Source organism: Peromyscus eremicus, chromosome 2 (genome assembly GCF_949786415.1).
Source record: "Peromyscus eremicus chromosome 2, PerEre_H2_v1, whole genome shotgun sequence".
Classification (NCBI taxonomy): domain Eukaryota; kingdom Metazoa; phylum Chordata; class Mammalia; order Rodentia; family Cricetidae; genus Peromyscus; species Peromyscus eremicus.
The window spans coordinates 85,968,111-86,112,289 of NC_081417.1; positions in this window are offsets into that span (position 1 = coordinate 85,968,111).

Consider the following 144,179-nt stretch of genomic DNA (forward strand, 5'->3'; position numbering starts at 1 on the left):
TGAGGGCAAAGGAAAGACAGTGTGTTGTATGAAAGACTGCACAGGAGACATCTAGCAGTCTTTACTTGAAGTACAGGATGTCTACAGAGACAGAGTTCTTGGCATCTGAAATTAGATGCTAAGCTGCTAGTTTAAGATGACAGGTGTGTTTCTCTCTGACTCTGTCATATGGACTAGCTCATGTGACATGATGGAAAGAAATATAATACATGTATGAGAGATAAATCAATGTAGTTGCCTTAGTTAAGAGCCCTAATGTGTTAGAAAGGCTGTCCAATGTCAACAAAAACACTTGTAAAAAATTGTCAGTAAATAAGAGAAACTCAGATATACCTATTCTAAACTATTAGTTTGTAAAATTATGGGGTTAAAAATATCTACTGTCTGAGTATTATGTTTTGGACAGATTATGTGGAGCAATAGCTAACAGATAAAATATTAGCCTATATTACAGATTACTTCAATTTTAAATGGGTTCCAGGTCACACTATTTTAAATGGGTTCCAGGTCACTTAGAGTATAATAGTGAATAATACACAGTCCTTTTTTCCTATTTATAAATATTACAAGATAATGCTTCATAAATGTAACTAAACAACTGAAGATGAGATTTTAATTGTTCACTTATGAAGTACTAATAGAATATCTGTCTTTAGGCTTCACAGAACACTAAGGAATATCTGAGATATATATTAAAATTTCAAATTAATATATTCATTTTAAGCAAATATCCTTAGTTTTTTAACCTGTTCTTGAAGGAATAAGTGCACTAGAAGACATTCAGAACCTACTAATGATAATGTTCATTTAAATGTGTTTATACTTCCCCATATTGTATGTGGGAGTCCATTTCATGACTATGTCAGCCAGTTAAGAAAATGTTTTTGGCATGAGCTTCTTCCAGGGTCACCAAGGTTTTGTGTGTTGGAAGATCAGAGCACTATGCTGTCTTTAAAAACACTGCCAATAGATAATACTATCACTTTCTTGTTGTACAGAGCAGAACCTCTGCATGACCCAAAGGACATTTTCTTTGAAAAATGACTGCTTTATCTCTGTCCTTATTTTACTCACATCTACTCCAAGGCTGGTAAATCTTTTCCCCAGGGTAACAATGCAAGTTATACACTTCTGGCCACAAATGCCTCTCACTTTAGCCAACAACGTGCAATATCTATACCACATGTTCTTATTTGAGGATTTTGTTGTGATGTGTCTAAGATTTAGACTTGTATTAAGCCTTCTTATGATATCTGATGCCTGTGGAAGCAGTCTAATAAACAGACTCATTCTCCTTTTCTAAGAATTACTGAGGTTTCTTTTTATGATTAAATAGAATGAGAGAATCAAGATGAAAAGTAGAAAGTGTTCTGAGTAACTAACAGCATACCTTACTTTAAGTTTTTCAATGATCTTGTGTATTCCTCTAACTAAAACTAATATCTCTTTGGCCTCAGGCTTCTTCACTGTAAAACTGAAATACTAACTGCCATCCTGGCCTAATCACAGATGCAGCACTGAACAGCTTAAGCAAAAATTATGTGTGTAGATGCTAAAGAACATAAGCTATCACTAAACTACAGCTTTTTTTCCTAGTGTTTTATGTTCCTGTGGGTCACAAGAAGTCATTATGAGTTCCATGTTAATTCACACAATTTTTATCTCTGGACTTTATCTCATATCACTCAAAATATTACAGGTACAATATCCCAAAACTACCTTCTTGAAACCTCAAGTTTTGCTGGAAGGAGAGGCCCAGTATGGATCTTCCATATCTTTTGTGCTTCTCTGGATTGTCATACTATTATCACTAGCCTCATATCTGCATTGAGATAGAATAATTTGCTGTTAAAAAGTGTGATTTAAAAAAAACACATTGCATGTTAACAAAATTCTGTAATAACCACTTACTAGCTGTGTAAAATGTGTAGATTATTTACCCTATTTGTGCCTCAGTTTCTCTCATAGGAAAGCAGGGCAGAAATTGAAGTTGTATCTAATATGATTCGAAGAAGATGAAGTTAGTTAAATATACAAAATGTTTAATATAGCTCATATCACTTAATGAGAGATATCAAGAGCTAAAAAATGTTATCTGATATTAGCTCTGTTGTTGAGCCAACCTGAGAACATCTTTGGAGATGATCACAGTAAGCATATATGCTTCTCCTTTCCTTATCTTCAATACCTACTGCTTGACAGACACTCAACAAAAATTAAAGATATGCATATATATATTATAGGTACATGGGTGATTATGGTTAGACCTGTGATTCTAAAGGCAATATAGAAACAAATTTCTGTTATATAGACTTATATTAAACCTTGTATTAAAACTTTTTATGATATCTGATGCTTGTGGAGGCAGTCTTAGCTCAATCTCTAACTCCATACAATGGCTTTACAACGTATTATTCCTGTAATATCCATGATTCCTTCATCTGTTCAATTAAAACAGGAATAACCTAAAATTCACATGAAGTATCTTGCTAAATTTTCATGGCCCATGCATATGAGATTATCTCTGTGCTGTGAAAATGCAAACTGATGAGACTCAGAAAGTTTAAGCAACTTACCTAAGACTCCACAGCTAATAAGTAGAGAGGTTAAGACATATGCTTTTGACTTGAGTCATAGGTCAATAGTGTCCACTATTCTACTCTGAAGTAAAATATAAAATGGAAAAAAATCAGGTATATATAACTCATTTGGACATTTCCTCCCCTGAATAAGAATCATTGGCAGTAAGTAGTGGGCAGGTATACATAGAACAGGTGCATAAAGTATCACACAACAGACACATTTAGACACATCAGCATCTGGATAAGGATCCAGATGGGGAGACACTGAGCAGGGGAGACAGAGACAGCTATAACATTAGCCTTGAGTTAATTGCTATTTTGGTGTCCTTATGGAAAGAAATATCCACTGTGCATATTCATGCACCAAATGGAATTTATAACAATTTCTTTGAGTTGGAAACCACTTGTTCCCTCCTCCATGGAGCAAATCCAATGTCTATATTTAATCTAGCAGGATGGATGGCTTTACATTTGGGTGATTATTTATAGATACCCTCATATACTGTCTGCTGAAAGCCATGGGGATTCTGTCAAAGGAGGTGGAATATCTCCAGATGTGTGCTAGCATGCTAATCTGTGCCTGATCCTTTGTTGGTCAGGGATGTCTGCAAGCTTAAACACTCATGGGATCCCAGGTATCTTTGCCCTTCATCTTTATCCTATTTCCCAACATTACGGGCCTTATCTGAATGTGTGACTTGCTAGATCATGCACTTTATATTGGGAAAGAAATGCATATTCTGAGGCCAATCTCTAATTAGATATTTGGCTCTTCTATACACTATTTTCATTCAACAAATATTTATTAAATGCAACTTAACCCTGCTCTTTATCTTTTTAACAAATATTGATTGAAACCCTATACTGAGATCTTCTCAAAAATTTTAAGTATGATTAAACACTGTTTTACTCCTCAAGTCCCAATGTCAAATTGAGAGGATACAAGGTAGATGGAGATTTGTACAATATACAATCAACGAGACAAATGTAGTAGTAGAGATAATCACAGAACATGGTGTAACTACCTGGCATACTATACCTGGCACAGATGAGAGTTTATCATGGGGGCCATGATGATCATTTTGGTTTCATTGACATGGTTGGAGAAAGTGTCATAGATGTGTCCCGAATAATAAGTTGGATTTTGCAAGGCAGATAAGATTAATAAGACAGCATGCAAGATTGAAACAATAGAACACCTTCAAGGAATGGTTAGAAGATCAAGGACTGAAATCCATCATTCATGTGAAGCAATAGTTTTAGATAACACTTAGAAAAATAGGTGTGGTTCACCTATTCAAGGACCTTGAATTCCATACTTATTAGTGAGAGACTATCAAGTTCAATTTGGTGAGCAAGTGAGAAATGAGATTTTTTCTTTTTGTTTCTCTCTCTCTCTCTCTCTCTCTCTCTCTCTCTCTCTCTCTCTCTCTCCACACACACACACACACACACACATATGTGTGTGTATATTTACATATGTATAAACATGTCACACATATGTGTGTATGTGGAGAGAGGAGAGAGAGAGAGAGAGAGAGAGAGAGAGAGAGAGAGAGAGAGAGAGAGAGAAGAGACATATCCTTTTGACTGTTTAGTCCTTTCCACTATTTTACTCAGGAGCAAAACATAAAAGGAAAAAATCAGGTGTGTGTAAACCATATACATGTTGGTGTGCATGTATGTGTACACACACACACACACACACACATACACACACACGCACACACACACACACTATATATATATTTGTATGTATATATATTCAGTTGTTACACTTCAAATTTAGGATATCTTTGGATTGGTAAGTGTAAACATTAATCATTTCAAATTTTTACAGCTGTACTGTAATTTAGTATATGATTCCCCCAAGAAACTTACAATCTAGAATGGGTAGAATATTAATATTATCAAAATGTAGTACAAGTTATAAATAATGTGATTAGGTGCTTTGAGGATTTTATTTTCCTGGTATATTAGTTACATAGTATAACTATGAATGACATGGCTCTTATTAATCAGTGCTCTTTATTGATTTTTCAATATGAAATACACTTGTCCAAAACACCTTACTAAGCTTACATCTTTAATTTAATGATAACAATACCCTTATTAAGTAAGTGTAACTGTCCCCACACAAATGAGATCAAGTGCAGAAGTCTAATTGACTTGTCCAAAGTTCTGAAGTTAATAGAAAAGAGTGAAATACAGGTTTTAATTCAGCCCTTGTCACCTGTCACTGGTATAGTATGGTATCCCTGGGAAGAGTACAATGATACTTTGTGTTTGGTACACAGGTTAAGAAAAGTCATAGTAGTGTTTATTTTCTGCCTTGTGGTCTCAGGTCTAGTGTTTCTTCATTTTTCCATGAGCCTACAATCCTGCCCATGCAGAGACAAAAACTTTGTGAGCTCTAGTAGCCTTCATTCACATTGATTATGGAATATGAAGTTTCCAGCCTCATTTCTTTTTTTTTTTTTTTTTTTTAATTCGTAAATTTTTTTTTTATTTTTATTTTGCAATACAATTCAGTTCTACATATCAGCCACGGATTCCCTTGTTCTCCCCCCTCCCGCCCCCCTCACCTTCCCCCCAGCCCGCCCCCCATTCCAATCTCCTCCAGGGCAAAGCCTTCCCCACAGACTGAGATCAACCTGGTGGACTCAGTCCAGGTAGGTCCAGTCCCCTCCTCCCATGCCAAGCCAAGGGACCCTGCATAGGCCCCAGGTTTCAAACAGCCAACTCATGCAATGAGCACAGGACCCGGTCCCACTGCCTGGATGCCTCCCAAACAGATCAGGCCAATCAACTGTCTCACCCACTCAGAGGGCCTGATCCAGTTGGTGACCCCTCAGCCATTGGTTCATATTTCATGTGTTTCCGTTTGTTTGGCTATTTGTCTCTGTGCTTTATCCGACCTTGGTCTCAACAATTCTCGCTCATATAAACCCTCCTCATTCTCGCTAATTGGACTCCCAGAGATCCACCTGGGGCCTAGTCATGGATCTCTGCATCCAGATCCCTCAGTAGTTGGATGAGGTTTCTAGCACGACAATTAGGGTGTTTGGCCATCCCATCACCAGAGTAGGTCAGTTCGGACTGTCTCTCGACCATTGCCAGCAGTCTGTTGTGGGGGTATCTTTGTGGATTTCTGTGGGCCTCTCTAGCACTTTGTTTCTTCCTATTCTCATGTGGTCTTCATTTACCATGGTCTCCTATTCCTTGTTCTCCCTCTCTGTTGTTGATCCAGCTGGGATCTCCCACTCACCCAAGCTCTCTTTCCCTCGACCCTCGCCCTTCACTACCCCCACTCATGTCCAGGCTGTTCATGTAGATCTCATTCCATTTCTCTGTCATTGGGCAATCCCTGTGTCTTTCTTGGGGTCCTGTTTTCCAGGTAGCCTGCCTGGTGATGTGAGTAGCAGTCCAGTCATCCTTGTTCCACATCTAGTATCCTGTTATGAGTGAGTACATACCATGTTTGTCTTTCTGAGTCTGGGATACCTCACTCAGGATGATTTTTTCTAGATCCATCCATTTGTCTGCAAACCTCATGATGTCATTGTTTTTCTCTGCTGAGTAGTATTCCATTGTGTATATGTACCACATTTTGTTTATCCATTCTTCAGTTGAAGGGCATCTAGGTTATTTCCATGTTCTGGCTATTACAAACAACGCTGATATGAACATAGCTGAACAAGTGCTCCTGTGGTGTGGTTGAGCATTCCTTGGGTATATGCCCAAGAGTGGTATAGCTGGATCTTGGGGGAGATGGATTCCCAATTTTCTAAGAAATCGCCATATTGATTTCCAAAGTGGTTGTACAAGCTTGCATTCCCACCAGCAGTGGAGGAGAGTTCCCCTAGCTCCACATCCTCTCCAGCATAAGGTGTCTTCAGTGTTTTTGATCTTAGCCATTCTGACAGGCGTAAGGTGGTATCTCAGAGTTGTTTTGATTTGCATTTCCCTGATGATTAGGGATGTTGAGCAATTCCTTAAATGTCTTTCAGCCATTTGAGTTTCCTCTGTTGAGAATTCTCTGTTTAGTTCTATAGCCCATTTCTTAATTGGACTGTTGGGCATTTTGATGTCTAATTTCTTGAGTTCCTTATATATTCTGGATATCAGTCCTCCGTCAGATGTGGGATTGGTGAAGATCTTTTCCCATTCTGTAGGCTGTCGCTTTGCTTTGTTGACCGTATCCTTTGCCCTACAAAAGCTTCTCAGTTTCAAGAGGTCCCATTGATTGATTGTTTCTCTCAGTGTCTGTGCTACTGGTGTTCTATTTAGAAAGTGGTCTCCTATGCCAATGTGTTCAAGACTACTTCCTACTTTCTCTTCTAGCAGGTTCAGAGTAGCTGGATTTATGTTGAGGTCCTTGATTCACTTCGACTTAAGTTTTGTGCACGGTGATAGATATGGATCTATTTGCAGCCTTCTACATGTTGATATCCAGTTTTGCCAGCACCATTTGTTGAAGATGCTTTCTTTTTTCCATTGTGCACTTTTGGCTTCTTTGTCAAAAATTATTTGTTCATAGGTGTGCGGATTAATGTCAGGGTCTTCAATTCGATTCCATTGGTCCACATGTCGGTTTTTATGCCAGTACCAAGCTGTTTTTATTACTGTAGCTCTATAGTACAGCTTGAAGTCAGGGATCGTGATGCCTCCAGAGGTTGTTTTATTGTACAGGATTCTTTTGGCTATCCTGGGTTTTTTGTTTTTCCATATGAAGTTGAGTATTATTCTTGTCAGGTCTGTGAAGAATTGTGTTGGTATTTTGATGGGGATTGCATTGAATCTGTAGATTGCTTTTGGTAAGATTGCCATTTTTACTATGTTAGTTCTGCCTATCCATGAGCATGGGAGATCTTTCCATTTTCTGACATCTTCTTCAATTTCTTTTTTCAGGGACTTAAAGTTCTTGTCATATAGGTCCTTCACTTGCTTGGTTAGTATTACCCCAAGGTATTTTATGTCATTTGTGGCTATAGTAAAGGGTGATGTATCTCTGATTTCCTTCTCCGCTTCTTTGTCCATTGTATATAGGAGGGCTACTGATTTTTTTGAGTTGATCTTGTATCCTGCTATGTTGCTGAAGGTGTTTATAAGCTGTATCAGTTCCTTGGTGGAATCTTTGGGGTTGCTCAAGTATACTATCATGTCATCTGCAAATAGGGAAAGCTTGACTTCTTCCTTTCCAATTTGTATCCCCTTAATCTCCTTATGTTGTCTTATTGCTCTGGCTAGAACTTCAAGTACTATATTGAATAAGTATGGGGAGAGCGGACAGCCTTGCCTCGTTCCTGATTTTAGTGGAATTGCTTTGAGTTTCTCTCCATTTAATTTGATGTTGGCTGTTGGCTTGCTGTAAATTGCCTTTATTATGTTTAGGTATGTTCCCTGTATTCCTGATCGCTCCAAGACCTTTATCATGAAGGGGTGTTGGATTTTGTCAAATGCCTTTTCAGCATCTAGTGAGATGATCATGTGGTTTTTTTCTTTGAGTTTGTTTATATGGTGTATCACATTGACAGACTTTCGTATGTTGAACCATCCTTGCATCCCTGAAATGAATCCTACTTGATCATGGTGGATAATTGTTTTGATGTGGTCTTGGAGTCTGTTTGCCAGTATTTTATTGAGTATTTTTGCATCAATGTTCATGAGGGAGATCGGTCTGTAGTTCTCTTTCTTTGTTGTATCCTTGTTTGGTTTGGGAATCAGGGTAATTGTAGCCTCATAGAAGGAGTTTGGTAATGTTCCTTCTGTTTCTATTGTATGGAACAATTTAGAGAGTATTGGTATTAACTCTTCTTTGAAGATCTGGTAGAATTCTGCACTGAAACCATCTGGTCCTGGGCTTTTTTTGGTTGGGAGACTTTTAATGACTGTTTCTATTTCGTTAGGAATTATTGGACTATTTAAATAGTTTATCTGGTCTTGATTTAATTTAGGTATGTGGTACCTATCCAGAAAATTATCCATTTCTTTTAGGTTTTCCAGTTTTGTGGAATAGAGGTTTTTGAAGTATGACCTGATGATTCTCTGGATTTCCTCAATGTCTGTTGTTATGTCCCCCTTTTCATTTCTGATTTTGTTGATTTGGATGCTCTCTCTCTGTCTTTTGGTTAGTTTGGATAAGGGCTTGTCTATCTTGTTGATTTTCTCAAAGAACCAACTCTTTGTTTCATTAATTTTTTGTATTGTTCTCTTTGTTTCTATTTTATTGATTTCAGCTCTCACTTTGATAATTTCCTGGCATCTATTTTTCCTGGGAGACTTTGCTTCTTCCTGTTCTAGAACTTTCAGGTGTGCTGTTAAGTCACTAGTGTGAGATTTCTCCAGCTTATTTATGTGGGCGTTTAGTGCTATGAATTTCCCTCTTAGTACTGCTTTCATAGTGTCCCATAGGTTTGGATATGTGGTGTCTTCATTTTCGTTGATCTCTAGGAAGTCTTTCATTTCTTTCTTTATTTCTTCCTTAACCCATTGGTGATTCAGGTGGGTATTGTTCAGTTTCCATGAGATTGTAGGTTTTTTGTAGTTTTTGTTGTTGTTGAAATCCAACTTTAGACCATGGTGGTCTGATAGAACACAGGAGGTTATTCTAATTGTTTTGTATCTGTTTAGATTTGCTTTGTGACCAAGTATGTGGTCGATTTTAGAGAAGGTTCCATGGGGTGCTGAGAAGAAGGTATATTCTTTTTTGTTAGGATGGAATGTTCTGTAGATGTCGATTAAGTCCATTTGAGTCATGACATCAGTTAAGTCCTTTATTTCTCTGTTAAGTTTCGATTTGGGGGATCTGTCCAGTGGTGAAAGTGGGGTGTTGAGGTCTCCCACTATTAATGTGTGGGGTTTTATATGTGATTTAAGCTTTAATAATGTTTCTTTTACATATGTGGGTGCCCTTGTGTTTGGGGCATAAATGTTCAGAATTGAGACTTCATCTTGGTGGATCTTTCCTGTGATGAGTATGTAATGCCCTTCTTGATCTCTTTTGATTGATTTTAGTTTGAAGTCTATTTTGCTGGATATCAGGATGGCTACACCCGCTTGTTTCTTAAGACCGTTTGATTGGAAAGTCTTTTCCCAGCCTTTTATTTTTAGGTAGTGTCTATCTTTGAATTTGAGATGTGTTTCTTGTATGCAGCAGAAAGATGGGTCCTGCTTTCGTATCCATTCTGTAAGCCTATGTCTTTTTATAGGTGAATTAAGTCCATTGATATTGAGAGATATTAATGTCCAGTGATTGTTCATTCCTGTTATTTTTTGGTGGTGATGTGTGTGCACTTTTCTTCGTTGGGGTCTACTGCTGTGGCTTTATCTATTGCCTGTGTTTTCGAGGTTGTATCTGACTTCCTTAGGTTGGAATTTTCCTTCTAGTGCTTTCTGTGGGCCTGGGTTTGTGGATAAATATTGTTTAAATCTGGCTTTGTCATGGAATGTCTTGTTCACTCCATCTATGATGATTGAAAGTTTTGCTGGGTATATTAGTCTAGGCTGACATCCATGGTCTCTTAATGTCTGCATTACATCTGTCCAGGACCTTCTGGCTTTCAAAGTCTCCATTGAGAAATCGGGTGTTATTCTGATAGGTTTGCCTTTATATGTCACTTGGCCTTTTTCCTTTGCTGCTCTTAATATTCTTTCTTTATTCTGTACGTTTAATTGTTTAATTATTATGTGGCGAGGGGACTTTTTTGGGGGGTCTAGTCTGTTTGGTGTTCTATAGGCTTCCTGTATCTTCATAGGCATTTCCTTCTTTAAGTTGGGAAAGTTTTCTTCTATGATCTTATTGAATATATTTTCTGTGCCCTTGAGTTGGTATTCTTCTCCTTCTTCTACCCCTATTATTCGTAGGTTTGGTCTTTTCATGGTGTCCCAAATTTCTTGGACATTTTGGTTCATGACTTTGTTGACTTTAGTGTTTTCTTTGACTGATGAATCTATTTCTTCTATTGTATCTTCAGCGCTAGAGATCCTCTCTTCCATCTCTTGCATTTTGTTGATTATACTTGCATCTGAAGTTCCCAATCGTTTTCTCAGATTTTCTATTTCCAGCATTCCCTCTGTTTGTGTCTTCTTCATTTTTTCTATTTCCCTTTTCAGGTCTTGGACTGTTTCCTTCATTTGTTTCATTGATTTTTCTTGATTTTCTTTCAGTATTTTATTGTTCTCTTCCAGGACTTTTTTGATTTCTTCTAATTTGTTTGCCCTTTCCTCTAGTTGTTTACAGTGTTCTTCACATTTTTTTGTCTTTTCCTCTACACGAGCCTCTAGCTTCTTCATGATGACATTCATAAGGCTATTTTCTTCTGCTTCTTCCAATTTCTGATGTTCAGGTCTAGGTGTTGGAGGAGGGCTAGGGCCTGGTGAGGGTGTATTACTATTCATTTTGTTGTATGTGTTTCTGCCTTGACGTCTGCCCATCTCCTTGTGGTTCGTTCTTGGCCTTATCCGCACACTTGGTTCAGACAGAGCTGACAGATTCAGGAAGTCTCTCTCTCTTGTCCAGATGGGAGCTCTCTTGTCCAAATTGGAAGTCCGGGGCAGGATGGGTGCTCTCCTCTCTCTCTCTCTCTCTCTCTCTCTCTCTCTCTCTCTCTCTCCTCCAGATGGGAAATCTGGGGCAAGATGGGAGCTGGGGGCCAGCCTCTAAGTCTCAAGAAGAGGCTTGGGGCTCGGGCGGATGGGCGTGGGGTCAGGGCGTGGAGACTGCAGGGTCTGCCAGGGGTCTTGGAGAAGGGGATCCTTCCCGGTGGGGCTAGAAGGGCACCTGCCAGGGGACCAGAACCTGGGGCCAAGTTGGGCAGGTCTTCCCCGGAGTGGCTGGTGCCCAGGGATGGGGTCGGGGGCAAGCTAGGGCACTCACCTGTGCTTCAGAAGGGAAGTCCGGGGCAAGATGGGAGCTGGGGGCCGGCCTCTAAGTCTCAGGAAGAGGCTTGGGGCTCAGGCAGATGGGTGTGGGGGCAGGGCGTGGAGACTGCAGGGTCTGCCAAGGGTCTTGGAGAAGGGGATCCTTCCCGGTGGGGCTAGAAGGGCACCTGCCCGGGGACCAGAACCTGGGGCCAAGTTGGGCAGGTCTTCCCCAGAGTGGCTGGTGCCCAGGGATGGGGTCTGGGGCAAGCTAGGGCACTCACCTGTGCTTCAGAAGGGAAGTCCGGGGCAAGATGGGAGCTGAGGGGCCGGCCTCTAAGTCTCAGGAAGAGGCTTGGGGCTCAGGCAGATGGGCATGGGGGCAGGGCGTGGAGACTGCAGGGTCTGCCAGGGGTCTTGGAGAAGGGGATCCTTCCCGGTTGGGGTAGAAGGGCACCTACCCGGGGATCAGAACCTGGGGCCAAGTTGGGCAGGTCTTCCCCGGAGTGGCTGGTGCCCAGGGATGGGGTCAGGGGCAAGCTAGGGCACTCACCTGTGCTTCAGAAGGGAAGTCCGGGGCAAGATGGGAGCTGGGGGCCGGCCTCTAAGTCTCAGGAAGATGCTTGGGGCTCAGGCGGATGGGCATGGGGGCAGTGCTTGGAGACTGCAGGGTCTGCCAGGGGTCTTGGAGAAGGGGATCCTTCAGGGTGGGGCTAGAAGGGCACCTGCCCGGGGACCAGAACCTGGGGCCAAGTTGGGCAGGTCTTCCCCGGAGTGGCTGGTGCCCAGGGATGGGGTCGGGGGCAAGCTAGGGCACTCACCTGTGCTTCAGAAGGGAAGTCCGGGGCAAGATGGGAGCTGGGGGCCGGCCTCTAAGTCTCAGGAAGAGGCTTGGGGCTCAGGCGGATGGGTGTGGGGGCAGGGCGTGGACACTGCAGGGTCTGCCAGGGGTCTTGGAGAAGGGGATCCTTCCCGGTTGGGGTAGAAGGGCACCTGCCCGGGGACCAGAACCTGGGCCCAAGTTGGGCAGGTCTTCCCCGGAGTGGCTGGTGCCCAGGGATGGGGTCGGGGGCAAGCTAGGGCACTCACCTCTGCTTCAGAAGGGAAGTCCGGGGCAAGATGGGAGCTGAGGGGCCGGCCTCTAAGTCTCAGGAAGAGGCTTGGGGCTCAGGTGGATGGGAGTGGGGGCAGGGCGTAGAGACTGCAGGGTCTGCCAGGGGTCTTGGAGAAGGGGATCCTTCCCGGTGGGGCTAGAAGGGCACCTGCCAGGGGACCAGAACCTGGGGCCAAGTTGGGCAGGTCTTCCCCGGAGTGGCTGGTGCCCAGGGATGGGGTCGGGGGCAAGCTAGGGCACTCACCTGTGCTTCAGAAGGGAAGTCTGGGGCAAGATGGGAGCTGGGGGCCGGCCTCTAAGTCTCAGGAAGAGGCTTGGGGCTCAGGCTGATGGGCGTGGGGGCAGGGCGTGGAGACTGCAGGGTCTGCCAGGGGTCTTGGAGAAGGGGATCCTTCCCGGTTGGGGTAGAAGGGCACCTGCCCGGGGACCAGAACCTGGGCCCAAGTTGGGCAGGTCTTCCCCGGAGTGGCTGGTGCCCAGGGATGTGGTCTGGGGCAAGCTAGGGCACTCACCTGTGCTTCAGAAGGGAAGTCCTGGGCAAGATGGGAGCTGGGGGCCGGCCTCTAAGTCTCAGGAAGAGGCTTGGGGTTCAGGCAGATGGGCGTGGGGGCAGGGCGTGGAGACTGCAGGGTCTGCCAGGGGTCTTGGAGAAGGGGATCCTTCCTGGTTGGGGTAGAAGGGCACCTGCCCGGGGACCAGAACCTGGGCCCAAGTTGGGCAGGTCTTCCCTGGAGTGGCTGGTGCCCAGGGATGGGGTCGGGGGCAAGCTAGGGCACTCACCTCTGCTTCAGAAGCCATTTCTTAATACATTAGAAGTTGCGTGGTCCTAAGAAAATATATACACAGCAAATTACTTCAATAGTAATATTTATTTTCGTGATACAGACTTATCATACTTTACCATAAAGTTACCTCTAAACTAATTACTTTATGAGTATCTGAGGTCTGTTTATTTTCACCTCATTTTCAACTAGCTGTGCAAACATAGCTAACTGATTAAGTTTAATAAGATCACTAGGTTTTACATTTAATCTTTATTCAGTATCCATTTCCACTTATGTTATACATTCTGGTCTAGGACTAGATGTTATAAAGTATGAGAATCTAGTCTCCCTGCTCAATGAATATACAATTTACAGAAATAATCCAAATTTCTCTGAATCAAAACATTTGCTGCTCAGGTTTTATTTAGGCCACTATCTTGATGATATTTTTAGTGTAACTTTCCTGTCATATATAGAAAGCATAATCTCACAGCAAATATCCTGGTCCTCTGGTTCTTCCAATCTTTACACCTCTTTTTCCATGATGTTCCCTGAGCCTGAGGTGTAGGGTTGTGTGTTAGGTGTAACAGCTCATGCTGGGAACTTCATGTTTAAGTGTTGCCTGCATTTTGACCATTTGTTGCTTTCTGTAATGGGCTTTGTTTGTAGCAAAACAAAGCTTCATTGATGAGGAGATGAGAGCTCCATTTATCCATGCACCCATTATAAGGATAAGTATTTATATGGCAGTCAAAACTTATGGTGGCTTAGGAAAGTGATAGTAGTAGGTTCTCAGCTAGATTCCACAGCCTTGCCATTCAAAAGTAGTTCATAGATTTACAGTACCAGGAATGAATTACCTACTATTGACAACACTAGATGGTATGCCACCATAGACAGAGGAAATCTCTCAAGTGTCCAAACCTAATTGAAGAGCTTCAAGCAATTAATGGATATTGAGAGAGGGAAAATCAGTCACCTCCTGGGATGAACTTAATGTTTGGTTATCCAATGCCAAGTCATCATCCCTAAACATATACATATAAGCAAAATAAAATGGACTCAGCATGTTGTATTTCTATACTTACATGTACGTATATATGTAACACTAACAATAGAAGAAAACCATAGAGATAATACATGAAAGTAGGAGGGCTTGGAGGTATAGGAAAGGGCATCAGAGGGGAGAGCAAGACACGAGGAACTGAAGAGATTGAACATATTATACACATGTATAAAATATTATTATTTTCTTACTATTAATAATTAATAAATGCTAATAAATTGAAATTGAAAAAAACTGACTTTAATCAAACAATGTCATACTATATCATTAATTAATATGCTCCAAGTTGGCTTTGGTGGTTACTTACAAGTAACTTAACAGGGTCTGGGATCACTTAGGAGACAAGGCACATCTATAAGAAATTTTTTAAGTTAGGTTAGCTTCTGGGTACAACTGTGAGGAACTATCTTGACTGGTTTACCAGATGGGGTAATACTGAAGGAGTGTGGCAGCATTCCCTGAGGTGGGTCCTATGCTGTCTGAAAAAGGAGAAAGCTGGTTGAGCATGAGCCATAACCACTCTCTGCTTCTTGATTGCAGGTGTAATTGTTCTGTTATCTCAAACTCCTGTTGCTGTGGTTTCCCCGCTGTAAAGGAATGAACCATTTGCTGGGGGCCCAAACAAACACTGGTTCCCTTCAACTGAGTTTGTCAGAGGATTTTTATCACACACCAGGAAAAGCAGTCAAGAGAGGTGGTGAGTGCTGGTAGTTTGGAGAACAATCTCTGATGAGGGTGGTTAAGAAGAGGTCAGGCCTACACCATTAATGAGCAATTTGACAAACTTTATGACTTTCTAGATTTGACCTTGACCATGATCATTGTGTTTGCATGCATGCCCATCATATATATAAATGTGATGATCTATTGTGTACCCCAATAAACTAGCCTGAGGATCAGAGGTCAAAGCCAGCCACTACATTAGACATAGAGGTCAGGCAGTAGTGGCACACAGCCTTAATCCTATCACTTGGGAGGCAGAGATCCATCTGGATCTCTATGAGTTCAAAGACACACTGGAAACAGAGCCAGGAACTCGTGGCACACACCTTTAGTCCCAGTACTGTGAAGGACACATGCCTTTAATCCCGGGAAGTGAAGTCTGGGCAGAGAAAGGTATATAAGGCATGAGGAAACAGGAACTCACTCTCTTTAGGCTGAGGATTTCAAAGAAGCAAGAAATAGTGGCTGACTGTTCTGCTTCTCTGATCTTTCAGCTTTCACCCTGATATCTGGCTCTGGGTGTTTTATTAAAAGATCATCTAAGATATGTAAGATCTGTGTATGTGTGTCAGTAACACATATCAACATAGCAGCACATTAGGCTGGAAGTAAGGTGATTTTGAGCCTAGACAAGTGCTGCAATTAACCATGTGATTATGAACAAGATCTTTATTGCTCTGGGTCTATTATTATATCTGTAAGATGGACTTGCTAAAAGAGAATATTCTTGAGTTTCTTCCACCAATCCACAGTTTCATAGTCATAATTATATGATTTTATATTATAAAACAAGAAAGGAAATTGCAAGAGAAAAATTCAACACATTTGCTAGCTGTACCATTGTGCCACAAAAATCTTTCTGCTGCGTCACAAATGCACTTCTCTTTTCTATGTTTGGGCAAAAAGAAAAATTTACAGTTCCTAAAATATATCCTAAATGTTCATTAGGTTCCAATGACAACATTATAAATGAACTTCTAGTGACAGTCTTATCATCTATTAATAGCTTACAATTTCAGACAGGTGGAATTCTGGGATTTATGCTAATAGAAGGTAGGATTCTCTTTTATACTTTCTTGGTAAACTTCCAGTGCACTAACTTCATAGCTATGGTGTGCTAGGAGAAAACAAGAAGACGCTAACATATATTATTAAGGAGATAATGAATTATTATTTCAAAAGTGGGCTTGTTTCACTCATTGGCATGCAATATTTAATTTTTACCACATGTTTCATTTCAATACATGCAAAAGTAATCAAATCCTATTATCATATGCTAATGATATTTTTGTTGTACATATATTGTTGCCCTTTATTATCAGATTTATTATAAAATCATTTGAAATTATCAATGATAAATGATTCTTTTAATAAAAGTAATATTGAAAATATCCATATCCTTTGACTTGAAATCATCCAGTTAAAACTCCTTATTTAGTAAATAGGTCTTCTGAGACTCATACAACAAGAATAATTTATGCACAGACACACAGTTAACTAGTGAGGCAAGACAGCAGAGGACCCAGAATTTCTGCCATCTAGATTAGTGTATTTGTCCTGAGCCCCAGTGCTGGGAGGAGGGAAGACTTAGAATTGTTGTTTCTAAATAATTATAACTATATATTCATTACCTATAAAACTGTCTGTGAATCACTTGACACTGAAACACAGATTGAGGACCTACTGTGGTAGAAGAGAGTCTGCCAGGCCAAAAAAAAAAAAAAAAAAAAAAAAGGAAAATGTCTCTATAAAATAGTACTTAATGAAATATTTTCATTTGACTACCACCTTCATGATGTTTGTTCTTTATAGAATAGACTATTTCTTTACTCATTTCCCTTAAATCAACTATCACAGGTTAAATAAATGCCCTTTACAGGAGAACTTCAAACTACGCAGTCACTGGGAAGCCAGAAATCCATGCTTTAATGAAAGACAATGGGAAAAATAATGAAAACACATCTCTAAAAGAAATTCTAATAAGAAGCTCTTACTTATGAGAGGCTGGTCTTAGAGGAACATCCTCTATCTGTTAGAATTTTTTTGAAAGAAAGAGTAGAGAAACAAGGAGATTAACATGTGTTAGAAGTATTGAAGATGTTAGTACCCAACTGAGATATTTTTCCTTGACATTTGAACATATTTTGGAAGGAAATGGCTTTTTCACTCAGTGTCTTCAGAGAACTATTCCATTGCTATTACCTCCTGGACCATACTAGATATGCATCTTACACTTTGGAAAGAGCTGAGCTAGAGAAAGCACTTCTGTTACTTGGGCTGACACATATCTGACCAAAGAACCATATAGCAGAAAGCTGAAGGAAATTTCAGCAATCACCTAGGAAACACAATCGAATGGGGAATGTTCAGAATCTAGAAGTAGAAGCCTAGTTTGTTCCTTGACATTTAACCATAAGAGAAATGAATTATCCACCCTGATCCTCAGTTTTCTTACCTATAAAATGGCATAAATAAAAGACCTCATCTCAAAAGGGAGTTGTAACTGTTTAAAGAAAACATGTAACATAAATTAGAAGCATCCACTGAGTACATTTTAAATGTCAAGTTTTGAATTCATGATATACTAAATTCTTGCAATATTCTATACAATTAATTCTTTTTACATTGAGGTATAAACAATCAACCCATGCTAATCACAGTTCTACAGAAATTATGCCTGTGTTATCTTATATTGATTATGTACCTCCTTCATAACTATGTTTTAGACATGTAATGATAGTGATTAAGGAAAAAGGATATCTCAGAGGAATAGGATATTGCAAGTAAAATTCTCACAGACAAAATCTATAGAAGTGGTGGTGAGTTATTTAGTTTAATTATTGTATCAGTCCAATATTGCTGTTCACATGCTATGTATGAAACCACTCCAGATCTCAGTGGCTCAGAAAGGCTTTGACTTCATCAAAGCATTCAGCCAATTACAAAGTAGAGTAGTAAGCTATGTTGTACCCCCAAGCAGAAAAGGAAAGAATAGTTGTTGAAAACTGTTCTACTTTGTCAACATTATGGTTAAGCATCTACCAAAGAGGGAATTTGAAGCATTCCAAAAAAAAAAAAAACCCAGCAGGAATGTATTTTTATTGCACATGGCCATTTAAAAATCTTTTAATTTTGCACCATGAGTATCCATTGCTTAATGAAACAATTGGTTTAAAGTGATTTCCAAAAATACAACCATTAAAAAAGAAATCAATACCCAAGAATAGAAAGAATATGTGCTTAACATGTGTTGTAGTTTACGTATGAAATGACCTCTATAAGCGCCTGTGTTTGCACACTTAGTCCGTAGTTGATGGTGCTATATTGGGAAATTATAGGAACTTCAGGAGGTAGAGCATTGCTTAGGCTGTAGGTCATTGGAAGGGATCTTGAGATTTGTTATCCTCATTCTTTTTCCTGTCCTCTGTGTGCTTCCTGTCTGAAGAACAAACATGATTAGCTCCTGCATGTAATGGTTGCCATGACTCCATGATGATGATGGGCTGTATCCATTGAAACCATAAGCCAAAATGAATCTTTCCACTTTTTAAGTTGCTTTGCATCGGGTACTTTGTTAAGGCAAAACTAACTAATATACTCTATTTAATTTATTTTCCATAGTTCTGTAGCAGGAACAGGGGAAGAAAATATGTTGCCCTCTATTGCTTAGGGAGGGAGATATGAGATTTCCATTTTACTTACTATGGTAGATTTTTCTTCTATGTGGGGATAGGTTCTGAAAATACTATAGCTCTGATAGGTTTTATCAATGGCTTCAGTATTCTGCATTGATATGTTTTGCTTGGACAGCAAATTAAGGGTGGAGACGTTAGGACACATGTTTTCAGCTTTGGCTTTAAGAGTCTAATCATGCCCCTACTTGATTTTATGTGCCTCTGCAAGATCCATCAGAAGAACACTGCTGGGTAAATCATTGATTAAAAAAGGACAAGAAGTTTATGGAGTGAATGTCATTGTTCTTGCAACTTGAATCCACCAAACTGGGACCAACTGAAACCCTCGGAGATGTGTAACTATTAAGCACTTACTGATATTTGTGGTTGCTCATATTTGCACAGTAAAACGTGATTAGTACAACAAAAAGTGAGAAATATCAAATGGTAAAACCCACTATTCAAATTGCACAACCTGAGAACTGAATGTTTTTCCTCCATTTCCTCTTTTAATTCTCACACAGTTCTATGACAGTCATTAAGACTGTGCTTTTTCTAGAGAGAAAATAGACACAAAGAAGTAAACGGTCTTCACAAGTTCATAAGGATGGCAAAAGATGGAACTGGGAATTTTAAGTTCTTTGTATTTGATATCTCCCTTCTTTGCGTATAAAAATGCTGGAGATAACTCTTTTCCTGTGAGATTCCATTGGCCTAACTCCACATGGTGGACGACACTAGGACAGTCTTAGGACATAGTCAGAAATAGAATGGTAAGAGGAATGTCAGAAAACAGAGTTTTCATATTCATTTCCAGAGAGGTTTCCTCAGAAGAGAAAACATTACCTTCTAGAGAGATGGACCCTGAGCAGTGTGCAAACTTCTAAGCTCAGAGCAGCCTCAGCTAATAAATCCTGGGTCAGACAATAGCCTGAGGTATCAAGTTACTCTAGGCCCAATTTTGCTGTCTCTGGATAAAAAAAAATTGCACTCTGCACTGCGGGCTAAGAGCTGGGAACAATTTGTTACTTTAAAGTATGAAGTTTCTGGTGTCACCCTTTGTTTCCAAAGCACAGGTAGCAAGCTTCTTCTGGAGAGGAGAAAAAGATACTGTCTGTCTCTCTGTCTTTGTCTCTCTCTGTCTCTGTGTATGTCTGTCTGTCTCTGTATCTCTTTGTGTCTCTGTCTCTCTTTGCGTCTCTGTCTCTCTCTCTGTGTCTTTGTCTCTATCTCTCTTTCTCTCTCTCCTTCTAGACTCACTCTCTACTATTATCCCAGCAAGTCTGCTTCCCTCTAACTAGTGATCTACGAATTTCTAAGTGGCAATTTTCAATTTTTAAACACAACAAATACTGGGAATAGGCAGCGTAACTTCTCTTCCAGCACCTCACAGTATGAGAGCTACTCCTGTAGCTTAGACTTCTCAGTGGAACACACACACACACACACACACACACACACACACACACACACAAAAAAAAAAAAAAAAAAACACAAACACACACACTTATATATTCTTTAACTCATACAATGAAAAAGAAAGTTCTTTCAATCATGTCTTAATTCTGGTTATAATAAGGAAGAAGAATAATTTTGTCAGTGTTGTATTTTTAGCCTATCACTTACAAATATGTTTTTACTTTTTTCAACTCCCTGTCTGAGTCTCTCTCTCTCTCTCTCTCTCTCTCTCTCTCTCTCTCTCTCTCTCTTCTATGTCCACAGAAATATCCCACACCTGCATGTTAGAAATGGTCAGGGAGAATTATTGCCCCTGAATATTCTGTAGCTAATGACAACTACCTGAATAAAAATATTATCTGCTCCTTCTACTTAAATTTCATAAAGGAAAACAGAGTTTCTGAGAACACAAAGGCATGGATCTTTGGGCTTCATTCTACAGTGAGCAAACCTAGATTTGAAATCCTGACCTTGAAAACAAAAATACTTGTTCCTGAGGATGGGTCACATGATGTCACAGAGTGTTAGTTGCCATCATGAGGTAGCCTCCTCCAGAGATAAGCTTTTCTATCTCCTAGGGATCCTCATAAAAAAAAAAAAAAAGGTATCTCCTAAGACATTTTATTATGCCACCTGTACTTTTGTTTGATGTGTCATTGATCAGGAAAAGGCATGGAACATGAACCTCTGTAAAGGTATGTCTGCCTCCATGTCCCTCTGTTTTGTTGTTTCAGACTCCGAGATTCTCATAGAGTAGACTTTCCCAAGGTCATGTTCTCTACACAGAAGTTAAATTTGGATTTTCACATCACAAAACACCTGACTTTCTTCCTTACAGAAGCAAATATCATTAATAAGAGTTTGCTGTGTGTTTACAAACTCCATCAATCTCTAGATGCCTTCTCTCATTCAGTTACTTACCAATAAAAAAGGAAAGGCCAGCTCTTGTTTCTCAATTCTCAGATAAGACCCAGGCTTCTGTAGAGATGAAATGCCTTAGAGTGAAATACTCTGGAGCTTAGTCAGTGTTAAGTCACTGTAGAGGAGTCAACCCTTTCATTTTTGAAGGGGGCTTCACAGAATTCATTACTTTTAGTCTACATTGGTGGTTATCAACCTGTGCGTCATGACCCCTTTGGAGGTCAAACAAGGATCACATATCAGATATTCTGAAAATCAGACATTTACATTATGATTCACAACAGTGGCAAAATTACAGTTATAAAGTAGAAATGAAATAAATTTATGTTTGGCCAGTTCACTACTACATGAGGAACTGTATTAAAGTGTTGCAGCATTAGGAAAGTTAAGAACCACTGTTGTACATGTTGTATTTATCGCATGTGGATTACATAGTTAACTGGGTAACAGATACATAGTAATATACACAAGATTTCATTGTCTTCCCATAGACAACACATGCTAATAAAAACCACACATGAAATTTTTGCTTATAATAAATTATTTTATAACCAAAATAATTACAGGAGATCAAAGCATATTTTATGTGGGGTATTATGTATGTATTATAGGACCATGGCAGGACCTACTCTAATAGGTCAGGGAAGAATTCTCTTGGGCCACACAGTTAAAGAATTAACATTTATAGATGAGGCAAAGAGATGATAATGTGTATAGATGCCAAAATAGGAAGACACAAGTTATATGCATCTAGTTGAAAATGAACAATGTAGTAAAGAATAGTAACTACATGCTCCATTTATTTTTACAAGTTTAGATACAAGGAAAACCAGGGAAAGTTATGGATCTATGAAAAGAAAGTATGATGTGAATTAATTGGTGTTAATATTATAGCTGCTATGAGATCTTAGGCAAATGGTTTGGCCCTCATTGTTAATAATACATCCTAAAGGAAGTTAGTGGAACACACTTGTTAATTGCTAAAAAAAAAAAAAAAAGCACAATGAGGTCCTGATAATGGAGCACAGAGTTGGATGATAATGGAGATGTTGAGAAGGTATGGGAATGCAGGACATAGGCAAGGAGAATGGTCATTGGAAGGAGGAAGGACTGATACTGCTGTATGGAATGAAAGAAGTCAATAATGAAATGGAACCTATACCTGACACTCTTAACAAAGCCAAGGCCATGTTGCTAGATAAGACATAGGTCCTGGGAGAGACCTTAATTCTATTATTGTGCTAAATGGACACAGTATTAAAATAACTCCTAATGACTTATTGCTAAACCCAAAGATCAATGTATCTTTCAACCCTCATTAGAAAAGTAGATGTACAGGATTCTTTTGGCTATCCTGGATTTTTTGTTTTTCCATATGAAGTTGAGTATTATTCTTTCCAGGTTTGTGAAGAATTGTGTTGGTATTTTGATGGGGATTGCATTGAATCTGTAGATTGCTTTTGGTAAGATTGCCATTTTTATCACGATCCCTGACTTCAAGCTGTACTATAGAGCTACAGTAATAAAAACAGCTTGGTACTGGCATAAAAACCGACATGTGGACCAATGGAATCGAATTGAAGACCCTGACATTAATCTGCACACCTATGAACAAATAATTTTTGACAAAGATGCCAAAAGTGCACAATGGAAAAAAGAAAGCATCTTCAACAAATGGTGCTGGCAAAACTGGATATCAACATGTAGAAAGCTGCAAATAGATCCATATCTATCACCGTGCACAAAACTTAAGTCCAAGTGGATCAAGGACCTCAACATAAATCCAGCTACTCTGAACCTGCTAGAAGAGAAAGTAGGAAGTAGTCTTGAACGCATTGGCATAGGAGACCACTTCCTAAATAGAACACCAGTAGCACAGACACTGAGAGAAACAATCAATCAATGGGACCTCTTGAAACTGAGAAGCTTTTGTAGGGCAAAGGATACAGTCAACAAGGCAAAGCGACAGCCTACAGAATGGGAAAAGATCTTCACCAACCCCACATCTGACAGAGGACTGATATCCAGAATATATAAGGAACTCAAGAAATTAGACATCAAAATGCCCAACAGTCCAATTAAGAAATGGGCTATAGAGCTAAACAGAGAATTCTCAACAGAGGAAACTCAAATGGCTGAAAGACATTTAAGGAATTGCTCAACATCCCTAATCATCAGGGAAATGCAAATCAAAACAACTCTGAGATGCCACCTTACGCCTGTCAGAATGGCTAAGATCAAAAACACTGAAGACACCTTATGCTGGAGAGGATGTGGAGCTAGGGGAACTCTCCTCCACTGCTGGTGGGAATGCAAGCTTGTACAACCACTTTGGAAATCAATATGGTGCTTTCTGAGAAAATTGGGAATCCATCTCCCCCAAGATCCAGCTATACCACTCTTGGGCATATACCCAAGGAATGCTCAACCACACCACAAGAGCACTTGTTCAGCTATGTTTATATCACCATTGTTTGTAATAGCCAGAACATGGAAATAACCTAGATGCCCTTCAACTGAAGAATGGATAAACAAAATGTGGTACATATACACAATGGAATACTACTCAGCAGAGAAAAACAATGACATCACAAGGTTTGCAGACAAATGGATGGATCTAGAAAAAAATCATCCTGAGTGAGGTAACCCAGACTCAGAAAGACAAACATGGTATGTACTCACTCATAGCAGGATACTAGATGTGGAACAAGGATGACTGGACTGCTAATCACATCACCAGGGAGGCTACCTGGAAAACAGGACCCCAAGAAAGACACGGGGATTGCCCAATGACAGAGAAATGGAATGAGATCTACATGAACAGCCTGGACATGAGTGGGGGTAGTGAAGGGCAAGGGTCGAGGGAAAGAGAGCTTGGGGGACCCGGAGATCCCAGCTGGATCAACAACAGAGAGGGAGAACAAGGAATATGAGACCATGGTAAATGAAGACCACATGAGAATAGGAAGAAGCAAAGTGCTAGAGAGGCCCACAATAATCCACAAAGATACCCCCACAACAGACTGCTGGCAATGGTCGAGAGACAGCCTGAACTGACCTACTCTGGTGATGGGATGGCCAAACACCCTAATTGTCATGCTAGAAATCTCATCCAACTACTGAGGGATCTGGATGCAGAGATCCATGACTAGGCCCTGGATGGATCTCTTAGGAGTCCAATTAGCGAGAATGAGGAGGGTTTATATGAGCGAGAATTGTTGAGACCAAGGTTGGATAAAGCACAGGGACAAATAGCCAAACGAACGGAAACACATGAACTATGAAACAATGGCTGAGGGGTCACCAACTGGATCAGGCCCTCTGAATGGGTGAGACAGTTGATTGGCTTGATCTGTTTGGGAGGCATCCAGGCAGTGGGACCGGGTCCTGTGCTCATTGCATGATTCAGCTGTTTGAAACCTGGGGCCTATGCAGGGTCCCTTGGCTCGGCCTGGGAGGAGGGGACTGGACCTACCTGGACTGAGTCTACCAGGTTGATCTCAGTCTGCGGGGAAGGCTTTGCCCTGGAGGAGATGGGAATGGGGGGCAGGCTGGGGGGGAAAGTAAGGGAGGCGGGAGGGGGGAGAACAAGGGAATCTGTGGCTGATATGTAGAATTGAATTGTATTGCAAAATAAAAATTAAAAAAAAAAGAAAGAAAAGTAGATGGTAATTAACACAGAGACCCTCAACTGGTCTAAGTGTAGCAAGTAAGAGACTATAAAATGTTCAATCTTACATAGGATGTATACATAACACCCTTTCCCCCCAAGTCTCAGAGATCATTGTGAAAGATGGAGTAGAAAGATTGTAAAAACCAGATATATACCACTCTTGGGCATATATCCAAGGAATGCTCAATTATACCACAAAGACACATGCTCAACTATGTTCATAGCAGCATTATTTGTAATAGCCAGAACCTGGAAACAACCTAGATGCCCTTCAACTGAAGAATGGATAAATAAAATGTGGAACATATACACAATGGAGTACTACTCAGCAGAGAAAAACAATGACATCATGAGGTTTGCAGGCAAATGGATGGATCTAGAAAAAATCATCCTGAGTGAAGTAACCCAGACTCAGAAAGACAAATATGGTATGTACTCACTCATAGGAGGATACTAGATGTAAAACAAAGGATGACTAGACTGCTACTCAAAGCTCCAGGGAGGCTACCTAGAAAACAGGACCCTAAGAAAGACACAGGGATCCCCCAACGACAGAGAAATAGATGAGACCTACATGAGCAAACTGGACATAAGGGGGGCGAGTAATGAAGGGCAAGGTTCGAGGGAAAGAGAGCTTAGGGGAGCGGGAGCTCCCAGCTGGATCAAGAACAGAGAGGGAGAACAAAGAAAAAGAGACCATGATAAATGAAGACCCCATGGGAATAGGAAGAAGCAAAGTACTAGAGAGGTCCACAGAAATCCACAAAGATACCTCCACAATAGACTACTGACAATGGTCGAGAGAAAGCCCAAACTGACCTACTCTGGTGATAGGATGGCCAAGCACCCTAAATGTCATGCTAGAAAAATCATCCAATGACTGATGAAAGCAAATGCAGAGATCCACGGCCAGGCCCCAGGTGGAGCTCCAGGAATCCAATCAGCAAGAAAGATTGTATGAGTGAGAATTGTTGAGACCAAGACTGGAAAAAGCACAGAGACAAATAGCCAAACTAGTGGAAACACATGAAATATGAACCAATAGCTCAGGAGCCCCCAACTGGATCAGGCCCTCTGGATAAGTGAGACAGTCGATTAGCTTGAACTGTTTTAGAGGCACCCAGGCAGTGGAACCGGGACCTGTCCTTAGTGCATGAGCTGGCTTTTTGGAACCTGGGGCCTATGCAGGGACACTTTGCTCAGCCTGGGAGGAGGGGACTGGACCGGCCTGGACTGAATCTACCAGATTGAGTTGAATCCCCAGGGGAGTCTTTGCCCTGGAAAAGATGGGAATGGGGGGTGGGGTGGGGGTAGGGTGGAGAGGGCGGGAGGAGGGAGGACAGGGGAATCCGTGGCTGATATGTAAAATTAAATCAAATTATAAAATTAAAACAAAAAAAAGAAAGAAAAATTCATGCCCTTGGGGCTGGAGAGGTGGCTCAGAGGTTAAGAGCACTGACTGCTCTTCCAAAGCTCCTGAGTTCAATTCCCAACAACCACATGGTGGCTCACAACCGTCTATAATGGGATCTGAAGCTCTCTCTGGCATGCATGCAGACAGGCAGACAGAGCACTCATACCTAAAATACATGAATAAATAAAATTAAAGTCTCCATCCCCTGTCTTCCCCTTTAAAAACAGACAAAATAAAATAAAATTCATAGTCTCATCTTTGTTTTTGTTGTTGTTTTTGTTTCTGCTAGCTCTCAGCTCTTTATAGTTGCCTATAATTTTGTTCTGGGGTTGAGGTCCCTTGAGGTGTGTCCCCTTCCATGTTAGCATGTTTATTGGTATTGTTCAGGTCATGAATAGACAGTCATGTTGGTAAGACTTCATGTGGGTAGTTTCTGGCATTTCTAGAAGATACTTTACAGCAAAATGCCTGATCTTCTGGCTCATACAATTCTCCATGCCCTCTTCTGCAATGTTTCCTGAGATTTAGGTGTGGGAATTGTTTTGTAAATGTAAGTGTTGGGACTGGGCTCCACAACTTTGTATTTTCATTGGTTGTAGTTTTCTACAATGGTCCCTTTCATCTGTTATAAAGGAAAGTTTCCTTGATAATGGGTGAGGCCTACATTTATTGATGGTACAAAGACAAATATATGGAATGTAGTTAGAGAATGTATAGGTTTAGTAAAGTAGTGGTTGTTGATTCTCTTCCAAGATTTATGAGTTTTTTACCAAAGAATTAAAAACCTATAACCCATAATACATGTAAGCCTGTTTATAAATATACATATATAGCTTAAGTGAAATTTTCTCAAGTTGTCTGATAATGCAACATCCAAAGACTCCCTAATAACAAAATAATAATATAAATAAATAAATAACAATACCAGGCATAAGAGATCTGCTTTTGAGTTGCTGGTCAGTTTTCTCAAAGAGACTTCCAAAACATTACAGGTCACTGTTGTTATTCCTGCTTACCCAACAAAGATGGAAGGTGAGTCCTTATTGCTGAGGACACCAAACAATTCAGACACAGGATCCATAGGCCCCTATGCTGTAACCAAGCTGAATGTCTCTCCACTAAGAGCTAGCTTTCATGGCATCAGATGGCACCATGGAAGCTTCCAAAAGAGGGAGGCAATGAACAATCATTGCCAGATTTCATGCCTATGCACCACGATGATGAACAGCATTGTACAGTAACCGTGAGGGCACCATAGTGGCACACATACCTTTGACAGTAACCAACAGCTCTCTAAATGGTATTATTCCCACTCATGAAGAGGACAACCATATCTGGTAGTGGAAACCTGAGCAAATGCTTGCAGGTAGTGGAGTCTGTGTAGTGGTGTTATCTCTGGTAGGTTGAGCACACTCCAAGGCAAGTCCCACCATTGAGGGTAGTGGAGTAGTTGGGCAACAGAAATTGTACTTAAGAGAAAAGAAAAAGAAAACTTAAAGTTGAATAGGGATGTGAAGGTGGCAAAGGTAGATCTTCAAGGACTTGCAGGAGGGGGTAAATAAAATATATTTAATACATTGTGTGAAATTCTCAAAGACTTAATAAAAATATTATTTAAAGAAAGGATGGGAGCAGAAAGTATCCAGTCTCAAGGCTTACTACGATTTAAAATTCAATGTGTATAAGGAATTCTGTAGTAGAATTCAAAAAGTCTGTAGGAGAATTGAAAATACCCATGAATGACTTTTCACTGGGTAATTCAGTGCTACGAAGCAGGTTGTTCCTCTCTGTCTTTGTATGGATACTTCATGCCAGACACCAAAGGCTCAGGATACAGTCCAGGGTATTGTTAGTGCATGTCAGCAGGCTCATATGGGTGGGTGCTCAGAATGGGGCTGCAGAAGTAAGGCACAGGAGTGGTCAGGTGATTAATCTCTTCCCTCCATTACTCTAAATGAGCTAAACAAATCCCTCAGTGAGCCTGTCACACTGATGTTCTGCATGTAAATTGTTCCTAATGATCAAGGGCATAGGGCCAGTCCCCTGGCTGGTAAAGCCATTCATTTCCCAACACTGTGTCTTGATCACGTATTTCTGCAATAGCATCTATTGGCAGAAGAGATGTTAAAGGAAATGCTGCCCATTCTAAACCATGCTTAGATATGGACTCTATCTGTAACATGTGGCTAGTGTCATGGTGAGCTAGGACCTATAGATTTGGGTGAAGGTTCCTCCCTGCACAAATCCACTTCTCAAAATATCTACACTTTTTCATGCAAAAATTAAGGTGCTTGGGCTAGATTAGTACTTCCAAATGTTCACTGAAACACTCATCGTTTGCTGTATATTTTTTTCCTGTAATAGTCACTTGTTGTGCTTTAATTTTGATTCCTTAAATGATAAATATCAGCTTCATGTTGAACACTTTTCTAAGTGATGTGAAGTATAAAACTAGTTATGATTCATAGAATTTACTATTATTGGGTAAGAGGAAGCATGGTAGCAATTGGGAATCTGGACCATATGAGTATGAAAACTTGTACCTGTATTCAACATAAGCATTCCCTAATCTTGACTAATGAGACTTTATAGTTTTGATGAGTGGTTTCTATGGTTACTTAGGGCATCAACATTCCACAGGTAAAAGGAGCAGGCATGTGTGAATGGCAGGAGCATGGCAAGATCACCATTATACAACAAAATTTTAAAACTTTTTGTGGATTTATTTGTTTTACTGTTTTATGTATATGAGTGCTTTGCCTGCACACACACACACACACACACACACACACACACACACACACACACACATAATGTTCACCAAGTGTATCCATGGTGCCCAAAGAGGTGAGAAGAGTGTATTGAATCCCTGGGGCTGGAGTTATACACAGTTGTGAGCCAACATGTGGGTACTGGAAATTGAACCAAGTCCTCTGCAAGACCAAGTACTCTTAACCTCTAAGCCAACTGTCCAGCTCCAGTATTAACCTGTTTAATAGTACAAGTTAATTATATAAAAATTTTACCTTGATCATTTCATGGAAATCTAAAAATTAATAACTTATCACTAGCTACATCAAAAACTGATCATCGGAATGAAAATAGTTAAGATAAATTATCACTTTAAGAAAAAAATACAAAATTCTTCATTATATTTTTAAACTTATTTTAAATGAACTGTGTTTGCATATATGTGGGTAGCATTAACTGATTAGTGGATCGTCAAAGAAAAACACATGAGATCAGGAGGGACGTGTTGGGAGAATAGGTGAGGAGTTACTAGGAGGAGGTAGGAGTTGGATATTATCATATTTCATTGTATACATGTATGAAAGTCTAAAAAAATAAAGAGAATTTTAAAATAAGTAAATAAAATGGTCCCCTGTTTTTCAAGGATCTCCATGCAGTAGAGATTCTTTTAAATATCCTCTAGTGAAATATTGTGGGAAATAGAGTTGAGTTCAGCATGTTCAATTTCTCTCCTATCCTACTTGGTGTCATTTCAGAGCCGTTAATGTTCATTTGTGCTGTGAGCATCTGATTAAACTAGGATAGTTTAAAGCTGAACTTGTTAATCAAATCTTCTTAGAACTGCTTAGGCCAGTTGCAAGATCCTCAAACTGCCACCTGTCTATAACTAGAAGGGACCCATGGATATTAGGGACAGAGAGTGGAATAGAACAGAATAAGGTCGGATAAGCTGATTTCCAGGATGTTTATTGGGCACCTGCTCTGATCTGAGTCAGGTATCATTTTTCTCATCTCCCTTTCACTTCTACTGGAGGTGAACTAAGTAAGATTGGAAAAGAAAGGAGATTCAGACCATTTGCCTGATTGTATTGTGTTTGTTTATATTGTATCTGTACTGAATGGATTGGATTGTGTTTACTTTCAGCCCTGGCAGCAGATCTTGCTGAGACCCATGTGACGCCCTCACCCACACCCCTTTAAAATGGTTTCTGGCCTCATTTGGGATACCTTACCTCTAGGGACACAGTAGTCAACCTTCTCAAAGTAGCCACTGCCTTATCAAGATCATTTTCATAGAAAATTCTGGAACATTTTAAAGAGGATCAAATATACCAAATAGTGTCCTCATGCAGAAAGCTATGGAGCTACATAACTTGATTCCAAAAGATGCTCTCCTCACTTAGCTTTTAGGGGTTTCAAACGTGTACACTTTCTAAGGTGTGAGATTGAAGACACTGGTGCATGGTAACTGAGGTTACAAAACAGGGAGTATAATACAACACCATGCAATACCCACTAAGGCTGATGGGAGAATATGACAACCAAGAAAAAGCGAAATCTCTCATGACAATGAACACATGAATTATATGCATTTCTGTGTAATTTACATGTGACTTCCTCTATGAGTTTTCACACACACACACACACACACACAAATTATCGCAAATAACTTTTAAGATGTATAAGTCCAGAATTTTTTCATAAAGTAATTGAATAAAAATGAAGACATGGAATGCTCAACAAGCAGAAGGAAGACTAGAGGCCTAAGGAAATGTTATGTGATCAAATATTTATGATGGACAGTAGAGAACCACACTTGGTGATACAAAGAATAGTAAGATCTAATAACAATTAATTATAATTATTGATTCAAAGATTACTACAACCCTTTTCAGAATTAGAGATATTACACTAAACTGTGGGCACAACAATTAATAAAAAACAATGTCTATTTGCATAAAACATACAATTATTGTGTGTATGTGTGAACAGATACAAGTGTGTATATATGTATTGGCAAAGTACCAAAAGACACTCAACAAACAAATAAATGAGAATGTTAACTATTGACAGCAAACTGGAAAGGTTTGAGTACTATAATAACAACCTGAAATAAACATTATCTTACACAAGATAAATGATTTATTTTTTATCCTATAACAGCTTAGACTAAAGGAGTTTTGAGTGTCAGGAAAACCAGTTTCTCTTTTCTCTTCGCTCGGTCATCAAGAGGGCATTTCTTCTGTCTGCTTAGTTAATGATGTAATCATCCTTTCTAGCTCCTAGCCAGCACAAAGGATAAAGTACATGTTTGTCTGTAAGAGTGAAGCTCAAAAATAACAAACTTCACTTCTGTTCATATCTCACTTGCCAGAGTTTTTCTCAGGGTTATATCACCTGTCAGAGACCTGCAAAATGTATTCTTCACTTTGTGTGGCCATTTACTAGGGGGTAAAGTTTTGTTTAGTATAGAAGAAAGAAATATCAGGTACTAAGACATGACTAGTGATAATTTTTATAGATAATAAAAACATAAAATGCTCATCAATCATAATGGGCTAGATTTGCTACAGTAACAATTCAGAATCTTAAATCTCTTAAGCTTTAATGTTGCTTTAACTACATGATGGATCAGGAGAACAAGGCAAGCCTTTCTCATAATAATCATTTAGAGGTGCATCATCCTGTAGTTAGTTACCACACCAGTGGGACTGTGCTGTCTGGGACATCTTGCATTGGCAATTAAATATTCAGCAGGATTAATATAATTCTGGCTGAAAACTACAGATAGGTAGACACACAATCCTAACTATCCATAAGGAATCAAAAATTTAACCTAGTCAACATAAAGAACACAAATGAACATATATATGTGGTGATATTGTATTCCCCAAAATATTGTGCACCCTAATAAACTTATCTGGGCTTAGAGAACAGAATAGCCACTAGATATAGGGGCCAGAAAATGGTGGCACACACACTTTTAATCCTAGCATTCCAGAGGCAGAAATCCGTCTGGATCTCGGTGAGTTCAAGGCCACACTGGAAACAGCCAGGCATGGTGATTCACACCTTTAATCCCAGGAAGTGAGCCTTTAATCCCAGGAAGTGATGGCAGAAAGCAGAAAGGTATATAAGGCGTAGGACCAGGAAATAGAGATGGTTAAGCTTTTAGGCTTTGGAGCAGCACAGTTCAGCTGAGAGGCATCCAGTCTGAGGAAACAGGATCAGCTGAGGAACTGTCGAGGTAAGGAAGCTGTGGCTTGTTCTGCTTCTCTGATCTTTCAGCATTCACCCCAATACCTGGCTCCAGGTTTGTTTCATTGATAAGAACTTTTAAGATTCATGCTACATATATACATATACATATGTATATATTTAGTATATAGTTCTGCTCACTATCTGAAGGGGACAGGAATGTATTATATAGAAGCGGGGTCTTGTTTAAATTCATTTTTGTGTAGTTATTGAATTTGGGACTTCAATGATGAAAAATATATCATAAGTCATACAAATCTGGACATAAAAATTTAAAAATATATTACAAAAAGGGAAACTGGATATGCAAGGAGATTAACTGATGTCAGTTTAACTTTAAAACACTGTGGGTGTTTTGAGATGAACTAGACCTAGAGTATGTGCTTATCCTGAAGCTGCTTACATGACTGCACCAGAATTTGAATCCCAGTAGTGTGCTTTGCATCAAAGCATGTAGCCATTAACTTCAGTCACCTATCCCAGCCCCAGAAGTAGACAGGTTCTCTCAATAGAGGATTTATGTTTTGTTAATGCCACATAAATGGGACTACCAAAAGCCACAGGAACACTTCAGAGAAATATGCAACTTCTTGGAGTCATTAAAGACTTCTCAGTAGAAGCCTTCTCTTGAAATGTTGGTCCAGCAAAGTGGGAATGGAGGCACATACTCTCTGTTGTGGAGACAATGTGTGAACATGCAGTGTGAGTGTGTGAGTGATGATAAAGAGCTAGAGTGTGACAGTGACAGATCATGAGAGATTTCTTGAGACCAGTTTCTTCCACCAATAACAATGAAGAATTTTCATCAGTTATTCCATGTTTTAGTACAATTGTATCTTTCTTGTTCACCATGGCCAGCCCATGTCTCTGAGTGCTCCTGGAGATGATCAGTGCAAAAGTAGTAATGTGGATCCCCTGGAGCAGAGCGGGCATCCACAGGGACCAAATTTGAGCTACAGTAGAACTTGGATCAATCTGAGGAAGAAAGAAAAAAAAAAAAAACAACTCCAGGATTATAATATAAGGCACTGTAGCCCTACAATGTCATGGTCAATCTTATTTATCCTTGCTGATGGCTTATATAATGAATCTCAGAGAAAGAAGTCCACTGTTGGAGTCAGTCAGTTGCTGGGAAACAATATTGAGGGACCATCATGAGGCCACAAGTAGGTGTCTTAACAGCAGGGCTCCTAACATCAGAATGATCTGTAAGTGCAAAAACAGGACTGAAGATTCCAACACCCTTTTCCTGAACTCTAAGACTATGCTGTAGATTCATTGCAGCTCCATTGATGACTTCATTTTTTTTACCTCTCTCTTGTTCATTCCTTTTTTGATTGATTCATTGCAGCTCCATTGATGACTTCATTTTTTACCTCTCTCTTGTTCATTCCTTTTTTGATTGACCTAAGCTTTACAGTCACTCCCACGTGTTGTATTTCAATGATGTTAAGCCATTGTCCCTGGGAGTACCACTCTTTTACCATCCTAAGTTAGGCATAGTATCGATCTACCGTATTGATCTATGTTCAAATTCCATCACCCTTTTCTTCAAAGGGTATTGCCCATGGAAGTGAACACCTCTGATGTTTTTCCCTTTGATTTCTTGTATTCACAACGCTTGCAATGATGCTGTACTTTTCCGTGATGTTGCCTTATTTTTCTGTATTCTCTTCTGCTCATGGGATACAATCTTTATAATCTCAAACTCTATTTGTCCATTACACTACTGTATCTTGGGGATTCAGAACTGTACACCACATATAAACAGTGTTCATTAAATATTCAAGAAGTAATGAATGATTAGAGTCAAGTGGCAGAAACTAGTATTCAAAGCAAGCCTTCATGACAAGGGCAGAACCATCAGACCAGGCATTGGTAAAAATGGAAGCTGGAAATAGGCCAAAGTAATGTGACATTACTCATAGTTGGGCTTGAAGCTCCTGCATGGGTTTAACAATGTGCTGAGTGCACAGCCAAGCCCTGAGGTAGACCCTTTTCTTCTAGGAGTTAGAGATGTGTGAGTCAAAGGTAGGAGGCTAACTCTTTTTTGTTGTGGTTGTCCTTCCTAGATACAATTCATTTGCATTTGTAACTGGATTGAGGTAATGAGACACCAGCATCAGCATTTACTCCCAAAGTACCTTCTATCCAATCCTAAATGGCTTTCATTTCTGCTTTTAGGGCCTAACAGTAAGATGTGGCTGTGGTAATAAACATGGGAGAAATAAGGAGCCAGTGTCTCTGGCAGGATCCCTCCATGTGTCATTTTTCCTGTGTTTTGCTAAGAGTCTGTAAGCTGGTTTACCACTTCTATGGCAAGGCCAATTATCTTCAGATCACAGCAACAAGAATCCGGACCACATACCTTGACAAGTGCCATGTCTCATTAGTATGATTATACACTCTAGAAGCTGCACCCATTGGAAGCTCTCGTCTGTGAAATGACTGGAGCCATTCTCAGTTTAGAGAAATCTCCACTCCCATGACTTCTGTCTGTCACTCCTGCCCCACACAATCCATGTGAAAATTTACTTCAATTGGAAAACTTACAAATATTTCATCTATCCCCAATAATAAAGAATTTGATGAGACCAGCATCAAGATCTGGTCCTCGCCTCTCTGGGTATATGTGTGTGAGACCCAAGTGGAACTGTGAATATCTCTGGCTTCTGTTCTGATGAGATCAATGGGGACTGCCTTATTTCCCAGAGTTGTGAGGATTACTATGGAGATTTTTGCTTGTTGAATATACCTAATCCCCAAATAGGAAATTCAAAGCTCCAAAATCTGCAAAACTTAAAATATTAGCATTGTGGCACCAGTGGAAATTTCCATGTTTGAATTTATGTGATATGTTATAGTCAAAATGTAAGTGCATTAAAGACACCATATGAAATTGTTTTAGTCTGTGTGTATGAAACATATTGAAGCACAAATAACTCCTATATTTGTATGCTACTATTCATTTTCAAATGTTTTAAAATTAAACAAATATTCAACAACCAAATATTTAGAAATCTGAAACAGTAACACTTCTATACTTGAGAATTTTAGATAAGGGATATTCTATCTATGCATTTCATTGCTTATCATTTATAGCTATATTATATAATATGGTGTGCAATACAATTTTCTTAAGATCTTAAGATTCATACCTATTACTTTTAGATAATTGTAGTTTTAAATTCATGGTTAAAGAAATTTGTACTATTTTTTAAAAAATATCATTGGCTCTAAATCCAACATTTCTGTTTCAAATCATGCTTCTTTGCAGCCTCCACACAAGCCTTCATTCTTGTGTCAGATAGAGGATAGAATACGATTATCACATTAATATGTGGCTGTTAGACATGGTATCAGTCCTCGTTTGTACCTTAATGACGGATTTAAATTTTTTTCAAAGAATGACACTAGCAGTAAATGCTCAGAAATAGTGAATTATGATTGGGGATTTAGAGAAAAATGTCAGCTACCTATATTCCATTTTTATTGTTCAAAAATACTTATGTTCTCCTAAAGGATTATCCTAAAGAATTTACCTCCCATCAATTTTCACTAATTTCAGAGTATAGGTTTCTGTTCCTCTCTGTGTTCTTATCACAAGGCAGACATGAAACATCTTGTAAAGTCAAACTCAAAGGAGAGAGGACAAACTTGGGTATACATTAGATTATTATGATGAGATGCCTATTTACCCCACAGAGTTCTTTTCATTCATTGAATTCTGTTATCTTGACTTGTTTTTCAGAAATCCAACCTCAGACTCCAAAAAACCAGCAGTGTAGCAAGTGAGAAAGATGCTGGCCTTGAAGCCTGGCTCAGACTCATTCTGGGATTTATCAGAGGAACTGACCCTCCCTCTTCTCCTGTTCCCCTTAGCTATGCTTTAGTCTCTTACTCTCTAGCAAGTAGGGTCAGAGAAGTAATGTCCAAACGTCTTGCAGCACCATAATTCAATACATTCTCCATTGATTTCATTTCAATTAATCTTGATTCAATCCAATTTGCTATATTTCAATTCAATTATTTCCATTTAGTTTAGTAATTCCATTTCATTCAGCTCAAGTCAATTCAAATAAACTAAATTCCACTGACTCCAATCACATCTATGCTTTTTTTGGTGTCCTGAGCAATTTGTTGGGCTTGAGAATCTGGGATTGTAAAGGGGGAGGAAAGAGGTAGGCAGGAGCTTCTCCAAAGTCCCTACCTGGAACAGAATAAAGTGTCCTTGGGATTTCCAGGGCATTTGGAGAAGCCATGAGGTGTTTCAAAGACCATGGGAACTGAAACAAAAATGTGACCTCAGAGAGTAAGAATCCACAGTAGGCACTGAATAAATACCTGGTAAATTGATACGTTTAAACATGTATTGAATGATATAAATAACGAGTGAGTGAATAAGTTTAGAAGGATTAATGCATAAAAGTGATCAGTGCACCTCCAAGCAGGATTACTCTTTGCCAAATCATATCACATTCTGATTCTTCTGAAAGAATTGAAGGTGCTGAACAAAGCTGCAAGTTCTAAACCTCAAGCCTGGGATCCTCTGGGTCTTCCCTTTCTCCCATGCTTGCTATCCTGGATAGGCTCTCCTCTAAGGAGAAGAGCTGGGTGAACAATGCCCTCTGATTGGCTCTGGCAGCTTCCTCAAGGGCAGAGCAGCAGGTGAGCAGGTGGAGCTCTGATTGCAAGTCCTATGATGAGTTGAGAGGGATTGATTAGTTTGAGCCTCTTATATTTGAGTGCCTCCCAAATTCCCCAAGTGAGCACTTCCCTCCCCTTGGCTCCTGTCCCTGGAGCTCTGTGTTCTGCTTCCCACAGTAGCAGTCTCTTCCATCTGATGCTCCTCTTTTTATTCCCTTAAACTGATTAAAATTTAAGGAGTTTAAAAAAGAAAGAAGAAACATATATAGCTCTTACTATATGCCTGAGAGAATGCTATGATCTTCATAGCATCCTCATGACAACTGCCTCAAGAGATGGTTGTTTCCACCACCCCAGTGAGTGTTCTCATTGACTCAAAGTCACCCAGTAAATAGCTTGGGAAATCTTCAAAGCTAAAGACATGATGCACACACAGCAGGGTGGCAGGAATTATGTATGACAGCTTCTTTCTCCATATTCCTCTGGCCCTAAAATATCCTATGAGACCTAAGTCCACCATCCATGGCCTTTGGATGCTTTCCAGGATGGCACCTAGATTCCTTCTAGCTAGGCAACAGATTCTCTGTTATGAGACCAGACCAATTCAACTCAAGAAACAAGGTCCAGTCTGATCTACTGTCTATCCTGATGGAAAATCAACCCTGTCTGGCAGAGAGTGAGGCTACCTTCAAACACTAATGGGGTTAGATTTAGGCATATTAATCCTGGGTCTAAATTGACAGGCAGGTAGAGCCTGTGGGTTAGCTTCTTCTGTCTCAAGAATTCTTGGAACACATGGGCCTTGTCCACCTAACTGTAAGCAAAATATGCCTAAGAGACTCCAAGAATTATTTCATCAAAATACATCTACCAAAGTCTACCCTCTGAGGCCCTTTCATTTCTCCAACAGATGGTGGATTCTGACATGTTTATCAAATATATCTGTTCATCTTAGAGCTACCTATCTAACTGTGGTATTTGTGGTCTTTTAGATTAGTTAAATAATCAAACAAACAAAATTCAAACAAATACAAATAGACTGAAATGGTGATTACTCCAGGTTAAGGAGGGTGGGGGGATAGGGAGAAGTAAGTCAAAAGTTTCCCATGTTCAGTTAGGTAGAACATAGAAGTCTGGAGATTTAGTATACAACACCTAGAAGTACTTAGTAATATTGTGTTATATTCTAAAAAGTGTTAAGATAGTAGATCTTAGTTATTCTTACCGTATGTGAGCATGCTGTCAGAAACATATAAAAAAAAATGTCTGTAAGTTTCCATGATGATATTGGCTAATTTTTTTTTTTTTTTTTTTTTGGTTTTTCGAGACAGGGTTTCTCTGTGTAGCTTTGAACCTTTCCTGGAACTCACTTGGTAGCCCAGGCTGGCCTCAAACTCACAGAGATCCACCTGGCTCTGCCTCCCGAGTGCTGGGATTAAAGGCGTGCGCCACCACCGCCCGGCGATGCTGGCTAATTTTATATCAACTTGACCAAAGCTAGAGTCATCTGAGAGGAGGGAACCTCAGTTGAGAAAATATCTATGTAAGATCAGGCTGTAGGCAAGTCTGTAGGGCATTTTCTTTATTTAGTAACTGATGTAGGAAGGCCTTGCCCATTATGAGTAGTACCATTCCTGGGCAAATGGTCCTGGACTTTATAAGAAAGCAGACTGAGCAAGCCATGAAGAGCAATCCAGTAAGCAGCATTCCTCCATGGCTTCTGCATTAGCTTCTGCCTCCAGGTTCCTGCCCTGTTAGAGTTCCTGCCCTGACAATAACCTTTAATGTCAAAGCATAAAGAAAATAAATTCCTTTCTACCCATCTTGCTTTGGGTCATGGTGTTTCATCAGAACAATAGTAATCCCAACTGAGACAATAATGTCAGAATTTATTGAATAACAATAAACTCACAAACTGTGATGGTTTTATTGGCATAAATCTAACAAGTAATCCCAATTCCCTTGATAATCAATGGATGCAAGCACTGACTTTTTTGTTATAATCTTAATAACTAATATTAATTCTTATATTACACATTACACATCACACAGTAAATATCTTTCCATATACATGTGTATAAATTTATAGAATGACTATAAGATGCGACACCAGAGTTCAAGAGGTTTCAGACATTCCAAGAAACAGAGAAATTGAAATAAATGCAAATACTTGTCTTACTTATTTCTATCTCTGTAATAAGACACTGTAAGCAAGACCACTAATAGCAGAAGGAATTTATTTTAGGCTTACACTTTCAGAAAGTTAGGGTCCACAGTCATCATGGTAGGGATCATGGTAGCAGGCAGGTATGGTGCTAGAGCAGTAGTTGAGAGTACACATGTAGGCCTGCATGAGAAAGAGAGAGAGAGAGAGAGAGAGAGAGAGAGAGAGAGAGAGAGAGAGAGAGCGCTGAGAATGGTGTGAGCTTTATGTGAATGGCCACCCCAGTGACACATCTCTAAAAAGGCCATATCCCTTCATCATTCTCAAATACTTCTACCAAATAGAGACCAAATATTCAAATATACGAGCCTATGGAGGCAATTCTCTTTCAAACCACCACAGCATCTGTGCAGGTGTGATAACTTGCCAGGCCTAAGCTGCAGAGGCTAGAAATGCTGCTCTCAAGATGAATCTGCCCATTGGCTCTTGACCCACACATTGGATGGTCAGATAGCAGATCAGTGAGGGCCACTACCATCCCTGTGGGGGCGGGATCTGCCTGTTTATGGTATCCAGTTGATAGAGTTACATCTATTCCTCAGTCTGGTGTGCCTGATAATTCCCTAGGTCTGGTTTCCCAGAAATGATTTTTTTTTACTTGTTACTGATTCTTTGTGGATTTCACACCACACATTCCTATCTCACTCATCTCCCTGTCCTCACATCTGCCCTCTGCTCTTGCATCCCCCTGCCCCCTGAAAATCAAAACCAAATTTAAGAGAAAAAAAAGGAAGAAGAACTTGGTCATGGAAGCTATAGTGTGGCCTGTTAAGTCACAGTTACACAGTTTGCCCTTTCTTCCATTCATCTTTACTTTCAAGTAAGTGTTCATTGTCACGAGCCAAAGGTCTGACTTGAGGCCTCTGGTTCCTGCTATACCACCAATAATGGGCTCTCACTGAGGCTCTTCTTGGATATCCTGTTGTTGTCCTGCATCATGGAGATCCTGCTGTTTTGGATCTGTAGGTTCATCCCCTTCCCTGCTTCAACAATTCATACTTTTGGAGGATGTTGAGGTGGGCCAACTCAGTCCTGGTTCTGGGCATGGGTAGTAGCTTCTAGTAACACAATACCACCACAGGGTTGGTCAGCTAGCTTTCCTTCATCAGAACTTACCTGGCTAAGTTCTCCAGCACTGCTTTGGCTAGCTCACTTAGTGCACCTTATAGCAAGGAGCAGAGCCAATTCTCATTCTCTGGCTCTCAGATTCAGGCCCCCCTCACTCATATTTCTAGGGTCAGTTCTACTGTCTTTCCCAGGCAAGGTGCAGGGCCCTCCCTCTCTATTGTTTTTAGAAGGTATAGAGGCAGGGGGAGGCAGACAGGTCAGCTCTTGTGCTCTCACATCCTAAGGGCTGGCTCACCCGAATCCTCGATAACAGGATCAGCTCTAGTGTGCTGGCCAGACGGGAAGCAGAAGCTGCTCTCTCCTACACTGCTGCCGGTGAGGGTCAGGGCTAACTCTCCCACTCTTGTGACCCCAGGACCAGCTCTCTTATTTGCCATAAGTGGTAATGAGTGAGGGGGTCATCTTTCCCTCACCCATGACACTACATGGCAGATGAGGGGCGTGGTGGCAGGTCAACTCTCTGGCTCTCATACCTTCAGGGTCAGTTCACTTCTGTCCTTGACCACAGGGTCAGCTCTAGCATGCTTCCCAGTTGAGGTGCACACCTATGACAAAGCATGGGGCCACCTTTCCTGAGTTCAGGGTGGGGGGTAAGCTCTTCTCTGAGGGGTAAAGCTAGCTCACCTGCTGCAGTATCCAGTGAGGAGCAGGGCCAGCCATTCCAGGGCCAGTTGAAGGCCAGGGTCAGCTCAGCACAACACGGTTCCAATGACCCCATGCTAACATGAGCCATGGACATTACCATAGTCCCCAGCTGCAGCAAGACCATGAACTTAGACAGAGCCCTCAGCAGTCATTCAGGCCCAGATGCTACCACAGCCCCAGTAGTGGAACAGGCTACTCAGACAGGCATGGCCCAGGTGGCAACACAGCCCCCAGGCACCAACGTGGTCCCATGTGGCAGGCCAGACCCCATGTATCAGAAGAGACCTTGGTGGAAACTGGAGCCATGGACACTACCCTAAACCCCAACCTCCACAAGCATGGACCCAGACATGACCCTAGAAAGCAGCCCATACCCAGATATCTTCAGGGCTCTAGGTGGCAGCACCAGTCACTCAAATCAGCATGGCCCCAGGTGTAGCACAGTCTTTAGATACCTACATGATCCAAGGTGGCCAACCAGACCCTGGTCATCCATACGGCCTTTGGTGGCAAAAGGAGCCCTCGACATCAACTCAGGCCCTGGCTGCTGTAGGGTCACAGACCCAGACATGGCCCTCAGCACCAGTCCTGGCCCAGAGGACACCATTGCCCCAGGTGACGTATCCCTAGTGGCAGCATGACCCCATATACCCTCATGGCCACAGTTTGCAGCACAGACCTTGGGCTTCTATGTGTTCTTTGGTGGCAACATGTTCTATAGACATCAATACAGACCCCCACTATGGTAGGACCATTGACCATAGACATCCCAGACATAGTTCTAGGCAGCAGCCCATCTGGATGTCACCATGGTCCCAGGTGGCAGTACAGGCCAACCAGCCTGGCACGACCCCAGCAGCAGAGTGGCACTCAGACAACAACATGGCCCCAGGGGCCAGCCCAGACCCCTGGCATCAGCATGGTTTTCAATTGTCTTGAGAGCCACAGATATTAACACAGACCCTGGCTGCATCAGGTCACAGACCCAGACATGGCCCTTGGCTGCAATCCTGGTCCTGATGATACCATGGCCCCAGCTGACAGCCCTGGCCACCCAAATCTGCCTGGCCCCACCAGAGGCACAGACAGCCCTTGGACACCAACATGGTCACAGGTTGTGACCTACACCCCAGGTATCCACTTGAGCCCTGGTGGCAACATGGGCCAAGGATATGAACACAGACCCTGGCTGTTGCAGGACCATGGACCTAGACATGGTCCTCAGCAGCATCCCAGGCCAGATTGTCACCATGGCTCCAGGTGGCTGTGCAAGCCACCCAGATTGACACGGCCCCCTCGGTAGCATGGCCTTCAGATACTAACATGGCCCCAGATGGCAGCCCAGACCACAGGCCCCTGTAAGGCCCCCAACAGCAACAGGAGCCACAGACATCAACACAGGACCTCTTGTCTCCTCCAGTGCCCTGGATCAAGACCTGGCCCTTGGTCATAGCCCAGGTCCCAAACATCTCCCTGGACTCAGGAGGATAACTAGCCATTCACATCAGCCTGTTCTTCACCACCCTCACCTCTCCAGATCTGCCTCTCTCTCCATCCCATGAATCATTCTGCCTCTCATTCTCATCTCTTCCACCTCTCCACCCAGTACTCTCTAACCACAATGGTGCCCAACACCCAGCATCAGGGCTATTGGTTGGGTCACAGGTAACATTTGATTGAGAACTGCCTGCCACAGCCTTAAGGGATAGTGCAGAGCTATTGTCTTTCCTCTCTCCCATGCCCAGTTCTAGAGACATTGGGCAGTACTTGGTATGATGGTACCTCTGGCCTCAGTTGGGCTCCTGATTAATTGTGAGCCCTGCAGACCTGAAAGTCTGTTGGGGGGCAGGGCACATGATCTGTGTGTGTGTCCACTGCCAATTCAGCGAAATGACATTTTTTTTTTAAAGATTTACTTTATTTTTATTTGAGTATATGTTCGTTGTTCGTGTGTGTGTGTGTGTGTGTGTGTGTGTGTGTGTGTGTTGTTATATCACTTGAATTAAATTGTTGTAAGAAGCCAAAGATGATACCAGAGGCTTGTGCAACTAGAGTTACAAGCAGTTGTGAGCTGACTGCTGTGGGTGCTGGAAACCGAACTCTGGTCTCATATAGACAAGAATTCTTCATTGTCTCAACCACCAAGTCATCTCATAAGCTCATCATGATATGATTTTACTATGCCTCCATGTCTGCACAGACTTGATTCATTCAAGTAGCTTCATAGAGTGGTGCCCTTTTTACAGTGAGGAATAAGTCAATCATCAGTCTGTACTGTACTCATACTAGACAGACAGTGCTAATTGAATGTCCACTCAGGTATAGGGTCACCCTCCAAACTTCAAGATGGAGTCAAAACTATTTCTAAAATGGAGTCACAAGGCAAGGCACAGTTAAAAAAAATTATGGTTTGTAGGCAATATGGAACAGGACACAACCCAATCTTAATACCAGAAAGCACAAAAACAAACAAAATATCATTATCTATATAGATCTAATCATGAACTAATGGATTTGTTAAGTTGATTACCTGTGGTAATTTTACTGCAAATATGAAAACATTAAGTTGTGAGTTATAGCTATAAAGTGGAGAGAGAATTTATCTTTTTGAAGATACTTGAGGCTGGGGGAAGGGCTTTGTGGTTAAGAGTACTCATTGCTCTTCTAAAGAGGCCAATTCAATTCCCAGCAACATTGTCATCTCACAAACATGTTCCCAGGGTTTTACTTACCTCTTCTAGCCTTTGAAAGTACCTGCAAACATTTGCCATACACTCACACAGACAAACACACTTACACATAAAATTCTTTTGTTAATAAAGGTCCCCAAAGAAGCGGAAAGAAAGAAAAATAACATCCATTGTGCAGCTTTCATATTTGAGTGTGTGGAGATTCCTTTAAAGACTGAATAAGAGAATGAAGGCTCCCACTCACATGGTATCATTCATTCATTGGTCTTTTGGTCCTACTGAGGATGCGCTATTAGGAGCTGAAGAGACACAGCCACAGTTTCTGACATAGTAGATGTCACATAAATGAAAATGGAGGAAAGACAGTAAAGAAGGAACAAGAAAATATAAGAAAGTAATATTGTGGGGAAATAAAGAGCAAATTTTGTTCTTGATTGGAGTGAATTTAGGTCTTTAAATGTACACATCAGGGGATTCATGTGAGCATGGGTGGGAGTGGGGTTGTTGTTGCTCCGATGCTGTGCATCTCTTCTTAGAAAATGCCCCCTATTTGCCCTGGATCTTACTGATTAAGTTGGTTAGCCACAGAGCACCACGTGTTTCCATCTCTCAAGGGCCAGGATTACAAGCTTATACCACCAGGCCTAGCTTTAAAATGTGTTTTCTTGCCGGGTGGTGGTGGCACACACCTTTAATCCCAGCACTCGGGAGGCAGAGGCAGGTGGATCTCTGTGAGGTTGAGGCCAGCCTGGGCTACAGAGTGAGTTCCAGGACAGGCTCCAAAGCTACACAGAGAAACTCTGTCTCAAAAAACCAAAACCAAAACCAAAAAACAAAACAAAACAAACAAAAAAACAAACAAAATAAATTAAAATGTGGTTTCTGAGGATGAAATTCAGATCTTCATGAAGCCAATAGATCATTTTCTTCTTTTAGCCTTGGTTCCACCTGTTTCTTTGATTTTCTCATCACCCCACCTTGATGCTAGTCTTATCATATAGTGATTCACAGTTGTGCCAACACAGTTTCATATCATGCCTACATATCTCTAAAACCTCCCTGCTTCTGAAGATAAATCTATATTCTTGGACATGGTCAGATCTGGGTACAAACAAGCAAATTTTGAAGGACATGAGAAATGGAAAAAACACCTTAGTGTTTTACATAAGGAAGCATTAAAGGAAACAGAAGTAATATCATGATTTCTCCCCTTTTATATCCACATTCATAGAGATCCAAGCACCAGTTAGGGACATCTTTCAAACACTCCCAAATCACTTTCTTTTCAAGCAAAGCTAACAGAAAAAAAAAAAAAAATAGGACGTGGCACTCTAAATGCTGTCCCTTCCCATGCTGATAAGCAGCTTATTTAGCTCAGTGTGTGGCCACCTTAAGGGCCTGGAGGAGAGAGCCTGCTGCTGGGAATTATCTCCAGGGATGAAGCACTGAGATGACAATGATGACAGGGAAGAGAAAAGCAAACAGAAATAAGAAGGCTTTGAAAGGACAAGAATCCTTATTGGGTAGGGACAGGAGGTTGTGACCTGGAGATGCAAGGGGTGTATGTAGGTTTTCAGTAGCAGGGAAATTAGAGACATGGAACTTGAACAGTGTAAGGAGATAAGTGATTTAATTCAACCCCCATTACTTCACAGATGAGAAAAAACAAGCTAGAAGAGGAGGGAATAGAGAAGATTGGAAAACTGAAAGTGTCTCCACAGTGATTGTTTTAACATCTGAATCACAAATCAAAGCCCCCATGGCTATAGATTATAGGTGCTCTTTCTTTTCTTTGGAATGAGAAAAGTGGGTTTCTGAAAGAGAAGCATCTTGTTGAAGTTTATGGAAGAAATTAGTTTGAAAGTAAAACTTAGGGCCAGGAGTTAAGATTCTTTATTTTGTCTCTTTTAGTGACAGGAAGCCACAGGACAGGTTAGCCTCTACATGACTTTCATAAGAGTGCCCTCCTCTGTGAGAACAAGAATGAGTAAATTATCAGAAGTTAGAGCACACGTGTCTTTGAGAATAAGAAAAATAGGCATGAAAAGTGTGAAAATGATATTAGAGAAAATGAAATTTTAAGTTGAAAAATATGTGATTATGTTGAAGGAGTCAGTGCCCTAAAGGGTAAAGTAACTACTAAGCTTTTGAAAGGTTAATTCACCTAAAGAAAAGAGCAAGAACACATTGGTCTGCAAGAATAGAGTTTCACTTTTTAGCCAAGGCTAGGACAGATCACCAGCATCCAAATATCCCATACAGTTTATTAACAACAACAGAATAATAGGAACCCAAAACCATTGGCCATTGATATCTATCAATATCAATAGGCTCGATTTCCAATAAAAAGCACACACTAACAGAATGGATGCAAAAACAGGATCTATCCTTCTGCTGCATCCAAAAAGTATACCTCAACATCAAAAGTAGACATTACCTCAGGGTACAAGCTTGGAAAAAGATATTCCAAGCAAATGGACCTAAGACAAAAGCTTGTGTAGCTGTTTTAATATTTAACAAAATAGACTTCAAACCAAAACTAATCAAAAGAGATGGGGAAGGACACTACACACTCATGAAAAGAAAAATCCACCAAAATGACATTTCAATTATTAATATCTATGCCCCAAACACAATGATACCCATTTTTGTACAGCTTAAATCACATATTGATCCTCACATATTGATAATGGGAGACAGAGACTTCGATACCCAACTCTTATCAATTGACAGGTCATCCAGACAAAAACTAAACAGAGAAATACTGGACCTAACAGATGTTATAAGCCAAATGGAATTAACAGATATCTACAGAAAATTTCACCCAAACACAAAAGAATATACCCTCTTCTCAACACTTGTGGAGCTTTCTCCAAAACTGACCACATACTTAGACACAAAGAAAATCTTAATATATACAAGAAAAGTGAAATAACCCCAGCATCCTATGAGACCATCATATAGTAAAGCTGGATTTAAACAACAGAAGCAAAAATAAGCTTACAAACTCATAGAAACTGAAAAACTCTCAGGTGAGTGACTACTGGGTCAAGACAGAAATAAAGGAATTAAAGGCTATTTAGAATTTAAAGAAAATGAATGCACAGCATACCCAAACTTGTGGGGCAAAGAGAAAAGTTCACAGCACTAAGTGCCTACATAAAACTGAAGGAGATCAAGGGGATACAAATTGGAAAGGAAGAAGTCAAAGTATTTTTATTTGCAGATAATATGATAGTATACATAAGCAACCCAAAAATTACACCAGGGAACTTCAAGAGCTGATAAACACTTTCAGCAAAGTGGCAGGATACAAGATTAACTAAAAAAAATCATTAGCCTTCCTATATACAAAGGAAAAACAGACAAAGAAATCAGGGAAACAACATCTTTCACCATAGCCTCAAATATCTTGAGGTAACTTTAACCAAGCAACTGAAAGAGTTATATGATAAAAATTTCAAATCTATGAGAATTATTTGAATAAGATATCAGAAGATGGAAAGATCTCCACCATGCTCATGGATCAGTAGGATTAACATAGTAAAAATGGCCATCCTACCAACACCAGATTAATTGCAATTCCTATCAAAATTCAAACAATTTTTTTACAGACCTTGAAAGGACAATTCTCAACCTCATATTTAAAAAAAAACAGGATAGCTAAAATAAGCCTGAACAATAAATTCTGGAGTATCACCATCCCTGATTTCAAGTTCTACTATGGAGTTATAGTAACAAAAGCATACAGTATTGGTATAAAAATAGACAAATTGATCAATGAATTCTAAATGAAGACCCAGACATAAATCCACACACCTATGGATATCTGATTTTTGATAAGACACCAGAAATACACTCTAGAAAAAAGACAGTGTCTTCAACAAATAGTACATGATATCTGCATGTAGAAGAATGCATATAGATCTATATTTATCATCCTGCACAAAACTCAAGTTCAAGTAGATCAAAGACCTCAATATAAAACCAAATACAGTGAACCTGATAGAAGAGAAAGTGGAGAATGGCCTTGATCACATTGTCTGAGGAGACTGTTTTCCACAGAACACAGATAGCACAGACATTAAGATTAACAATTAATAAATGGGATCTGGTAAAATTGAAAAGCTTTTGTAAAGCATAAGACACAGTCAATAGGGCAAATGGCAGCCTACAGAAGGGACAACAATTTTACCAACTCCACATCCAATAGAAGACTAATAGCCAAAATATATAAAGAACTTCAGAAACTAGATCTCCAAAAACCAAATTATGCAATTAAAAAATGGGGTATAGATCTAAACAGAGAATTCTCAATAGAGGCCTCAAATGCTTGAGAAACACTTTAAAAATGCACAACATCCTTAGCCATCAGGGAAATGCAAATCAAAACTGCTTTGAGATTCCATCTTATGCCTGTCACAATGGCTAAATCAATAACACAAGTGATTGCTCATGCTGGAAAAGTTGTTGATCAAGGGGTACATTCCTCCCTTGTTGGTGGGAATGTAAATTTATATAACCACTATGGAAATCAATATGACAGTTACTCAGAAAATTAAGAATTGATCTCCCTCAAGACCCAGCTCTACCACTCTTGGGAATATACCCAAGGACACAAAATGCTACCTCAAGAACACATGCCCTACTATGTTCATTGTAGCTTTATTCATAATAGCCCAAACTGAATACAGCCTAGATGTACCTCAACTGAAGAATGGATAAAGAAAATGTGGTACATTTGTACAATGGAGTATTAATTAGCAGTTTAAAAAATGACATCATGAAACTTGCAGGCAAATGGATGGAACTAGAAAAATATCATCCTGAATGAGGTAACCCAGACCAAGAAAGAGAAATAATGGTATGTATTAACTTACAAGTAGACATTAGCTGTTAGATAAATGATGACCAAGCTACATTCCATAGACTCAGAGAGGTTAGGTAAAGAAGAGCGTTTTGAGGGGTGGGGACACATGGCTCTCCCTGGGAAGGGGAAATGGATTTTGCAGATGAACTGAGGGTGGATGGAGAAAGAGCAAGAGGGAAGGTGGTGAGGATGAGATGGAAAGACGGAGTACAGGGAGAGACAGCTGGAATTGGGAGGCATTTGTGAGGGTGTTGTGGAAACCTAGTGCAGTAGAAACTTCTTAGAGTCTATGAGGGTGATCATAGTGAGGACTCCCAGTAATGGGGATAAGAAGTCTCAACTGGCCATCTCTTGTTGCCAGGCAAGGTTTCCAGTGTGGGACTGAGTTGTATTTGGTAGAGTTGTTGGCTAAAGATATTCCATAGGCTGATGCTAGGACAGAGGATTTTCCTCCACAAACTGCCATGAGAGTCCCATTCCCAACAACAACATCAATACATCTGATTGAACATGGAGATGTTAAGCTGGTGTCTGCATGGTGCATTCACCCCAGAGTTCTAGTATATTTGGTATGGGAAGATACACTACAAGCTACCAAAAGAGAAACCTGGGCACCAACCCAGGCACAAAACCTTTGACTAATATTTTGTCCTGCCTACAAGATGTATTGGGGCAATGGTGGTACAGAATTTGTGGGAGCGGCCAACCAAAATCTGATTTAACTTGAGGCACACTCCATGAGAGAGTGCCCATGCCTGACACTGCTTGGATGGTCAGAAACCAGAGAACTGAACCAAATCTAGGGCAGAACCAAACATGACTGGTCTAAAAAACAACAATAACAAAGAAATGATTCCTAATGATATTTTGCTATGCTCATAGATCAGTACCTTACCCAGTTGTCATCAGAGAGGCTTCCTCAGGCAGCAGGTGGGAGCAGATGTAGAGAACCAGAGGCAGACCTTACGCAGAGAAAGCATCTAAATTGCAGGTCACCATCAGGTGCCTCCCCTTGGGGAATCCCACAGAAGAGGGGGCAGAAAGATTATAGGAGTCAGACGGGATAGAGAACACCAAGAGAACATGGCCTACTGAATCAACTAAGCATGGTGCATAGGGGCTCACAGAGAGTGAGGGACAAGTGCAGGGTGTGCATGGGTCTGAACCAGGTCTTCTACATGTATGTTGTGCCTGTCAGCTTGGTGTTTTTTTAATACTCCTAAGTGTGAGAGTGCGTTGCCTCTGACTCTTTTGCCTGCTCTTGGAACTCTTTTCCTTTTGTTGGGTTAACTTGTCTAGCTTTTGAGTGAGGGTTTTTGGCTTGTCTTACTGAATTTTGTTGTGTTGTGTTTGGTTATTGTCTCTTGGAGGCCTGCTCTTTTCTGGTGGAAAATGGAGGGGAAGTGGATACAGGAAGGAGAGGTAAGGCAGCAGCTAGGAAGAGTCAAGGGAAGCAAACAGTGGTCAGGATGTATTGTGAAAGAAAAGTCTACTTTCAGTTTTGTTTTGTTTTTTAAATGGAAACAGGTTTATTTTGACTCATAGCTTGAGGATATAGTCAGTGCAGTTGACCATGGTGACAAGAGCATGAGGATGCTTGCTACACTGTGTCTGCAGTCAGGAAGCATAGATGAATGAATACTGGTATTCAGCTAACTTTCTGTTTTTCATTCAGGCTGGGACTGTGGCTTATGGAATGCTCCTGTTCTGATTTAGTGATGGTCTTCCTCTCTTCAAACTGTTATAGACACATCAAGATATGTGCTCCCATAGATCCTAAATCTATACACGTTGACGATATTAACCATCAAAACATTATATAATATTCTTCATCATGGCATAGGGCAATCATATATCATCCTTATAAATGTATTAAAGTTTTGGATATTTTGTTAGAAACTGGAATTTCTTAATTAAAATATCCAGTCTTCTACAAAGAGCCTTGCAATAGAAGAGCTTTTCTCATTTCTTCTACATCCAGGCCAATAAAATCTACAAAAATATTCAAGTCTTAGATTCTGAAACACGTTTGCCTCTTGGGTCAACCCCTTCTATGTTTAGGCAGAAGGTCATCCAGGCTGAGCGCCATAGCACTCTGAAAGCAGTCACTAAGACCAAATGTAGTAGGTCTGGACATTCAATTAATTTGAGTAGTTTTATCAGCATGATAGCACCATAACCTGGAATACATACAGTGATGATGTGAGAAATGCAAAATATAGGACCCCTGGCCCTAGAAAGCCAACTTCTTTGAAATGCCCTACTGTACAAGTAGACACTATGCTATTGGAGGTTGTATCCTGGCATTTCTCACACCCTGTACTCTCCACTTCAGCTTTGGTTTCCTTCTCAGACCTTCATGGATGTCATGCCAGCAGCTACTCGTGACACCTCCAACTCTGGCACATAGTGCAACGCCTTCCAGGCTTTCTTTCAAAATCTTGGTGGAAAACCCGTTTATTCCATAAGTCTTGTATTCCTTGTGCCTGCAAAATAAGCATCGTATGACTGATGTTAAAGTTATGCTTTTGGCTGGAGCAGCATCTCAGCCTTTTTAAATCACAGCTATTGTAGCTGCTAAGTACTTTAATGGCTGAACAGAGATCAACATATAACACATGGGTTTATAGCAGCCTATGATTGTGTCTGGCTCATGAAACAGGTTGTCAGTTCCTACTCTGGAAGACAGGCTGCATTATATAGGACATCACAGGGCTTGCTAAGGAGACTGGTATTCTTAAGACAGGAGAAAGGCAATGAGTATAGATAGAAATTCAAGACCAGATTTACATTTGACAAAGCAACATAAGAAATGGATTGGGGTTGAAGAGGAAGGAGAAAGTTTGAGCTGACAGCCAATTAGAAAATTTCTATCATTGCAATGGATGTGATATTTGTACAGGGGCAATATTGATGAGGATGCTTGGAGATATTTAAGGGCAAAATTAACATAACTGATCTCTAGATTGAGGCTTTAAGAGGGAAAGTTCAGCAGAACACTCAATGTATCTACTTATCTAATGACAGATTGACATCTTATCATGGTACAAGTGAGTACCCTGTCCCCAGCAGCATTCAAACATAGTACAGATTTCTGATTGACATGTAGTCCATAGACAGCAACAACTGGAGATGGGAGGAGATAAAGTCTCCCAGCCCTGAAGGTCCATGATCCTTATGTTTCTGTGATTGTCTTTATCACTAAAAAGAGCAAATGATTTGTTTAGTCAATGAAGAATATAGACAAACTTCACCCCTCAATACAAATTACCTTCATTTTGCAGGCAGCTATCTACTTTTTACAGGGCAGGCATCCATTACCTCTCTGAGGAGCTTAAGGAAGGTTGAAACTTAAAACAAGTGGGAGACTGTCTTTTTCCAACATTTTTTTTGGCAATTGTCTGACAGTTTTCACACATTTTTTGTGTTGAATTTCAGTTATTTTCACCCCTATCACTCTCTCTCACCCCTGCTCCCACTTCTCCTTAACAAACCCCTTTTCTACTTTAATGTCTTCTTTTTGTGAATGGTTCACTGAGTTTATCCAGCCACTTTTGCAAAGCATAGGAGAGAAGTTATGCAGTGGAACAAGGAAAGCCTATTTGCGGCCACAACACCAAAGGAAATGATCCCCTCCCCAACGAAAGTTAATTGTCAGTAGTTCCTCTGGGAGGCATAGGGCCTCATGGACACCTCTCTCATCCATGATAAAATGTCTGTGGGCCCAATCTTGTGCAGATAACCATAGCTATAGTGATATCCTAAGTGCAATGGTTCCCGTCATGTCTGGAGGACATCTTTATGCTGCAAATCTCCCCATCCTTTGGTTCTTAACTTGCTTCCTTTGAAAATAAGATTCCCCTATCTTATTTCAAATGTATTTTAATTATTCTGACTTTGACTTAGTGACTGATTACTTCTATACACTTCTTGTCTTTTCGATACTCCTGTGCACATTGTACATCTACCTTAGAAAACATTTCCCCCTTTGTAGCACTTCCCCGACTACACTCAGCTCATTGCAGTAATAATAAACCCACTAGTAATAACAGAACCATTCCCTTAGTGTGACTTGTGTGGCAGGTACTGGGCACAGCTCTTTGGGAGCCGTGCTCCGTTATGCCTCTATAAGAGTCCAATAGATGTCAATGCTACACCTATGGAACTGGGTGGAGATGGGCACCAGCTATGATTTTCAGTCTCTTGTGTCTCCAAACAAAGAACGGGACCCAGGACACGTATACGTAATAGAAACAGAGGCCATTTATTTTAAAAAGAAGAGAAACTCACTTATTCAAGACCATGAATATTGAAATTGGGCTTTCAAAACGTAGTTTTCAAATTCCCCATCTCATACTGAAAGGGGTTTTGTATATATATATATATTTCGAGGAGGGAGCTGGTTAGTGTCCCAGAACTTGTAACGAGGGCTTTTTTCATCACTACCTCCCTGGCTCAGAGTGGCCTAAACAAACATTTTCAGTGTCCCTAGACTCCAGCCGCCAATGCGTCTCCCGGCCAGCAGAGGGCAGCTGCAGGAAGCTGTCCAAGGACAACCTTCAGCCCCATTAGAGCTAATTAAGCCGCGTGAGACAAGAGGCAAGTGCTTTTCTGCAGCGTGAAAGCAAACAGAAATACTCCTGGGCTAAGAGAGGCAGGGGATCCATTGGGAGAGACGATTATCAGCTTCCAAGAAACCCGCTGGATGGCTAGATGGAGCCTCGGTGGCTGCAAGCAGAGCCCAGTCCCAGGGGAACCAGTCCTAGGGGCTTCTCAAGAGCCCTTGCTCTTGCAGCAGGCCCAGGAAGCAGAGAAAGTCTGGGCCAGAGATAAAGATGCTGTGGAGCCAGTTGAGTGCCTAGAGCCAAAAGGGCAGACTGTTTGGAGCAGAAAACCCAACACAGGCCCATCAAGAAATGCATAGGACCTCAACAAAGCCTGTGCACTCTAAACGCTGAAAACTAAATATTCTGAACGAACAATTTGTGTGGAAACCCAGACAATTCCAGGCAAATCATATGCTTGGCTATTTGTTCACTGCCACTGAATGTAAACACAGGGAACATTCACATGCTAACACACACACACACACACACACACACACACACACACACACAAACAAACAACAACAAATGAAAACATACACATACACACACACAGACACACACACACACAGACACACACACAGACAAACACACACAGACACACACACAGACACACACACACAAACAACAACAAATGAAAACAGACACACACACAGACACACACACACAGACACACACACAAACAACAACAACAACAACAAATGAAAACATACACACACACACCTGAAACAAACAAAAGAACAAGAAATGAAAGGCTCATCCACCAATTCACATGCATCCTGAGGTTGCAGACCCTGCTGGTTTTAGTTCAGAAGACGCGAATTCCTGTCACATTTGCAGCATAAATCTGTGCAACCCTGATCAAGCTAAGGAACCATTTCGAGTCTCAGTTTCTTTATGTATAAGATGGAAGAGCCAGCCCAGTATGGTTTTTTACAGTCTTACAATTTGGAAACGTTAAGTCCTCAGTTGGAAATTGGGTTAACGTAGGTGAACACATCAAGTGTCAAGCGACCCACAGAGAGCTCCCCATTTCTGTACCAAGCCTCAAACCTTAGGGGTCACAGCCCAGGCCACATTCTTGTGCCCAGATCACATTAGTAACACTAAGGGTCTCCAGACCTGTGTGACAGGCTGAAACCCATAACAATACACCTGCTACTTTCTCCCTGTGAAAACAATCATAATGAATATGAGGACTCTTTATTCTGTCCTCCTTTTTACACTTAACTAGTACAGAACATAAAAACTTCACAGACATATTTTTAAATGGCTGCAGACTGTTTCCTGACATGTGCATCTGCACACTTTTAGTTTTCTATTTGGAAGTCCCCCACAAACATTCTATCTACTATAAATAATTCTCAAGGGGAAAAAATCTTAGTGTCGTATTTTCTCTATTTTTTTAAATTCTTATTTTATCAAAAAATCTAAAATTAAATTACTAAAATTAAATCATATTTTAAGATCCTTTGCGCACAATGCCAAAATGTTTTCCAAAGCAATTCCCCTGGTCCATATGTCTGCCAGGAACACATGAGTTTTGACATCATTGCATGTTCACAGCTTTGGTTTAAACTTTGGGTTTGCCAACTCAGTAGGCAAAAACGTTATCTAGTGGCTTTAATAAGCCTTTCTTTGATTATTAGAGAGTGAACCATTTTTTTCCTTTGCTTGTTAACTGGTTATATGTATTTCGTCTTTTGGGAATTGTCTGCTTATACCCTCTGTTCATTTATCTGCTAGGGTCTTAGTGAATTTAATTGATTTTCATGGGCTCATTACATAATAAGATAGTAATCCTTTGTCATGTTCGCTATAGTTTTCTGGTTTGCTTTATGCTTTTTCCTTTGTGACTTCTATCAGTTCTAAGCAGGCACCCATTCCCCAGAGACCTGATAAATATTCATTTCTAATTTCTCATTTTTTTTCTCTCTGGGTGAAAAAAAAGTCTTGTAAGCTCAAGAGTCCACAAGATTATTGCATACACATGGTTCTGGATTTAAAGATGAGCACTCCCAGTACTGAGTTATGTTCCATAATATAGACCCCTGATGTGCCTTAGGTTTCTTTTGTACTTTCCTTCATCCTTTAGACTGTAACTTCCATGAAGGTAAAGACAAGATCTGTCTCATTCCACCTGTACACTAGGACCTAAGCACAATGCCAGTCATATAGGATGGGTAAGTGCTAAATATCTACTCTCCAAATATCTCCCTGAATTCCAGTAAAAATACTCAAATTTTAGCCCTGCATTCAAGAATGCAGAATGGATGGTCAGGTGTATGAGGCCACCTGGGACATCAGAGAGGGTATGGCCAGAAGACACGATAGCCATTGCACAACTGAACCCATGGATGATCCTGATATATAGAAAATGATGCTAAGAGCACAGGGTGGTGTAACCACAACAGGTATGTGTTGGATATGGAAATTAGTCTTGACTGCTGAAGGGCTCTAAAATCATTCTGACATTTCAGCCACAAAATTTCCATTCTCCACTGTGTAGCCAAGGTGATCTTTTCCAAAGGTAAAATCCGAGCATGTAATTCTGCCCTACACTCTGAATATGTTTCCCTAGCAAGTAGGGTATCATTGAGATTCATGATAGTCTCCAGGGCCTTTCATTGCTCATCTCCCAATCTTCCTGCCAGTCTCCTCTTGCTTATGTACTAACTCTTCTTGTTGGGCAATAATGCCCAGTTGGGTTAATTCAGTCCCCTTACAGAACTGTGGCTGGCAGGCATGGTAGATGATGGTTAAATTTGCCTGATCATATTAAGTAAGTAAACTCATGAGCAGCTGGAATCACAGAGATAATGTATGAGCAGGATCAAGAATGTGTTTCAGAAAAATAATTCAACAGGCTCACTACAGGATCCATCTAACCAGAGAGAAGGAACAATGTGGGCATAGAAATGAATGAGATGAGAAACTCTTCTGAGAGGAGGATTTGATCCAGAGAATCCAAAGCTAGAAGAGTGATTTGCACTTTGGTACTGGAAGGGAAAGAAAATAAAAGTGCAGGCATCCAAACAAAAAAATAGCAAAAAGGGAATGTAGCTCTCAGTCTACATCAAGCATGCTTCTTCTGGCAGCAGACAGAGACTATTACAGACATTCATAACTGATCAAGATGAAGACGATAACTTACTGTGAGGTGCCTGCCCCCAGTTGATACATCCATAACACAAACTCTATCCTGAAGCTTAGAAAACATCACAGATGAGGAAGTGGAGAGATTGTAAGAACCAGAGACCCAGGACATCCTCTGCATAATTGTGTCTTCTACATTGACAAGAAAACTGTACCCATGAAATCTCAAAAATATGGTTGCTTAAATAAGGCCCACACAATGACAACCCTGTCCAAGTAAAGGATAGAGAAAATCTCATAAGGACCCAACTCTACATAAAGAACTATAGAAAATTAATGGCTGCTGAGAGAGGAGAATCAATCATCTATAAGGACAAGCCTTCGAATAGGTTACCCAGTCCCAAACAGTCATCCCTAAACACACACATGCTAGCAACACTCAGTGGACACAGCAGATTTGGTGGATGTGTGTGTGTGTGTGTGTGTGTGTGTGTGTGTGTGTGTGTGTGTGTGTAATAGTAATACTTAAAGAAGTAAAGGTCATGGATTTGAGTGGATGTGAGAGGGATATGGGAAGAGTTTGGGAAAGAGGAAGAGATAGAAGTTTTGTAAATATAATATTGATGTAAAAATAATAACAAGCATTATATTTATGTAGTACTATGGCTTCCAAAGACTTAGACAGGATCCCACAATAGTCTCACCACCATCATTCCAGGAAAGACAGGAGAAATAATTTCCATTTTCCAGATGAGAAAACTGAGGCTCTGGAGTTAGCCTAGCATCTCACAGCTCGTGAGCAGAGGATGCAGCTGGGAACTGTGGTTTCCACCTAGCATCTGCAGATAAATGTTCTGTGTCCCCATTTCCAACTGCAGATGCCCTGCAGACTATTGCAGTGGGTGAAATCATACCTTAGGGTTAATGATCCAGATGAATAATTTTATATGACCTTTGGTCTGGAAAAGAGAATTACAGTATCTTGTTCTTCCTTAAGAGAGTTAAAATATCCAGGCCAGAGAAGAGGTAGTTTGCCGCCACATTAACTGTAAATGCCTTGTGCTTGCAATTATATCTCCACATCTGACTTTTTCTTCCTTCCCTCATGGCTAAAATTACAAGAAAATGGAGCAAAAGAAGGAACAGATAAACAAATGTCAGAAAGAGACAAGGAATGACACATCTTTTCAAGCAGGCAGACAGCCTGGAAGACCTGGATGTCCTTATTCCCTCCTTCAGAGAAGAACATCTTCATTGAGGTAGCAATTAAAGGCATATGGCTCTGCAGGAGGCAGGGCAGGACTAGAGGAATAGTTTCTAGATCCATGAGTTACAGAAGTGGAGGGAAGGGCCTGGAATCCTTTACAACTCTCGTTAATGGAATAGCTCCCAACCTTCTCACTTGGCATATCCTAAGCTCACCCATTGTTTAAATGTCAGGTGCTTCTTAGAGTTTAAAAAAGGCATATGTATTTGTCATGTTTCTTTGATTTACAGAAAGAAGCAGAAAACAATGGGGCACCTAGACCTTCAGCTGTCGTTGAGCCTGAGAACAAAGTACAATGAAGTCATTGCACAGAAAATGATCCCATCTGGAAGATTCCAAAAGGTACATTATCAGCCATTCACAATGTCAGCTCAATATAGCTGAAAAGGAAAGGTCCCTTTTAAAAGCCATCTCTAGTCACAGCATATGTCTACAGTGTATATTTGCACTAAAGCTAAGTGTTGTCCAAGAAAATATTAGCTATATCAATAGAATTTTTACCCAAATATAAGTCTCATATCACACCCTTCCTGACAATCTACCAAACAATGGACATGTTTTAGCGTCATCAGTCAACCTATTTTTCTTTCTTCTTTCTCTCACTTCTTTCTTCTTTGCTTCAATTATTTTTTTCATTTCTTAGTTCCTGTTCTTTTTCCAATCTTCACCCTTACTATGAACTGAAATCCATATTTTATATAGTTTCCTGTGTTAAGGAAAACTGAGTTCTTCTTCTGACACTCAGTCCAAGACATACTGTCTAAAATCATTATAATAATATTTAAAAGTTTACTTGGGTTGTTCAGTCTATATTTGCACTTATGTATAGACATCAATTTGAAGAGAGAGTCCATATGTGTGAATGCCACAGGGGTGTGTGTGTGTGTGTGTGTGTGTGTGTGTGTGCGTGCATGTAACTAAAGATTCATGGAAGGAAAAGGAAGAAAGGTGGACAGGGAGCACAAATCATATTCACTTATTTATTGATTAAACTAATGAAAAAATAGAGAAATATTTGTTGCAAGATCACTGTGAGCTAGGCCCTATGCTGGCCCTATTCCCAAAAGTACCCAATGTTTCAAGTAGGGAAAAGCAATCAGTAAAACCCATAACAAAGGTCATATAAGGACTTTAATGGTAAACACATAGGATAATCATTGACTTTAGGATCATCTCTCACAGCATTGAAACCACCTAGGTAAAGTCTACAAATAATGGTAAATCTACAAATAAAAGGGAGGGTATAATTCAGGAAGCCAAAATGGCTAGGATCTACAAAATGGACATACGGTACTGAAGTTGAAAACAGCTGTGGTAAATGGTAAAATAGGAGAGGATCCATTTGTTTATATGTGTGTACTTATATCTTTAAATGGAAAAACAAAAGTATAGACTACTGAAAATCTATAGGGAGACATTTTCTTCTGGTTCTGCTAGAAGTGAAAACCCTTGGATGTAGCTCGGGGTTCTTAGACTGCAATGGTTGTTGGGTGTGCAAAAAGGGAAGCTAAAGTCAGAGAAAGAGTTTTCAAAATATAGTTTTTCTTAAAATGAATGCACGAGGATGATGGACTACAGGATAGTCGCCTATGAAGAGATACTTTGTCACTTGCACACGTTTGAAGGAGAGAAGCCACTGAAGGAAACAATGGTACAATCCTGTGTTGAGGTTTCAGTGGGAGGGATTGGTGCCAACAAGACAGGCAGGTTTAGGATTAGTTAGCTTAATCAGTTCCTTGTGCTCCAAGGCACATGAACTGCCCCTGTGATCTAGTGTAGAACCTAAAATACTGGACTCCGGCTGGGGTACATAGCTCAATGTAGTTTTTCATGGAGGAGGTTCAGTGCTTAAGTTGCAACAACAACAAAAATAAGATGATAATGAAAAAGCTGATCTGACAAAAAAGAGTAGAATTGTGCTAATAAAAAGGTAGGAAAGTTGGAGGAATGAATCAGGACAAGAAATACAAAATAATAGTTAAACGACACTAAGATAAAGAGATGTAATGCTTAGCATAGTAACAATAGACCTGAAAATTGCTGATAAAACAGATAGCTGGCCTCACTGAGTGATAATTGTGTGTTATAATGCATATGTTTATGAGCTGTATATCATCATTTACATAGGAGCATCATGTTGTGCCAGATAAGTATAATTTCACTCAACTGTCAACTCAAAAATATAAATAGCTAGTAGACACATATCAATAAAATTCCTGGGAATTTGGGGGCTCAGTTTCCTACTCCATTAGATACAATAAATATTATGTACATTAAAGCATGATAGTTGGAATTGAACCAGAAAATTCAAAGTTTAATTGGTAGTAAGGATTAAGTAAACAAAAATATGATCATTGTTTTAAAATTATTTCCCAAATGAAATAAGCATATCCTATTGATCTAACATCAATCAGATCTCTCTAACTCTGTCTCCAAACTGTAGTAAAAGAGAAAGGGTTTTCTAGTGGTGATGAGTTACCTGTTTGAGGGAGTCTTTGAGGAGACTAAGTCCAGTGAACAGAGATATTAACAAGTAGTCTAATTAATTAAATGAAGGACTGGGCTACAGTATTTCCCAAGATGTTCTGGCTTTGAGGATCCAAGTATTGTGGGTCTCACAATAGTAAACCTGGTTGATCATAAGACTTTTTGAAGTTAAGATTTCATCATTACCCAGTTTTGATACACTGGAGCCATTAAAAAAGCTTAGACACACATAGATTTCCTGCAAGGAAACTAGAGATAGAAAAAGGACAAGGCTGAATGTAGAGTTGATCTGGGGCCCAGGTTTTCCCTTTACAAGGCTGCCTGATCTCTAATAACTCAGGTTGAGGAACTTTGCTAAAATATTAACAGTTCACAAGCAACCGCTATTTCTCAACTTAATTAGAACCTGACTTGCAGAAGTGCACTTTTCCAAAGAGGTTTGTTAGCCAAATGCCACCCCATCCCCAATTCTGCAATTCAGGAAAGATGAATGGATCCAATATGTAGATATTTGGTTGATGCCCTGGGAGCAAAGATAGATAGATTGAGCTAGATGGGAACACAAATCACTTTCCAGCTTGGGAACAGTCATCAGTAACTCTGATCATCTCTGGGTATACACTCACATGAGGGCCTTAGGGAAGTATTCAGAATGCCATATCCCACCCATCATGCTACCTGACATTCAGCAAGTCCTTAGATTTCTTTATTCTGAGCAACTCCTCAGCTTAGAAGGGCATTCCTTTCACAAAGACCTTGACCATTAGCACAGAGAGACATAAAATACTCTTATGGTTTCATCATAGGAAGTGATTCCTAGGTCACACTCTCCTGACCTCTGTGTTCACCATCAAGGAAAGTATGACAGGGAGACTCAAAAAATTAAATACATATATATTTTTAAATTTATCTTTCAGCTGGTTTTGATTACTTATTTACTCTTTTGGCTTCCCAAGAGCAAACAATCTTAGTTCAGTTCCATATGTTTGACAATCATTCAAAGTTCATCATATTCCTGGTTCTATGCACCAGCCCTCATCTTATTTTTGTTTATTTTTTTTTAATTGGTATACAATAATTTCACATATTTAGAGTCCACTGTGATATTTAAATAATGGATTCAGTGTATAATTATCGTATCAGGGTCATTAGCATTTTATGTCCTAATGTTGTTTTATCATTTCTTTATGTTTGTCTTCACACTGCTCTTCCATTTCTTTGTAAACTTCCACAAGTTATGACTGACTACAGTCACCCTCCTGTGCTTGCTTTAGGACACTCAAACTTATTTCTCCTCTTTGATTTTGTTTTGTTCCCATTGTGTAGCAACTTTCCTTGTCTGTACTTTCCCATCCATTCTTGATCTAGGAATTGTTATTCTACACTCTTCTGTGCAACGCTCACTTGTGAACATGATTCATTTTGTCTACTCATCTCTCAACATTTTGTGCTCCAATCCAGAAGACAATTCATCAGATCCATTTGGCTATTGTAAAGTATATTGTGCCTAGTTATACCATTCTGGACACTATATGGTAACAGCATCACTATGTTTCAGGGCTATACTAAATAGTTTAGATGTTAATACCAGCTTATGGTGGAAGCTTGCATATTACAATAAGAAAACCAAGAAAGCCTATGGCTCTATGGTTAAAGTCAATATTTGAATGTATGACTCTCTGTTTTCCAACTAATATCCAAATTTTCTTCTTTCAGACATCAAATGTTGTGTTATTGTCGTAAATTTAAAATACTGTGGAGTTTACTCAGACAACTTTCATCTTAAACTGATCTTGTGCTCAGGGAGATGCTATATATCTAGTTTTTTCTTTCTTTCTGATTTCATCAGCTTGGCGCTTTTCACCATGTTCCTCCTCTGTCTGCTCCATTCTTTTTTTGTCTTCTTTTTATTAACAGATTTCCTATTCATTTTACATACCAACCACAGATTTCCTAGTCCTCCCTCCTCCTGCCTCCTAGCCTTCCCTCCCAACTCACCCCCCATTCCCACCTCCTCCAAGGCAAGGTCTCCCAAGGGGAGTCAGCAGAGCCTGGTACATTCAGTTGAGGCAGGTCCAAGCTTCTCCTCCCTGTATCAAGGATGCACAAAGTGTCCCACCATAGGCACTAAGCTCCAAAAGCTGGCTCATGCACTGGGGACAGGTCCCAATTTCACCGCCTGGGCCCCCCCCCTATACAGTTCAAGATAAACAACTAGCCAAACTAGTAGAAACACATGAACTGTGGACCAATACCTGAGGAGCCCCCATGGTACTGGACTAGGCCCTCACGATAAGCAATACATCTAGATCTTATAACCATAATATCTTGACTATATGATGTATATCATGTTCACAATACCTGATAATATGCTTTTAACTTAGATTTTTAATTAAAGTATAGGAGTTTAGACATTTTGTAAAATTTCATTTGTATATTTTCTACTTATTATTATGCAGATTTAGATAATTCTATTTTTTTTTTTTCATTTTCTCATCTGGAGTTTAAGAGACATCTATATACCTGGTCAAGACATCTCTCTTTTTTACCAATTCACATATGAATGTACCAAGCACTAATTCAAGGCTAGGAACCTACATGATATCCAAGTGGGTTGCTCTGTTCATTTGACTACTAATAAATTCAACAATTCTTATAGCCCAAAGAATTCCAAACTAAGATCACCTTCAGAGTCAGCCGGCCTATCTAGGACCATTTGAATCAGAACTCAGGAGAAGGGTGCATGTAGAGATAACCTTGTGTGGCTCTGTACTCTCCCAGGTTGCTTCAGTTTGCATTTGCTTCAATGTCGAAAAGGGACATAAGGAGAAAGTTGAGCAAATTATGTCCTAAAACTGAGCCATATCATAGCTGGGATCTCCTATCTAATAAGCCCATAATGGGGGAAATTAGATTACTTCAATATACAACTTACAAATATATAGAGTAGTAAGGGCTGAGAATAATTTTGTTTTTTTTTTTTTTTTTTTTTTTAAAGATTTATTTATTTATTATGTATACAGCATGTATGACTTCAGTCCAGAAGAGGGCACCAGATCTCATTACAGATGGTTGTGAGCCACCATGTGGTTGCTGGGAATTGAACTCAGGACCTCTGGAAGAGCAGTCAGTGCTCTTAACCTCTGAGCCATCTCTCCAGCCCCCGAGAATAATTTTGTAATAATTGGTGAAGCTCAGGATTAATATTTCAAAATGTACCACTCAGAATTTAGTGTTTAAAACTGAATTTATTAAGTTCTTATTACTGGCTACTATTTCTTTATTACCAAAGAAAACATAGAAACCTAAAAATGTCCATGACTTCCCAAGTTCATTTAGAGTAAGGAGCAGCATCCAAACTACACTCAAATCTTATTCTTTTGTATGTATACTTATGCTTCTTAAATTTAGATTTGTCTTTGAAAATAACTGTGACTTGTTCAATTACCATATATCAGGTGGCCTTTCTTATACAATTTTACTTTTGTTGACATAAAAATGAATTTTTAATTGTGGAGCACATTCCTGCTAATAATAGAATGGGGAGAAGTACTTCTGCCACATTCCAAAGGATGAAACATTGGAATCAATTTCAAATATTTTCTAAGAAAACCCACAGAGGCAATGAAAAGTTTTTTAAAAAAAAAACCTCAGAGACTAGCAGAAAGTTAATTTGGATAAATTTCTATGAAATAAATTGCTTTTCTGATCAGCTAGAGACCTGTTGTATACATGCATGTATACAAAAATATTATATTTTATACCCTTTAAAAGAATATCTGTAGCAGAAGTTACAATGAAAGTCATGGTGTTGAAATTCAGACCCTTTACATGATGAAGAGAAATGAAATTAGCAAATGTTTAGTTAAAAATACTCTATTATAACAATGATAGTCATAATATCTATTGGATCCTTACTGTACATGAGAAAATCAGCTAAGATATTTTCACATGACCCCTTGTTCAATCGCCATGCAACACACAGGAAGCAAGCCTGCGTGCCGTTTAACTGAAGCAGGGAAAGTTTTCATATTGAAAGTTGTATGAGATAGTAGTTTGGGACTATGTGTATTTTGACTTGAGATTCAAATTACCATACATATTCAAGGAATAATTAAGTGTAATAACCAAGAAATAATAGAGGCTTAATAAGCATCCCTATTCTTATGGTGCCTATGCAATGGTCTATATTTGTGCCTTGCTTCTCTCATCATCAAAATTATGAAAAAAGATAATTGACAGAAAATTATTTTTACGAGGCACAGTCTAAGTATACTAAGTCACAAATGAAGGCCACAATTTCATATATGATATTCCAATTGTACTGAATGAGTCTATCTCAGACATACTCTCATTTTGAATCTTGGCATTCTGTATACACAATTATAAAGTTACCTCCAGAATATTCATTGTATTAGCATATCTTGACAAGAAATTGCACTTAGTTTTCTTTTTCCAGCTTAAAAACATAATTGTATTCTACTCTGGTTGGGGCACATTATTTTTTGTTGCTGAAGTCCATTAACTATTGGAGGGAAAGCTCAGGTAATACATATTAAACACTTAGTAAGTTTCAAACACTTGAAAGACATTAACCACTTTTCATCCCATTACAACCCTGCAAGAAAGGTAATAATCTTCTGTGTTTGTCAGTAAAGGGGTGGTAATACAATTCTAAAAGGCTAAATAACTTGTCCAAGATCACATATCTAGGGAATACCAGTATAATGTTCAAAATATCAAAGTCCATCCTTGCTGTGGAACAATCTTTGTACATTATAAGTATATATTACTCTTATTGTCTAATAAAGAGCTGATTGGCCTATAGCTGTGCAGAAAGAGATTGGGTGGGACAGCCAGACACAGAGGATGATGGGAAGAAGAAGGGAGGAATCTAAGTGTCACAAGAGACGCAGCAGAAGCAGGAGATGAACATGCTGTGCTGAAAGAAGGCACTGCCACATGTCAGAGGGTAGAAAAGTAATATGGGTTAATTTAAGATATAAGAACTAGGTAAAAACAAGCCTAAGCTATTGGCTGAAGTTTCATAATTAATAAGAAAGTCCTGTGGGGTCAATTGAGAGTCAGCAAGAGGAACAGAAAAATCGGCCTACAAATGTTACCCAATATCTAGCCACATATATCCACATAAGACCCGAGACAGCTTTAAAAAAGATTCTAAACACACAAAAACAGAGCCAAACACAGCTTCCTAGTCTCATATGTCTTTCATGCAGGCTGCAGTACAGAGACACGTACAGGGAGCTGCTTTCATGCTTGAATAGCCAGTGTGCTATGAACTAAGCCACGTGGCGGGTTTAAGGTTTTGCTCATGCAGACCAAAAAAGTTACAGATACTTAGTAAAGCAGGTTCAGAGGGGAAAAAAACCTCTAGACAGGTTACAGTGTGTTTAACAATGTATTTAGGCTTAAGAAAAAATTTTGGGTATAGACAACCATAAAAAAATAGTTTAAAAATAATAAAATCTTTAAAGACAGAGTAAAGTAATTAAAAAAAAAATAAGCTACCTAAGGATGAAAAATACACAGGAAGTCTGGATCCTATATTGTATCTTGTTAACTTTGAATTTTTAAATGCTAATGTACAAAACCAGTAGGTACTGAGAGACATTGGATTATTGAAACTGCTAAAATAAACCAACCTGTATGTATTAAAATATCTTAACTTCAAAAATGGAAGTTGGACAATATGTTGCATTGGGGGAGAGGTTATGCTTTTGTTTCCACAGGAAATGAAAGGCTGTGGATTTCTTCCAGATTAATAGAGACCAGATTTGGCCCAGGGAGACCTCCTGAGTATCTTGGCTCAGACAAGGGGGAGGAAGCCAAAAATGATTACAGAACAGGTGACATGCAAGTTGATCCCTTGACATGAGAACAGCTCTGAGATGAGATGAGACATGATCATTCTTTCTGGCTACAGAGTCTTCATGATATTATTACATGCCACCCTTTCATATGGCATGGATAGAGATTTATATTACAGCTTAATTATACAGTCCAAACAGACATAAAGTTGACAGATGCCTTTTACCTGCTTAAACATACAAAAAAAAAAAAATCTTTAACTGACCTGTACCCATCACACATTCCATACCTGTATCAGTGCAGATAATGTATGTTATCTTTGAAAGTTTATGTTTTTCAGGGCAAGAGAATCATACACAAATGAAAATGGATGGCACAGGTGATCTAGCCTCTCAGAATGCCTTTGTTGCAATTTCCTCATAGTTCTGCATGCATAGTTCTTCAAGACTGCTGCTGGCTGAGATCTTCCAGCCTCACAGACAACTCCAGCCAGGACTTTAGAAAAGCCTTGCATTTTCCCATTCAACAGAGACTGAACAACAAAAAATTTAGCTAACTTTACCAGAACTTGACCATTATCTGAATTTTCATAGGGTCCTCCAAAGATGCCAGCACCTACACACACACAGACAACAGGAAGCAGTCTAGAAAACAGGACAGCCACATTCCCAAGAGATGGGGTGGGTGACTTTTGGTAATTTGATAGGTTTATAGATGTTTGTCATAATTTAGGGGAGTTGTTTACGAGTTCTTACTGGTAATGGTCAAGAAAAAAGGTAAACACAGGATCTCTTTCTGAAGGAAAAGAAAAGGGGTATATAGTGTAGAAATATTGAGATAAACAATCACTAGTCTGCTGTGGGATGCTCAATATGCTCTGAATGAGTTGCTCTGGTTGGTTAATAAATAAAGCACTGATTGGCCAGTAGCCAGGCAGGAAGTATAGGTGGGACAAAAAGAGAGGAGAAGTCTGGGAAGTGGAAAGCTGAGTGAGAGAGACGCTGCCAGCTGCCGCCATGAAAAGCAGGATGCAAAGTACCAGTAAGCCATGAGCCACGTGGCAAGGTATAGATTTATAGAAATGGATCAATTTAAGATATAAAAACTAGATAGCAAGAAGCCTGAGCCACACGGCCATACAGTTTATAAGTAATATAAGTCTCTGTGTGTTTGCTTGGGTCTGAGTGGCTGTGGCACTGGCAGGTGAGAGAGATTTGTCCTGACCATGGGTCAGGCAGGACCAGGAACACTTCAGCTACACTAATCTGAAATATTTCACATTAGTATGAATTTTTATATATCAATACAAATTTAAGGTTACTTTTTTACACTGTATATATGTTTCTATTCTTGTTTAAGGTATTGTACCTGTGTAGCTCATTTTTAAAAAAATGTAAAGCTTTAGTCTTTAAAAGCTATTTATGATAATAGACACAGGTTAACAGTCATCTACAATTCTCAAACTTGTCATGTTAGGTATATTTTCAAAGTCATACAGAGATATATTTTAGCTAGAGAGGTGATTTTTAAACACTTCAAAGACCTACAGAATATGGCATTTATAATTAATAATAAGTCTCCATGTCACGATTTGGGAACTGGCTGGTGGGAAAGAAAAGTCTACCTACACACCCTCATTCATAATACTGCCATCTTCCTCCCAAAGGTGAGCCCAAAGCACAGTGAAACCCTGTAGTGTATTCAAGACCACACGCTGAGTCCATGTTGAGTTTTGGTTGAAAACTAAATCTGAGTCCTCATGGACTGGGGACTCTGCACTATTGATATTTGTTTTCATAAGTGTCTTTGATGAGTTTTAATTAAATGAAGGTATCCTAAACACATTTCTTTTTGAAATAAAATACCACAAGAGAGTGTCAATAACACATTTTTCCAACATCATTTCTGAAACATGATTTGTTGACCCACCTCTGGGAACATATGATTCAGGGAACAATGTGTATGATATTCAGTGTATGGATCTCTGGGGAACTAATTTATGTAGGCTTTGGGAAATGCCTAGAAGGTCTGCAAATAAATCAGGGCACATTCATGTAGTTACCATCTTAGTTATTGAAGCTAACAAGCCCTCCCTCTGTGCTCCTTTCTTTTCTGCTCTTTCACAAAAAGATATGATAAGCTGATCAGTTCCTGAACAGCCAAGAAGTAAAGAAGAAGGAGAGGAATGAGTTCTCCTTCCAGCCAGCACAATTTTGTGTTTTGCATGGGCTATGTTCTTTCTTAAAGTAACTTCTTCCCTCTTTCTCATCTCATACATGTCTAAGTTCCATGAATTTCCTTCCATAGACACTCCTAATAATTGTTGAAACTTATTTTCTGTACCAGACCAGTAGCCAGAATAACACTGGAAATACCAAGTTAGATTTTTTTTTAGTCTCTTGGCTAAAAACATCTCCATTCCTCTTTGTGCTCAGGATAAACTATGCCTTCATTTGGTCCTTTGTGCTCTAAATATTTCAATCTTACGTTTCTACTGTACACTTCTTTCCAAAAGTTGTCCTTGTTTTATCACGCCTGAGACTAGAATGAGATCAGAGAGGCACTTGTCTTGGTAGCACAATGGAAGGGAATGCCAAAACATTCAGTAATCAAGACAAATAGCATACTAATTTAATACTTTAAAAGAACACAATCAATTCAAGAAAGCCCATGATGAGTAAAACATCAAAAGTTTATATAAAATTTTCTGTGCCAAGTCATATTGGAGCCTGAGGCAAAAGAAAAAATCAGTAATACTGATTTTGTTTTTATTTAAACTTCTAATATTTTATTCATCATGGATGTTTGGCATTGATTTTGATTTTTTAAATATTAACATTAAATATCAGCCCCAGTCCTGACTGTTATATTCATGATATGAAAGTATCAGATTACTAACAACATAGAGGCATGTGGAAAAAGGAAACATTTAAAAATCTAAAATTCTTCTGGTTCACGAGAGAGAGAGAGAGAGAGAGAGAGAGAGAGAGAGAGAGAGAGAGAGAAAGAGAGAGAGACTTACAATTTGGAAGATGATATATATGGCATTGTGATGCATGCCAGAAATCCCTGGAGATGAGAGGATGATGCAAGATGATCATGAGTCTGAGATGAGTCTAGATGACATAGAGAGTTTGAGGCAACATTAAGCAACATAGCAAAGTTTTGTATCAAAAAAGTTATTTAATAAATAGCAGAGAGATAGATGATAATTGCATAATAGATAAATAATAATGTAGAGTCAGATGATAGACAGAGATATATGATGAAGAACAAACAGATGGTAGATATAAAGATATATATATATATATATATATATATATATATATATATATATATGTGGTAGATAGATGATAGATAGGTAGATTGATACATAGATAGATAACATTTTATATATATATGTACATATATATAGTAGATAGGCATAGATTATAGATAAAGAAAGCAAGAAAGAGAGAGAGAGAGAGAGAAAGAAAGAAAGAAAGAAAGAAAGAAAGAAAGAAAGACAAGAGAGAAAAAGGAAGGAAGGAAGGAAGGAAGGAAGGAAGGAAGGAAGGAAGGAAGGAAGGAAGGCTGATTTGAATGATGTTGATGGGGGAATTTAGGCCATCACACAGTTCTAGAAATATACCTGGCCTATGCTTTCTATCATTTCATGCTAAAATTACAAGAGCCTGATATATATATTTGACCTTTATGATGAGGGATTAATTATTAAATGTAAAACAAGAACCAGCGGTGAATTGGGACCAAGTTCTTCTGAATCTCTGTGTAAACAATTTATTTATCCATTCATTTACTCATTAAATCATTAAGTAATGACCATCCAAATAAAAAATTTCTTGAAAAAATAAATGATATTCTGTTTGTTTTTATTTTAGGTAAGTAGGGGATGCAAAAAGTAGATGGGAAAAGTTTTAAGGATCACACCCCTAGGGGACACATAGGATGTACTTATCCTATAAACTTGATGTTATTGTTGATTAGAAATCTAGTTTACCAGGCATCCTGTGCCTATATTTCTTGAATATAACCCCAGCTCTAATCATGAGAATTTCATACATGAGTATTATATTTACATTATTTCACTCACCCTTTCTACCTTCAATTTCTCTCATGTTCACTGCACTCCCTCTCAAATTAATGACATTTTCTTTTATTATTTTACACACACACACACTCACACACACCACCTACTGAGTCCATAGTTTTGCTCATATGTACATATGTTTAGGGCTGGCTAACTTGAACTAGATAATCTATCATGAGGCTTGTTCCTGAAGAAAGCTGACTCTATTTCTCTTAGGAGACATTGATTGCCTGTAGTTCTTTGTCCAGGGTTGAAAAACTTTCCACATCCACTTTCACATGTCAATTATTATTGTCATCATGCAGATTCTGCTAAGGTAGCCATGTTGTGGAGATTTCAAGTCTTCTCTGCCATGTCTAGAAGACATCATCTTGAAGCAGGAATCCTTGTCCTCTTTCTCTTTTGATTTTTCTTCCACAATGTTCCTTCGCCTCAGATTTATGTGCCACATTGTATATTGTAGATGTATAATCTCTGGTTGAGACCCCACAATGTTTCCCACATCACTAAGTCATGAGGATACAGTGAATGTGCACTATATCCAGACATTCTCCTGGAACAGTGTGAATAAGAAAGGCAATGACTGAATACATCACATAAGAAGTTTTAAATAGGATATTGTGATGATTTCTGTCTCTTAAATTTATTTTACTTTCATGATTATGTGTTTTTTGGAGGTCAGAAGAAACATTGGATCCCCTGGAACTGGAGTTACAGAAGGTTGTAAACCACTATGTATGTGATGGGGACTAAACCCAGGTCTTCTGCTAGAACAGTAAGTAATCTTAACCACAAAGTTACTTCTCCAGCCACAAGTATATTGTGATAATATCTTATGTAGGAAAGTTCAGAGACTAGTATTGGGACACAATGTGATCTAAGACTTCTTGGGAGAGAAAATTTTAAATGAGATGTTAGGTAGGTTTTATTAGATAAGTAAAAAGAAGCTACTTCATAAAAAGGATAAGTATGTGCCAACCAACAGTCAGGAAGAATCAGGTCTGTAGAAGGAGAGAGGAGAAGGGTGATCATTGGACTTTGTTGAGGGTGATATTTGGAGGACATAAATGGGGAAGCAGCAGAGGAGATGGGAAGGTACCAGGATATAGAGACTTGAAGTTCATTCTTAGAATGACAGGCTTCATTCTGAACAGAGAAACAATGTCATTTGAATGTCTTAAACTAGGAGTTGGGATGACCAGATACAAGTTCTTTAAAGCTTCTCTGGTTCTTAGCATAGAGTATAAGAATCAGAAGTAACCAATACATCTTTTAGGTGCCTCTGCAGGTGAGTGCAGTAGTAGCCTAGGGCAGAGTGCAGTATTTGGACATCTGTAACCAGTGTTGTCCCCATTGCATCAGACTGTCAGGAGAGAGATGAAATTAATGATCATGAAAATAGAAAGGAAAGGCTAGATGTAGTAGATACGATGAAAGTGAAATTGACAAGGCTGGTTCAATAAGTGTCTCTTGATTGATTGAGTAGAAATTAATGTTTGATTCCCTCTATAGCAAGTAAATAGAGCATACACATTATGCAACTGTTTAAAGATTGCTCCTTTATGTTCTCTTAGCTCTTTTAATGTCAAGTGTCTCCTCTTCTGATTGTGTACATGTAACATGACATGCAATTAATCCTGCAGGTAGCGAGATGTGTAATTAAGCATATATGCATGGTAACTCATAAGTAAGCACACATTTATTGTGATTGTGCATTCATGAATGCTTCCTGGTGTGTGTAATTATGCATGTGTCAGGTGACATGAAATCACAGCTTGTCTGTGAACAGGTTAAGGTCTCAACTCCTATCTGGACTTGTTAATTGGTATTAACCTACTTCTTTCAAAAAAGCATCTTTTGTACTTGAACCTGCTCTACTATGAAAGATGGGTTTAAGAAAAATTCACAGACACTAAAAAAGACTCTAATTTCATAAATGATTCTTATAATTGCTTTATGTTCATCAGCCAGAAGAGGATACTGGAGTGATTTCCACAGAACACACTATGTTTAATGAAATGTTTTTATATAGATCAACATTATGTCATAGATTCTCTACTAGTCCTTTCTGAGAAGGAAGGCAGTGTGGTATGAACATGAAGGAGGATATGCCATCATTGGTAATGTTGCGACAGATCTTAAACCAATCTATAGACCAATGAACTCCAACTTGTCTATGTAAATTAGATTTAGAGTTTAGACTGCACTAAGGTCAAGTCCTACAACAACATTTGTTAACTTCACTGCACAAATTACTTACTGTCTTTAAACTACTGTTTTCTATCTTGGAAAATAAGAAAGAAAGAAAGAAAGAAAGAAAGAAAGAAAGAAAGAAAGAAAGAAAGAAAGAAAGGAAGGAAGGAAGAAAGAAACAAAGAAAGAAAGAAAGAAAGAAAGAAAGAACAGTATCTTTTCAGAGATCCAATGAGATGGCATCAAAAGGCTTGGCATATAATAAAAATCATTTGTTAATTATGTTCACTTCTGTAAATTACCTCTTTCAATCTTTACTACAATTACCCACCACAGACACCATTATTTCATATTGTATATATGGATTCCAAGTATCAGAAAAGTGAAAAGTTTCACAATTTGTGGGCATAAAACAAGGAATTCTAATGCAGTTCTAGTTTTTAAAATATTTTGAGATTAATAAAATTATACCCCCTTCCTTTTCCTTCCTCAAACCTCTCCATGTATCTCTCTATTGCTCTCTTTCAAGTTTATGGCCTCGTTTTCTTTAGTTGTTAAGAATAATCCATATATACATAAATATAATTTGCTTAATTCATGTAGTGTTATTTATATTTATATGTTTTCAGAGATATCCATTTGGTATTGGATAACTGATTGTTGTGGCTTTCCCTAGAGAAGACTATTGCCATGTTCTTACCAGAGGCAGAAGAAAATCTACGTATTAGTGACATAGTGATTCCTTGGGCAGACAGTTTGACAGTGGGAAGGAATAATATCCTATTACTGTTTATGACTTAGAGAGTAGTGTAAGGATACTATCTAGAGAGGGAATTGACGGTTTAAAACAAACTTTTAGTGCAGGAACATAAAAAGGAGAGAGTGGCCGGGCGGTGGTGGCGCATGCCTTTAATCCCAGCACTCGGGAGGCAGAGCCAGGCGGATCTCTGTGAGTTCGAGGCCAGCCTGGGCTACCAAGTGAGTTCCAGGAAAGGCGCAAAGCTACACAGAGAAACCCTGTCTCGAAACACCAAAAAAAAAAAAAAAAAAAAAAAAAGGAGAGAGTGTTCTAGGATTTTAGATTTGATTAGGGCTAGAACTAAGGGTTGTGCTTTTGGTGTCTTTTTACCAGGGTCATTTGTCTTTCCTTTAGAATTAGGCTTCTGCTTCTCATCCATCACCAGGGGTCTGGGTTAAGGAAATGCAAATTAAATTATGTTGAGATTCCATCTAACCCTAGTCAGAATGATTATCATTAAATAAACAACACTAGAAATCGGAAAGAATATGTAGAAAAAGTAACTCTTATATACCTAGTGGTAATGTGAACTGGTAAAATTACTATGTAAATTAGTGAGAATTTTCCTGAAAAAACCACAAGTAAAACTATCATGTGATGCAATTACACCACTGCGTTCATACTTCAAGGACTAGAAGCAAACATGGCTCACATACGCTTGCACATTCATGTTTGTTGATGGACTATTCACAACAGATGAGAAATGGAACAAGTCTAGATATCAGAGAGAAAAATCCATGAAGAAAATGTATATGTACATATACAGTACATATATATATATATAAAATCTGATATCAAAGTTCAAAGAGGTCCACATATGCAAAAGAATTTTATTCAACAATAAAAAACCAAAATCATAACATATCAAAGTGTGATGAATAATGGATATGAGTGCTCATTCCCAAATCCCTAAATGGAACCTCTGGATTACAATACCTCCTCTCTAGGGCTCAGAGGACATTGTGGAAATTAGTGGGGGGGGGGAGACTGTAAGAGCCAAGGTCAGGGAAGATTGCTGTGAAGTAATGTCATCTGAATATGGCAGAGCCATATTACTCATGAACTTACAGTCACTGTGGTGATCTGAAAAGGAATTTCAGAAGATCATCCAGTCACATTCCAGAATGTAGAGGACATTGCTTCTCTTAGCTGAGGAGCCACTAGTAGATAATGGCCAACATTGGGGAGAGTTTATTTTCTTCAGTGATGTGGGCTATGTGTGCTACATATTGTAAAAAGGAAGAGAAGAGATTGTGAAGGGCAGTTCAGGAGCATCTGAGGATATATTATAAATTCATTGTATTTATATATGAAAGTACCAAAGAATAAGTACTTTAAGAAATGTACAGGAACAAGATAGAACTGGGAAAAAGATCATTATGTTAAGCAAAATGAGCTAAACCCAGACAAATACTTTTTTCATACATATACAGTACATATGTATATATATATATATATATATATATATATATATATATATATATCATCTGATATCAAAGTTCAAAGATGGCTATGGGAGGGGAAAAAGGGTTCTAAAATAATCAGGAGTGGGTGATAATAAGGTAATTGAATACCCATGGTATGAAAAGAGGAAGAGCTAACATGGGGGAAGAGAACCAGCCACAGAAGTATGCAGTAGGTTCAGAGAAGCAGGGGACTGGGAGCAATGAATAAGAGCAAAGTACAATAACAACAACAACAACGATAATAAAAAAGAACATATGTATAAAGACATCACTACATTCTAGTGTCTTTGGTGTATGAAGTGTCTCTACAGTTACCAAAAAGAGAATTGTAAGCAACAACCCACCCACGAAACTTTTTACCTACAATCTGTCCTGTCTGCAAGATATTCCCGGGGCAATGTGGCACAGAACTTGTAGGAGTACCTAACCATTGTCTGATTCATCTTAAAGTACACTCCACGAAATGGTACCCATACACCACACTGCTTGGGTGACCAAGAACCAGAGACTAGATAGCCCAGAGACCAAGGGTAGAACCAAACACTATTGATCTTTTTTTTAAAAAAAAAAAAAACAATAAGATGACTCCTTATGATACTCTGCCATACTGATAGATGAGTGCTTTATTCAGCCATCATCAGAGAAGCTTCCTCCTGCTGCAGCTGGGAGCAGATGAAGAGGCGCATATTATACATATAGAGCTAGAATCCTTGAACACACAGCTCTAAATAGGATATCTCCAAATCCCTCTAAGAGTTCAAGAAACCCCTTGGAAAAAGAGGCAGAAAGAGTGTCAGAACCAGAGGGCTCTTACACCAGCAGAACAGGGCCCTATAACTGGCTGAGTAAGGCTCATATGAGCTCACAGAGACTGAAGTAGAAAGCACAGGGCTTACTGGTGTCTTCACTAGGTCCTCTACATACGTATTACACCTTTCAGTTTAGAATTTTTATGAAACTCCTGAGTGTGTGAGTGAGTGTGTCTCTGATTCTTGTGCTTGCTCTTGGGGTCTTTTCCTTCTTTTGAGTTGCCTTGTCCTGCCTCAATATGATTTTTTTTTGTTTATCTTATTTGTCATGTCTGGTTGTTATCTCTTAGAATCTTGTTCTTTCTAATGAGAAATAGGAAGGAAGTGAAGCTAAAGGGAAAGGAAGATGGGGACGAACTGGAAGGAGTAGAGAGAGAGAGGAAACTGTAATCAGGATGTATTGTATGAAAAAGGGAATCTATTTTCAATAAAAAGAAAAAATAAAACTAAATAATAAAATACTAACTAAAAGCAATTTTTAAATGATATAAATGTTCAATAAATACAAAAATAAAACAAAGAGTTTATTTTAGTGGTAGGGACTTATCTTAGTACTAGTGTTTGCAAAGCATTAATGAGACCCTGTATTCCATCCCAAGCCCTGCTATAGACTCAAGAGCCTTGTAGCTCAGAGGATACTACACATCTATCTATCTACACACACACACACACACACACACACACACACACACACATACACACACACACACACACATATATATATATATATATATATATATATATATATATATATACACTCATTGCATCTTACATATATATCTTCATCTATCTATCTATCTATCTATCTATCTATCTATCTATCTATCATCACCATCTACTGAAGGGAACAATAGAAGCATGAGACCAAAAGAATCTTAAGTAAGAATTAAGAACCTTTATGCTGTAAGCTTGGCATCTTATTTCTTCTCTCTGAGATATGTTTATTCAACTGGGGACTTATTAACAGGGGCCTGTTAATAGCCTGCTCATTGTATTACTGAGATGATTAAATGCAAATGTACAGTAGTAACCACAGGAATCCAGCATATGATGAAGGTACTCCTCCTTTTCTTCTTTCTCTTCCTTCTCCCCTGACCAGTCTTCCCCTGAGCACTCCTCTTCATTCACTCTTCCTTCTCTCTTTCCTCCTCCTACTCTTTCTCTTCTTCTCCATTATCATTTTAAGGATCTTAGCATGTAACACTCTTGCATGGTACCAAGATGGATCATCTCAGTAAATGTATGTTGAATCGAAATGACTGAGACATTTTACTGAAAACTGTTGGGTCCATGGATATTTTTTTAAGCTGGAGACTCTTCAAGCAATGAAATGCATTTCTCAGACCATGAGGGCTTTGGAGCAAAGTACAGAAAAAAGAGGAAAGCTCTTCCCGGGATTACAGCTTCCTGGTTCCCCAGCCATAGCCTGTCTCCTTATCATTGGCTGTGATGCCGCTATAAAACCTCCAACACAAGACAAATGCTGTCTGTCTCATATCCTCAGTTATCATGTCAGCATGGAGACACAGGCCGACAGAGTGACAGGAGGCTGTCATAGGGCTGAAATGTTTTGTCTGCATGGAGAAAGGTTTTGCTAGAGATACGGAGGGGAGGAATGCAGGCACCTCCCAGGGCTTCTCAGTAGATTTCATTTCTTTGTCATAAATGATTTTTTACTCTTATGCTAAAGAAAGAAGAGTTTAGAGATTAAGATGGTATTGTTGCTTAAATGTGACATCCCCAGATCCACTGAGGTGGCTATTAGGAGTCAATATAATGAATAAAAGCAGCTCCAGCCAAGCCTTTTTTTACCCAACAACTCAAAAGATCAAGAATTTCTTGGAGTATGCAACTCCGTGAAGCTTGTCTGTGAACCTGACTCACTAGTCAGAATGTTCCCCAAGTAACTTCTGTTTCTGACTCTATCCACCAACCAGAATCTTTCTCTCTTTGTTAAACATACTTGACTGTTTCAAGTCCACATGTCTCCAGAACCTGCCTTTGACATCCTAGTTTCTTCCTATAACACTTGATACAGCCTACTTGAGAACGTTCTTCAGATAAATTGCTTTAGAATTTTGCTTACACATATAATCAAATGTATTAAGGAGAATAAACTTAATGCCACCTCTCCAGGAAGCCAGGAAGTTTCTAGTCTGGATGGTAAAGTGAGACATTCCTTGGGCTTCGTGTTTCTGGAGGGAGCCTACATGGATATACTATGACATGTGTGTGAACCCAAATTCCCCTTCCACTATGGATCCCTACGTACCGGGAGTCTTGGCCAAGCAGGCTGCTGGGTCCAGGGACTTGTTTGTATGATCAGACTCACAATCTTCCCCATAGAGCCTATCACTTATATCCAAGGGAACAGGAAGTATCTAACATTTATGACCATGAACTTTGTATACCAGTGCCTCTTCCCAAAGATCTCCTAAGTGGCAAAGAGCCATGTGGGTCCAGATTATTTTGACTTGAAAGCTAGACTTTGTTCCCCTATTTCACTCTGTTCCTTATGAACACAGTTTGATCTCCAAACACTTCCAAAGAGATTATCAATGAAACACTAAAGTTTTACTGTAAGACATTTTAGAGGTACCAACTTGGCTTCTAATCTCTAGGACTCACTCACAGTCAGTTTCTGAGAATTTACATGACAACGAATCACTTTTACCCTAATCGCATGTGCAGTTTAGTAAAATGGCACTTTAGTTAGTGGTCTATGCTATGACCCTGCTATTAAAGATAGAGACTTTCAAACACAATTTATGGAGAAACCATAGAAAAGTAAGATTTTGAGATTTGATATATGCCAGCTAATATGCAAATGGGCATGGACTTCACACAATGACATGAACATCAGTATCCAACACTCAGAGGAGCAGGCATAGGCACTGCCCCTAGAAGCACCACCATCCCCAGGTGTAATTGACAAAATGGCAAGCAAGCAGACCTTGATATACCCAGCTAAAGGCCAACTTAGAATGAGCATAGATGAGGGTATTGTGGAAGGGGTTCCGACTGAGGAAGACATGTGAATCTAAGTTGTCAAACCAAAATGTCATTATAGGGAGAAGTATTTGGTGGCATGTTTAAGGCAAGGAGTTGACCTTAAATGTGATGTGGATAAGAAGAACAGCAGAACACAGATCAGTTATTTTCTAATGAAGTTATAGAGACAGAAATAAACAAGGAGCGGAGAGTGGCACTAATGTGCTCAGACTCCAGAATGAGGACAAAAGCATTTGAAGCTGAGCTCTGCTCCATACAGGTTGAGGACTTTGTGTGGTACATTTTTCTTGTTTTAGAGCTTCAATGCCTTTATTTGTACAATAGGGGGATCATATTAGTCCGTATTTTATAGGATGATGTAAGGAGAAACTAATGTATTACAAACACAGTGGTAAGAATCTTGTCTCCCCCCAAAGTGATGAGAAAATGGCTAAACTCAATGAATAGAAAAGAAGAGGTGATAATAAGCCTTGAGAGATGAGATTGGTATGGCTCAGATCCTAAAGGACTTAGCTGTGATAGGGAATAAGACTTCAGCTCTTCCCACCAAGAGCTTGACATGGAAAGGCAATTATATGAGTGTGATAAAGATTGTGCTGTGGGGGACAGTGTGGATGGCGATGGAGGAGCTCAGATAAAGGTCCCACACACAGCCTGGGGAGATTGAGATACTCCCAGAGAAGGTGAGTGAGGTACAGTTCTACATGACTTGATCCACCATTGGGTCATGAGGAGAACTGCATCTTAAAGCCTGTAAGTCCCAGACATCCAGGAGTTTGGTAGAGAAAAGACTCTCAATTCTTTAGTTTTAAAAATCATGCTTTGCTTAGCATCTCTGTGCTGTGCAGGCACTTCAGTAGGCACTTTCATATGTCTCTTCTTGGATCTTCATCACACTGCAAAGGCATGAGGCCCCATCTGTAGAGGTGACTCTGTGAAGGTGATTTGCTCAATGTCATAAAGTAAGTGGAGGAAAATCTGCCTGAATTCAATGCCTGGTCACTTGACCATCAATTTCAGCTATTGAAACTTCAGGTAATATGCTTTCCTGAGAATGTTTTTCCCACAAGACAAGGGAGGGAATGGTACAGGTGTAAACCCAAGGGCAGATTGTAAAATCAAAAAGTCTTTTAAAAGCTTGAGTCCAGTTAAGCAAGGTTAAGAGATGTATCAATTCTCAATGTACTAGTTAATGTGCAGATGAATGTATGTGCACCTAACCAGATGTGTGTAAATGCCTTACCAAGGGTATGAAACGATTTTATTTGGTAAATATACATAGATTTGAGATAAGTTGGTATACAGACAAAAAAGATTCACAGATATGCAGATGGACTAGTAAAAGGGAAAATAAGCATTCCCAGCTACCCTGAGGGTTGACTCTAATAAAACAGCTCTGTTGGAATAATGCAGTGTTTGAGAGATGGGGTATAATATGGTTAAATGCTTTTACAGTTCCCCATTAAAGTAAGTGGATGGAAATTCATAAAATATTGATAGCATTTGAAAATGTGTTCATTCACAGCTCTGCCCCGAATCAGGAGTGGTAGCAGAATGGTTGGCTCAGACAGGGACAGCATGCACTGACTGAGGCAGTTCAAGTATCAGGGTGGCATGTGGCCAAGTGACCCTATAATGAAAACATTGGATAATGCAAGTAGTAAGGTAGAGAAAAGAAGACATCCTTTCATTGTCTCTGTGTTCAGCAAGGAAAGTTTAGTCAAAGTAGATATATACATCATGGCAAATAAAAAATAATCTGTATAATAAAGTATACATTTAGCCCTGCAAATGTCTCCAGACGTTTTATTTTTCTTATACTCTGAGTATGAGGTAAGAAAGAGCACTTGACCTCACTATCCAGTCTCTGTCACAAACTGATTATCCCAAAAGTGACCATCTGGCCACAGGAGGTCAATCAGAATCTTTTCCTGGAAAAATCTTAAGTGCCGCTCCAGGGAACAGCAAATGGCTGGACCCAGGCTACTTGTAACTTGGGGACAAAGGCTTCCAAGACCCAAAACTCCACAAAAAAAAAGCAGAAACAAAGTAGAAGGTAGGTGTCATAACATCCAAACCATTAGTTCTGTCATCTCATGAAAACAATTCAAGATTTCAATTTCAATAATAAATTAATTATTTTTAATGATTTAGAAATACATGTAACATTTATTGGTCATTTTGAATGTGCTGATGACATTTCTAAACTATTTCACCAGCCTTCTAGGAACAATCAATCCTATGATTGCTATTGTTGCTGTTAGAGATGTTAGAGATGAAAAAACAGAGACGCAGAGCAGACACCGTTTCCTAGTTTCACACATTTAAAGCCAAGAGTCAAATTAGGGGTTTTTATGCCAACTTGAGTTTTAAACCAATATCCTTTACTTCCTTCCTAAAAAAAAATATGAAAGTTGTAGACTGACTGTCTCAGACTAGAGTTCTTCTTTCCAGGAAAAGCACTCCATTGACCATGCACTATCACCATGAAACATCTATGTACACCATTCCCTATGTAATGTACTCAGGGATCTCAGCATCTCTCACCAAAGTTGGAGTGTCCTAGTTCATCTGTCAGACCTCAGAGTTTATCACAGCAGAAGTGTCCCTCCATGTTGAAAGTGTTCTTTCTTTTTTCTTTCTTTCTTTCTTTCTTTCTTTCTTTCTTTCTTTCTTTCTTTCTTTCTTTCTTTCTTTCTTTTCTTTCTTTTTGTTTCTGCTTTGATCATGCTGCCACTTTGTTGCCACATCTTTAGTGAGAACACATTTTGTACAAGACCAAAGTAGAATTCCTCATAAGACACTCAATATTTTCAGCCTGACCCCATCTCATCTCTCAGCTGTACACCTCTATATGAAAAGGTATCCCCCATACAGAATCATTTCTTGCCTCTCTTTCCTTGCTTTCTTCCCTGTCTCTGACAGACCTGATCCTTTCAAAGGATAAAAGTGTTGTCTGTGGAGAAAGCTATAGCTGAAGCCTAGGTTTCTTGACACCCCCCTCATATAAGCTCACTATGATTATTCACTTAATGTGATAAAGCCTTTGGGTTGTTTGAGTCATAAAATTCAGAGCTTTCTGTTTTGGAGAATGAAGGAATTCAAGATCCCTCTTCTCATACAATCCCTGGAGGATGAATATCATCCATTCTGCTTTAAGATCATACTTTGGCATATATCAGTACCTTTAAAGATTTTAAAGTGATACAACATGAAATGTACTCATTTTAAATCATGAATGGGAAGCTGAAGTCTTCAGCAATTTCTCAAACTTCAAGCACTTAGGAAATGTCCTAGCAAGAACTCAGAGAATGCTATGTGAAGGTCAGGATGGTTTTATTTAGAGGGGTAAAAAGAAAGATGGGGATATTTTAATACCTTCATCTTTTGACCAATTATTCCACTGACAAAGCAACGATCAGGTTAGAAGTTTCGTGAAAGGAACTCTGCTCTCACTTTCCTTCCAGCATAAAACTTCTCTGCACAATGAGTTTAACAGTTGAGAGTCTATACTTTCCCACAACTGCTCCAACCTAGAGCTTACTATACCTGCATATCTGCTGCTGCAACAACACAGAGAAGCACCGAGCATTCTCTCGATCCAAGGATAATCTGAGCCACAGCCAACTTCCAATACCCACAAGCACAGCTCTCATTCCATTGTGCTTCAGAGACCCAAAGTGGAAGCAACATTTATTGTCTACAATTCTGGAATTATTTGTAAAGAAATTTTGCCACAGCTCCTGAATGTTTCCATTGGAATCATTGGCTTTTCTTTTTCATGCATATTCTCATTATCAATTTCTATCACCTAGAAACTCATCATTAGGGACACCTTTCTGTGGATTAATGGCCATTATACTGAAATAATAAATATGCTGATATATAAGAATGTGAAGCTGGGCACTTTCTGGGAAGCTGTGTCCTCCTCAAGGTCAGTACAAGAATATTTTGGCTTCTGGAGATTAAATTGGGTTTTACCAATAGTTCATGATTCTGACAGAGACAGCAAAAACTAAAGCAAGAAAAGGGAATTTCAATATAAAGACTTGATAGACACACTCATCAGATTCAGTCCCAGAAGGTGTGTTGTCCCCAGGTGTCCTACTCTTGATACTATAATCAGCTCCAACTGAGTTAGCCAGGAGGTATCTTTTAATGTAATGCAAATGCAATTAAATCCTATTTAATCTTAAAGAGGGTTGTTTGCATGGATGACTCATAAAACAAAAATAGCTGGATTTTTCCTTAAACTCTGTTACTTTACCAATATGACCTTGAGTAGCACCTTTGGGCCTCAAGTTTCCCCAGAGTCTCAATTTCCTCATTTGTCAACTATAATCGACTTGTCCTGGTAGCCTTGTAGAGGTCCTCCAGGTCAGATCCTCCCAGCCCTTCATCAGCCTCTTCTTGCTCATACCTCAATCATGTCTAAGATCCACTTCCTTCCTAGATTTCCTTCTATTTTGAACTGGAGTAAGCTCCCATCAAGATGCCCCAAGGATTATTTCCTTCAAGACTGTAAAGTTCATAGAACCATACCCACTTATATTCACCCTTAACCAGAGCCTTTCCCAATGTCTAGCACTCTGTGAATGATGCACAAATATGTCCTGAAAGAATGACTAAGTCTTCAGCCTTATAAAAGCACAAAAAAAACTATAAGGAGCATGATATTAATCTATAAATGCATATGGGAGTATAATGGAAGCCTTTAGTCAGACATTTACAATAAGAAAGATTATCACTGCACCTTGGCAAAGGAAAATAACATACTGCCTCAGGTCTCCTATCACTCAAATCAAGCCAAACTAAAAGGGTCAGAAGTTCCAAAGGCCACATTTTAGGGTCCCTCTAATTTTAAAGGTGGCCAAACCTCTGAGGGTCCCTCTAATTTTAAAGGTGGCAAAACCTTAGAGATAGGTGAACTTAGCAGTAGTAGTATTTGCTCCAGGGCCCAAAGGAGGCAATGCTTCCTGCTGTTGTATGTGACCTCTTATAAAGGAAGAGAGAAGGGTCACATGTCCCTTCTCCCTGCTCCTGTCTGGGAGGTGGATTTGCTCCTGGTCAGATCAGAGGACGACTTCAGCTGTCTACTCCATTCAGTATTTGTGAGTGCAATCCCTCAATTTGTATCTTAATAAATTCTGTTACCCATTAATATATTCATGTGGACAGAGCTGATTTTAGTCAAGACACACTGAATGGCAGAGCAGGAAAGAAGTAATATGCTACTGGGTTGAATACCTGCTCAAATACTACTTGACCATGTAAACATTTTGATTATATTCTTTAAGAGTCAGGCATGAGATTTGAGCATACTTCCACCAGCTGGGTTTACCTGAAGTGGCGTGACATCTACTAATCACCTCTTGTCTGTGGGCCTTTGTCACTTGATGGAACACATGTGAGAACCTGCTCAGAAACGCAGAATTCCTGACCAAAGGACACAGTTAGCACTGGAGGAACAAATGCTCCTGCTTTTCACTTAAGACAGTAGGCTTGAAGTTCCCTTCATGAATTTGAAATAATACCTGTTGAGGTCAAGCATCAACTCAGCTTCAGTAGTCAACTCAACAACACACCCCTTCACTAGTCTATCCCAACTCTATGAAAGCTGTCACATTGAACTTGCATTTCAAGGGCATCCTCAATACAAGGGCTTAATTGATTTACCCCAGTCAACAGTGAATACCACTCTGTGACTATACTGGGCATCCCTAAGAAATACCACTTAAAGAAATGACCACTCAACTATTTTTATCTTCCTGTCTTCTGCCTAGCCCTTGTCCTGTTTGCTGTGGTCTTCTCAGTGGTTTATATAATGGAGTTATAACAATGCAAGGAATATTAATAACCTCAACAGAAGACAATAACCATAGAGTTAGGTTTTTATAGAGAAATAAGTTTAATATTTGACAAGTATCAGAGTGATATGGTGGGTTTAAAAAAATGGAAAAGAAGAGTCATACTGCCCTTCATCACAGAGAGAAACGCAATGAGAAATCTCAGAACACCAAAAAGGAAATGAGGGAGAAAGAAGGAAAAAGGAGCCTTGGAAATGCTTGAAGTTTAGGACCAAGTAATGGGACTCTTCTCAATTTTAGTTTATGTTTGTATGTGTTTGTCTGCTTATATGCTTGTGTACCATGTGTGTGCAATTACTACAAAGGCTAGAAGACGGCATCTGATCTCCTGCAGTTGTAGTGTTTCAGCCCATCGTGTGGGTACTAGGAATAAAACCTGGCTCTGCATGAAGAGTAGCCAGTGCCATTAACTACTGAGGAATCTCTCCAGATCCTTTTTCCAGTTTTGGCTCCAGTAATGTTTCTGTTAAACATAGGCTCATATATCAATAAACTGATTAATTTTACTGTCATCGTGGTTGTGTCCACCAAAAAAAGAGTTAAATTTTACCTCTTATATAAAATGCTGCAAGATAGAAGCAAAATTCAAGGTATTTCTAAGAGGCAGAAAGGCAAAATATGTGCATCATTGATCTACCTCATTCAGAGTCTGAATTAGCAGATATTGGAGGATGATGCCTGCATTTTTCAAGAGTTATTAATACCCTTAGACTGCAAAAGTCATCATATCTTCAAAAAGGATATGATATTATAGAAATAAAATCAAAACATACATTATGATGATCACATTGCTATGTGGATGTTAAGAAATCAGTTGTAAACACTAAATTCCTGGAGTCAGTCTGCTCTTTCAGTCTGTGATTGCTAAGCAATCAACAAACTATGCTCAAATATAAGTTTCTATGAACTGAGCAGGATTAAGGACATTTTGCAAGTGTGTCCATGTGATATAAGATTTCCCTTCATTGGGAACATCACAACTTGATTTGGAATCAAAAGTGAAAGTTAATATTCAGAAAGGAAGGTAGGAAATGCCAGAAGGATGGACAGAAAGAATCAGATGTAAGAAAAATTATGGAAGAAGAAAAGAGAGAAGGAAGGTGAGGATCATAGACTAAAGAGAGAAAAAGAGACAGGGTGGGAAGAAAATTAGAATGTGAGATTAGGGAAAATTTGAAGAAAATGGAAAATTAACCTAGACAGAAGTGAATGGGACCTGGAATTGAAGAATAATTGAATTCAAAGACCAGATATTCTGAACATCAATCATACATGTTCTTGAATGATTTATTTTAATGCTCAAAGCCTTAGTTTTCTTATAAGTGAAATGGGAATGATGCATACATTTTACCCAGAATTCTAACTAAGGTGATTGTAGATGGTAAACAAATGTAAGAATAGACCTTAAAGAAAGAGCTTTGTATAGCTGTAACACACACTGATGATATTCTACATCAATAGGCATTTGACAAGCTTAAAGAAATGCCATCTGTTATAGTGAATCATTTTAATGAAGTGCTTAATATTTAAATATCTTTTCCCTTTTGGAGTAAGCTCCACTTGATAGATTCATAACTTTTTAACATGCTGTTAATATTTTGGCTTGGACATCCCTATAAACATAGATCAGTATGTAGCAGGAATCTTAAAAGGTCTTATTAATAAAAACAAACCTGGAGCCAGGTACAGGGGTCAATGCTGGAAGATCAGAGAAGCAGAACAAGCCACAGCTTCCTCACCTCGCCAATTCCTCAGCTGATCCTGTTTTCTCAGACTGGAAGCCTCTGAGTCCTCATCCAGAATGAATCTCAGCTGAACTGTTGCTCAAAAGCCTAAAAGCTTAACCAGGTCAAAAGCTTCTAGTTTCTGGTCTTCAAGCCTTATGTATCTTTCTGCCTTCTACCATCACTCCCTGGGATTAAAGGCTCACTTTCTGGGATTAAAGGCATGGGTCACTATGCTTGGCTGTATCCTTGAACACACAGAGATCCAGGTAGATCTCTGCCTCTGGAATGCTAAGATTAAAGGCGTGTGCAACCACTGCCTAACCTCTATGTTTAATATTGTGGCTGTTCTATTCTCTGACCCCAGATAAGTTTATTAGGGTACACAATATTTTGGGGAACACAATACCACCACATCAGTATTTTTATTTCTTGGTGAAGTCTTTGGTAGATTTTAGAACCATTATTATGGTTCTTATAAAACGTATCTACATCTAAGAATATGACATGAAGCATCCTATTGCTTCCTGTTAATAGACATCAGACAATCATAAGTGTAACCTTTATTGTAGTCCTCCCCCCTTTTAAAAATAGACACACCATTCCTACAATTTTATGGCATGTAACTTTCAGAGTCTGTATTTCCCTTACTAGCCATCATTTCTACTTAGTTGCACAGACAGATATATATTTAATGCTTACCAGCAGGTCTTCTGTCAATGTCTCTTCAGTCACTTTAATTCTGTGGTGGTTTGCTCAGGAAAGGCTCCTGGGAACAGTATTTTCTGGGTTCGTGCTTGTTGGTAGCAGTTTCTCCACAGTTTTTCTACTTGAAAGTAAGTTTGTCTGGGTTCATAACATATGGCTCGTATTTTCTTTTCTGAGTATCTTAAATATGTCACTCTATTGTCTTATGACATAAAGCATAGCTGTCAAAAGTCTGAGAACAATCAGATTGTCTTCCTATTGTAAGGGACTTGGGCATTTTGGCTCAGAGCACAAAATGTAATTTTCAAATATTTCAGTATTTGTTATTCTGGGTCTTTTTTCCAAGCATATGGTCTCCTTTTAATATGTGATTTCAGATTTTTCGTTATTGTTCTTTAAGGTTAATTTTTAAACCATTCTCCTGTAAATATTGTACTCTTGCTTTGGCTTGCTTTGTGTATGAATTCATAAAACAATACAATAAATATAATATAAATAAAACTAATATAATAAGATGTTGTTGCTTTTCCTATCCTTTGCCTCTCTTGCTCTCTTTCAAATCCATTTTATATCTTTCCTCATTTATTTTGAGTTTTAAAAGTTTATTGAGGGAGGTTGATTCCTAATTTTCTAAGAAAGTGCCATATTGATTTCCAAAGTGGCTGTACAAGTTTGCATTACCACCAACAGTGGAGGAGTGTTCCCCTTGGTCCACATCCTCTCCAATATAAGCTCTCTTCAATGTTTTTGATCTTAGCCATTCTGATGTGCTACTGGTGTTATATTTAGGAAGTGATCTCCAGTGCCAATGTATTCAAGACTACTCCCTACTTTCTCTTCTATCAGGTTTAGAGTAACTGGATTTATGTTGAACCAATAGCTGAGGAGCCCCCAACTGGATCAGGGCCTCTGGATAAGTGAGACAGTCGATGAGCTTGAACTGTTTAAGAGGCCCCTGTACAGTGGGACTGGGACCTGTCCTTGGTGCATGAGCTGGCTTTTCGGAACCTAGGGCCTATGCTGAGACTCTTTGCTCAGCCTTGGTGCAGGGAGGAGGGGAATGGACCTGCCTCAACTGAATCTACCAGGCTAGGCTAAATACCCAGGAGAGACCTTGCCTTGGCGGAGATGGGAATGGGGGGTGGATTGGGGAGGAAGCCTGGGGGATGGGAGGAGGGAGGACGTAGAATCCATGGCTAATATATAAAATTAAATTAATTATAAAATAAAAATATGTATTAAAAAAAGAAAAAGTTAAAAGAAAGTTTATTGTTAGGTCTGGAGACATGACTCATTCAGCAGTTAAGAGCACTTGCTATTCTTCCCAAGAATCCAAGTTGAAGTTAAAAGTACCCATGTGGGGAGGCTCACAAACAGAGGTAACTCACACTCAAGAGGATCCACCACTGCTTGTGGCCACTGCATGTGCATGACGTATACAGACAGAGAAATAAACATAAATAAAAATAATTGGAATATATCTTTTAAATATGTACTTCTCTTCACTTATTTCTTAAAAGGCACCACCTACCATATTCACTTGCACATGTGCTTTTTCTAGCTTAATTTTTTTTGTCTCAAAAGACCTTTTAATTTTAATTTTTAATTGGATTGCAAGTCATATCTTCATTTCAGTCTTTCCTTTTTCTGATTTGGTGGTTTATCTTGTTTTCTTATCATTATCTTAATTTCTTCTAGTTCATGTTGTACACATTTTTCAATGAGTATTTTCATTTACATTGATAGATTGCCAACCGATGAGCCAATATACTTATTCTGACTTTCATTTATTCATAAATGTGTATGGGGCTCAAACTTGGTTATTTCTTGTCAATTCTTATGGAAAGTGAACTTTCTGAGCTCTTGATAAAGTACTAGGTCCAGAGATACTCTCTGCCTTCACAGCACTAGAACTCTCTCTTGTTTTGCATAATATGGACTTGGACTTTTTGAGATATCTTTTCTCTTACACTCTTTTAACTTGACTCTGTACATTGCAGTTTCTCACCCAGATGGGTTCTTGTTATGAGAGGCAGTTTATCTAGATCTTTCTCTGAGCTACTTTGTGCACATGGGCACGGGGGAACGCCAACAGAGTAAGATGCTTTGTGCTTCTGCCTGCCAACCACTGAATGTCGGATGGAGATTAGACCCTCTTCTTTTGGTTCATCAGAGGATATGTTACACCCTTCTGCCGACTCCTTTAAAGAATCTGTGCTGTGCTGATCTTAGGCAATCACACTTTATCCTCCTCTGTTCATAATTTAAGCTTTTGAAAATACCTTAATAACTCAGTGGGTTTTCTTTTTCTGCTTAGACAGATGATGTTGTTGGAGAGTTTGAGTTTTTCCTCCTTGCTCTTTTTGTTAATGAGAGATTTAGGAAAATGTAAAAATCATCTCATCAATGTCATCTTTTCAGGATTTGCTGTAGTGCCTTTTGGAGTGATCTTTAAAGACTATTTACAATGACATCTAGCATGTACATCTGCCATGTAGCCAAGAATAATCATTGGATCTTGGGTAAAGGTCTGTAATCATTTGTTACAAATACTGCCACATGACACCTAGAAACCTCGGTAAACTTACACAAACAATGTGTCTTGAGGTTATTTTAGAGCACTGTATTTTATTCAGACACTGTATTATTACTTAAACAATTGAAAATTTGTGTAATGACAAAGATGTAAACATAGTACTTTATCTTTCACAGGCACACAAATTAGATGAAGCAGGATGTGCAATGGTCACATGTGTGCAATATGGTCCTGGAAAAGAAGATGTTAGACACAGAGGATCACAAAAGAATATCAGCCTGAATGGGACTCAAGTGAGGTGACTGTACTGACAAAAATAAAAAGCAAATATTGGAAATTACCCCACCCCAAGTGTTCGTGTTTGTGTGTGTGTGTGTGTGTGTGTGTGTGTGTGTGTGTGCGCGCGCGTGTATGTGTGTGTGTGTGCGTATGTGCTCATGTGGAGAGTGTGTGCATACACATGAATGTGTGAGTGTAGATAATGGAGTTAGTTTCATGGTTATTAGATGGTCCCTCAAACCATAGTTCTCCTAGTTCATTTTCAGCACAGCTAATGAGAAAAGTCTTGTGTAGAGCTCCAAAATCCAAGGTTGCATTTCTAACTGTTTCTCTGTATTCCTGTACTAGATATATTTTGAAGGAAATATACTATGTTATAGCAGAGACAGAGTTTTTGGTGAGCTGTGGGCAGAGAACTATGTTGCCCTGTTGCCTGAAATGAGATTTTTCTAAGAATATTTTCCAGTCAGTCTTGGGTGTCAATGCTGAGTCCCTGTGAGTCCTGCATTGTTGTCCATATAAGTTATCAAGGGCTAGGGCTTGGATGCAATTTGACCTTCTTAGGTTTAGTATGCATTTTACACACACACACACACACACACACACACACACACACACACACACATCCTGTATACTGAAGGACTTATGAGAAATGTGGTCTTCACTGGCTGTGGAGAAAGGCGATTATGCCACATATTGCACAGCAGACCTTCATAATCCACCCTTTCATTGTCTGTTTTTCCCCAGTTTGTAGCAGTTACCATATCACACCTTCCCACATACACCATCAGAATCTCAGTATTCTTTTTTAGTCTCTTACTTCTTGATGACTTCCTGCCCCCTCCCCAGGCATATTTTCTTTCAAGGTTTCACCATCCTTCCTGACAAGAGTGTATGTAACCACCCCTCAGCTGACTTCTCTATATTCTTTCTATATCTATGATGACCAATTTTTTGCACCAACTTGAATAGGCCAAGAGATTCCCAGATAGTTACTAAATATCATTTCTGTATCATAAGAGCATGTCCAGAAAAACAAATTACATTTGAGCTAGTGAGCTGAGTAAAGCAAATGATTCTTCTCTGTATAACTGGCCATTATTCACTATTGAGGGGCCTGAGAATAACAGGATGAATTCACTCCACCTTGCCACATTAGATGGAAAATGGATATCCTATTCTTGGTTTCCCTTATTTGGGCCTTCTGACTCAAATTCAAATTTTCATCATAAACTTTCTGGCTCCTGGGACTTTGAATTACATCATCAGCTTTCCTGGTTCTCTAGCTTTGTATAACACACATGGTGAGACTTCTTACCTCTGTAACTGTGACCTTAGAATTATTCTCTTTCTATGTATAGAGGTATATCCTAATCCATTTTATCAAAGAACCCTACTCATTCTCCAATCAGCCAATAAAGGTTACTGGCTCAATTTTACTCTCTTCATAAAAAAGATGAGACTTAATAGTGTTTGTCTCAAATCTTTTACAGATCACTTTTAGAGCTTTTGTAGAAGTAAGACTTTACTTCAAGATGCTTGCTGTCCTTTCCTCATTATCTAGTCAGGACAAGTGACAAAATACATCCTGTGATTGCTGTCAATGTGATTGGCTTTTAGCTGAACTTCAAACAAGAGATAAAGTATGCTCTTAATTTCTGTCATTGGAACTTTAACATTGCACCAAGATAGGCATAAAAGAGTGAGGTGCCAAAGAACACAGTAAAAAAAATCACAGAGTCCTTATTTGCAATCATAATCCTGATATCTAGATCCACTTTAATTATATAAAAATAGGGTCTAAATGCCACAACGAGTATTTAAAAGAATAGTAGTATTTTCATATATGTCTGTGTACACATATATGTTGGAGGGAGGGAAAGGAGAGAAAGGGAGAGAGAGGAAGGGAGAGAGAATAAGCACACAAGAAAGTAAGAACACACATTTGCTAATGGAGTCTGTGATAGCGTGGAGTAGAAAAAATTATGCTGGACATTGTATAGTGCACTGACGTAAGTCAGAACTTAAGTGTCAGACAGAATGGCCTGATCCAGGAAAGAAAATGAGCATTTAGTGAGACATTCAACTGTGTCTGTAATTACTTCCTCCCAACAATTCATTCTTATATCCCTTTGTGCAGATGACTAAAGAGAAATGAGAGGATCTGCCCAAGATCATACAACTAATAAAACTTCCTTGACTCTTGAACTCATGGTCTATCCACTTTCTGGTGCTGCTTCTCAAGTCCTCTCTGCCCAATATTATCTTTGACTTATAATAAAGGAAGCAGGCCGGGTTACCAAATACACAAATGTCGATACTGCCTCTCCTGCACATCTCGCTTAGCCAGTGGTCCACCACGCAGCTCTTCTCAGAGTCCACAGATCCACAGCGAGCCACAATTTCTAAGCTCATCCAGATGGAAGAGGTAAGAGAGAGGCTGCATACACTCTCTCTAGGCAAGCTCTGCAGTCTAATCCTCACTGTCCTTCTAATGCTGAGATCGAAGCCCTCCCTTCTCCCCCACCAGCCTTGCCACTGAGGATAGCAGCACAGCTGGAAAAACAGATAGGTCTTTCTAACCCTCTCATGCATGTGCTGTGGGGCTAGGTAGCTCTATAAATATGGTAATGGCTTCTCAAGCATGCCTGCACTGGAAATGAGACTGAGAGGCTGAAGAGAAGCTGTTCCCACCGATAACCAGTGTGGCAGCCTTGCCAGAGGAGACAGTGCCTCTGGGGTTCAGGTCAAATTAACTATCCCTCACCCTTGAGTAGATCCCTTCTCCCCCTCCTTCCTTTCCTATTAATCGCCCATGCCCACCTGTTCTGTGATTACATTGATGACAGCCACGAAAGGAAGGAGGCAAGCAGCAGCTCATGTTTAGTCTATTACCAGGAGGCCTAGAGTTGTGATAAAAAGCATACACCAGCAACAACACGGCTACATTGATGTGTACAATAGAGAACCAGGTTGACACTTTCCTGCTATGGTCATACTGAGAAAATGACAGCTACAATAAAAAGCCAAATGCCTTCTCAGCCTAAACAAGCACACGCTCAAAGATGCTCTGTTTGTTAGCAGCCCTTCTCCAGTGTCTCTTCACCTAAAAGCATGCACATCCCCTACATTGCATTCATACACACACACACACACACACACACACACACAAACACATACACATATACATATACATATATATATATATACACATACACACACACATATATATATACACACACATACAAATATACATGCATACACACACACACACACACACACAAACACACACACACACACACTCCAATACCACTGTCCTGGGAATGTAGTCTGGAAAAATAGTGACAAGGCTTCTAGTGACTTGAAACAGAAACAAAGTTCATACTGTTGCTCTAATCCTTAGTTTATCCTTTTTCTGTCAAGCAAAAAATGATAATGTCTAAGGGCACATGGCCTGGTTAGATTGGCAGCTTGACACACCTACAGTCACTTGGGAAGAGGGAATCACAGTTGAAAGATTTTCTCAGTCAAGTTGGCTTGTGAACATATTTGTGAGAGACTGCTTTGATTGACAATTGACAAGTGAGGGCCTAGCCTACTGTGGGTGGGACCATCCCTAGGCTGGAGGATATGGGCTGTGAAGATACATGAGCGTAAGCCGGTGAGTGCACCTGTAGGCAACCATCCCGCAAGTTGGCTGTTTTCTGATTCCTGCCTTGAGTTCATGCTCTAATTACCCTGCATGGTGGACTATAATTTAGAAGGGTAAATCAAATAAACCCTTTATTCTCCAAATTGCTTTGGTCATAATGTTTATCACAGCAACAGAAAATCAAACTAGAATATCCATTCACTAAAGAAACATTTTTTTCTTATTATTATATCAAATCTTGGACAATTTCACACATTTATAGAATACATTCTTGTTATTCCCTCCCCATTAATCAAGCTCCACTTCTTCATAGCAATCCTTTTCTCAAATTCATAAATTTTGATTTTGTTTTATTACCCCATTAGTTTAACCAGACCCATGTGTATGACCACTGGATTGGGAATATTTATTGGTACTTGATGTGGTTGTCAGTGGGTATACACTGAAAGCAATGACTCCTGTTTACTGACTCTATCAGTAGCACACAAGTCAACAGAAAGCCCAGGATGCTTTTCCTCTATCTGTTACTGAATATTGATGGACCCATTCTTGTACAGACCTGGTGCAGGCATCCACTTGTGTATTAGGTGGTGATTACAATGGTTGTGTCTTGCCCAGAAAATGGCATTGTGCAGCCCTTGAAGAAACATGTTAGATCTTAGATTAACACTGTCCTCCATCCACCCCAACAGATTTCTCATTGGCATGTCCATTGCTATGAGGTAGCAGCTAAGCCTATGGCTGAATTATGTCAGCAAAGAAAAAATCTGCAACAGAGGAAATAACTTCAGTTTGAAGTCTAGACCCAGAGGGTACTGAAGAAAAGGAGAAACTGTGTATTTTAGCTTTTTGTATGTTCTGTGGGCCCCATTGGTACTGGTGATATTATGGACACTTTCTCAGAATGATGGCGTATTTTTATATGTGCATAAATTACACTAAAAACCAACTTTAAGAAATAAAATTGTCTCATTTGAGTATCACATAAATACATTGGAAACTTTTTATTTAGCTTTTTTAGAAGTCAGTAAGGTGTTGCAAACCAAATCAAAGGAGAACTTAAAGCTTATAAATATATGTAGGCATTCAAGATGACTGAAATAGATGTGTTAAGACATAGAAAAACCTAGAGGAGCAGGAGGTTCGAGCTAGATCAGGAGCAGAGTGGGAGAGCAGGGAAGGAGACACTGTGATGTGTGAAGGCACCATGGGAATAGGGAAAGACAGGGTGCTGGTGAGGTCCCCAGGAATCCACAAAGATGACTCCACCAAAGGCTACCGGCAGTGGTCGAGAGGGTGCCTGAGCTGACCTACTCTGGTGATCAGATGGCTGAATACCCTAGCTGACATCATAAAACCCTCATCTAGTGACTGATGGATGCAGATGCAGAGATCCATGGCCGGGTCCCAGGCAGAGCTCCAGGGATCCAGTCGATGAGAGAGGAGGGATTCTATTAGCAAGAGATATCAAGACCATGATTGGAAGGAGTGCAGAGACAACTAGCTAAACTAGTGGAAACGCATGAACTGTGGACCAATGGCTGAGGAGCCTCCATGGTACTAGACTAGGCCCTCTGGATAAGCGAGACAGTTGTTTGGCTTGAACTGTTTAGGAGACCCCCCCAGACAGTGGGACTGGGACCTGTCCATAGTGCATGAGCAGGCTTTTTGGAGCCCAGTGCCTATGGTGGGACACTTTGCACAGCCTTGGTGCAGGGAGGAGGGGTTTGGACCTGCCTCAACTGAATGTACCAGGCTCTGCTGACTCCCCATGGGAAGCCTTGCTTTGGAGAGGGTGGGAGTGGGGCGTGGGTTGGGGGAAAGGGCTAGGAGTGGGAGAAGGGAGGACAGGGCAATCTGTGGTTGATATGTAAAATGAATGGAAAACCTCTTAATTAAAAACAGGAAAAAAATCATAGAAAACCCACTTACAAGTAGAAAGGTCACTAGGTGAAAAGAGTGGGGGAATCAGTTTCACCTCAAATGAACACATTTCACCTCTATGGGTAAGATTTATCTGCACTGCTCCCACTTTTCCTCAGCAATTAGAACTATTCAATAGCTCAAAGGCAGTGGAAGGTGAACCTCACTGTAGAGACCAGAAAACTAGAGAATGCCCTCGAGGTTATCTAAATTTTTTTGTTTTCTGGCATCCAATAAATTTTAGTTTTTGTGTTTTTAACCATTTCAAATTTTCATGGTTTTCTTAGTCTTTTCTCATAACACACACACACACACACACACACACACACACACACACACACACACACAGAGAGAGAGAGAGAGAGAGAGAGAGAGAGAGAGAGAGAGAAACAGAGAGACAGAGACAGAGAGATAGATAGACAGAGACAGAGAGACAGAGAGAGAATTATATAGATATATGAGGGCTAGGAAGAGGGCTAAGTGTTAACTGTTTTCTTGCCATTCTTCATTAAAAATACAATATAATGCCTATTTATATACATTTATACTACATCAGGCATTATAAGTAATCTGGAAATGATTTGAAATTCATGGTTAGATATGTGTAGCTTATATAAAAATTCTACCTCACTTTATGTACAGGACTATAGTGCTATGGGTCCTGGAACTAATTCCCCATGGAAACCAAAGGACTTTCCCCTTATTTGTAGTATAATGGGAAAGAGTAACAGGATCCAAAAGGAGATTAAAATGGAAGGAAGAGAAAAAGAAATTTCATTTGTTTGGTACTGAACATGCAGTAGATGTTTATTCTTTGGAATGACAACATGCTGAGGCTCCAAGCTATTCACCATTGGGGCTATGATTCCGAAGTCTCATGCTCTTTGTGATCATATAGCAATAACACCTCTTAGCAGCATTTTCCCCCACTGAATCCATCCACTCACCTATTTTCCAGCTTAGGACTTAGAAAAAGGAAAATGGACTTTTATTGTATATCCTTAGAATACGATACCACAGCCTGGTGGTGGTAGTGCATGTCTTCAATCCCAGCACTTGGGAGAAAGAGGCAGGCAGATCTCTGTGAGTTCAATGCCAGCCTGGTCTACAGATGGAGTTCCAGAACAGGTTCTGAAGCTGCACAGAGAAACTCTTTCTTTAACCCCCCCCAAAAAAATACAAAAAAGAATATGCTACCACATGTAAAACTTCATAGAACATTACAACAGCCAAATCCCTCAGGCACCTAGGAACTCTTGCTAGGGTATCAAATTTAGGCCCAATATGTGAAGCAGTTCAGACATGTCCAGTCCATTTCTGAAATGCACAGTTTTTGGGGAAAAGGCTCCAAAGGTAGACATAGCAATAAGCATATACTTAAAGATTATCATAAGAGCTTTAAGTAACAAGAAAGAGGTTAAAAAAAGAAAGAGGTAAAAAAATTTAGATTGCCCTAAATTAGATGCAGGGTAAAAAGCTTTGAGCTGTGAAGCATGATAAAGAGCTAGTGACCACAAGATGAATTCAGAAATTTTGTTCCAGACAGAGAACAGGATGTGTGAAATCTCTAGACCAATAGAGTATTTGATAGAATAGGAAAATGGGAAAGCTAGTGTACCTGGGGTCATCAGGGAAAAGTTATAAATAGACAATGCAAGAATAGTGTAGACTCACTCCAATAGTATTTCTGAAATGGTCCCCTACTGCGTGAGATCTTACTGCTACCCAAACCAAAGCTAGCCTCACTGACTTAGAATCTAGTGGGAAGGTAGACATTCAGCCCATAATCCCAAATACATAGAACATGAATTAACATGGTCTGGGGATAATGAAGGAAAAAAGAAAAGAGTTGTCAGTTAAATTGTATCCCCTTCCCCCACAAAAAGTTATGTTGATATCTATGAATGTAACCAAATTTGGAAGCAGACATTATGCAGATGTAATCAAGTTAAGATGAGGCCATTAAACTGTGTCTTTCTTGTGATTTGAATGTGAAATGTCCCCCATAAGCTCTTGTGTTTGAACACTTGCTTCCCAGTTGGTCATACTGTTTTGGGAGGGTGTGGAAGCATTAGGAGGCAGTGTCTCATTGGAGATCACTGGTCACTGAGGACAGGCTTTGAGGTTTAATAGCTTAACACAACTTCCTGTCCACTCTGTTTCTGAACATGGGTGCAAAGTGACCTCTTGCCTCACATTCCTGCCTCTCTGCCTTCCCCACCATCATAGACTGCATGTCTTAAACTCTAAGCCCGAATAAGCCCTGGCTTGTTTTAGTTACTTATTGTCAAGTACTTGGTTGAAAATAAGAAAGAGAAAAGTAACAGTCTTCATCTGATATGGCTCATAAAAGAGAAGACACAAAGCCACAGAAGAAAGGGGAAAGTCCCATACAATGAAAGTAGAGATTAAAGAACCATATCTGCAAAACAAAGGTGCGAAAGTCTGCTGGAGAACCGCCGAAATCCAGGACTAGGCAAGCAATAGCGTTTCTTTAGAAATAATTTCATCTGGGACTTCTAGCCTCTATAACTGTGAGAAAATCCATTACTGCTCTTTTCGAGTCACCCAGTGAAGGGTAGTTCATTAAAGCAGCCCCAGAAAGCTAATGTAGAAGGCTTCCTGGAAGAAGTGGCATCAACATACACTCAGATTTCCAACTAGAAATATCAGGACTTTATTTGAACAACAATATTGGGATGTCTTAACCAGAAAGAGTATAACCTACTTGCTTTTCTCACTAGTTCAGTGTATTCAGATTCTGAAAAGGTATCTTGAAGTTGAATTTTCTTGCTAGATGAAAAGAGCCATCTGTAGCTATAAGCTCAAGTGAAGAGGAGGTGGTATCTTCAGAAGGAGAACGTGCTCACAGGGAGTTCTGCTTCCACATTCTATAATATCTGTCCCTCATCATGCCTTATATTTCCTGTCTGACATCTGTGGTATAGTAAATGTATGAATAGAGTCTGAGATTTCAGCCAGAAGGGAATTCAGATAGAATGTCCCTAAAAATCTCCCCTGAAGCCTCTGTGAATGGCATTGATTGTCACCTATCCTCCCGAGCCAGGCCACTTGCCTGTGTCAGTAGCAGTGGGGTGGAGTGTGGAGGGAGGTGAATCCTAGCTTGCTATCTTTAATTAAATCGCCACTTTACAGACATTCCCCTTGGTCTGGAACTGATTACCATAGCCTAGATCACTTGCCCTTGCTGCTGAATTCCATCATGATGAATCTCCAGTTCCTTATGTGTTCTGCAACTTTCTCTTTAAGTGGAAACGTTTATATTTTGATTTCCTTATACGTTCCTATCATTTCCTGTCTAGCAGAGTATCAGAACCCTGTTTAGTACATGGCAATGTAAGCTAGTCTAGCCTGCAGCTCTTGAATCAACAAGACAAAGCTTAGCTCAACTCAATATATCTAAACACTCCAGGGCAGTATAATGTGAATACCCCTGCTCACTAGGGAAACAAAGTCAGAAAGACTGGATGTCAATTTCAGGTTCGCTATTTAGTAGATGTTTGACCACAGACAAATTACTTGTCCTTTTTTGAGTTTAGTTTGTGGTAGGCACATAAAATCATCTATTGTATAGAATTCCTGGGATGATTAAATGAGATAACCATATATAGGTACTTATTGCACTATCTGACATATAACAAGCACATTTTAAACTTGGCTATTGCTATTACCATAATTGTTATTATAATCAGTTCCTTTACTGTTTTATTGTTATTATTATTATAATGATATTATACTATAGCATTCCAAATGATATCTAAATACTCAGCTGCATTAAATGTAGGACAATATTACTATAAGGATTCAAGAAAGAGCAGAACAAGACCACTAGGGGAAGGAAGAAATTCCTTATCATATTCAACCTAACTTCATTTCATCATTGTTGGATTTCCAACAAGTTTTCTCAGTAGTGCCTTTACTTTGCATAGAAACTAGACCTGTTTGGCACTGGTTGGAGTCACAAGGAAGATCAAATATCATAAAAGAGCTATCCCTGGCCAGAGAACATTTGCAGAAGCCAAGAGCTGTATAAGAAGTTATGGTCCATGACATGAAACAGAGATGATAAAAGATGATGCTAGATGGAGTATACAAAGCAATGTGACAGACAGTCTACATTTGAGATGCCACATTAGGCTAATGGCAATATAAAGATAGGGACCTGAGAACAATAATGATCAAGTTGACAGAGACTCTTCTCCCAGAACTTTGGGTGACCCAGACTATTTAGTTGGAAACCAAACAAAACAAAACCCTTTAAATATCTTTTCAAGTTGTAATTTTCCACTGGAAGACTACCGTTCATCCACATAGAAGATTAGGTCATGTTAGCCCAAATGAGTATTCTTAAACATGAACAGACCAAAATGACACAGCTGGACTCATCTTTTTGCTTCATTACGAGCCATGTAATCTCCCAGAGGAACAAGTTGTTTCATGTCACTCCTGTGATCAAGCTTCAAGACTTTCTGTCACTGAAAGGGCAATGTCTAAATTCCTGTGATGTCTACATGCTGCCAGATATGGGGAAGATGAATGTATAAGGAAAAAAAGGGGGGTTGACAATACCTGGATTTTGTTTATCTCAGGGAAAATCACCACCAGCTGAGAAAATCTGGCCAATAAGCGGGCACCATCCCTGATTCACCTCCTTCCTTTGTCAATTGTATCAACTCAGTCAAGCAATCATCAGTCACTGAGGTCTTATTACTGTAACTCCAAATCAGTATTTAAACTTAGTCAATCCCTACATGCCTTTGCTGTAGCCATTGACAAAATCTGAATTACAAAAGCCCTTTAAACTTGTCTCTCCCATTTTGCCTCCCATATTCATCTTTGTAAATGGGGAAAACTGTGACTTGTGTGTATCAGAGGAGGGGGCAGTAAGGGGGAAGTAGGCCATGAGAAAGGTTTATCTAGAGAAGAAGCAACTAAAAATAGCAATTAAAGTTTAGTGATTGATAGTTATCTATTGGGCAGGCTGCTAAATGTTTTCTTTTCATTATATCAATCATCTAAAAATTCCATAGAGTAGAAATTAAGGCTCGAACAGAATGCTAAGATAATAAGAGTATAAATTCTTTGTTGCATCTCCCATAGAAATGGGCTTCAATTCCCACCTCCTTGAGTCTAGGTCATGTTAATGACTTGCTCAGTGTCAGAAGGCAGCAGGAGTGATATTCTGAGGATTTGGAGCCTAGGTTAGGATGGCTTTCATAGAACATTTTTACTTATGAAACATTGAGGAACTGTGTAAAAATCACAATAATTCTTCATTGTCTGAAGAGACCAAACCATAGGAAAAGGTGCTGAATCATGAGATACCCTGTGTAGATGGAAACATACTAGAAGTGCTAAGGAACCCAGCAAGTGAGTGAAGATGCCATCCAAGAATAAGCCAGGCAAGGAAATGAGCCCTCCACCCCACCTGACAAGACAAGTGCCCAAGATAAGTTATCCATCTGATCTCTGAATTCTTGAATCACATGATAGTATTGAAAACCATAAGAAGTTAAAATAATCAAAGCCACATAATGTATATGGAAACTGATCCCCAAATCTAGACAGTGCTATTCCATAGTCTATGCTCTTCAACATGAAGTTACACTGTGTCATTAAGCCTGGTTTTTAAGATTTGCAATAGCATATGCTTAAGAGAAATTGACGTGAAAGACACAGAAGAGATGTAGGGAAAACACCAACAATCATGCAGAAGTTTGTGTATATAACTGGGTAGAGATACGTTCTCTTTAATTTATGATTCATAACAAATTCATACACTTATTTATTTACTGAGTTTGGGGGGCACTTTTGTTCCTCCAATACTCCCAAATATATTTCTTCTAATTAAATTATTGAAGAATAAAAATTAAACCTCAAAATCAGACATTGTGGTCTCTATTTGATTTTCAGAACTAACTGTCCTTTGGGGAAAACTTGGCAGACTCCAAATCCTGGAATTATCAAAATTAGGCTATTTAAAACTTTTTAAAAGTACAACTATTTATTTATTTGTTTAGTGTGTGTGTGTGTGTGTGTGTGTGTGTGTGTGTGTGTGTGTGTATGCCTGTATGTGCACACACGTGTAATGGAAGGGCCACACATTGAGTGAATTCATGTGCATGTGGAGGTCAGAGGATAACTTGAAGGAGTCAGGGGTCTCCTTCCACACGGGTCCTCAGAATGGAACTCAGTCTGTCAGTCTTGGTGGCAGGCACCTTTACTTGGTACACCATCTTTCCAGCCCCAGAGTTAGTTATAAAGCTGGATTCAAGTACAAAGCTATTGTGACCTGTGATAACTGGTGTATACATTTCGGGAGCAGGTCTCAGCTCTGCCTTCCTACACAAGGAAGGCATCTGAGTGACTGTGTAGTCTAAAGCTCGAGGTAGGGCCCCAGCAGGCTAAGGTCAGGAGTGATTTATTCCAATTCTACATCAGAAGACAAAAACTTTTAATTAAAAGATGGAAGAAAAAACTGCCAGAGACTGAGCAGGGAGTCCACACCATCTGACAGTTTCAATTTTCACTTACAGCTTCCTTTCCTGGATTGATATCTTTCCCAGTGCCTGCTGAAGAGAACCATTGGCTCTTATAAATCACCTTCTAAACTCACAGGCAACTGCTGTTTTAACCCTCGCTTTGACAGAAAGGTAGACAAGGTTAATAATAACAATTACTCATCATTGATTCCACCCTGTGTGTCAGAATCTATACAAAGCATTTGCACCGTTTCTTCTCCTTAGCATCTGTAAACCTCTATAAGGAAGAAAATATTACTTCCTTTATTTTAAGAGGCCAGAGTGAGTTTTCAAAAATTAGCCTGATATAGTGAAAATCATAAGGTAAAGAAGTGTCTGAGTTAAAACTGGAATTTCTAAATGACAGCTGAACTTAAACTTGCAATTACAAATTAGCTGTTCTTGTTGGGTCAAATATTATGCTCCATACTTTTCATTTGAAATGTCAAAATACACAACAGTGATATATGTTACTAGCATTATTACATAGCTAAACAGTAATAAGCCTTATTTTAGGAAAATGGAAGAAAGTTTAACCCAGAACCAACCAGACAAATAACCCCGACAACAACTAACCTTTATATTGTGCTTTCCATGAACTTCCCATTCTTCATACTCTTTTGACCATGTGATAATTAACATTATTATCATCACCTCCCATTTCAGAGATGATAGAATTAACAAACAAATGGAACAGATGTCTCTGAAATTATTAAGCTATTAAAAATCAGTGCAGAGAGATAACCCATTTTTCTGTCTTCTAATTGACAGATTTTTCTTTTCTTTCTTTCTCTTTCATTCTCTCTCTCTCTCTTTCCTTCTTCCTTTCTTTCTTTTTCTCCTTCTTTCTTCTATTATTTCTTTCTGTTTCGTAATTACACCCAACAAACCTTGTAACACATATGTCATCTCCACAGGAAAATGAAATAACACTACCAGTGAGTCAGTCATTATAATGAAGGGTTGAAGATTTGGTATTTAAGTATTCTGGAATATTGAGTAGTTTAATTGAAAACAAAGCACATTAGGGTTCTCTTCAGGAAGCACTTATTCTCAAGAATAGCACTCATACTGCTCTGATCATGACAATGAACAACTCCTTAAATTTTGGATGTCTCCCACACACAAAGGAAGTCTTACTATTTACTTAGTTCTGTTCTTGGCTTTGTAGCAAATTAGTATGACTCTCATGAGAATCCTGAAAGATGCCTTGTTTGAGTTATGATAGGAGATGTTGAAAAATACACTACATTTGTATCATTCTTATCATCTAATGTAGAACACTGTCGGAGAATCTACAGAGTGCTATTTTTTTTCCATTTGATCATTCAAAACTAAATAATTGTGTGTCCCTCTGTACCCATGAATCTGGGAGACATTAGAGAATAGAGAAATAAGCTGGTTGTGGATCTAGGGAAAAGCAAATCCAGAGCAGATTCCATATAAAATTGCTTAAGGGAGATATTAGTTCTAACCATTTATACACAGTTGCCACTCTATTCTTAACATCTAGAATTCCAGTGGTGATATCTGAATTGCCTAGCAGGGCAGTGGTCCACTCTTAGGTTAAAAAAAATTCAATGCCTGGACATGAGTGGGGGTAGTGAAGGACGAGGGTCGAGGGAAAGAGATCTTGGGGGAGTAGGAGATCCCAGCTGGATCAACAACAGAGAGGGAGAACAAGGAATAGAAGACCATGGTAAATGAAGACCACATGAGGATAGGAAGAAGCAAAGTGCTAGAGAGGCCCACAGAAATCCACAAAGATATCCCCACAACAGACTGCTGGCAATGGTCGAGAGACAGCCCGAACTGACCTACTCTGGTGATGGGGTGGCCAAACACCCTAATTGTCATGCTAGAAAACTCATCCAACTACTGAGAAATCTGGATGCAGAGATCCATGGCTAGGCCCCAGGTGGATCTCTGGGAGTCCAATTAGCGAGAATAAGGAGGGTTTATATGAGCGAAAATTGTTGAGACCAAGGTTGGATAAAGCACAGGGATAAATAGCCAAACAAATGGAAACACATGAACTATGAACCAATGGCTGAGGGGTCACCAACTGGATCAGGCCCTCTGAATGGGTGAGACAGTTGATTGGCTTGATCTGTTTGGGAGGCATCCAGGCAGTGGGACCGGATCCTGTGCTCATTGCATGAGTCAGCTGTTTGAAACCTGGGGCCTATGCAGGATCGCTTGGCTCAGCCTGGGAGGAGGGGACTGGACCTACCTGGACTGAGTCCACCAGGTTGATCTTAGTCCTCTGGGGAGGCTTTGCCCTGGAGGAGATGGGAATGGGGGGTGGGCTGGGGGGAAGGTGAGGGAGGCGGGAAGGGGGAGAACAAGGGAATCCGTGGCTGATATGTAGAACTGAATTGTATTGCAAAATAAAAATAAAAAAATTTTAAAAAAAAGTGAGGGAAATAAAAAAAAATTCAATGCCACAAGAGGGAGTTTGGTACTATCATCCCCAGGTTTGATATGCTAATGAGAAAAAAATGATGTCTTCCAGGCATAATATAGCCATTGCACTCATGAAATCACTACAACAATAGTTATCTGCACAAGACTCATACAAGATTGGGCCTGTGAATATTTTATTATGAATAAGGGAGAGGAGCATGAGACCCCAATCTTTCCTGACCATCTATTCATTTACTAGCTGTAAGAAGAAGAGGTGCCATTTTCTTCCTTGGCTTAGCTACTGATGAATAACCTCCCACTTATACTTGGGCAAGGAACTCTAATTTAACTCAATGGACCACACACAAAAAGAAGATACAAAAATAAGAATGAGACTTGTTAAAAAGAAATATTCTAGTGGGAAGGAGGAGAAAATGAGAGAGGGGAGTAAGAGGATCTGAAAAATTTGTTAGTTAGATATGTGAAATTATCAAGCAATATAAAAAACAATAGCTGTTTACTGGGAAAATAAGACAGAAAAGCAACTTCATTAACTTGCAAAGATTGTCAATATAAAGTGTCATAATATAAAGTGCTTAAACCAAAAAATGGTTTACCCTGTCATAATTCTAAAGGGTAAATACTTGAACCAGAGGTGTTGCTTAGGCCACATATCCATCAAAGTATCTAGAAAACATCTTTTTATGTCTTTCCTGTTGCTCTATTGCTTCTGGAATCTGCTGGCCATTAGTGATGTCCTGGACAGTATATATGTGTGATATTCACCCCTATAGATATGTTTTCTTTATCATAATAAAGGAACCAACTATTTATTATATTGGAGTCTGCTCTGATCCAGTATGACTTTATTTTTCATACCTATATCAACAAGGACCCAGTGTTTCAGTAAGGTCACATTCACGTAAACTGGAAGTTAGAACAGCAACAATTCATTTTAAGGGACATGTTCAGCACACAACAATAACCAAGCAGAGAAAGAAAACTATTAGTCAAGAGAGGGATCTTCAGAGCATTGAAAGATGAAAAATTGTTCAGGAAAAGCAGATGCACTATTTGTTCCGAAGAAAGTATCACAGGATAAAAGCAAGGATCTGGTGCAATGAGATATCAAACAGCAGAACATTTTTGGAGCTCAACTAAGGGAACTCAGATTTTCTGTTGCTTATGGTATGGAGCCTTTCTATTGTTTGTTTGTTTGTTTGCTTTGCTTTGCTTTGTTTTTTAGGATCATCCATTTGGCTTCTTGATAAAGATGGAGGTAATTCAGCAGAGGAAGGATATTTCACAGGCAGCTCCAATTCCAAGAAGACTGGAAGTGGAACTCCCTCCTTCTGGACTTAAGGGACCTGCATCTAATACTCCTAGATCATCCATTCTGCATCATCTTGTCAAAAGTTCTTGACAACTCCCTACCACATTCTATTAACATGCAACTTTCTTCTAGCTCCTCACTACTAACCTAATTTCACAGACTCACCCTCTTTTTTCTATTCACATTAACCTTATAAGTAACATAGATTGTTCTTTAATTTAATCTCTCTGGCCATTTACTTATTGTCTTATTCTCCACGAACCCTGTCTCTGTATCTTTTTAAAAAAATATTTTTATTTTATAATTAATTTATTTTTACATATCAGCCACAGACTCTCTTGTCCTCCCTCCTCCCACCTCCAGCTTTCCCCCCAAATCCACCCCTCATTCCCACCTCCTCCAAGGCAACATCTCCCCTGGGGAGTCAGCCCAGCCTGGTAGATTCAGTTAAAAATACACTTGGCAGTGACACATCAAAGGACCTACAGAGAAAAAGACCTTTGATGTTCATAACCATCAACTTGCTGTAAAATTTTACCCATGTATGTTTGAAGGTTTTGTCTTCAATGCCCAAAAGTTGCAGAATGGATAATGGTCAAAGACACCCCTCATCTGAAAAATGGATAAAGAAAATGTGGTACATTTACATAGCGGAGTACTACTTAGTGGTAAAAAACAATGGCATCAGCAATTTGTAGGCAGATGGATAGAACTAAAATAATCATCCTGAGTGAGGTAACCCACACACAGAAAGACAAAAACAATATGTACTCATTCATAAGTATATATTAGATGCAAAGCAAAGAATAACCAGGCTATAATCCACAACCCCAGAGAAGCTAAGTAAAAAGGAGGACCCTAAGAGGGACACACATGGAGGACCCCAGGAAAAGGAAATAGTTAAGATCTCCTGGGTAAATTGTGGGGGATGGTAGAAAGGAGGCGATTGAGGATGGGAACATGAGGGATCAAGATGGCCAGGCTGGGGGAGGGGCGGAGAGGAGAGGAAGAACAATGAAAGAGATATCTTAATAAAGGGACCCATTATGGGGTTAGGGAGAAACCTGGTGCTAGGGAAAGTCCCAGAAATCCACAAGGATGATGCCAGCTAAAACTGCTAGCAATAGTGGAGAGGGTGCCTGAACTGGACTTTCCCTATAATCAGATTACTGACTACTCTAACTGGCATTGTAGAACCTACATCCAGTAACTGATGGAAGTAGATGTAGTGGTCCACAGCCAAGCACTAGGCTGAGCTCCTGGAGATCAGCTGAAGAGAGGAAGGAGGGTTCATATGAACAAGGGAGGTCAAAGTCATGATGGGGAAAACCACAGAGACAACTGACCCAAGGTAGTGAGAGTTCACGGACTCTGGACTGGCAGCTGGGGAACCTGCACAGGACTGAAGTAGGCCCTCTGAATGTGAGTGACAGTTGTGTGGCTTGATCTGTCCGTTAAGCCCCTGGTAGTGGGACCAGGACTTATTACAAGTGCATGAATTGGCTTTTCATAGCCCATTCCCTATGAAGGGATACCTTGTTCAGCCTCAATGCAGGGGGAAGGGGTTTGGCCTGCCTCACCTTGGAATGCCAGATTTGTTAATTCCCCAAGGGAGGCCTTACTCCCTCTGAAGAGTAGATGGGGCATGGGATGGGGGATGAGAAGTAGAGGGAGCTGGAGAAGGGGATGGAAGGAGAACTGGGGTTGGTATGTAAAATGAAAAAAAATTAAATAATAAAGAAGAAAGTGAAGTTTTCTATTTCATAAGATCAAATCTCAAAACCCCAAAATACCTCTATGTCCCAAGAAGCTCCAAGAAGTTCTTATTTTTATTAGTGGAAAGAATATAAATAGTATCATCAGCTCTCCCTATTTATAGAGTTTAAAATTCCCTGATGTTTATTATACAATGTTTGTTTTAATGATCAGCTCATTTAACAACCTTAGCAACCTGAATTACTGTTCAAATTGTGTACAGGGTGCTACTAAGGCGTCGAGAAGTGAAGAAATGTACTTGAGATCACATAGCTGGTAAGCAAGAGAAATGAAAATCAGATGCTCCCAGCACGGGTCTTAAGCCCATGCTCTTAGTTACTAGGTTAAAGTTGAAACATCTCAAAGGCTTGGTGTTCTGAAGAGCATATACAGCAGGGCAATGTTTTGTTATTGTTTGTTTGTTTGTTTAATTTGAAGTCCCATGGGATTTGACTCTGGATCATTTCATCTACTGGCTTGGGAAGTGAGTCCTAGTTGAAACATTGGCAGCTATGTGTCTACTAATCGACTCCCTTCACTCACATATTGCCACCCGGCCTGTGTAGTCACCTATCCCACATATCAGACCAGTCTTTGGAACGTCAAAGTTAAAGAACAACACACAACAGTGGTGGTCTGGCCATGACATTAGCCTCTTCCTCTCCTGAAAATTTGATTCACCTATATTATATACCCTATCTACTGCATGATTCCTCATCCCTAGTCTCTTGAGGTCAAACCTTGCCACCTCCCTAATCATTTCCCCTAGGTTAGGAAACACAGAGATGGTGACAAAATAAGATGTCCTGGGTAAGGAAAAGTATGTGTCTATTCTCTGGATATGATGTTTCAAAGCTCAACTTGTGAGAGCAGAAGACAGAGATCATGAGCCCCAGTGGGATGGCGAGGATATCAGGAACATTGGCTAACACATGAGGCTCCTCTGAGCTTTACTCTGCACCTTCAGCAGCTGTCTTCTGAATCTAAGCTGTGATGGTGGTGGCACTGACTGTAAGACAAGAGGGTGAGTCATTTCATCAACTAAAGTTTTCCAAGCCATACAGATATTGCGGATTTTTTTACACTGTTCCCTTGCACAGTGTGGCTGAGGCTTGTAGAAGGGAAATAACGTTTCCAAGTTCATGTTGAGAGTGCTAGCACAGTTAGCATCACAGTTGGACCATGTTGATTTCTAGCTTTCAACAGAATTTTAGTTCTAAAGAAGGGAGCTTTGTTTCAGGACAATTAATAGGATTGTCTTATTTGACTCATAAGGAACTGAGGTTCAGACAGTGGAACACTCTTGCCCTGAACCACAAATGTTTTGCCTTTCTTTGAAGTTCTCTGTATTCATGTAATATTTACCCCTGTGCCTATGAGTCCTCACTTAAACACTGAGTCCCCACTGCATTCACCTTTGTGTAGTGGGTAGCCATTCCAGCTTTGATCTGGAAGTTCCAACCCCCATTGAGGCTTCAGTAACTGTCATGCCTACAAAGCGGGGCCAAGAGAGGACCCTGAAGACCCGAGATCCAGTTGCGCTGGCTCTCTTGGTTCCTGGACCCTGAATGCTGGAAGTAGACTGAGCAGAGTTCTCCAGAGAACACCGTGGACTGTGCCACGCCTTTCCCAGACTCTGTAAACTATCCATTCACTTGTAAGTTACCCCACAAAATAAACCTCCCTTTTAACTATGTGGAGTGGCCTTAATAATTTCACCAGTGCCTTTGTAAGTGGAAATTTCCCAGCATGAGGCAACCCCACCATAAACAGTGGTTTGTTGGATGATAGCTACAAGGACAAATGGATAAATGCTTAAATAACTGAATGGATTAACATATATATTGATCAAGCCTAAGGCTGAGCCCTACCTGGAAGAAACAAATAAGGAAGTAATTACTGACATCATCACTCATGGATACCAGAGTCTAAGTGAGTTTGGTATGTTTTCCTAAGCATATGATTTGAGAGAGAGCAAGCCACTTCCATCAGCATGGAGTTGCTGTCTGTAAGATAAAGGTTATTATATCAAGTAGAGTTGGACTACTAAACATGCACGTTTAAATTTCTCTCCAGGTTATACAGTCCTCTTCAGTCTCATTATCCAATTACTCCTGACTACAGTTCATTATGGCAGGCAGGTTGTAGCTGCCCTCCAAAGGAAGAGAACAAAGGTTACAGACAGAAGAGTACCAGGCCATCAAGACTCAGACCCTCTATACAGAGTCGCGTTTGGAATCCCATGCTTCTTAGTTTTGCTTTCTGTCTCCATTGGCAGCTGTGATGAGGATAGGATGGGTCTTATGGGTAACTCTTTGCACTATTAAGGCAAAAGCAACTTATCCTTTTCCAGAAAGGAATCTGAAAACAGCTGGTGTTACTGTGCTTAAACCCTGTGGACTTTGGAAGTATTACAGTGCAGCTCCATGGACAGAGCTCATTTCTTACAGAGTCTCATTAGGTGCAACCATCAGTGCCTGAAGAAGGGAGCTAACCTATCACCTACTCACACTTCCTGCTCATAGGAGACAGCACTGCTGTCTGTTGTATCCCACATTAGGTGTCATGTTCTTGTAGATAAATGGTAGTGCTTAGATCTGGAAGTTCAAAGTATGTTTTTTTTTTTCAACCAATATTTACTGAGAACACTAGTACACATATCTCTGTGTGCTGGGTGCTTTGGAGAAAGTTATTGATGGTCTTTTATGCAAATTCACTTCAGTTATTATTGTTATTTCTGATTTCACTATTATGATTAAATGTTACCCTTAATCAATGATAATTGCTATCCCAGAATTTATCAGGAATGTAATATTTCATCTTAAACAGTAGTGATATTATACAAAGTTGAAAATATCTCCTGAAATTTCATACGCATTCAGAATTTCAGAAAGTGATCTCATTTGGAAATCACTATTTGTAGATGTGATAAAGGTGAGTTCTTGGTACAGGAGTAGCAAGAATTTTCAGTAAGTGATGTAACTTAGGAAGAAACAAAGAAGTATATTTCTTAGAGTCCCTTGAAAGCAGTGTGGTCATACTGTAACCTTGACTTTTGAACCCTAACTTTCAGGACTGTAAATGAATGTATTTAATATATTTATGTTGTTTTTTGCCATCTACTTTGTGGTAATACTTTATGGCATCCCTAGGACCTTAATACAATTATAAGTTGCCTATTATTCCTACAGAGAGCACTACATGAGAATTTAACATGATTTATCTCCTTTATTTTTCACATCAAACCTAGAAAGTAGTTAGTCTAACTACTCTCTTGTGAATGTGGAAAGAAATACTCGAAGGACATGACCTGTGCAAGGCTGCAGATGACTATATTGTCTTCTCCAAGCCATCAAATAGTGTTTATAGTAAGCAAATTCATAAATTCAAGAGTTGATGGTGATCATCTACTCTTTTCTTTCCTACATATCCACCACATCTACCACAACAGTTCTTCATGAGGTGACATTAAAACACTTGTCTTAGGTACAAGTCAAATCTTCCTTGGAATCTCAAGATTGTCACACGAAGAAAGTTGTTTAATCTCTCTGAACCTCTATAGTATTGATCTTATAGTGTTGTAACAATAAATGAAATAATTTATTGAAGTATATTACATGACACAATATATGGTAGCTATTATTGCCCATATTATTGTTTAACCTAAAATAATTGCATGCTGTCCTCTGTAGTTTTTTGACAGTCCAAATTTTTCCCATTGTCCTTACTGTTTTATCTTCTAAACATCCTTTGTTCCTCATTTCTCAAAGGTCTCTTCTTCTGTGTATTCCTCTTTAGATCTCTCAGCAGATCTGAATGAAGGTTCTCTCTCTTCTTTGAGGAGTTGGGGTACTTATCCTTATCCCCCTCAAATGACATATGCACTTCCAATGTGATGCTAGTATCTTAGTTTGAATGACAAGGTAGGGTATTCTAGACGTTAGGAGTCTAACCACACAGTGCTGGCACCTGGTGAAGAACTTTTTATGGTCATAACATGGTAGAAAACATCACAAAGCATGTGAGACCAAGAAAAAGGAGTCAAACCCTCTCTTTTTGTAACTATCATCTGAGGTAGTAATAACCAAATTCATTCATAAGTATGGGGTTCCTATGAGCCACTTATGCTCATAGGAATGCTCATGCTTTCAAGGTAAAATATCCCCAAATCTTTCAATGTTTCCACATGGTGAACTTCTTATAGTATCAGAGTCTAGAGAATCCCTATAACACAGCTTGTACAATCATGTTCATTCACGTTCATTCTTCCTCCAATCCTTCCCTCTTTCCTGAGACTTTTCATTGATTTGTATCCAGTGTGGGACTTTGCTACTGTGGGACATGAGGATTTATATCATTACTGCAAAGTATTCCAGCCTCTTCCTCCATCTTCCATCCTCTGCAATTCTTCCTACCAATTCTGAATGTTCCATGATATATTTTGAATGTTTCCTCTGAGGTGCTTTTGTGAAGTTTAATTCTCTCTGTATAAAGCATTATTACTGGCATTCTGAATGGTTAGTGGCTCATAGGAACTCCATACTTATGAATGAATTTGGTTATTACTACCTCAGATGAGTTACAAAAAGAGAGGATCTGACTCCTTTTCCTTGGTCTCACATGCTTTGTGATGTTCTCTACCATGTTATGACCATAAAAAGTTCTTCACCAGGTGCCAGCACTGTGTGGTTGGACTCCTAATATCTAGAATCCAAAATTTAAAATGTTTCTAAATCTATGACATTCTATTATAGTGTCAGATAACAGACTAATACACCCAGTCTTGACTTTGAGCAGACTTATCAAATGATTCCATATATAAATTTGATTATACACTCACAAGAAATATTTCTATTGTTTAATTAGAACTATTTGCAAATTTATTGCTGCTCACTGTTTCAAATGCCATTCTGGATCTTTTACATGGATTAACTAGTTCAATCTTCAAAGTAACCAAGCATCTGTTACTGCTCTTTTCCTATAGAAGATAAATCCTAATCAATGATATTATAGAGCTAAGGAAAGGCAGAACAAGAATTTTATCCCAAACTTAACCACAATATCACCATGATTCTGTAAACAATGCAGGCAACTCCTTTTGGTAAATTGGGATGCATAGAATACTATCCAACCTTCTCAAGATTTGAACAATGAGGAACCCTCACAACACTTGAAATATCCAGGTGGACTTCCACATCAGCAGAATGCACAAAACTAAATAATTTTACTTTTGAATTGTGAATAATTGATGCTGCTATATTTAAGGCACATAAGATGACAATGAGATAATATGAATAAAGTATAAAATATGTGAATTTTCAACTCAATGTGGCCATTGATAAAGCTAAGTATAACACAGGTCTATTCTCATAGAACATATCACATTTTCAAGGTAAAAAGCTATTTAGATAAAGAAAGAGTAAAATGAAACTATGCTACAAGAAAGCATATAAACCTGCCTTTAAAATAGATGGAAAGTAGATTAGAGTGATGCTTGCACAACTGCAAATTTGCAGGGCAATATTGAATTGTACATTTCAATGTAAAAAAATTGTAAAATCATTGAGGTTTATAGCATATAAATTAGACCTCAGTGGAGCTGTTAAAAACAATAGGTTGGAAACAGCAAAGTGAGACAGTGACACTTCAATTGTTAGGAGCCTGAGTATTTTATCCACAAGTATATATAAGCACAAACTACAAGCCTGTAAGATTTACAAGGATCAATGAGCTTGAGTTCAAATCACACACAAATGCAACCTATAGACTTGAAGAGACAAAATTCATAGTTTCCAGCTAACAAAGAGCTATGCATGTAAAGGTGCTTGTTGCCAATTCTGATGACTTGAGTTCAGTTGCTGGCACCCTCATGGTGAGAAGAGAGAGCAGACGCCAATAAACTCTCCTCTGACCTATACTTGTACACTGTGGCACATGTGTGCCCACATATTCATATATGCTTGTACACACACACATACACACATGCACACATAGCAATTTATTTTAAAAATAAAAAATATGATTGAAAATTTTCAGTAAGCAGTTTAAATATCTCAGAATTTTACAGTGTATCAAATCTATAATCCAATGTTCTTTATTATCTGCTTTGAGGAAACACAAGTTATGTGGAAATGAAGTGTCTTTCATCTGTAAGGCTTTTCTAAGTAAGGAATCTAACATGCAATGTTAAAATGATATTACTTACAAGTACAAGTCTTGCACAACATGAATTCCTTGGGCAACAAGGACAGCAGCAACTTCCTATAATGTGCAGATTAGAAACTTGAATGTTTGTGATCTTCTGTGTTTCTTGCAGCTAGTCAACTGGGCCTTTGTGGCCTTAAGATATCCATAACTAGTATGTTGATACATGGGCATGGTTGTGTTGCAACAAACTACATTTCTCAATCCCTAAACCCCAATGGAGTCATCATTAGTAGTATGGCCTTATCTTTATTCTGATGATAGCTCACTGACCATTATTCATCCAAGGGTTTATATTGCTTAGTTCTAATTTCTGCCATCTGGATTGGTGAAAGAAAAAGTGAAAGATGTTATTATTTCAATGTGAAGTACCTCCCATGGGTTCAAATATTGAATTCTTGTGATGGTTAGTGTTTTTTGTCACTTTGACATAAAATTAAATTATCTGATAAGAGTGTGTGTCAATTGAGAAAATCTTTCTATCAGATTGGCCTGTGGGGCTTTTTCATGACTAATGATGTAGGATCAAGCCCACTGTGAGAAGTGCCACCTCTGGGCAAGTGGTCTTTGAGTCTGTAAAGAAGCAATCTGAGTGAGCCATGAAGAGCAAGTCAGTTAGCAATAATTTTCCATGGTCTCTGCTCTAGTTCCTGCCTCTAGGTTCCTGTTTGAGTTCCTACCCTGACTTCACTTAGTAATGGACTGTGACCTGAGAGCTTGTAAGATGGAATAAAACCTTTCATCCCCAAGTTGCTTCTGGTCATGGTCTTTACTACAGAAAATCAAAACAAACTAAGACAATGCCTGGCCCTCAAATTGTCGTGGTATTTTAAGAGACTCTACAAACTTGAGAAAATAGTACCTGGCTGGAGAAAGTAGTTCATTGCAGAGAAGGTCCCTATTGCTGTATTACTCTTGATGCTTCCTTTTCAACATGAGATAAAGAAGTTCGTCTGCCATACTCTGATTCTGCCCTGATGAAATTCAACATGCAAGGTTTAGTGAAAGACATGGAGGCTGAGAATATCAGCACTAAATTTATTAGAATTATATTTTCCTGTATTTCTAAAGGCTCAAGTTCTGGGTTTATCAAGATGAAGAAGATGCTGTTAATCTCGGTTGCACATTCTGTCAGCAACCTTAGGTGAGTCAGAAAAACTCTGAGCTTTGGTTTCTTCATGTATTAAAAGGAAATCATATTCCTTTCTTCAGTGATATATGCTGAAGGAGAGGCACAATTAAATCAACAATGGAAAGCCCAGTAGGCATTCAGCACATAGAAGATTCTCTAAGCTGTTATAGAAATGTTGGCACTTACCTCATCAATTTGAGTGATGTGGTTTTCAATTTAAAGCAATTTAGTTAAACATTTATTGTTGACTATGTGCATTAAATATCTCTGAGGAGTCTTCAACCCTAGACCCATTTCTGTGCTCTGTTAGTCATTTTATTATTGTTATCCTCCCGCAGTTAGGGAACAGGCCCCAGAGCACTGGGTTGATTCTTTGTGAGGCAAACTGACTTAAGAATTCTTGGCAGGCAAGATGCAGACAAGTTTTGCAGTGAAGGCAATGTGCCTCTAAATAGATAGCCAGGAGACTTTTTTTCTATATTAAACTATTGATTTTTCATAAACTAAAAGCAAAAAGGCCAGTGAAAAACAATTGAATCCCAGATCAGGATTTAAAAAAAAAAATAGACAGTCCTTTGTCCCTTGTTGGCCACTTTCATGAAGCAACTTCCTTTTAGAAACAAAATAAACCCCCTCATTTCTAGGAAACAAATGGAACAAAAGAAAGAAAGGGCAGGTAAAGTAAGAGCAGAGGTAGAATACAGTGCAAGAAGGACAATGTCAAGTGCCAAGCTGAAAGAGAAGATGGAAATGTAAGTTCTAGCCTGACAGTCACTGAGAACATTGCTTTCTTTCCTTTTCCAGAGATGAGCAGATAAACACTGATGCTCTCTCTGGTTGGTGATATTTTGACTTCCTTTTGTGGAAATGGAACAAGCAATGGGGAGACAACAGGTCAGGGATAGACAGAAGAGATCTGGTGACTTGGCAGCCCAGTGATGATGGCTCAGATTGGATTCACGTATTTTGATTCATGTAGACTCCAGTTTTGGTCCAACCAATAATCCCATCAATAGCTCTGTTTCTTAGCTAAAAGTGGATCTGGATAGTAAGGACTGAGAGACTTGTAACATAAACTTCTGGAAGAGCCCTGTAAGTAAGGTTTTCCGAAGTACAAGATTATTAGTTTCAGGATAAAATTTCCTTTTCTCTTCTCTTGGGTAGACTAAGCATAGGGGGATCATTCAGGTGAAGTCATGGCCTGTGTCTCTGTACAGATATCACCTTCTTCCATGTCAGTGGACAAGTATTTAACAATACTTCCTGGGCATGGTGATAGCACACCACATATATTAGCTCATAAATGTCTTTAAGGGGGAGTAGAGAACATTGGATATCCCTTAATGTTTCATGTATGGGTTAAGGCTACCCCCTGAAAACAAGTCTCACATTATTTCAGGGACAAGCATGAGATTATTCTTCACTAACTCCCTGAAGTGGCTCCATAGTACAGGTGCCATGTGAAAAATTATAACATAGTGATGTCCAGGACTCAGTGATGTTCTTTCTGGGACCTGAAAAAGAAGTCAGTCCTAGATTTCATGCTGCACCTTTTCAAAATATTGTCTCTCACCAAGTCCTGGGTTAAGGGTCGGCCAGTCAGACACTCAGATCATGGGTCACCTGTCCTATAACATCCCATGAGTTGACACAAGATTAATTTATTTTCAACTGTCTAGATAGAAGAGGACCACCTATTATAGAAGTAGTATTGTAGGAAATCAAACATCTAGGGATGTTGTATCTGTCTATATTGGGGCCGTGACATACCTTACATCCACCCATTTTGCAGTGACAAGAATGTTTTCTTCAACCCATGATGGCAATGCAATCTATATTCATACCCTGCAAGTAAGACAGCAAAACTCTAAGTCATGATGAAATGTTGAACTCAGCACTTATGGAAAACTTTTTCTTGTGTACTATAATTCTTTGTAAATTCACTCCTAACATTCTAGGGCATTTTCTGTACTCTAAAAAGCTATTTAATGATCTTTGAGCCTCCTCCTTCAAGAAGAGCTTCTCGTGGCTTTTGCAACAGCAACCATGCAATAACCAATCATGGCTCTTAGTCTGTCTTGTCAGGTGCGGACCATGAGGTAAGAATTAGGGTGCCCATATTAAGAGTTTATTTGAGTATAGAAATAATCATAGAAAAATATACAAGTCAAAAAGGTTAAGCAGCCAGGCATCAAAGGGTGAGATTCCAAGGAGATAAATCCCTATGAAATTCATAGAGCTAGTTTGGAACATAGACTTCAGTCATCTCATGAATGGGCAAGATCTGGGATACTTGTATGTCTTTTCTTGTGAAACAGGTTCACATCTAATCACCATAGATTGGGACTGAAGGTTCAATCCGGAAATTGATACTTCAGGTATCTAGAAGTCAGCCCAGAAAAATGGGCTGGAGAAGCATGCTGCATCTCCCTTAGACCTAACCCTGCTGCCTAGCTAAAGTGTATGTTAGGTATCTGATCTACAAATCAGGACCTATTGAAGAAATGAAAGGATAACCTATCACACACAGAATTTATTAGCACAATGCACTCTACTCATTAAGCTCCTAAAATGTTAGATATTGTCTCTCTCTTAAAGAAAAGCACAGGATTTACCTATACAGAAACCCAGGCACTTATACCTTGGAGAGGGAAAGCTGAGGTCCTGGCATAAGGAGTGATTCACATTTAGGGAAATAAGGTGGGTCAGTCATAAATATGTGTAACTGTCCCAAAACTGGGATTCAAGATCATAAAGCTTCTGTGACAAACATGCCTTTCTTTCCCCAAGGGGCCTGCCGTACTCAAGAGTAAGTGTTTTAAGACTGTCATCTTCATTTACCATGGTCTCCTATTCCTTGTTCTCCCTCTCTGTTGTTGATCCAGCTGGGATCTCCCGCTCCCCCAAGCTCTCTTTCCCTCGACCCTCGCCCTTCACTACCCCCACTCACGTCCAGGCTGTTCATGTAGATCTCATCCATTTCTCCGTCATTGGGCGAGCCCCGTGTCTTTCTTGGGGTCCTGTTTTCCTGGTAGCCTCCCTGGTGTTTTGAGTAGCAGTCTAGTCATCCTTGTTCTACATCTAGTATCCTCCTATGAGTGAGTACATACCATGTTTGCCTTTCTGAGTCTGGGTTACCTCACTCAGGATGATTTTTTCTAGATCCATCCATTTGCCTGCAAACCTCATGATGTCATGTTTTTCTCTGCTGAGAATAGGAAGAAGCAAAGTGCTAGAGAGGCCCACAGAAATCTACAAAGTTGTCCCCACAATAGACAGTTGGCAATGGTCGAGAGACAGCCCAAACTGACCTGCTCTGGTGATAGGATGGCCAAACACCCTAATTGTCGTGCTAGAAACCCCATCCAATGACTGAGGGATCTGGATGCAGAGATCCACAGCTAGGCCTCAGGTGGAGCTCCAGGAGTCCAATTATCGAGAAAGAGGAGGGTTTATATGAGTGAGAATTGTTGAGGCCAAGGTTGGATAAAGCACAGGGACAAATAGCCAAACGAATGGAAACACATGAACTATAAACCAATGGCTGACGGGCCCCCAACTGAATCAAGCCCTCTAAATAGGTGAGACAGATGATTGGCTTGATCTGTTTGGGAGGCATTCAGGCAGTGGGACCGGGTCCTGTGCTCAGTGCATGAGTTGGCTGTTTGAAACCTGGGGCTTATGCAGGGATGCTTGGCTCAGCCTGGGAGGAGGGGACTGGACCTTCCTGGACTGAGTCTACCAGGTTGATCTCAGTCCTCGGGGGAGGCTTTGCCCTGGAGGAGATGGGAATGGGGGGTTGGCTTGGGGAAAGGGGAGGGGGGAGAACAAGGGAATTCATGGCTGATATGTAGAATTAAATTATATTGTAAAATAAAATAAAATAAAATAAAATAAAGACTGTCATCAAGCAGATGGAGAATCTGTAGGACAGAATCATCTCTGTAATACATTCTAAAAGGGCAAAGGGGCTAGAGAGATGGCTCAGAGGTTAAGAGCACTGGCTGCTTTTCCAGAGGTCCTGAGTTCAATCCCCAGCAACCACATGGTGGCTCACAACCATCTATAATGAGATCTGGTGCCTTCTTCTGGTGTGCAGGTATGCATGCAGATAGAACACTGTATACATAATAAATAAATAAATCTTTGAAAAAAAAGAAAAAGAAAAAGGGCAAGATGCTGAATGCAAGTTGAAGCTGTGTGAAAAAGTTCTTGGGAGATTTTGCATATATCTACAAGCCTCTTTGGTTCACAATCAATTTCTTTTCTCTTTTTAAGTGCGGTTTAGTTAATGTTAGATGAGTGTGTGTATGGGGTGTGTGTGAGTGTGTGTGCTAAAGCACACAAATAGAGGGCACAGGACAGTCTCTGGTGTTGGTCCTTGCCTTTTACCTTATTTGAGACGTTGTCCTTTTGTTGTTTGCTTCTGTGTATCCCAGAGTAGCTAGTCTGAGATTACAAAGAATATCCTGTCTCCTCCTCCCATTTCCCTGTTCAAGCACTGAGATTTCAGACATAGCTAGTTTTCCTGCCTTACATGGGTTCTGGAGGTTCAAATCTAAGGCTTCAAACTTGCACAACAATACCCTTTTCTACTCATCCATCTCCAAAGACCTAAGCAGGATTTATTTAACTATTATTTACACTTAGTAAAAATTGCCTTCTTAAGTGTATAGTTTGGTGGAATTTCACAAGAAGAAAGTCATATAAACATCACTGACTGACATTAAGGTGTAATATTTCTATCATTCACAAAAGATCCCTGTGACACATTTTAATTCAGTTCTCTCCATTTTCCCTGGTGCCAGGCAACCATTGATCACCTTTCTGTTTCCATAGTTTCTTCCTTTTCAGAATGTTATATTAAAAAGGTCTTACAATATGTAGCTTTTTTAATCTAACTTATTTTTCTTAGCATAATGTTTGAGGTTCATTTATGCTGCTGCCTTTATCCACCCTTTGTTCATTTTTTTGTTGTTGTGGAAAAGCAATCCATTGTGTGGATACATGATAATGTGTTTATTCATTCACCAGTTGATAGACGTTTGGGTTATTTCAAGTTTGGGGGTAATTATGAATAAAGACACCGTAATCATTCTTGTCTGTGGCTCTGTGTGAACATGTAGTTTTACATTTCTTTTGGATAAATACCTATGTGAGATTTCTTGAGTGTATAATGTCATATGGCATCCCCAAAATAAATTTTATATGTTGAAGACTTAAGACCTAATGCCTCAAAATATAAATATATTTTAAGAGATCAGAACATATTAGAGACGGATTTCAGAAGAAAACAAAAACAAACAAATAAACAAACTAACATTGATCTTGGAATTATAGCCTCTAGAATTTTAAGAAAGAAAACAACTGTTTTGTTAAATTTATACAGTTATGTTATGCCAACCCTAAGAAGTGATACATGTAGCAAATACACATTCTACTTTAGAAGAACTTCCAAATGTTTTCTAAAGTGGCTATACACCATTGTATACACCTACACAGAATCCAAGTCTCCAGTCCTAATTTTGATAGTAGTAATAACATTGTGGTTTCATATAGATTTTAAATATTTATTATTTTTACTTCATATGTTTGAGTTATGTTTTTGTTGCTGTTTTTGTATTTTTGTTGTATTTATATTGACTGCAAGGATGTACACCATGTGTATACAGTGATCACAGAAAAGGGTGTCCAATTCTCTCGAAGTAAAATTACAGATGTGAGCTATCATGTGTGTTGTGAGAATCAAACCCAAGTCCTCAGCAAGAGCAGCCAGTCTTCATAATCACTAAGCAATCTTTCTACCCTAGCTTCACACTTTATAGACATACTTTATATTCCTCTAGAGCAGTGGTTCTCAATCTTCCTAATGCTGTGACCCTTTAATACAGTTTCTTATTTTATAATGTTATGTAAATAATGTTATTTTGTTGTTACTTCATAACTGTAATTTTGCTACTGTTGTGAGTTGCATTACAAATATCTGACATGCAAGATATCTGATATATGACCTCTGTGAAAGGATCATTTGTCCCCAAAGGGGTCTTGACCCACAGGTTGAGAACCACTGCTCTAATGACTAATGATTTTGAGTATTTCTTACATGCTTATTTGTCACCATACCTTTTTATAAAATTGCTGTGGGATGGTCTGTATGTCAAGTGTGTTGCTGATTGGTCAATAAATAAATCACTGATTGGCCAGTGGCCAGGCAGGAAGTATAGGCGGGACAAGGAGGAGAATAAAGCTGGGAAGTGGAAGGCTGAGTCAGAGACACTGCCAGCCGCCATGATGAGAAACAACATGTGAAGATGCCGGTAAGCCACGAGCCATGTGGCAAGGTATAGATTTATAGAAATGGATTAATTTAAGCTGTAAGAATAGTTAGCAAGAAGCCGGCCATGGCCATACAGTTTGTAAGCAATATAAGTCTCTGTGTTTACTTGGTTGGGTCTGAGCGGCTGTGGGACTGGCAGGTGAGAGAGATTTGTCCTGACTGTGGGCCAGGCAGGAAAACTCTAGCTACATAAAATATTGGCTGAATTCTTTCTTCCATTTTAAAGTTGCTCTCTAATTAGTTCTCTGTTAGTTCTACACATAAACTCTTCATCAGATATGTTTTTGTACCTATTGCCCCCTGTCTGTGACTTGTCATTATTTTTCATTTTTTTTGTTGTTATTTTTTGAAGATCATTGGGTTCTGTGAATTTTACCATAATGTTTTTCTTTTTATCACTATTGAATCTTCTCTGAGAGATCTGTCTATTTCAAAGTTCCAGTGAGTTTCTGCTCTGTTTCTCCATGCACTTGTTTAGAGAAGGTATATTCTTATTTTTGACATGTATATGGTTGTTGACATAAACTAAAGATTAGGAAAAATCAAGCTATATAGCTAGGGATTAAAGAATTAGAATTCCTCTGACGATTGTGACTAAAGCCATGATCTCTTATAGCATGGTTAGCTAAAAATGTGATATCTGTTATATAAATTTAATCAGCTTCTAGAGAGGGAGAAATATATTGATTTCCTTCAACCACCAACACCACATAGAACTGAGAATGACTTGGAAATCAAGTGCAATTTTATCTCAGATATAGTGAATGAAGAAGGGTATGGTGAAAGAAAATTCAAAAGTCATCCTTGGAAACAATATTATAAAGTCTAGTGTTTATTTGGAAATTATTGAAGGCCAGGAAGAGGATATATCTGATTAGAGTTTGAGAGTTCATTCTAGCTTCAACATGAAGAAGTCTAAGGAGAGTAAGGTAGGTCAGTGATTGGAAAGATACAGTTAATGGCTGAGATGAAAATATCATCAGTGGGAATGGGTAAAAGAGAAGAGGCATTTTTAAGTCCTCTTAGCTTTTGAGCAACCTCTGAGCACCCCTTTATCTCTGTGTCATTAGCAAACAATTATCACTACTACTATTATTAAACTGTACTGAACCCTTCTTTCTTTAACACATTTAGTTATGATTCCTAATTATATTCTAAAGTTAAGTACTGTTTAATGACCTAATAATTTTCTTACCAAAAGAAGATACATGAGGAAACAATCATTAACAACCCATTTCCATTCTCTTCTGAACCATTTTTAGACACAGAGGCAGGTTTCCTGTCCCACACTTAAAAGTTACAAGCTGGATAGAGATTACAGATCAGTAAAGTATTTTAATTTTCAACATTTAATAAAAACTTACTCTGTGGTAACCAAATTTCAACAAGTTAATGCATTTACTCCTCGTGGCAAACTTTTGATTATAGATAAAATTGTCACAACTTAAAAGCTACAAAAACTAAGAGGTATGAATGTCTTTACATGTAATCCAGAAAAAGTCACACACACACATACACACACACACACACACACACACACACACACACACACACACTCCACACAAAAATCTATCTTCAGATAACATACATTTGAATGAATTCACTGAAGTTCTACTCAGTGCTCTCCAGGACACTAAAGAAACCTTAACAAATTCAGAAAACATGAAGTAAAGCCATGTGTCCTACCCTATGATTATGCAACAACACTAAAAATTGACAAGAAACAATTCTCTAGTAAGTGTATAAGCATATGGAAATTAAACAGCTTCTTATTGTATGATGAATAAGTCAAAGAAAAAACTGAGAAAAAATTTAAAATATTCCTGGGCTAGATGAAAATAAAAAAAGCACAACAAAACCATTTGGACATATTAAATGTTCTAAGAAGAAAATGTAGAACCCTAAGTGCCTACATTTAAAAAATCATAGATAATATAAGTAGATCACTAGGTAAAACTCAAGAATTTGGAAATGAAAGAACAAACCAAACCCAAATCAAGAAATAGTAAACAGACCACAAATTAATGAAATAGGAGCAAAGAAAACAACATAAAAATCAATGAATCAATTCTTCTTTAAGATAATCAGGACTGGCAGACCTAACTAACCAAAAGAAAAGCATAACCCAAATTAACAGAACCAGGAATAAACAAGGAAATATTACAACAGAACCAAAGAAATTCAGAATATTATAAGGAAATACTTTAAAAACCTATATTCAAGTTATAAAATCTAAAAGATATGAATAAATTTCTAGAAATGTTTAAGCCACCAAAGTTAAACAGAGAAGAGATCATTAACCTAAACAGACCCATAACAGTAAAGGATATTCAAACAGTAGTAAAAAGCCTTCCAACCAAAATTTCCACATCCAGATAGATTTACAGAAGAATTCTACCAGACTTCCAAAATAATCTACAATGAACACTTCTTAAATTATTCAAAAAAATAGAAAAAGAGAGATACTCCCGTATTGTTTTATTTTAGGCTTTGCCTTAATCTACTGCTATTTCAGCCAGCAATTGCAACTCCACAGTTACTGGGCTGCTGATCTATCAGCAGCCTGGCCATTCAGGCTGCCGTCTGGCAGGAATCTTTTCCTGCAGGTACTGGTTCTGATGCTGTTGCTAAAGGTAATTTTAACTAAATCACCCTAATTCTATTTATAAATAAATCTCGAAATTCAAAAGCTGAGGTTGAGTAGCATTTAGCTAACTTCTCCTTGTTGGAGGATACTGAAAAGACCCCTCCTTCTGCTCCTCCAGAAAAAAAAAATCCTCATCACTCCAAATTCCTCCATACTACTTGTGGTGCACCTCTCTATCTCTTCCAGATGCCCTCTGATGCTCTATGATTACTTCCTGTCAACTAGTTGCTAACTCAACCTCTTGACCCAAGGTTAATTTTATTTAATTAACACAAGTGCAAACTCATTTGTTTGATCACACTGTGATCAAATATCCTGAACATTTCCCTCTTTTTGTCTAAATAAAAAGGAGAGGTTTTAACTCAAACACAGCAAAACTATTTACAATAGGAACAATTATCAGGTATTGTCTAAGTAAAAAGAAAATGTTTTAACTCTAACACTGTAAAACTATACACAATACAAACAATTATTAAGTAAGATTACATTCACAATGTCTAGTCCATTTGTCTTTAGCGAATTCAGAGAAACTACTTTATTATCTATCCTATCTTGGTGAATCTAAAATTTGGTACCTAATTCACTTTCTATCCTAACTTGTATTATCAATCCAAAATTATCTTTCCAACCTTCAAAACATTTTCTTATATAAACTATTTAGCTTTTATGTCTCTCAAACTTGTATACTTTATACCTCTTTTGTGAGTTTGTTTTCTGAATTAGAAAAAAAAGAAAAGTCTAACTACCTCATCTTCTACTCCATCAAAGACCCAAGAACGATGTAATATTATTTAAGTATATAAGAAGTGTAAGCAAGCATCTTCCAAAACTATAGATATGACAGAAACAACTGGATGTTTGGACAGTCACCCAAGGTTCTTCTGCAACATTGGGGCATCCATCTTTGGCCTGCAGGCCTAGAATATCTACTAGACTTTTCTGTGAAGCAGGAATTTTGAAGAACTGTCTTACCTTGTCTTGGCAAAGTTTGGCAGTTTCCTTCTTTTGTGTTCTACTCATCCAATTTGAATAGCATACTGTCAACAGTTGAGGCAAGGGCAGTTTCTTGCACAGTGGGCAACTTTGCGACAATAAAAGCAAACACCATATGGGGGTTCTTTGATGCCCATCATCCTATTTGAAGTAAATTGGTGCTGCCAGGAGCAGACATATTTTACTGTCATGAAAACCTCAGATTGTTAAAATGTCTAAAATGCCATATTTGTAGGTCTCTGCAGTGTTTGAAGATCACCTATCTATCTAAAATACATCTGTTTAACCTTGAAAGCATATCTAACATGGCTCCAAGTTTATTGTAGATGACTAACTAATAACATCTATTTCTTAATTATATAGTTATACATTTTAAATGAGCTTCATAGGTTTTATATCTTAAACAAGAGTAGAAACATATATACAGTATAACAAAAAAAACTTAAATTTGTATCAATATACAAAGATATCTTAAACAAGTATAGAAACATACATAGAATATGTTCTAGCAAAAATAACCTTAAATTTGTATCAATATACAAAAACCCATAACAATGCAAAGTATTTGAGATTAAAGTTATTTTTCAGTTTAAAGGAGATTCCATAATATAACCTTTTATCCTATCCATTCCATGCCCCTCATGTTTTTTGTTTTTGTTTCTATTTTTTTTTTACCAGAAAGAGATCCTTAAATTCAACCTCCCTTTCTTAGTTTCCTCCCTTACCATGACTAGTAACAATTTGCAACCAACCCCCCAATGATGACTAACATTCATAACCCACCAAAGGGCAAAAAACCATCTACCCCACCTCTTGAGAATGTGGGTATCATATTCTTTAAATTACTTCCTGTTGTTTGAGGCCAATGGCAACTTTAGGAGACACTTAGAAAATTGAGATATTGGTCAAGTCCTGGGAAAACTAGCTATAACATTAGTTGTCCAGTCTGTGTTTAATAGGAAAATGCAGAGATTATCTGAAGTCCTGGCTGGAGCAGTCTGTGAGACTGGACCCATCTCAGCTAACTGCCTTGTAATTGGTCAGAGCAGTTTGTAGTTCAATGCTGATCTCTGGGTGGTATTTGTCAGCTTAATGGCATTACCATGGCCCAAGTATAATTGTTGTTGTAGGGCCTCATCATTATTTTGGAGACTTTAAAGGTCGCTGTTAAGAATGGTCACAGTTTGTTGCAGAAAACTTAAACATTTTAAATGTCATATGCAGCAGATCTTAAAGAGCTTAAAGGATCACAATATATTAAGTATATACATGATACACAAACTTAATTCCTAATTACCTGCTTCAGACTCAAACTCAAAACCATGTACTAGAGGAAGCCTATTTCTAGAATTAGTTAATACTCTATATGGTCATTAACATTACAACAGAAAGTTTAATTATATATATATATATATATATATATATATATATACACACATATAATATTTATAGCTTAAGAAAAGTCAAAGTAAAACCAAGAGATTATGAGATCAGTGACAATAGAATAGTACCTTAATTTTTTCTTCTGTTCCATATCAGGTGGCTCTTCTCACAAGAGCCAGAAATTTTGGATTTTTCATTTAATAAGCATGCTTGACTTTAGAGGAGGAGAAAGCCAGCTCTAACTCCAAAGCTAGCTTTAACTTTTAATTGAACTGGGACAACAAAAAAGACATTTGCCTTTTATATTTGTAGAGAGCAACAGAAACAAATGTTTGGAAGATTTATGAAATTTTATCCTGTTGGAAATGTGATATACCAATAGGCCAATTTACTTTTTTTTTCTTGGGACATTTTTCTCTGGATGATCTGTCCTTCTCCAGATGTCTCTTTTGTTTAGTGGTCTACATATTCCTTAGTTGGGTGCTTTTACTCTCTTGGAAAGACAAAAACAAAGCCCTTCCCCAACCCTAATTTTGGGAAGTTCCTTTTTAATTAGGTTATATCTTTGTTAAGACAAAATGTTTTTTGACAACAGAAAAAGCATTATCTTTTAATAATAAAAATATTTTTTCATGTCTGATCAAATGAAAATGCATTGTTAATCTTATAAGTTAGTTTGGATTGAATGACCAAGCTATTTGAAGAACTATCATCATTCCTGTTAGAATCTAATATTTATCAGTCTTGATGGTATCCATAGCTTTTATTCTCCTGTGGAAACAAAAGCAAAACCTTCTCCCTAATCTAACACATATCCTGGTTTTCATTTTGAGGTCAACACATCTTTATAGGCTGATTTAATTCAACAATTTTTCTATTATCCAATGTCTCTCCTTAGCCCTTGTTCCTTTTTTATTAGCAATTAAAAATTTGAAGTCAATAAAGCACTGGGTATTACACCTCTAGGGGTCTTTATTATCCCTTTCTGTTTATTAATCATATCTTTTAAAGTATGGTTAGATATTTCTATAACTGTTTGTCCCACAGGATTGCGTGGTATAACTGTAAAATGCTTTATGTAGTAATATGCAAAAAATGTTTCATTTTACCAGAGACTTATGCTGGAGCATTGTCAATCTTAATTTGTACAGGCATCCCCATAATGGCCCTGACTACTACTAAATATATAACTATAGAATCAGCCTTTTCAGTACTTAAAGCAGTTGCCCATTGAAATCCTGAATATGGATCTATGGTATGGTGCACATATTTTAATTTTCCAAACTCTGCAAAATGAAACACATCTATTTGCCAAATTTCATTTCTTTTGTTAACTTTTGGATTACTTCCTGCAGGTAATAGAGTTTGATTATACAAAGAAGTAGGATATTTCTTTGGCTTGTTGCCAAGTGGTAGAAAAATCTTTCTTCAAACCTTTGTTATTAACATGGTATTTCTTATGAAATTCTGAGGCTTCTAGAACATTTTCTACCAATAGATGATCAGTTTCATAATTACATTGTGCTAGAGGGCCTGGTAGACTTCTATGAGATCTGATATGCAAACTCGGGCTTCACAAAGTAATCAAATATCCCCCAATGCTATAAAGTTCATCAATGAAAGCCATTATTACTCTAATACCGTAATCAGTTAAGGACACAACAAAAAATAAAACTGCAGACTAATATCCTATGTGAACATAGAAATAGAATTCAGGTTTTTTTGACTACCATCCAAGGTTCTGTGTTCTCTAGAAAGTGTATTGTCTTTTTTACACTAAAAACTGAACTTACTTGGTAAAAAAAAAACTCAATAAAATAGTGACATACTGAATATAGGCACATGTAAGATCATCTATCAAGATCAAACTGGCTTTTTTTCTGGAAATCCAGGGATGATTCAATATACATAAGTTAATAAATTTAATAAATCATACAAAATTAAAGACAAAAAACATATTACCTTCTTAATATATACAGCAAAAGCCTTTGACAAACACTAACATGCTTTCATTAGGAAAGTCCTAGGGAGAGTAAAATTGGAAAGAACATACCTCAACATAATAAAGACTACATATGGCAATCCCACATCAAATAGTACCCTAAATATCTGGGCAATGATGGCACATACCTTTAATCTCAGGACTCAGGAGGCAGAGTCAGGCAGATCTCTGTGTGTTTGAGGCCAGCCTGGTCTGAAGGAATTCCAGGAAAGCCAGAGCTATACAAAAAAACCCTGTCTTGAAAAACCAAAAACCAACCAACCAACCAACCAAACAAACAAACAAACAAACAAAAACTTGGATCAATCCTATCAAATCAGGAATGAGGCAAGCATGTCAACTCTCTCCACTTCATTTCAATAAAGTGTCTGAAGCACTAGCTAGAGTAGTAATGCAAGAGAAAGAAATTAAGGAGATACAAATAAGAACTGAGGTAGTCAAATTATCCCTGTTTGTTGATTTGTAGGGATAAATGTTACACAAAAGGAGTCAAAAAATCCATGAGAAAAATTCTAGAAATGAACAATAATTTCATCAAAGTAGTAGGATCCAAAAATCAACTTACAAAATCAGTACAACCCTTCTCTACACAAAAAAATAACTGTGAAAGAAATCATGCACATATTCCTCCCATTTATGATAGACTGGAAAAGAATAAAATGCTTGGTATAAATCTGACTAAGTGAAAGACCTTTACTGTGAAAACTTCAAATCTATGAAAAAAAGAGATTGGGGGGCACATTAAAAAAGAAATATATCCAATGTTCACTGATACATACAATTAATATTGTGAAAATGACCATCTTACCAAATTTACAGATTCCATATAATCCTAAAATAAATTACCAAAACGTTCTTCACAATAATAGGAAAAATAAAATCCTAAAATTCACATAGATGTGAAAATGATCTCAGAAAGACAAAGAAATCCTGATTAAAAAGAACAGAACATGCTAAAAGAATTGCTAGTGCATATTTACAGATATATTATAGTAATGAATAGAAAATGCATAATGAATTAGAAGAATCACATTAATGACCTATTGGCTTCTGAGGGTCAAATGTCTGGACAAGACTTTACTGTTTCTCTACCAGGCTACAAGTCAGATATCAGGCAAGGTTCAGTTTTTATCTGGAGGTTCACCTGCTGATGGACACACTTCCAAGCTCACTTAGATGGCTGGCCACATTAATTCCTTGTGGTTTTAAATTCAAAGAATTCAGTTTCACATTTTGACTCCAAATATTACTGCTTCTGACTACATGGGCTTTTCCAGGGAGTCTACTTGCTCTCTGGCATCAAGATCCTGCAGAGGAATCAGAGGGGAATGACTGTAATCAGTGAGATCTTATGTAACTAACATTGTTACAATATAATACAATTCATTTTGTTATCCAATACCACCATTTGTGTCATCTCTTATTACTTAGAATAAGTCATATGTTCTGCCCAAACTCAAAATGAGGGAATTAGACAAAGGTATGAATACTCAGTACTTGTGCCTTCTGGCTAACCTTACATTTTGTCTGCCATGTCTCATTTAGAGTGAGGAATGACCAGGTCACCAAGAAAGGGTAAGGAAACAAATGGATAAGAACACAAGGCCAACAATCAATATACTACCACAGTGCAGTCTCAGGAAGCAAGGATGGCCTCGTTAGTGAGGACTGTTAAAAAGGCATTTCTGTGGATGCAGTGATTGGACAGATAGGTAAACAATAAAAGGAAATGATAGCTTAAAAATAAGAATTTGTAGAATTTGGGAACTATATAAAATACGCATAAGTTGAAAGTGTAGAATTAAGCTTTAAAATGGGCTATTACTCAGTCTATTTTCAAATGATGGTTTGGGCACTAGGTCTTCCCTTATCTTCCAATTAAATTGACTGCTTAAATTGCTGTACCAGAAGTCTGTCTTCCATACAAAGACTACCAAGTGGCTAATGAGGTGAATAGAAGATCATGAGAGGAAACACCAGGAATTTATGCCCGATGGAACTTTTCTCTGTCTGTGATGTCCGAAGGGCTAGAGGAGATAATATATGAAGGATAGAGGACCTGAAAGTCTCCTGAGAGATGCCAAGGGCTAGGGATCATACATCAGGTCATGCCTGTGAAGGAAGACACTTTGCTCAGACTATGGTACCTAACTTGGTGGACCGTGGAGGCAAGAGGTTAATTGACTGGAGAATGTGATGGCTGCTACACTGAAGAGGCAATTTAAAATAATAAAATAGAAGCCAGAGTACTTAGACAGATCCGGATGACTGCATAGATGCCAGGAAGCCAAGCTGAGCATTAGGTTCTAAGAATGCAAGCTGGAAAGGGTAAGTTTAACTCTGGGCTCAAACAGATGGTAACACGATCTACCATTAGTCTTTGCAGGCATCCTGATTTTTATATTTCCATTAAAGATGTCCATTTCTTAGTTGCATTGTCTATGAAAACACCATGATGATAAAAATTGATCAAATATAAGTTTATTTTTTTGTGCCCAGTAGACATTTCCAAGGGTCATTTTCTGTTCCAGATGAAGTGCTTAGCACAGCACTTGGCACACTGGAAAATTTCAATAGAGTGATGACTGCTATTAGCATTTATATTATTTCACAATTTTCTTCATGATGTTAAATACAAATGGACCTGGAGAGATACTACATTAACATGCCATCAACCATTAATTTTACAAGCAATTTACTAAAACCTTATTAATTATCTAAGAGAGATACAAGACTCTCACACTTACATGCTGTAAGACCCAATAAGGTGATTTTAAAGTAATAAGTAAGGGTCAAGCAGCAGTTGTAAACACTGTTTAATGGCTAATAACAATTATAGCTTGTGCACAAAAATGTAAAGTAAGCCAAGTACATTGGTATTAATTATATTCACTCACTTTACTCTGGCCCTTGGAAGTAGAAAGAAGAGATTTTTTTTTTCCAAGCAGTAGGTAGAGAAATTTAAAGCCAGATACAATGAGGGACTTTCCTATATTCCTAAAGAAAGCAGCATAGCCAGGAATTTCGTGTGTGTGTGTGTGTGTGTGTGTGTGTGTGTGTGTGTGTGTATGTGTGTGTGTGTGTGATGTCTTCCAACATAAAAGTAGCACAGTATCAGAGTTTATGAGATTTCTTGAAAACTACTTAGTTTTTTTCTGAAAACTATTAATCAGTAGGCTAGAAGATTGGCCATGGGAAGTAGGTATTTTTAATTTATCTTTGTGTATATGTGTGATGTATACGTGTATGCATATTTGTGTGGGAGAGTCAGGCATACGTGTGTCACACACCTGTGTGAAAGTCAGATGAGAACCTCAGATGTCAGTATGTCAGTGTTCATCTTCCACCTTGTCAGTGATAGTTTCTTGTTTTGTTTTGATTTTTTCCAGGTGAGGTGGTCTGCGCACTTCTGCGATTCCCCTGTGTCTGATGCGCCTTTTTCTGTAGGAACCCTGGGAATGCAAACATGCACTACAGAAGCTTGTTGTTTGGGGATCCTTGGGACCATGAACTCAGATTCTCACAGTTATAAGGCTAACACTTTACCCATTGGAGCATATCTCCCTCCCTCAGGAGATTTTTTTTTTTAAAGTTCCCATAGTGAATCTGGTTGCTAGAGAAAATTTGATATTTTATTGTAAACTCTAAAAGGACATAACCACATTTACATTGTTTAATTGGTTAAAAATCTGTCATGACCAACTAAATCCTTAGAAAGAATGAATTAATGAATGAATTATCATGTTCCCTTAATATTTTCTGGGAAACTGGCAATCATTTAAGACCTTTTGGAAATGTTTCAAAAATGGTAAAGCAACAGAAAGACTCACTGAAATAGTTGTGGCCACACTCTTTTTCAACCACTGCTGTTTGGGTTATACTCAACAAACTTATTTTCTCCTCTGCCCCCTCCCCAAAATCACCAAGTTTAAATTTAAACTCAACATCAATCTAGGCTCTTATTATTTGCAAGGGCCACACTGGACTTTGTGAAGGTGGATAACAAGCATCCCTCCACTCAAGGTACTCCCTACTGGGAAAGGAGATGTTATATACATGAATGATAATATAAAGCAATCAACACATCTATATTGCTAAGTGATACTGTCCAGGAAATTTCTAAGTGCCAGCACCTTACATGGTCAATCCTATTCAAAATCCAAAGTGGTGTGAAAAATCCCTACAGCTGTAGAGAAGCAGAGGAAGGAGAGCCTACTTTACTTCATCCATTTTTGCTTAGTTTACCTGCATGAAAAGCTTATCTCTCTGAGAGTAAGTGACTATTGGCAGATGTGGGAGGCTCAAGCTCTTTTGGTTTCTTGCAGAAAAGCCTGTGAATAAATAGGTGTTAGGCAATGAATTTGCAACATCCCTGGTCATTTGAATTTCCCAGTCTATAAGTAAAGGGATTTTTTGGATTCATGAATCATGCATACTCGTTCTCTGGACTTTATGTAGATCTCTAAAATTCAGCAAAGTCTTTATGGCAATGACTCTATGAATCAAATCCTATTTATATTTATAACAATAGACTTTGTAATTGCAGGCAGTAACAATAGTAACCTCTTCTCATTTTACCTGCTCACGTAGGAATCAGCAAACATAAAATAGGAATATCAAATACTTGCAGGACAGCCTTATAAGATCCCTGTCACTACAGGCTCAGACCAAGTGGTGGATGCTAGACTCTGCCCCTCTAGTCCTTGCATTCTAGCTCTTCCTCCTTCTAATATACACTTGGCACTCTTACCTTCTGAAGGTTCAGGGACAATTCCCACTAGCCAGAAGTCCCCAGGGTTATAAATCCAGGCACCACTGATAAATCAGTGTGTCCAGTAGACTCACACACAAAATAGATCATTGTGTAAACTTGGCAGATGACAGTCAAGTCATGCAATTTTATTTGGTTTTCCATGGAAAAAGAAAGAGGAAAAACTTAGAAAACTGTACTTTGTGGCTGTCAGATCTGTAAATATCTCTGTAAGGCTGTGCTTTCCATCCTTAATATTAACAACTGTCTTCATCTTTCTAGATACAGTAGGCAATTCTTATTGCTCATCTTACGCAAAACAAACAACAACAACAAAAAACCTCAACAGACATTGACCCACTTGCTGACTCTGCTTCTTAAATCAATTTCTGTGACCTCAAGAACTCTATAATCTTTGTGTCTCCTTTTTCTTCCCTATTTCTTTCTCAATCTTCTGGTGATTCACTATCCACTTACTGCAGTCTAAATGTATCATTTTACAACCTACAAGCCTAGTATTTTTACTACAATGACCATAGTGGTCCTCATTTCCATCGGAGGTAACACTTATAGTCTATGGGATAGAAGACTGTTAACTTTTCCAGCTAAACTTTCTCTAGTTTCATGTACAACTCATGAAATTCCATTGATTCTCTCTTCCAAAATAGACCCTAAAAATTTAGTGGTATGACCAGGCTGGACTTCTACCAACCAAAGTACATTCTAACATGTCTTCCTGCTTTAGCTCTTATTCCCTTTCATTTGTCTACATGGCAATCCAGGAAATCTTTTTTTTTTTTTTTCACAATCTAATGCCACTCCTATGAGTAAACCTTGCAACTGTAATTTTTTTATCAAATGCTGAATAAACTCAAATGACCCCCCAATTCACAAAGTCTTACATAATAGTCCTTTGTGCTTCTTCCCTGGCTGACCCTATATTATATTCCAATAGCAAACTATGTTTTGGACTAACTGGCCACCTGGAATGGCCATCTCTTTTCTTCAGCAACCTCAAATCTTAGAGGCTGAAAAGCATGAATAAATATTTAATATTTTCCCAGTTTGGCTGAGTCATGAGTTTGGGGAAGCTTACCTGGACTATTCTATTAATAAAAGTCTCACTCGTGATGTTCAAAGAGGATGCTGTCATCAAAAGGATTGATGGGGCCAACATGACCACTTAAGGGAAGTCCCTTACATGGCTAGCAAATTTGGTGCTGATTTGTGCTTGGGCCTCATCCATATGGAACCTCCTAAGGCACCTATGCAACTCTGTAGCACAGTGGCTGACATCAAAATTGGGTGACTGCAGACTACCCTACCAATGCCTTGTATAATTTATCATGAGTCACATGTTACTGTTCTCATACTGTAAGTTCACACATACCAGCACTGAATCACTGTAGAAGAAAATGTACAGGGAAAAAAATGCCCTTGAGTAAGTACCATTGAGTCACACTGGAATCCAACTATCATACTAGGTTCTGTGCAATAAACTAGCAGAAATTATTCCATCACAGGCTTTGTTGCTATTCTTTCTCATGGGAGATTATTTCACTAGATTGGACAATGCTTGATGCCCACTATTATATAATTAATTAGTCACCTTGTATCTTTAAACAGAGATTCCAGGACCACTGGATCTGAAATTGTCTCCCTCTTATCATGGAATGAAAGTTTCAGTTGTTCAGGAAAAATTAATTCTAGAGAACCAGTGTACTGAATAGTGATTGTATATAATAATCGTAAATTGGACAGGAAATGTACCACTCTAATAGGGTACTTGGCTATCTTGTACACAGCCCTGGGTTTGATCACAAACACAGCAAATAATATGATAATAGCACTATATCAACTTGCATACTTGAAATTTTTTAAGAGTAGATCTTAAACCTTGCCACCATGTTCACAAAAGAAAATGCTAATCATTTCATAATGTTTGCATATGAAGCACCATGACTAAAAAGAGAAGAGGTTCAGTTGTGAGACTATCAATATCTCAAGGGAAATGAGGCTGGCAGATATTAACGTTTCATATTAAATATCCTCCAAAATCCATAGGCTCAGGATTTGTTTACTGGCTTGGAACAAGATGGGAATTTTCAAAACCTTTAAACAATGAGGGAGAGCTATATTAGAAGGAAGTCTGCTCTCTGCAGTGTACTATTGAAGAGGATATAGGTTTCCTGGGCACCAGGGAGTAAGGAAGTTTATGTTTTCAGGTACTTCCACGATGATGTTCTGACCCACTACAGAACAGATCCCTCCCCACTAAAAATAAATAAATAAATACATGTAGCCAAAGAATTAGAGACTGAAACCTCTACTGCACAAAGCTAAAATATTTTCCCATGACATTAGCTTAGATATTTTGTATTTAGTATCATTACTTGATGTATACTGACTCCAATTGTGTATATGTATAGACATATATACATATGCCTATGGGATATTACCTACCCATGAAAAGAAACAAGTTCTGTCATTTGCAGCAGTGAGAGTATTAAGAAAATTAGGAGAATGATGACATAGGAAAACACATACTGTACAATCTCACTTGCACTTAAATTTAAATCATTAAGTTAGTGGAAGCATAGAGTGTAAGTTTGAAAGGAAGCACAAGAAATGGAATTTTGATCAAAGAGTAAGAAGTTTCAACTATAAAGCGGAATCTAACTAGAGATCTAATCATAAGTGTAGTGATTTTCGTTGTTAATTTTGACTTTTTTTATTTGAAATTTGGTTACAAAGTCATATTTTAAGTGTCCCAGCACCCAAGACAATGCACATACAATGACAAATATATGTGAAATGTGATGTATAAATTAATTTCAATTGTGGCAATCATTTGAATGGTTCATCTGTGTCTCAAGTTATCATATTAAATCCCTAGAGTACATAGAACTTTTGTCAATTATATCTTGAAAATCTAAGACAAATTAGATAAACAAACAAAAATATCTTCCCCATTTCTGCCTCACTACCTTATGTTTTTTTTTTCCTTGTAATAGGTGGAAGGTTGTTGATTACACATACTCATAGTAAAGAGGCAGAGGCTGTATTATCTGTACAGTCCTCTAGATGAATTTCCCTTAGAAGCAGACCAAATAATCAAGGGTAGTAGGAGGAAAGTATTGTAGTATGAAAAAGGTAAGCTGATCCTTGGTGTATATGAGAGAATATGATAGAATATTCTAAGGGCTCACAGGAAATTTAAAACTTGTATTTATAACATAAATCTAAAGTCCATGGTACTAACTTGTAATAATCTAAAACGCTATTTTTATAAACTTTTACACTAAATATATGCATTTAATCACACATGAATTAATTATATGTATTAAACACCACTGATGTCAACATTACACTTATATATCTATATGCAATATAGATATATTAGACAACATTTTACTATACACTATTATACTCAGCACACAATTCTCCTTCAAATGTGTGTAAAAAACTCTAATTAAACAGTAGAAAACACAATAGGCTAATTTATAATTTGATTTGTACTCCATAGTTAAGAAAGACTTAGTCTACAAATAAAATGTTCTGTTTCACATCTGAAAGTCAATTATATAATTAGTGAAATGCATATCAATGAAAATAATTGTGCAAAACTACAGGATCATCCTACCAGATGAAGAAAAAAAGTATATAAAAATGTCATATGGGAAAATATTATTAAAATATAGTATTTGACAAAAAATTTAAATAAGTCAAACAACCCCATATCTCATGGTGAAATCATAATGCACAATGACAACAAATAAAGGCCCTCAGTTTGCTTTAAGATATTTTGAAAAACTCAGAGCTAACATGTTACATAAGGTTAAATTAAAAGGCATGTGTTATTTCATCCTGTAACTGCAATTTCACAGTATATGTGTACATAAAAACACTTTGATTGAAAGACATGGAGCTCAGTGGCAGGGATATTTCAGGATCTCATTTGATTATTAAAGGAGCTATAATAGTTTTCATAGTATAATTTAAAAAACTAGCCATATAACCTCCAGAAATAATATCAATATGAGGAAATGAAAATAATAATTCAAACAAGAACATATGATAAACTCCATATACTTACCACCTGATATCAACCATTCGTCAAAAATACAATAAAATTTTATGAAAATGAAACATTAAATTTTATGGGAAAGAAAAGCAAGGTACTATATAATGGAAAAAGTATATACAGAACCTGTCATATAATGACACTTGCAGAACCCAGCAAACATAAAATACTCTTAGTTTTCAATGGAGTTATTAGTCACAGAACAATTAAATGGTTATATAAAGTTAAACCTGTCTACAGGATGGGGATGCTGCTCAGTGAAAGAATGCTTGCCTTGGTGTGCAGAGAACTGGCTTGATCTTCATTACCACAGAGAGGAAGAAAGAGGCTAGGTGGGGATAAAACAAATAAATAAATCTACTATATGTTAGAAACGCATTTGTTTCTACCACTAAACACAACATACTTTAAAATTAATAGATCCTATGATCATATTAAAAAATAACCACTTGTTAAGCCCAATACATTTCCTTAAAGCATATGAAAATTTTCACACCTCAGTGTTTCCTTCAGTGTATATGTAAACTCATTTGCGTTTGATAAGTGAGCCAATGCCACACACATTATGCATATAACCTAATAATGGAGCACTTATAAGGTGGCATTTCAGGTTTGTGAACATTATAAAGCATAGAGCATGATATAAGAATTGACTTGCATAAGACTTTCAAAGTTCCTTACAACATAGGGTTTATTTTCACTGGTAATTCTCCAAGGACTTTTACCATAATTGCTAGAATAGAAATATTTACTTTAATTTCTAAAATTCTAGGATCTCAATCAGGAGCATATTCTTACATTTATAAAACATTTTCCAAAGATTATTAACATGGATCTTAGAGTGGATATGAGAAAAAGAAATTCACATAGTCTGTTCGTTCAGAGTGATTACCTCTAGAATGAATTCTCTTGTTTTCAAACACACTGGAAAAAGCAAAAAACTTAGCACATTTTTTTACACTGACAACCCTTTCCTACAGAATGGAGACAGCTTTTTCTCTTCCATGTTCTAAAAAGAACTGGGCCATCTGACAGGTTATGTCATTCCTTATAGGGGTTTTCTTTATCATGAAGTCTTTCATGTCTTTAAAGGAAATGAGGACATTGAAGGTACCCTACATCCCTCAATTTAATCAGGTTTCTCTCCAGTATGAGTTCTTTCATGTCTGTGAAGGGAACTGGAACATCTAAAGGCCTTAATATATTTTTTTATAGTCATGGGAGCTTTCTCCAGTGTAAGTTCTTTCAGGTAGTTGAAGAGACAACCAATATCTGAAGGTTTTATTACTTTTCAAACATTTATAAGGTTCCCCTCCAATGTGAGTTCTTTTATATCTATAAAAGGAATCAGAATATCTGAGAACTTTATCACATGCTTTACATTTATATGGATTTTCTCCAAAATGAATGATTTCATATTTTCTAAAGCAACTATGACGTCACAATACTTCACCACATTGCTTGCATTTATAGGGCTTCTTTATAATGTGAGTTATATTTTATAATTGGACAAGAAAAACTAAATTCTTCATCATAGTTTTTACATTTATAGGATTTCCTTCTAGCCAGAGTCCTTCTATGTACTGTAAACACACTAGAGAAATCAGACATTTCTTTCAGATTCTATCCATTGTGTGTTTTGGTCCAATCCTTGTATGTGTTCCCTTCTCTCTCAGTATTCATGAAATAAATTCTTACCCACTGGTCACAATTGTGTGACTTCTCTAAAAATTCCTCAAAATCATCTTCTTATTTTCTCAACCAAATTGTGTTCAGAGTGATGCATAGTATGTCTACTAATAAATGAATGGCATGGGGTGAACCATCACCACATCCGCATTCAAACATTATTATTTCATTAAAAACTTCAGGATATACTTTCTCCACACTGCTTTTTCTTTACTTCCATTTGGTACCTTTAACATATGACTTCCTAGGTTCCCTCCAGGACTTTTGCTCTCATTATCTATGTTTGAGCTCATCATTTGCTTCCAATGAACCCAGTTTCCTGAAGGTTTACAATGGGATATTTAGTAGATGTCCAGAAAAGTGTTGCCGTATATGGTCAAGATCTCAGAATCTCAGACACAGCCTCCAAATCACTCAGTCTATTTCTAAGATCCCAGTGTGTATACCATCAACATCTGAAGATTACAGAATAGCATGGGCAGAGGAGAGGATACTTAACTTGATAATAGAATGCAAGCTGCACAGTAAGCACAAAACTTCATTATTATTCCTAATGTTGTTACTACAGGCCACAAGAGCTGCTTTGCTCAATTTATTATTAAAAATCTAGTATATAAGAGAGTACCTTGAACAATGGAGATATGCAGTAAATATTTGTTGAATAATTAAAACAGCAAATTTTCAAGTTTATGGCCATGTAAGGAGACCATGCTTATTACAGAGATATAGCAAAGAAATAGATTAATTTATTACAAAATACTTATGGAAGTCATGAACTGAGTATTCAGAGCCTTAAAGTAAAAATTTCAGCTTCTGAGGAAGAATCCCTGTGGTTGATATATTGTGTACCCTAATAAATTTATCTGAGGGCCAGAGAACAGAACAGCCACTAGAATAGACATAGAGGCCACAAAATGGTAGCACATGCCTTGAATCCTAGCATTTCAGAGGTAGAGATCCATCTGGATCTCTGTGAGTTCAAGGCCACACTGGAAACTGCTGGACATGGTGACACACGCCTTTAATCCCAGCACTTGAGATCTCATGTCTTGCCTGGGAAAGACACATACCTTTAATCCCAGGAAGTTATGGCAGGAAGCATAAAGGTATGTAAGGCGTGAGGACCAGGATCGGCTGAGAAGTTGGTGAGGTGAGGCTTATTCTGCTTTTCTGATCTTTCAGCATTCATCCCAATATCTGGCTCTGGGTTTGTTTTTTATTAATAAGATCTTTTAAAATTGGAGTTACAAATCTCTAGTTAGCCATCAAGTGAATTTCAAATATTAAGACTACAGATTCAGAAGACCTTACCCATCTTTCAATCTCTGCTGTACTCAATCATTTAAAGACATTTCCTGTCTAATATCCAAACAGTTTAAGGCTCATATGAAGTAAATCCTCTTCCATTATCAATTGATTATATCAGAATTGGGTTTCTTAAACACCTTCCATGTGCCACCGTTCAAAACTGCAGAAGCCAGAAATTTGACTCAAGACAAGTGTAAGGACCAGAACAAAGCCCCTGCAAGCTGAAGTTCTGTAAAAACAAAAATTGAACTTACAGAATTCTAGAAAGGAGAAAGGAAAAAGACCAAAGCATAGCCATACAACAAAGATATGCAAGACAAAGGAAGAGTAGACAATACATGGCAAAGAAAGCATCAGAAAGAGATGATACCCAACAGAAAGATCTAAGAGACCAAGGTAGATAGACCTGTTCATTCCTAGAGCTGTTGACTTCCTATTGCCTGAGGCTAAATCATTCAGTTTCTCCTGCATGCCTGTAATCATTGGACCTTTTAACCAAGATGCCTCTCACTCTACTCTTTCTAAATCAAACAGTACTCTTCTTTCTCATTTGAGACCAGAGTCATCCTTACTAAAGCATACAACTGCTGTTAGTGAGGGAAATGTTTACTTCATGCATAAAACAAAGCTGTGCCCTCTCCCCAGCAGGTATCTTCTTTCCTATGTTCCTTTAACAGTATTTATATAATTTTGAGATAATTTTAATATAAAAATATCATCAGTTCCATGCAGGCTCCACAGTGATCAGTCAAAAGTTCATGAGTTTCTGCAACCTTGGTTCAGTTATTTCTGTAGATTTCCTCATCATGATCTTGAGTTGTGTAGCTTAGTCTGCTTGAGGGACCAAGTTGGACCAAGATTTATCCGTGGTGCATGAGCTGGCATTTTGGAGCCCATTACCTATGGTGGCATGCCTTGCTCAGCCTTGATGCAGGGGAGAGGGGCTTGGTCCTGCCTCAACTGAATGTACCAGACTTTGCTGACTCTCCATAGGAGAACTTACCCTTTTGGAGGAGAGGATGGGAATCAGAAAAAATAAAGGCAATATACAGCAAGTCAACAGCCAAAATCAAATTAAATGGAGAGAAACTCAAAGTGATTCCATTAAAATAAGGAATAAGACAAGGCTGTCCACTCTCCCTATATCTATTCAATATAGAAGTTCTAGCTAAAGCATAAGAAAACAAAAAGGAGATGAAAGGAATACAAATTGGAAAGGAAGAAATCAAACTCTCACTCCTTACGGACAATATGATAGTATACATAAGTGACCCCAAAAATTCTACCAGAGAACTCCCACAGCTGATAAACATCTTCAGTAATGTGACAGGATACAAGATTAACTCAAAAAATTCAGTAGCTCTCCTGTATACAAATGACAAAAAGGCTGAGAAAAAAACAGAGAAACACCACTCTTTACAATAGCCACAAATAATATAAAGTACGTTGGGGGTAACTCTAACTAAGCAAGTGAAAGACCTGTATGGCAATAACTTTAAGTCTCTGAAGAAAGACATTGAAGAAGAAATCAGAAAATGGAAAGCTCTCCCATGCTCATGGATAGGTAGGATTAACATAGTAAAAATGACAAACTTACCAAAAGCAATCTACAGATTCCATGAAATCCCCATCAAAATCTCAACATAATTCTTCAAAGATATTGGAAGAACAATACTCAGTTTCATATTGAAAAACAAAAACTCATGATAGCTAAAACAATCCTGTACAATAAAGCAACTTCTAGAAGCATCACCATCCCTGACCTCAAGCTCTACTATAGAGCTATAGTAATAAAAACAGCCTGATATTGGCATTAAAACCCAACACATGGACCACTGGAAGTGATTTGAAGACACTGATTGACATTAATCCACACAGCTATGAACACCTGATTTTTGAAAAAGAAGCCAAAACTGTACAATGGAAAAAAAAAATCTCCAACAAATGGTGCTGGCATAACTGGATGTCAATATGTAGAAGACTGTAAATATATCAATATCTATTGCCATGCACAAAACTCAAGTTCAAGTGGATCAAAGACCACAACATAAATCCAGTTACACTGAACCTGATAAAAGAGAAAGTAGGAAGTAGCCTTGAACTCATTGGCAAAGGAGACTACTTCCTAAATATAACACCAGTAGCATAGACACTGAGAGCAACAACTAATAAATAGGACCTCCTGAAAATGAGAAGCTGCTTTAAGGCAAAGGACACAGTATAACACAAAACAACAGCCTACAGAATAGGAAAAGTTCTTCACCAACCCTACATCTGATAGAGGGCTGATCTCCAAAATATATAAAGAATTCAAAAAACTAGACATCAAAATACCAATCAAATTTAAAATGAGCTGAAGGCCTAAACAGAGAATTCTCAACAGAAGAACCTCATATGACCAAAAGACATTTAAGGAATTGCTCAACATCCTTCATCATCATGAAAATGCAAATCAAAATGATTCTAGATACCATCTAACACCTGTCAGAATGGCTAAGATAAAAAAAAAAAACACTGATAACAGCCTATGTTGGAGAGCATGCTGAACAAGGTGAACACTCCTCTACTGTTTCTGGGAATGCAAAATTATACATCCACTTTGGAAATCAGTATGGCAGTTTCTCAGAAAATTGGGCATCAATCTATCCCAAGACCCCATGATACCACTCTTGGGCATATACTCAAGGAATGCTCAATTATACCACAAGGACACTTGCTCAACTATGTTCATAGCAGCATTATTCATAATAGCCAGAAACTGGAAACAACCTAGATGCTGCTCAACCAAAGAATGGATAAAGGAAATGTGGTACATATATATAGTAGAGTACTACTCAGTGGTAAAAAATAATGACATCATGAAATTTGCAGGCAAATGGATGGAACTATAAAATATCATCCTGAGTGATGTAACCCAGATTCAGAAGGACAAACATGGTATGTACTTATTCATAAGTGGATACTAGATGTAAAGCAAAGGATAACCAGACCACAACCCAAAGCTCCAGAGAAGCTAGCTAAAAAGGAGGACCCTAAGAGGGATGCATGGATCACCTAGGGAAGGGGAAACAGATGAGACCTCCATGAGTAAACTGGGAGTGAAGGGAGCAATAGAGGGTAGGGGATGGGGGATGAGAACATAAGGGAATGGGATGGTGAGCTGGAACAGAAACAGAGTGGGAGAGCAATGGAAGAGATACCATGAGATACCAGAGAGACATCGTGGGGATAGGGAAAAAACATGCTAGGGAATTTCCCTGGAATCCAAAAGGATGACCCCAGCATAGACTACTGGTAATAGTGGAGAGAGTGCCTGACCTGGCCTACTCCAGTAATCAGATCAGTGAATACCCTTTCATCATAGAGCCTTCATTCAGTAACAGATGGAAGCAGATGCAGAGATCCACAGCCAAGCACCAGGCCAAGTTCCAAGAGTCCAGATAAAGAGAGGGAAGAGAGATTCTATGAGCAAGGGGCATCAAGATCATGATGGGGAAACCTACAGAGACAACCAAACCAAACTAGTGGGAACTCATTAACTTTAGATCAACAGCTGTGGAGCCTCCATGGGCCTAGACTAGGCCTTCTGCACAAGCAAGACAGTTGTGTAGCTTGATCTGCTTAAGGCCCCCCCCAGCAGTAGCATCAGGATCCATCCCTGATACATGAGCTGGCTTTGTGGAGCCAACTACCTATGGTGGGACACCTTGCACAGCCTTGAGGCAGTGGCCTCCCACTGAATCTGCCTCAACTGAATGTTCCAGGCTCTGCTCACTTCCCGTGGGAGGCCTTACCTTGTCAGAGGAGGCCATGGGTGGCAGGTTTGAGGGGAAAGCCGAGGGAAAAGAGGAAAGAGAGGGTATTCTGTGGTTGGTATGTACAATGAATAAAAAATTTCTTAATAAAAAATAAACATGAAATAATCCTATGATCCAGCAATTTCAGTATTGGATCTATATTCACATATATTCAAATGAGTATTCTAAGAGAGATCTGTCCTTCCATGCTATTGTAGCACTATTTACAATAGATAAGATATAAGAGAAAACTAAGTGGCCACCAAAAGAAGAATTAATGAATGAAGTAAGGAAAGACAATAGAATAAATTTAGATAAGATCAATAAAATCATGTCATTACAATAACATGGGTAGAACTAGAAATATTTTTAAGTGCAATAAGCCAGGCACAAAGGGATCAGTACCACATGATCTGACTCATATGGAATCTGAAGGTGTTGATCTCATGAATCACAGAGTACTATAGTGGTTATTAGAGGCTGCAATTGATAAGGAGAAGGACTTATACGGATATTATGTAAGAGGAAGAAATTTTCAAGAGGATCTATTTTAAAGGAATAGGACTGCAGTTGACAAGAAAGTATAAAAACAAAGGAGCACACTTAACACATTATTCATAATCTCACCATAATAACAGCTGTGTGAGTGTGACTCTCAATGTTATCCATTTAAAAATACAAAAATAAGTAAATGCACATTAAGGCTTCCCAAGTGATTCTGAGACCAGCATGGGGTCAGGGTATTTCATCTTCAGTAAGTCACCTAACCCTGATGCTCATTCTTCTCATTGGAAAGAGGTTACACTGGAACACATACCCCACATACAACAATATATGAAATGATAGATTACAGATTAGCTTAGTGTATACTTAGCTTAGTGTACAGTACCAAAAGTATGTACTACAAGTCTTCATCATTATCACCACTACACAAATGAATACATGATTTAAACATTTTTTATAGGATCTGATCCAAATTTGGTTAGTTCTAACATCCATAGTTAGATGTTTA